This window comes from Dendropsophus ebraccatus, chromosome 4 (assembly GCF_027789765.1).
Source record: "Dendropsophus ebraccatus isolate aDenEbr1 chromosome 4, aDenEbr1.pat, whole genome shotgun sequence".
Lineage (NCBI taxonomy): Eukaryota > Metazoa > Chordata > Amphibia > Anura > Hylidae > Dendropsophus > Dendropsophus ebraccatus.
The window spans coordinates 163952029-164073924 of record NC_091457.1 but is presented as its reverse complement, the minus strand read 5'-3'; the positions used below and the strand labels follow the sequence as shown (position 1 = coordinate 164073924).

Genomic DNA, 121896 nt, shown 5'->3' with positions numbered 1-121896 from the left:
TGAAAGGTTTTAATCTGTGCATTCATGACTTAATGACTGCAAAAACACTTGGTTGTAGAATGACATTTCTTAAAGGCACATGTAATATCAATGCATAGTGTACCATCCTAAAAATACTCTAATATCCTTACAAAGTGCTTTAGCAGCCACTTACAGCTATAGCAAAATATATTTACAATCTAGAGTTTTAAAATCATAAATTTGCCTAAAAATAGTTGAAATCTGTAAAAAACAAAAAAACAAAATAAAAACAAAAAACATTCTAAAATTAGTGCTTGTCTTCAGCTTACATCTGTGACATACCCTGGCTTATAATAAAGTCTAGTGATTCCTAGGAGTTCTGTACATGACGTGGTTTAGCTTGATACTCGGTCAGTTATGATACTAGAAGCCTTTGTTTGCTCGCTGCCGTCTGACTACAGAAAACAATCAAATAGAAAAAAAAAATGCACCTCAAAAGCAAAAAGGTTCTAAAAACATTTAACAAAAAGGTACAACATCCCTGCTGGTGTTTCCAATGCATGCAACGTTCTTTATCACCAGTGACTGCGGCCGTTCCCTGCAGGCTATGATTTACCCATCATGCAGATCTCAGGCCACATACTGAACTATACTGGAACCAGTGACCTCACAGAGGCCTGAAGGATTATAGATGTCAGGTTAGTAGCGGATTGTCATACTTTATAAATGGGAGGCGGTCACCGGGACAGGCCTCTTTATATTAGGACGTCCTACTAATAGTGCTGAACTAGAGGGCGCCATAGAGCCTCTAAAGGTCGGGTTCAGACATGGTGGGATTTGGTGTCACAAGTTACAATACAAGAGGATGGATTTCAGCGGACATTCCCAACATGGAAATAAAAAAAAGCAAAATAAACCAAGATCCACAAAAAGCAAAAAATCCTGCTAAATCTGGATACACCCACATCAGGCCAGGGCATCAAACTTTTTTTTGCTCAAAATAATCCAGACTGAACAATGGAGGCAATTTTACAAATATAAATTTTCATGTACAGTTCCTATGCAGAACTATAGGTCTTCACAGTAACCAATCCCTTGTGATCTCTCTGATCCTGCAGTCAGATTCTGTCCATCCAACTGTTGCCAAACTACAACGCCATCATCTCCTGACAGGTTAAAGGGTATCAGTCACAATGACGACCAATGCAGAAAGGCGCACTGATCCCGGAAGATTGCATTTCTCTGGATACGTCCCACAAGTTCTGTGCACAAGCCTTATTCTAATAGGGTTCATGCATGGAACCTATCCAGGGAGGCACAATATTTCATCGTTGGCCGTGCACCATTTTGCCTCCATCGTGAAAGGCACCCTTGAAAGCGGTCAATGCTTGATGGGAGCTGTAGTTTTTGAAACATCTTTAGAGCAACACTGATGTAGAGGACAGATAGAAGTATGAATGCAGGATGTCAGACTACACAGCTCATTTGTAGTCTGTTACCATGGAGACCAATTGATCCACTTAGAAATTGGAGACCTCAAAACAGATTTGTTAGACTACTGCTTTAAGTTTCATTTACATTCGAGCAATAGAAGTACGCTGTGAGGGTGTATATAGTCCTATACGTGACAAGAATTTAGAGAGGTGGGTAAGCTGCACTCCAGAATTATCTTTGACGTGTTGTGATGCCTCTCCAGCAGTCACTGGGTTGTGCCTAGTCTGGCCATTTTAAGGGGATGAATTTGCTATACCTGTACCCACCAGTCCACCTCTGAATATTGTACAGATGCCCTAATCTATTAGGAGACTGGGTGACGTCTTCCCTTTAAGATTTCAACAACAAATGATATAACTTGGTAGCATGAAACCTTCTAGGGCTCATGTCGGCAATGTGACATCACAACGTCCCTGGTCTTGTGACTGCTGTGTGAACAGTCCACATACATAAGGAAACACCAGCAGGGATCTCTGCCATACACTGAACATTTACTAGTATTCGATCTCAAAAAGGAACAAAAATACTCAACATTAATCTTTTTACCGCTGGAGGGGCCCAAAAATCCATAAGCGGAGCCCGAAAGCCAGGAAAAAAGGCAGAACAATTTCTTTTTTTTCTTTTTCTTTTTTTTAAACTTCAGACTTTGAGGTACAGCTACAATTAGTGTTACAATCAGATTATAAAATATACAATATTATCAAAAATATTTATACATTCTGTTACACCATATTGCATTTAACCTCCGATGCGTAAGGGTCGGAAATCCAGTGGCCCGCATGTTAGTGTGTAAGTCCTTGTCCGTCCATCACATGGTCAGTTCACGGTGCCCACATGAGGGGGGGGGGGGGGAATAGTACAAGGTCCATAAATACATATAATGGGCATGCACGAGACGAGCCCCTTCTCGCAGCACTCTTAGTATCGGTCATGGGCTAGAAAACACTTCATTTATGGTTTCTTTAAGGAACACTGTCAATGTGGCGGATACGAATACGAGGGGAATCTGTGGGGTGTAAAATATCTCTGAACTGTACTAATCACCTGTATACACCATATACGCTTCCATCCCCCACAGTCTAGGCATCTTATGAGATCAATGATACATATCCATACCTGCTCTATTTTCTGGGGACGCTGTCCATACACAATATACTAAGGGTCAATGGTGTGCGGGCACCAATGCAGAACAGGGAGATGGGCGCTACGGTTTACAGCACTGGAAGGCAATAAGGCATCTAGTGTGACCTCTTATAAATAATGCTTGGGAAGTGGCCTGTTCATCTACATCAGGAAAAAGGAACCTTCGGCCCTCCAGCTGTTGCAAAACTATAATTCTCATCATGCCTGGACAGCAAAAGCAAAGCTGATGGGAATTGTAGTTTTGCAATAGCTGGAGGGCCGAAGGCTCCCTAACCCTGATCTCTATAGACTAGAGATGAGCGAACCTGCCGAGGTTCGGGTCCGTATGAACCTGAACTCTCAGCTTCTGACTGCCGCTGCCTGCTCGCCCTGGGGAGAGGGTGGATACAGCCTGAGGACCGCCTGGAAAACTGGGATACAGCCATAGCCATAGGCTGTATCCCAGTTTTCCAGGCGGTCCTCCGGCTGTATCCACCCTCTCCACGGAGGCTGCAGACAGCGGCAGTCAGACGCCGAGAGTTCAGGTTCATACGAACCCGAACCTCGGCAGGTTCGCTCATCTCTACTACAGATGTGTTCTGCTCCTACAGCCTTTTGCTCCTGTCCAGACCCTCTTCCCTGTATATACTGTATACTCTTCCTTCCCCATGGATGTAGAATTTGTCAAAGTCTGATCCCTAGTCCCATTTCCCCTTATATCAGACAATGGGGGCTGGAGCTCTATTATCTAATATGGGCAGATACAGCTTCGCAATAAGTCATAGTGCTGTAAGCAATGCACCTACTGCGGCTATGGAGACCATTGCATCTAATTTTATTGCGTTTATTATTAAGTGATGAACACTCTCCTCATTGGTTGTTAATAATCCTGCACCATTGTGCGTCTGCAGCAGGGATGTACTACAATACACAGCATGCCACAATGCCATCTGTGACCGCTCTCCTCTGATCCAAGCACTTACGTAGGATCAATTCTGATATATATATATTCACCTTCTATAAGTGGAGACGCCCGTCTGGCGGGATGGTCTGTACACAGTATTTAGCAGCAGGCTGTGTACTGTAATGCATACGAGCTGGAGATATACAAATCTCTCACTATTTTACATCACATAATAAATGCAAAAAAAATTAAGATGTCAGCGTCCTCTGCACAGATACAAATCAATCTGTTAGTCCATCTTACCAGGTACAATGCGATATAACTACCCCTCCTGTCCCAGGAGATGCAGATCAGCAGCTCGTGAAGCCTTTGCCTCGGTCATCTAATGAAATCATTGGCACAGGAGCCGAAACACCACCGGTGAGCTACGCGGCATCTAGATGATTGGGAACGCTGCAAGGCAAAGTATTTGGCAAGCGACTTTGGTACGCTTGGTGTAACTCTTGGCTGGAAGCTCACAGTCTTGAGAGTTTAAGGCAATACTAACGACATGACAGCGGGATATGAGTTACTGGACTGCAGCAAAGGATGACGACAAAGTGATGAACAAGACTTACGGGGGGTTAACTAGATGGCCCAGACCTGAGCAGCATCAGAGGAGTAGTGACGGGCGTATAAAGGACCCAGATATGGATTCATAGAGTGTAAGACGGAGCAAGGACGCAGCGCCTGCCGGAGCGTTAACCCTTAGCAGTGTCTTATGAAGGCACCTGTATGATTATGATAGTGTTAGAAGGCCGACAGGTAGTGGACAGGATGCTAAAGCCGATCTTAGAAAATCAAGACCTTAATAGCAGACATTCTCGTATTGCACCATGTTTCACCCACAATCCCTGTTGTAGAGGAGGTGTCGGCGGCAGTCACCGGCGCATTGGATATAAATAGGAAAAAGGCCCTTATGTCGAGAACAATCATCAGCGTTTGTGTCCTTAGAACCGACCAATAGTCCGGACTTGTCTCCCATTCACCTGACATGATTGGATGAGCTCCAGAGCCGAGCGCTTTATTAAGTTACCACATTCCTGATCGGAACGACATTTCTTCTGTTTGGAAAGTGATTAAAACAAACGAAAAAAAAGTTTAGTGTCCTATGAAAAAATAAAATTTCTTATTCCGTAGCCTGAGCAGTCATGATTAAGCTCACAAGCTTGGCGGATTCTTCAGCAGCCAGGGTCATTAAAGCGTCAGTTCATGATGGGGGGGATGAGCGGGCAGCGCGTCATCATGGAGGACAGGTGGCCCTGGATCCGCGCTCGGAGGACCGGGGCGTAGAGTTGCTTCCAGTGCTCAGTTATAAAAAATAATACGGGCGTAGGATGGAAGTGGCCGCTCTTCTATGGAGTTCACAGACATATACATATATAATAAAAAGTCTTTAAAAGAATCTTCATGTGTTTTAAAATTAAAATACAAAAAAAACAAACAAAAGAAAAATCAGGAACTGAAGATGGCACAAAGCGGTGAAGACGTCTCGTCGGCCAGTTCTCTCCAGTTTCACAGTGTCCTCCCTCAACACCAATCCGCAATATAGTCAAAATCTCTGAACGCTTCCTGCTCGTCCTCAGTCAGTAACCTGGGCTCCCGGGGAGGGGTTAATATGGGGGCTTCTGAGGTAAATTCATCATCGAAATTGCTCACGTCTTCCCGTCCTTTGATTGTGGGTACGAAGGGAGGCTTCACTTTCTTTGCCAACAATGCTTGCCAGTCTATATGCTGCAAAGAAAATGGGAAACAGCATTGACGTTAAGGCTGCAAATAATAGCACAATGCTTATCAATCCTACACTGGTAAATGGAGAACAATGGACGCTCCCCAGTAAGAGCACAATTCTTATCAATCCTACACTGGTAAATGGAGAACAATGGACGCTCCCCAGTAAGAGCACAATTCTTATCAATCCTACACTGGTAAATGGAGAACAATGGACGCTCCCCAGTAAGAGCACAATGCTTATCAATCCTACACTGGTAAATGGAGAACAATGGACGCTCCCAGTAACGTACGGTCGGCTGCAGCAGAGAAGGTCTAGGGCTGGTTGTGTGGTCTTGGCTGTTCTCTGCCATACACATGCATACTAGGTTTGAACGAACGTACATGTACGACTTCTTTACGACTCTATTAGATTTGTCCAACCTGCTGATAGTTGCCCTTTAAGGAGAGATCATGCACAAGAGAGAATAAAAAGAAAAGGCTACCCTAAAGAAGGCGTGCTTCTTCACATCTTCCGCGTCCTTCTCACTTGCTCCCAGCCGCCGCTCAGGATTTCTCCTCAATAGCTGGAAGAGAACAATAAAAGTTATTTCTATCATGATTGGCTCCAATATCACTGAGGAGATGCAGGGTTGCTGGAGATTTTTTCCCATAAAGCATTGCCTGAAAAGTAGTATAAAGAGTCTGCGATCGGTGGGGCACAGAGTCCACTACTGGTTGGCATGAACCTAAGAAAGAGGAAACACTGGAAAACCAGAGCTATAAACTACATCTGATTCACACTCCAGATACTTACTCTTCTCATGATAGAAATGGCTTCTGTAGACAGGAACCGCGGATACCGGACTTCATCATTCACTATACTGTCAAAAACCTCCTCTTCATCATCTCCAGGAAAGGGCGACTAGGGGACAAGACGACAGTCAGGACACAACATTACAGAGTCAGGTCATCCGCTCCTGCATGGCTCACACCAGTGTTAGGGACATATCACTACTCATGTAAAAGCACCTACCTCCCCTACAAGCATCTCATAGATGAGGACACCGAGCCCCCACCAGTCCACCGCCCTGGTGTAGGAGGTCTCTGTGAGGACTTCTGGGGCCAGAAACTCCGGCGTTCCACAGAAAGTGCTTGTCCGATCCCCAAATCCCATTCCTGAAAGAGAGAGAGAAGTTCTATCCATCAATATTACTGAGATAGAACATAAATATGAACAGCCACAAGGTGGCGCTCACACGCATCTTACACAGCCTGCACTGATCTCTATGCTCAGTATAAGTAACAGCATCAGCCACATTCTCCTGTTTTGCATCAGAAGGATCAATGTCTCTTTCTAAATAGTCTTTATCCTAATAATTGGGGGCCACAGATTGTGCCCCTCTAGTCCAATATATCTCAGTGCTACTGGGGGTGGAGTCTGCAGAACCTTCAAAATCAGTAAAAAAAAAAAAAAAAGTCCATGGGTGGATCGCATGCATTTCTCGATTGAAAGACTAAATTAGAAGATATGAAGACCTAATATCATATATCTGCGTCATCAGGGTATGTTCACACACAGACGGGAGGAATTTCAAGTCAAAAACTGCTCTTAATTTTACAAAAATTCCACTTAAAATTCCACCTGTAAAATACGTACAGAGCAACGTCCCACTGTGTTTAATAGGACGCCCCCGATATTGTTCACAAAGCAAGATTTACGCGCGAAATGTTCCACTGCGATTCAACTTTCCAGCCAAAGAATTGCCCCGTCATGGCGGATTCTACTAAAGAAATCCCATAGAAGTCAATGGGGCTTTGGATTTCCATTTGAATTCTGCACCTATTCTGCCAGAGCTGAAGAGGAGGAAATTTCAAGCAGAAAACTTTCCTCTTTAATTCCTCAGTGTGAACATACCCTTACAGTACAGAGGTGTAGAACTTTTTTCTTGCAATAAAATAATGACTGCCATGTAGCTGCGGAGACTAAACATGGCAATAGCGAACACTCCTTTAAGCCCTTAGGCTACCATGATGCACCAGTACATGGTGGGGGTGTTAGGTGTGTATGACCTCCCATCAATAAAAAGCTACGAAAACATGGCAGATATTATATATATATATATATATATATATATATATATATATATATATATATATATATATATATATATATATATATATATATATATATATATATATATATGAGGTGTCAGAACAGGGAGGTTTTAAAAACAACTTTTTACCTTCTTTACAAAGACCGAAGTCGGCAATTTTCACGAATCCTTCTGTATCCAGCAGCAGGTTATCCAGCTTCAGATCTCTGTATGATGGAAGGAGGAAAGCAGTGAGAAAGAAAGAAAATAAGAACCATTGTACGATGGAATCTTCTAGAAGGAAATACATTACAGGGAAAGGTCAGAGGAGGACGACTTCTAAAGCTTTCCTATAGCCGCACATTGTATGGATTCCTATGTGGAAGATACTAACAGCAATGCTCATAGGAGAGTAACTGTGTGAGCCTACATCATATGGGGCACTAAGTGATCCAAACTGGAGGCATATGGAGGATATATGGGCGATGTATTGCAGCTTTGTACAGATCGCAGTATGAGCCGCCATGGCACCAGCAATCGCTTACTTACCGGTATACAATCTTGTGCTCGTGTAAATACTGAAGGCCGAGAACCACACACGCTGCATAAAACCTGCAAATGAGAAGATAAAGCAGAGCCGATAAGGCATCAACCTGATAAACTGCAGCAACAATGTCCTGCGAGGATCAATAACGTATAGAGACGCAATAGAGGGAATGGGTCATTATTAGTCTGCTGCTTGTACTATGGAGTCGTTGGGACGCTCCCCAGTGGCTTCTATCTTGATTGATGTACTTATCCCTATACCAAAAGGGAGTAGAGCTCTATGCACCGAGGCTTGTGGGGCAGGGATCCCTTTCCCTGTGGTTCAGGCAGCCCTAAAGAGGTTTTTCACCAAAAAGGTTTTTCTTTCAAAATCAACTGGTACCAGAAAGTGCCAGAGGTGGCAGCAGAGAGCACTGTGTCAGACTGCAAAAAATACACCACTCCCTGCGGGACATACAGCAGCTGATAAGTACTGGAAGACTGTAGATTTTTCAATAGGAAAAAAAAATCTCTGGCACTTTGACAGAAAAAAAAAATTGGTGAACTACCCATTTAAACCACTGACAGGTTTCCTTTTTAACATTTATTACGAGAATCTTTTTGTGATACAGGCGAGAGGATCCATCTTATTGTTACTGATGGGTTAGTTGGCACAGATAAAGCCCATAGACCAGGGATGGGGAAACCACCTGCCCTCCAGCTGCTGCACAACTACAATTCTCATTATGCACGGAACACTTTAGCATTGCGGGCACTATGGGAATTGTAGTTGCGCATCAGCTGGAGGGCAGAAGGTTCCCATCCCTGCTATAGACACATGCAGCTTCAGTTAATAAGGTCAGAAACTTGCAAACGCTGGGGCTTACAGTAACTGGACATGATGTATGTTGTGCAGCCTGCATCGCAGCTAATGCAAGTGACATAAAAGCTGCCAGAAACCCATCCAGAATGGACTCCAGTTCATAGCAGCACAATGACTAACATCACCTCACTGGTGACTGCCAGAAATCTGAAGAAATCCATCCAGAGACGTCTATATACAGCTGGAAATATTGTGTACATCATCATACGCATGGGAGCGTGCCGGGTGGTAATGGATGACAGAACTTACACAGCCCGGGGTTCAGAGAAGACGTCTGTGTGGATGTGCATCATCAGGTCTCCTCCGGCCGCGTACTCCATCACAAAACAAACGTGATCTTTTGTTTGGAAGCAGGCGAAGAGATTCACCAGGAACGGGTGCCGCACGCTATTCACAGTTTCAAAGATTCGCTTCTCACACATGAGGCTGAAGGGAGAACGAAAGACAAAAAGTAAGAAACCTATCGGGAGCGAGAGAAGGGGCCGGGGTCACATGGGACCTCGAGACCTGACAGGTGACCAGGCCCGGGGTCAGTCCAGGACACGGCGCCACACAATACACAAGAAACACGGACACAAGCTGAATGAACTGCTGGAATAGATTTAACAGCAAATGGAAGAAATACAGGAAGGTGAAAGTGTGGACACGTGTAGTGTATAAGGATATTTAAAAGTGTACAAAGCAGAATATATAGATATACAAAGTAGTGTACATGGATATACAAAGAAGAATATATGGCTATAGGAGGAAGCGTATATGTATATAAACAAAGAAGCGTACATGGATACACAAAGTATATATATATATATATATATATATATATATATATATATATATATATATATATATATATAGTATAGTGTATATGATATACTAAGTGTGGACATATGAAGGGTATATGTCTCCATTTCCATTATAAAAGCCCCCAGCGAGCTCGAGCTTTGACATAACTCACCTCATTCTTTCTAAACTATGATTTTACATCTAATAAAACCCTCTTAGCAGTCTATTAGTGTCAGTCCTGAGAGCACATGCTGGTAAGAGGACAGACAGCAGGGGGCAGTATACCACGTCACTAACAAGCAGTAACATACAATGGTGGATGCAGTCACCTACCTGTCCACTTCGTCACGGGCCACAATGTCTCCTTTCTTTAAGGCTTTGATGGCGAACATTTCATTAGTGTTCTTATATTCGGCCAACAGAACCTGAAATGTGACAAATACGTCAATACCTGTAAAGGTGTTGAGTGGGGACCCCCCCCCCCATCTGTAAAAAAAACTACAGCTCCCAGCATGCCCCGACGGCCGGAGAGCCAAAGTGGGGGATGACATAGTCAGTGTATGGATGCCAGTGTGACTCTATAGCTCTCGTACCTTTCCAAAATGGCCTCTACCCAACACCGCACAACACCGGAAATCCTGGAGGCTGAACTGGAAGCGCGGCTGCACCCTGCACGAGAGGAGAGGGAAAAGCGTCAGCTACACAACAAAGTGGCCCAGCGAGATACTAACAATCCTGTACTATATAAGGGACGTTACCGCCGGTCCTCTGTCTCCTGCATCGCGCTGTAATCCAGGTCGGATACTGTGATCTGCCCTTCATTTGTAAGGTCTGTCGAGGATTTGGACGATGTGCTGTTCCGGTTATTGGAAAACTCATGATTTGGCCCCACATCCTGTATGAGAAGAAAGGGTTAAAGACACAGTGACCACACTGGAAACCTTAGGGCTCCAGATTATAAAATGTATCAGTGCAGTATACAGAGGAGGCGTCCCCCTGTGCGGTGTAGTATACAGAGGAGGCGTCCCCCCGTGCGGTGTAGTATACAGAGGAGGCGTCCCCCCGTGCGGTGCAGTATACAGAGGAGGCGTCCCCCCGTGCGGTGCAGTATACAGAGGAGGCGTCTCCCCGTGCGGTGCAGTATACAGAGGAGGCGTCCCCCCGTGCGGTGCAGTATACAGAGGAGGCGTCCCCCTGTGCGGTGCAGTATACAGAGGAGGCGTCCCCCCGTGCGGTGTAATATACAGAGGAGGCGTCCCCCCGTGCGGTGCAGTATACAGAGGAGGCGTCCCCCTGTGCGGTGTAGTATACAGAGGAGGCGTCCCCCTGTGCGGTGTAGTATACAGAGGAGGCGTCCCCCTGTGCGGTGTAGTATACAGAGGGGTTCCCTCTGTGCGGTGTAGTATACAGAGGAGGCGTCCCCCCGTGCGGTGTAGTATACAGAGGAGGCGTCCCCCCGTGAGGTGTAGTATACAGAGGAGGCGTCCCCCCGTGCGGTGCAGTATACAGAGGAGGCGTCCCCCCGTGCGGTGCAGTATACAGAGGAGGCGTCCCCCCGTGCGGTGCAGTATACAGAGGAGGCGTCCCCCTGTGCGGTGCAGTATACAGAGGAGGCGTCCCCCCGTGCGGTGCAGTATACAGAGGAGGCGTCCCCCCGTGCGGTGTAGTATACAGAGGAGGCGTCCCCCCGTGCGGTGCAGTATACAGAGGAGGCGTCCCCCTGTGCGGTGCAGTATACAGAGGAGGCGTCCCCCTGTGCGGTGTAGTATACAGAGGAGGCGTCCCCCTGTGCGGTGTAGTATACAGAGGAGGCGTCCCCCTGTGCGGTGTAGTATACAGAGGAGGCGTCCCCCTGTGCGGTGTAGTATACAGAGGGGTTCCCTCTGTGCGGTGTAGTATACAGATGGGTTCCCTCTGTGCGGTGTAGTATACAGATGGGTTCCCTCTGTGCGGTGTAGTATACAGATGAGGCGTCCCCCCGTGCGGTGTAGTATACAGAGGAGGCGTCCCCCTGTGCGGTGTAGTATACAGAGGAGGCGTCCCCCCGTGCGGTGTAGTATACAGAGGAGGCGTCCCCCTGTGCGGTGTAGTATACAGAGGAGGCGTCCCCCTGTGCGGTGTAGTATACATAGGGGTTCCCTCTGTGCGGTGTAGTATACAGATGAGGCATCCCCCTGTGCGGTGTAGTATACAGAGGAGGCGTCCCCCCGTGCGGTGTAGTATACAGAGGAGGCGTCCCCCCTGTGCGGTGTAGTATACAGAGGAGGCGTCCCCCCGTGCGGTGTAGTATACAGAGGAGGCGTCCCCCCTATGCGGTGTAGTATACAGAGGAGGCGTCCCCCTGTGCGGTGTAGTATACAGAGGAGGCGTCCCCCTGTGCGGTGTAGTATACAGAGGGGTTCCCTCTGTGCGGTGTAGTATACAGATGAGGCGTCCCCCTGTGCGGTGTAGTATACAGAGGAGGCGTCCCCCTGTGCGGTGTAGCATACAGAGGAGGCGTCCCCCCTTGCGGTGTAGTATACAGAGGAGGCGTCCCCCCGTGCGGTGTAGTATACAGAGGAGGCGTCCCCCCTGTGCGGTGTAGTATACAGAGGAGGCGTCCCCCCGTGCGGTGTAGTATACAGAGGAGGCGTCCCCCCTATGCGGTGTAGTATACAGAGGAGGCGTCCCCCCTGTGCGGTGTAGTATACAGAGGAGGCGTCCCCGTCTGACCGCAGAGTCAACAGAACCAAAAAGGTAACAGGATTTCCCAGACTTGTTACGTTGTCTCCATTATTGAGCGTATACTTTGCTCTGCGCTCCGTACCTGAGTCGCTAAGCTCGGTGTCTTCATTTCAGACGGTGATGGATACAGATCTAGGTCTAGCGATGATGCCCGCGGTGGAGCAGTCGGCGGTTCTTGTTCTATTTCAAAATTCAGCTTTCCTATAGGAGACTCCCTGCAACAACAAGTGACAGCTCAGCGATGACCTCATGCTTGCGTATATTCTTTCATAAAAAAAACTAAGATTTTTATTACTCCTCTCTACAGAGACACAAGTCCGCGCAGCTTGTTCTGTCCCAGGATAAGCCGTACAGGTGTTGCCGTACAGGTGTTGCCCTACATTTTCCCCCAATATGCTGCTGTAGGATCTCTGCACTGAGAGCATTATATAGGAGTTGTAGGGTTAGGTTCTTTTCTGATTTTTCATGTACTTTGATATATGTGGTATGTCCTTTACTGCAAGTTTTTATCAGTATGTATGCTGTGTTATTTGGTTACACTGTGCCTTTAAAGGGCTGTAATAGCTGCTGCTGATGTCTGTCACTAGCTAAGCCCCTGAGGAAGAAGCCGGATGGGCCTGGAAACGCGTTGTGCTGTATAGAGTTTTATTGTAAATCGGTTTTATTACCATTAGAGGAGTTGCGCCTGTCTTACCCCGGACATAGAGGAGGGAAGGTCTGTATTTATATAGCTGCCTGTCCTGCTGCTTCTCATACGGCTGCCGTCTTTCTTCACTCCCCGCTCCCCCACCCCGCTTTCATTGGAGCACTCTATTACAATGAGGGATTATCTGCCGAATCGGGCTGCTATCCCTCAATATAACAGTTACAGACAGGGGGTGGCACCATGTTTCTCTGATCCCCCATCACCACTTACCCGACTGCCGGAGATAACTCTACATTCCTGGCGTCCACCACTGGTACGGAGGCCGGGACCGTCACCTGGGGGCTATAGGTGCCCGTGTGATTGACCGTAGGGATGGCTCTTCTCACCAGTCGCCCCCAAGTGGCAATGTTGATGTTCATCTGTGGAGCTCGGAGGAATGTTTTACCTGCAGACACAACACATAATGAGAATGTGCAAAGGAGACGGAGACGACGCTACAATCCCCCTGAAAGGCCCCACAGTCCACTTACCTTGTTGTTTAGAAAAGATCTTCTTTTGCCTCTGAAGTTTTGGTCGCCTTTCAATAACTGGATTGAAGAATGTTACCTGCAAAACAGTATCCAGAGGACGTTAGTCTATCTACCGCAACAAGCTTAAAGGGGAACTATCAGCAGGTTAGACAACTCTAACCTGCTGGTAGCTCCCTAGTGGGCAATGACTGTAAAGCAGTGTTCTGCAACCAGCTGCTGCAAAATGCCACCACCCAGCCTTCTGCCTTAGGCCACAAGATGGGAAGGACAGCGGCTGGAAATTATATAGGTTCTACGAAAACTACACAAGACTGACGGCCACAGGGGGTGGAGGTGATCAGTCATCCAGCTCTAAGTAAAGCAAAATGGGGCTGTGCCGCAAACCAACACTGCCCGTGACCGCCATCAATCCAATGTGAACGTCTAGCAATTTGCCAGGTTGCAGCCATCTTTACGTCTCCTCATTTGCTTTGCCATGATGCAGAATAGTGACTGAGGACTCGCCATAGGGCGCCATATTCTCACCTCCGCAAAGAGCGTGCCCTGCGGCTCCAGGTAGAGACACATGCCGTGCCGCTGATTGTCCAGGAAATCTTCTAACCTCAGAAACTTTACTGCACACAGGGATCGCCAATCTCTCCAGAACACCGAAATCTCAAGTTCTCTGGACTGAAACACAAAAAAGGCGAGAAGTTATTACAGACGTTCGCTTATCGAACAGCTGATCATGTGCTGGATTACATGACAACATCTCACAGTGCAGAGGCTGCTGGAATCACAGGGCAGATAGTAAGACAGATGGAGCTGCTAAAAATAAGAAAACCTCAAGCCCAATTGGGTTCATCTAATACAGGGCGTGCAGAATGTGAATACTGGTGGCTGGAGAAGGTAGATGCAGCCCTGAGGAGTCCTGGCAAACATGGATACAGTCCCAAGCGTGCTCAAGGTTCGCTCATCTCTGGCTGCAAACATTTTCTCCTTATATTCAGCCAAATACTGAACTATTAATGTGTCTGATCTATGCGGCAGGAAAGGAAAAAGATGTGAATCCACCGATCACCAAGGGGCCACTTATACAGCGGTGAGGTGAGCAGGACTTATTGGGAACTTAAAGCAAATTAACAGGTAAATTGCTGTTTTTTTTTTAATATCCTAATTGATTGGCGCTGGCATCCCAGTAGTGCAGCACCCGTTGCCAGTCTTTTCCCGAGCACTGGGGCAGGCCCGTCACCCCTTGGTGTGGCCATATCCCCTCCCCTCTGACACGGCTCCATAGATTCTAAAAGAACCCTGTCACAATGGGGAGGGAGTTTCGTCACATTGGGGGCCGGTGGATCTGTCTCCAGTGCTCCGCACAGGACCAGGACCGCACATCAAAGCAATAATGTACCTGATGGAACAGCAGCTTTAAAAATTTTAACTTTTGACATGTTAAAAGTTTATTAGTTAGGGAGGAGGTGATCAGACCTCATGAATCATTAGGTAGAATGGGGAGAAGTGTGCACCCCCCACTCTGTCCGCGCAACAGGAGATGGACCGTAATATGCAATGTATGAACATGCAGACCTCCACTGGTCAAAAAGGTTTTTTTTTTTAATAATCAGGCATTAAAAGGGGTTGTTAAAAAAAAAAATCTTTAAAATCAACTGTTGCCAGAAAGTTATACAGATTTGTAATTTACGTCTATCAAAAAAAATCTCCGGTCTTCCAATACTTATCAGCTGCTGTAGGTCCTGCAGGAAGTGGTGTATTCTCTCCAGAATGGAGAGCAGGAGAGGTTTTCTATGGGGATTTGCTACTGCTCTGGACAGTTCCTGACATGGACAGAGGTGGCAGCAGAGAGCACTTCCTGTAGGACGTACAGCAGCTGATAAGTACTGGAAGACTGGAGATTTTATTAACAGAAGTACAGTACAAATCTCTGGCGCAAGTTGATTTGAAAAAAAAAAAAAGCATTTTTGGTGCACAACCATTTCTAACAGACCCCTATGTAATAGATGCCCACAATGTTACTGGTCGTTTGCCTCATTCGGGCCTCCCCGCCACCATACGTACTCGGTCGAGCTCTAGTGTAAACTTCTGGTCCCATGACTGGTTAGAGATAGGTTTCCAGTTGGTCTGACCGACCACGGTGTTGTCCAGCTTCAGCACAGCACAGACCTCATCTGTAAGGAAATTACATGGACTCAGCTTAAAGGGCTAAGAGGATTGCCAGAAACAAAAAGCTCCACTGTTAAACCCACGACAACAAAATATCTGCTTAAAGGAAGATTAGGGATTTAGGTTTCTTTTGTAAGGAGCCCAATGTATGAACAGACCAATTGCCTTCCAATGGAGCGGCTCCGTCCCCAATTGTAGGGCATGTTAAGCGGCATTTACCTTGGATTGTCTATAAACCCTCCGTCTATGTAGGACTCCAATTAGGTGGTAAGCCGGCCTGAACATATACATCTCCCCCATACCCCTGATGTTATAGGTTACCCCAAGTGAGGTCAGGAGAGCAGAATATATAAGAATGAGTGAATAATATGGTGTCTGCCATCAGCTCACAGCTATATTACCAATCGATAGGGGCCAAAAATAACTATATTAAAAGAACAAGGGTTGGAAAGAAACTGTTTACATGGTCATCCAGGAAGCAGCTCATCTCAACCACTGGTTTTAAAGTGTTTTTTTTTTCTTTCTTTTTTTAAATCTACTGGTATCAGAGAATGCTGTAGATTTGTAATTTACTTCTATTAAAAATCTCCAGTCTTCCAGTACTTATCAGCTGCTGTATGTCCTGCAGGAAGTGGTGTATTCTCTCCAGTCTGACACAATGCTCTCTGCTGCCACCTCAGTCCATGTCAAGAACTGTCCAGAGCAGGAGAGGTTTTCTATGGGGATTTGCGGCTGCTGTGGATGGTTCCTGACATGGACAGAGGTGGCAGCAGAGAGCACTGTGTCAGACTGTTGAGAATACATCACTTCCTGCAGGACATACAGCAGTTGATAAGTACTGGATGACTGAAAATTTATAAATAGAAGTAATTTACAAGTGTATATAACTATCTGCCACCAGTTGACTTGAAAGAAAAACATTTCCACCGGAGTGATAATCATACCACAGTAATTCTGGAATCCATCTTGGATCCCTCCCCACCTAGATCCACCCTCTTTTCAGCTACCTGCTGTGGTGATTATCCCCCCCTGGCCCCCACCCCAAAAAAAAAGAGCAGACCAGCAGTGATATAGTAGATAGCAATGATATAATTAGCAGCAGAGTTATACAGCTCCCCTGACGCTATGCTGCCTCCAGTCACCCTGCTCGCCACATGCAAAAGGCGTTTTGCCTCCAGGTTATTAGAGATTACAGAGAGAAGAGGTAAAGCTACATTTGTTAAGACTGACTGAAGACTCTGCATACAACCCTCACTGTAGTGAGTCAGTCAGGGATGGTGTATAACTCTGCTTCTACACATTGGATGAACTCTACTATATCACTGCTCTCCAGGTCTCTTACAGAAAATATATATATATATCAATACCAACAAGGTAAGGAAGGTGGAGCTTGGTGCAGAGGAATGTGATATACACTGATACACAACCTATAAAGCTGGGTTTACACTATGTTTTTGCAATCAGTATTTTCACCAGTTTTATGCAAAAACAAACAAACAAAAAAAAAAACTGGTGCATTTGTAGAACTTGTAGGCTGACGGCTAGAAACCATTTTTCCATAATGGCGGAGATCACGAGATGCCGCAGCCGCCAAGGTCGTGTAAATGGAAGGAGACAATAACAAACAAAGTTACTGAACTGGAAAAGTCATCCGTCTTCAGGAGATTCCGACTGCTGCCGCTTTTAGTTTTACTTGTCCGGCTCATGAAGGAGCCTCGGGCTTCACTGGGACTCCAGCCGGGGAGGGTTGTGGTCGCCGCTTTCGACCTGCCGGGCACGTTCTCGAGAATATCCTGACAGCCCATGAGCCGGACTTCCAGGGTACCTGAGGAATACAAAGAGTGAGGGAGACTGACGACAACCCTGTCCTTACCCATCACAAACACCACAGTCAGGACTATATTCACCTCCAGCACGCTAGACACAGTGGGAAGCTCCTGATCTCATACAATCCCTTAAAGGATTCTAGCTGATCTTTAAAACACTGACTTTAAAGCTTGTTTTTTTGTGGGGCTGCAAATACATTTGTACTTTACTTCTATTTAAAAATCTCCAGTTTAACAGTACTTATCAGCTGCTGTATGTCCTGCAGGAAGTAGTGTATTCTTCCCAGTCTGACACAGTGCTTGCGGCTGCCACCTCTGTCCATGTCAGGAACTGTCCAAAGCAGCAGCAAATCCCCATAGAAAACCTCTTGTGCGCCAAGAATTCACCAAGTTCCTTTGGCAGGACAAAAAAAACGCGCAATTCTCATATGCACAACTATCACTTCAGAAATCCCAAGGAGGATTTGCCGTCCCCGACCTCAGAGCTTATTATGAAGCTTCACATCTCGCACGATGGCTTGCTCTGACTAGGAACTTACCTGAATCCTATCCACCCCACATTGACCTTGAACTCTCTCTACTAAGTCATACTGATCCTAACCCCAAAACGAGAGCGGTGTTGCCACCTACATTACCAGCCACTCTCCTTGTCCTTAAATCCCTTCAGCTAAGAGACCCTGAATTTTCCCTGCCCTCCCCTATTACCCCTTTATATCTACTCCCAGTAGTGTTAGGATCTAGGCCCAGAGAAGTCCCCCCCGTTGTGGCTACGCCTTCGGAAAAAGCGATTCAAAGATTTGCTTAAACAACAATCTTGTTTCCTTATTGCCTCCTAATGATTCCAAAGCCCAACAAATAATTAATATCTGTAACACATACAGTAAATCAATATTACCCCTTAGGCCTTTTTCCGTCCCCCCCTAAAAGAGCCATCTCCAAGCGTTTATCACCACCTTACATCCACGAATAGTGATAGTAAACCGCGCAGTATTTTAGCCTGGGAGAAGGAGCTCCAGATGGTCTTCTCAGAGGAACATTTATGGCGACTCACTCTCATGGCTTCTCCACATGTGTCCGAGTACAAGAGGCCTCCGACAAGCTGTTTGCTAGGTGGTATAGAACCCCAGGCTTCCTGTTTGATCATGGACTCACACCCAAGGACACATGTTGGAGATGTGGTAGAGAAAGAGGTTCACTATCCCACATTTGGTGGTTTTGTAGCTCCATTCGCCCTTTCTGGGAACAAGTGTCCTTCTGGATCTCCAAACTACCCAACTCCAATCCCCCACTTTCCCCGGAATATGTTCTCCTCCTATGGGCACCAACCCCCTCTCTCTGCCCCAATAATCGTTCTCTTATTACCCACTTGGTGGGTGTAGTCAAAATGCTTATCCCCCTCCATTGCAGGTCTACGGACCCCCCATCAATATCTCATTGGATTTAAAGGGTGGAGGAAATTATTAGTTGGCAGAACTTCTCACATGATGCCTACTTAAAGGTGTGGAATCCTTGGATAGCCCAATAGAAACCAATCCTAAGTAGTATGTTTTATAATATACAATACATATCTGTATATGGATATTTTACTTTTACATTTAAATTTTTGTTCTTGAGTCTTTGATATGGTCGGACGCAGGACTCCCCCCCCCCCCCTTCTCCTCTGTTTCCTATACAACTTCCCCCTCCCCCCGGCCCCCTCCCATGGTTCTATTGGTCCCCCCCCCCTCTCTCACCTAAAATACTCTCTATATTTTATAACTAGAAAAGACTGTTATGACTCTGTAACTTATATCTCCATTATGTATTATAGTATGTACAGTTTTGAACTGAATCTATAATGGGCCCCGCCCCCTTTCTCTCCCCCCCGCCCCCTTTTCTCTCTGTATTCCCTAAAGTATTGTTGTAAAAACTAAAAAACTTCAATAAATAAAGATTGAAAAGAAAACCTCTCCTGCTCTGGATTGTTCCTGACATGGACAGAGGTGGCAGCAGAGAGCACTGTGTCAGACTGGAGAGAATACACCACTTCCTGCAGGAGATACAGCAGCTGATAAGTACTGGAAGACTGGAGATTTTTAAATAGAAGTAAATTACGAATCTATATAACTTTCTGACACCAGCTGATTCGAAAGAAAAAGATTTTCGCAGGAGTTCCCCTCTAACTAGTTAACCCTTACTATTTGGGCTGGGGATGCCCGAGTCCAATGGGAATACCCCTTTAAAGACTGGACATGCCCTTTAAATACTGTGCGGCTACTGACGGGCCAAGGAATATCAATATAGGAACTGTGAAGAGAACTCTGAGCGCACTGTGTTAGTATCCGTGATGGTAATGTAACAATTATGCAGCTTTATCTGTCTGTACGATAATAAAATCAGGACTTTATTCCAGTCCATTGCTCGGGGTCCCGGCAGTGCTGACAATCCGCACCACCCCCCACCAGGCTCATGAATACGAGTACCAGGACTAATGCAGTCAGACACCAATTAGAAGCCAATTACCCTACATAGCGTGTAAATGTGCGAGCGGCGGCGTACACACTCGGCTGGAGAATCGGCGTGACGCTGCAATCGTCTCCACAGGCAGATGAGCAGCAAGGATCCCGCCGGGCCGAGGCGAAGTACAAGGCTTCTAATATGGGTCAAAACACATTAAAACAAGTCCAAGACCACAACGGGGACCAAAGAGACGGCGGGACGCTCGCTGCTTGTTGTACCAAGATGGACAATTAAAGGGAGTCTGTATACTAATCTATTATACAGGAGCCATGTAATGGAGGTCAATCTATAGCTGCACATTTACTGGAAGATCTGCAGAGATTAGAGGACTGGGGCGGTGACATTATGATCAGCGACAACGTGGCGGCTTCAGTATCTGATCCCCCAGTGACCCAGCGAGAAGAAAGCATCACATGACAACGGCGGACGGCTCAGGAGGCCGCTAGGCCCAACATGGTGGGAGATGGTATTACATAACTACTACTACTGCCGGGATCTGGATGATGAGAAGTAATAAGCGAGGACAAAACTTCCCACGTCTGCCTGAGCCGTAAGACTGATGGAAGGGCCCGTGACCTGCGCCTCTATACCGCGTGTGTTTTTGTCTTTGGGTATGTTTATGTAGCAGAGCTGTTTTTGTCTTTGTTGCAGAGCTAATGGCGTATGGTGATGTAGCAGAGGTATCTCTGTATATTGAGGTAGTAGCACTTGTTGGTATGTTTTAAATAGCAGACACATAGGGGGAGATTTATCAAACTGGTGTAAAGTAGAATTGTCTCAGTTGCCCCTAGTAACCAATCAGATGCCACCTTTCATTTTTCAAAAAGTCTGTGAGGAATGAAAGGTGGAATCTGATTGGTTTCTAGGGGCGACTAAGATAATTCTACTTTACACCATTTTGATTCATCTCCCCCATAGTGCTACTACCTCAGTATACAGAGAGACCTCTGCTACATCACCATACATCATTAGCTCTGCTACACTGACACACACACAGCTCCGCTACATTAACATACCCATACACACCTCTGCTACATCACCATACACAAACAGCTACGCAGAAACATGTAGCTCAGCTACATAAACACACCAACAGTTAAGTATTTTGATGTAGCAGAGCTGTGTTTGTGTGGATATATGGCACTGTCATGTTAACATGGCCCGGTCATTTCAATAAACCTTAACCCTTTCACTGCCATAGACAAATCAGGGAAGTTTAAATTAGCAGGAAATATTTTAGCAGGTAACCTCTGGTGGGAGAGAAGAGAAGCTGCCCTTACCTGTGAGGGCGGCCGGCTTGGACAGTGTGCTGTACTGGTTCTGGGTAGAGATCATGCTCTGTCGCGGGCTCAGCGTCGGTGATGCCACCATGGACAACTCTTCTATGATGATGTTGCTTTTCGGGTGATTTTTCGGCAGTTCGCTGAGTCTTTGTTCTAGAGAATACTTCAGGAGGTCGAGCTTCTGACTTGACTCATTGAATCTTGACTGAGCCTGGAATCAGATAGAAATACAATTACAGGTGAAATCTATGGGGGGAAAAGCAGCAACGCTCCCTAGGGACGGGGTAGAGACGAAACACACCATGGCCTGCCCAGCGCCCCATCCACTGCGGCTTTACAGCAAGCCTCATGGACATAGACAGCAATAGACAGACTCTGTCCCCTCGAGATGAATGAGACATTACTGAGCGCGCTCTGTGACCTGTGAAGAGGTCATTTTACAGGGAGCTGCTATTGTCTCCTCTATCTACTGGTGTCACACGACGCTGCAATGCTGTACAGATCACTTTACTGCAGTCTCCTCTTATCACCACAGACACAACAGGAAGTCTCAGCTTAGTTTTAGCCCCAGTGGTGAGAATGAGAACTGCAAGATATCAGAATTATTTTATAATATAAAGCGATGGACAATTAGAAAAAACGTCAACAAAAATTCTTTAAAAATAGGTTTAACGTTAAAGCATTATTTATACAATAAGTCATTGTCTGATGACACTGTCACTTTAAAAGGTTATCCCGAGTCAGGAACGCACAGCTGCTTCCTTGCAAACACAGCGCCACCTCTTTCCTCAGGTTGTGTGTGGTATCACAATTCAGCTCCATTTACTTAATGGAACAGAGCTGCAATATGAGAATCAACCTGAGAAGAATGGCTTCTAATGGAAATAATTTTTTTTCTTATCTTAAACTCTTCAGCCTTAAAGGGAAATGAATCCCACAGAATATTTCTACCAAATAAGAACCAGATATGGTCACGTCGTCTTCTCTGTTCTGTACGGGATTATTGGAAGCGGCCATCTTGGCTGAGCTGCTGTTAAGGGCATATGGAGATGTTTCACAGCAGTCACATGGACCACAGAAATAGAGAGGACTCACTGACTTATATGGCAGAGTGTTGTGGGCATGCTCTGTGCAAGAAAGGGGAAGGAGGGAGGCTATGATATTACATACTGATTTATATGTAAGTATTGTGGGCATGCTCTGTGCAGACATCACTGTGTGGAAAGGGGGGAGAAAGGAAGCTGTGGCATCTACTCCACGCTCTGATATGACGTCACTGAGCAGTAACGCCAGGTGGACAGCTGTGACCATCATCTACCCAACTGATAATAGTAGTTGGGCTCCATTACAAGTCTAAAGGGCCTGAATCCGTTCCAATTACATGAAAGGAGTTGAATTGTAATACCACACACAGCCTGAGGACAGGGGTGGCGCTGTTTTTGCAAGAAAGTAGCTGTGCTTTGGTTAATCCTACTTCTATTAGTGACACTAACACTAAGGTCTGGTTCACACTGACTTCTGTGTCCATAAAAAAACGTTGGATTATCAGCACCCAGTCAGTCTCACTCCCCTGCAGAGGATCCTAAGACTGCGGACAGCCCTCCTTGGGTTACTGCATCGAAGTCTCTGAAGTCACAGGTGAACGCCTTATGTGCGGCCCTCACATGCGAGACCAAACACATAAACCAGAGGACTTCAAAGAACTTTCCTAGAACTATTTCCCTTTACTGGTGATGGTTCCTGGATTTGCATAAAGTACTAAACACGGCGCGTTCTCCGGTTACTGCGCCCGATGCGCAAATCTTCACTGGGAGTCAATGACACGTGTGCTGCAGGTATAAATGGCTCCCCCTTTATATTTACACATCGGATCATCTCTAAAACATAAAAGCCTAAGAGCTGAGTGACTTCCCTCAGACGGATTATTCATCATCCTGGTAGGAGGGAATCACCTAGAATAAACCTGAAAACTCAAACACTACTCCACCCAAGAGAGACGCCAAACCCAACGTCACCTGAGCCGGCAGATACTGATGTACCGTGTATTATCCATGACTATATCGCTGACCAGGGGGGGGTTTACCATCTGATTGCTGGGATTACAGTCAGAAGAGACCCCCCTAGGCTGCACCCCCTTCCCTTTTTTTGTTGCACAGCAGTACACCAGTCATGCAGGGTGATATGTCTGATTTCCTACAGAAACAGTGGCACTCTTGTCCTCAGGTTAGGTGTGGGGGGTTACAGCTTAGTTCTATTGAAGTGAATGGAGCTGAATTGTAATACCACACACAACCTGATGACAAGGGTGGTGCTGTTTTTGCACGAATGTAGCTGCACTTTTTCTAATCCTGCATGGCCGGCGAATAGCAATGGTTGCACTACCCTGCAAAGCAAAAATGTGGCCAAGTAGCTACCGTGCAGAGACAATTCAGAAGGTTAAGTGGTAGCTAGATTCACACTGCGCCCCCTACATACCCAGAATCTAAGGGACCCCAGAGGTTAGACTCATCGCTGAGCATAAAGTTATGGTAATTCTTAGCAAGCTACACCCCGACTATCAGACTGGGAGGTTATCCCACCATACGACGGCCTCCCTAATCCACATAAGTGTATGATCATTTGGGGTCTCCATGATCTGGAGAACAGGGCTTGTAGTCTCCCTTTGGAGCAGAGTCTATGGCAGGGGTGTCCCGGGCCCTCCAACTGCTGCAAAACTACAATTCCCATCATGCCGGGCCAGCCAAAGTTTTAGCTATCCAGACATTATGGGATTTGTAGTTCTGCAGCAGTCGGAGGGCGGTGACTTTGACACCTGTGGTCTATGGGAGCTGGTGGAGATAGAGCACAGCCCTCAGACTGTGAATGTAGATGCGTGAAACACCCATTAATTTTTTGGGGAGCTTAAAAATGTAAGCAGCACTCACTTCGGAGAGCGCCTTCCTGTCGGTGACCTTCCCGGATCCTAGCAGCTTCATGACGTTTTTCGCTCCTTCTGCCACTGCAAACTCTATCCTGAAGTGATGGCGCAATTCTTCCATTCGGAGCTCTAGTGGACTAATCACAGGTTTTGCTGAAAGCGGAAGAAAAGAAAAAGGTCACTGGACTAAAACCATTACGCAGCATACATATACTTCATATACATACATTCTATTATATTATATACATATATACACACACAACACGGGCAAGAAGAAGAAGTCCTGACAATGCCGGAGGAGAGAGGAGCAGTGATGGACACTTAGTTCAGTAGACTGGGTATTGCAGACAAAACAATGCAAAATGTGGTTGCATTAAAGGGGCTATACACCCCAGTCTGACACAGTGCTCTCTGCTGCCACCTCTGTCCATGTCAGGAACTGTCCAGAGCAGCAGCAAATCCCCATAGAAAACCTCTCCTGCTCTGGACGGTTCCTGACATGGACAGAGGTGGCAGCAGAGAGCACTGTGTCAGACTGGAGAGAATACACCACTTCCTGCAGGACATACAGCAGCTGATAAGTACTGGAAGACTGGAGATTTTTAAATAGAGGTAAATTACAAATCTCTGGCATTTTCTGGTACCAGTTGATTAAATTACTTTTTCTGAACTACCCATTTAAAACCAGTGGTTTAGATGAGCTGCTTCCTGGATCAACATGGAGACTGTTTTAAAGGGGCAGCGTATAGTTATTTTGCCCCCAATGGATTGGTAATATAGCTGTGAGCTGATGGCAGACACCAGGGGACGTTTTCTATGGGGATTTGCTGCTGCTCAGGACAGTTCCTGACAGACAGAGGTGGCAGCAGAGAGCACTGTGTCAGACTGGAAAGAATACACCACTTCCTGCAGGACATTCAGCAATCTGGAACCGGTCATATACAGAAAATGCCAATATAAGACGACGCAGACCCATAACCTAATCAGGTCAGGAACTTAATGGAACCTGTCATGTTACTAATGGAAGCAAGCGAACGATCCATCCATTATGGAGAGACCAGGACAGGGCAATCACTGCCCCCAGCCTCAGGCCGTGGCTGGTATATACACTGCTCCTAACCACTGGCTGGTATATAGGATAGTATACACGTTGCTCCTAACCACTGGCTGGTATATAGGAGGTGTACACATTACTCCTAACCACTGGCTGGTATATAGGAGGTGTACACATTACTCCTAACCACTGGCTGGTAGTAACACATCAGGTATATAGGAGGTATATACACTGCTCCTAACCACTGGCTGGTAGTAACATCAGGTATATAGGTGGTACATAGATGGCTCTTTACCATTGTCAAAGGACATCTCATTGGTCTGCTGCATGGCCTGCAGGATCTGCATGCGGATGACTTCGATCTTCGTCTTGCTGTCTTGCAGCATTTGCTGGGCCGTGCCGAGCAGCTTTCTGTCCTGTAGAGGAAAAAAATATATACACATATATTAAAAAGCTGAAAAATACTAAATTGTCAGAAACTTCACAGAAATATAACTGTAGGTTGACAGGGAAACTATTACCATAAAGCATAGAACGCGCCCAGCAGTATCCTGTACCGGCGGCTGCAGTATTGACGTGGTTCTATTTGCAGCCATCATTTATCAGGCATACGGCCGCCCCAGTGACCGCCGCCTTGCTGACCTTGTGCTCTGGGGCCTGACTGACTGGCGGATGTCAGGGATGTCTGTCATGGCTGTGCAGCGGATTCACTGCCCCAATGTCATATACTAGTGGCAGAGAAGCTGAACAAAATGATGTATCACTTGCACACAGTGGAGAGCTGCACAGAACCGTGTATGTGCTCAGTAGCCTTCAATATTCATGAGCACCAGCCCCCTCTGCCCATCGGCCACAGATATACTGGAATCTGTCCTGAATGAACATACCCTTAGGGTGGTCACCCAGCTGTCTCCCCAGCCTCACCTAGCTCTGGTGGTGGCTTATTTCTCCCAGAACAATAAGGTCAGAAGGTAAAAATACTCGGGGGAGAATCGGGAGACTCCCATACACATTCAGCAGAACCCTCCAAAGTTGGTGGATTAGACATTAGCCAAAGGCGTATGGGCAGTATAAGATTATATAGGAGTCTTCTACATGGGAATATAACATTACATAACATTGTTTCAGAGTAACAAACCCAATGAGATGCGGACTTACTTTAGAGGGGCCATTGGAGTACGTCTGGATCATGTTCTCTGCTCCCTGCTTCACTTTCAGCTCAATGTCCAGCTGCTTCTGTAAAGCGTTCAGCCGCCCATTGCTGGCGCAGGAGCCAGAGTCACTTTTTGGAGTGTCTGGTGTTTTGGGACAATCTGTAGGTGTCAAACACAATCATCCATCATCATTTTATGTACCCAAAGAGTTTCCTTCTTTACTGGAAAAGCAGTTTTCCTAGCTCCCCTCCTCACTACAGAAGAAGCAGGATTTCTGTGTCCATTATGTGGCTATGGAGAGGGGAGGGGCTGAGAGGAGTGAGAGAGCACGGAGCAGTCCCGCATAGCACAACACCCTGCAATCTTCTCTCAGCAAGTTCCTAGATAAGCACTGACCTTTCTGACCCCTGAATCCGGCATTTTAGGTGCTCAGACAGTCTACAAACAGCCTGCCATGTCTCTTCTTCCTGCTCACTCATCTCCCTCGGACCCTCCCCCCTCCATAGGATATAATGGACACAGCAGAACCTGTCATCACTGGCTTCTCTGTAATGAAGATAGGTTTGCCTGATAATCTCCCAGCCTCCCCCTCTCACTTATCTGTGCATTGCTTTCTTAAGGGGAGAGAAAGGCTTTTTTGCCTAATAAAACCTATTATAGAGTTTCTTAAAATAGCTTATACTACTGATTCCTGCAAAAAAAAAAAAAAAAAAAAAAAAAGACAGTTACACTTTAAGAGAACGATCAGCCGGCAATGTGCATGTCTGCTGATTGTTGCTATTTAACATGACCTATTACACCAAGTGATTATCGGCCGGGACAGCCGGTTGTCGGCCAAGTACAGCCGATAATAGTTTGCTGTAATAGGGCCCTAACGCCCGTCTTCTATCACAGACATCTGCCAATCGGGAAAGAGTCAGGAATCTCCACCTTAAACGGGTTACCCAAGATTGTAAAATTACATCTCTTCCAAAAACAGTGCCACCTCTGTCCTCAGGTTGTGTGTGGTATTACAACTGAGCTGCAAAACCCACAGCCATCAGTTATGTTTTTCTAACCCTGGATAAAACCCCTTTAAGGCTGTGTTCACAATGTGCCTTTGCTGTTCGTTTAACGGATACGTTTTAAATTGGGTACTTTTGACGTACAGAAAAACGTGTTCAACCATGCTTCTGTGTATGCTAAAAAAAATAAAATAAAGAAAAACAGATCGGTTTTAAGTCGATGGAAGCATACACATAGGGTACTGTGCCTTGTGGTCAGGTCTCAGGAGCAAGTACCAACTTACAGGGACGTGGCCTCCAATAGGGGGCACTAGAGAGCAGAAACTATAATAATCCATCAGTCACACAGAGGAATATGGCCGCTCTTCTGCATCTACACCATCCCGCCATCTCTCTCTGAGGAATATAAGGATATCGCTGAGCAGTGACCGGACGCTGTAATGGAGGAGCGGCACCTTATCCTCAATCATTCTGAGATAGACAAATAATAAAAGCCAAGAACCAAAAACAACAAGTGTTCAATGTCAAGAAAGGCCAAATCCAAGTGTACAAGTGTCCTCTCCGAATGACAGAAGGCCAGAAACCCAGAGTCGCTGCATCTGATCTGTATACATGGCAGCTGCTCATCCCGGGATAGTGTCAGACATAGCCCAACACACACACAGGACCCCCCCCCCGGGATAGTGTCAGACATAGCCCAACACACACAGAGACCCCCCCCCCTCCCATATCCCGGGATAGTGTCAGACATAGCCCATCACATATACAGAGACCCCCCCCCCCCCCCTCCCCATATCCCGGGATAGTGTCAGACACACCCCAGCACACACACACACACACAGACCCCTCTCCCTAATCCCGGCATAGTGTCAGACATAGCCCAACACACACAGAGACCCCCCCCCCAAAAAAAATATTCTGGGATAGTCACAGAAATACCCCAACACACACACACAGAGGACCCCCCCTTCCCCCAAACGTCCAAGGATAGTCACAGAAATACCCCAGCACACAGCCCCCCCCACCCCATTATCCCAGGATACTCACAGGTATACCCTAAACTAAGGCTGGGTGATCTGGCCAAAAAATAGAATCTCAATTTAAAACATTTGGACGATTCTCGATTTAAATCTCGATTTTATTCTCTTTTTTGCTACACAGAAGATTTTTCTCCCTGCAGCGTCAGATACTATTTTAATGACGTTTGAGACAATTGTATTGCTTCCTGCTGTAACAGTGCTAGATGTATAGATGAGGGGTGTAGTAATAGTTCAGGTATAGATGAGGAGTGACAGAGGGGACGCAGGGGGTGACAGAGGGGACTGTGGAAGCTGGACACACACACACTCCTCCTCCTAGCCTCAGCACAGGCGCTCTCCTCCCTCCTGCACATGGAGCTCCCCGGTCTCTGGAGGAGGCTGCAGGGTAAGGTGATCGAATTGCTGCAGGTCCTGGGGCTGTACGGCAGGATCAGTGGTCTGCACTGGATCAGGAGTCGGCACAGACACAGGGGGTCCCCATGCAGCAGTGTAACAAGGTGTCGGCACAGACACAGGGGGTCCCCAGGTTGTCAGTGGTATCACAGTACCTGGCAGGTCCTCGGCCTCCCGCACCACGATGTGCGCGTTGATCTCCTGCAGGCTGTTGTGCAGCTCCTCCAGCTTCTTGTTGGACTTCTTTAGTATATTATCCACATAGGCCAAGTTCTTTTTGTCGGTGGTAACCTTGCGGAGGTTTTCGGCTCCTTCTTTAATTTTCAGTTCTTTTCTAATTTCACGCTTGATCTGGTCTTTTATTTCATCCAAATTTGGCTGCGTAAGGGGATCGGAAAAATCTACTTTCTGATGAATACCCATGGGTTCGGGAGCGATGTGGGTTCTGGCGTCCTAGAAAAGACAAGGAAAACGTCAGCCGGATATATATATTACAGCGGGAGAGTCAGAGCCCGACCATACACAGGACTCCCCATAAGCCTCCACACACACACACACAGGACTCCCCCATAAGCCTCCACAGACACACACAGGACTCCCCATAAGCCTCCACACACAGGACTCCCCCATAAGCCTCCACACACAGGACTCCCCCATAAGCCTCCACACACACAGGACTCCCCATAAGCCTCCACACACACAGGACTCCCCATAAGCCTCCACACACACAGGACTCCCCATAAGCCTCCACACACACAGGACTCCCCCATAAGCCTCCACAGACACACACAGGACTCCCCATAAGCCTCCACACACACAGGACTCCCCATAAGCCTCCACACACACACAGGACTCCCCCATAAGCCTCCACACACACACAGGACTCCCCCATAAGCCTCCACACACACACAGGACTCCCCCATAAGCCTCCACAGACACACACAGGACTCCCCATAAGCCTCCACACACGGCCGTACACCCTACACAGATGGCTGTCCACCGACCACCAGCCCTTGCTCATACATATACATGCTCTGTGTTCAGTGAAGTTTTTATACTTCTGCACCCCACCGCTCAATTTTTCTTTGAAACCAACTGGTCCTAGCAAGTGCCAGAGATTTGTAATTTACCTTTTAATATTTCCAGTCTTCCAGTACTTATCAGCTGCTGTATGTCCTGTGGGAAGGGGTGTATTCTTTCCAGTCTGACACAGTGCTCTCTGCTGTCACCTCTGTCCATGTCAGGAACTGTCCAAAGCAGGAGAGGTTGTTACTGCTGGACAGTTCCTGACATGGACAGAGGTGGCAGCAGAGAGCACTGTGTCAGACTGGAAAGAATACACCACTTCCAGCAGGACATACAGCAGCTGATAACTACTGGAACACTGGAGATTTTATTATTATTATTATTATTATTATTATTATTATTATTATTATTATTATTATTATTATTATTATTATTATTATTATTAAAAAAGGGGAAAAAAACCCCCCTAACTTTTGGACATCAGTTGATTTGAAAGAAAATCTTTGGGTGATTAAGCCCCTTGAGAGGGACGGGGGAAGCCCAGTTCTAAGCACTTCCATGGTTATACAGCAGAAAGACACAGCGTCCCCTATGATGGATGGAGCGCAGTGCCGTAACCATACCAGCTCACGTACAGATGCCGGATACAAATGGATGATTATTATTTCAGCAGCATCTGCTATACAATACACATCTCCGGACGCTCTGTACTGTGAATGGCCGATGAAACCGCCAATGAATATTTAATAGTTCAGGATCCGGTGTCCCCGGCCTCACGTTTCACAGACGCGTCTTCTAACGTAACATGTAAATGTATGAAGATGGCCAGGAGAAGGGCAGCCCCCTTGGTGACTACACTGCCCTCCATACCTCTTACAGCCAAGTCCTACACACTGAAGGGTTAAAGGGAAACTCCCAAAAAAAAAAAAAAAAAATCACTTCAAATAAACTGATGTCAGAAAGTTATATAGATTTGTAATTTATTTCTGTATAAAGTACTGGGAGAGAATACAACACTTCCTACAGGGCATACAGCAGCTGATAAGTACTGGAAATTTATTAGCTGCTGTATGTCCTGTGGTGTATTCTCTGCTGCCACCTCTGTCCATGTCAGGAACTGTCCAGAGCAGCAGAAAATGCCCATAGAAAACCTCTGCTGCTCTGGACAGTTCCTGATATGTACAGAGGTGGCAGCAGAGAGCATTGTGTCACAGGAGAGAATACACCACTGCATGCAGAACATACAGCAGCTAATAAGTACTGGAAGACTGGAGATTTTTTAAGTAGAACTAATTTACAGGTTTTTAACTTTCTGACTTCAGTTGATTGGAAAGATTATTTCCCCCCTGCCGGAGTTCCCCTTTAAGATGACAATCGTTCCCTCAGCAGTGCGCGCTGTAGGCCGCTGTATGGGAGACATCTCTGCAGATTTATCACTTCTATAGAGACTTTACATGCAGAATCAGCTAAAAATAGTCTTGTCTGGAAACAATCCGCCGCGTGCCCCGAGTATCATATACACAACCAGGCGGCGGGTTCTTATCATAGTCTAGCAGGGCAGTAACATGCTGATCTCTTATATTACACGAGCTATAAAAGCTTCTATGCTGCGCTGAGCCGCTGCCAGTCCCCCCACCCCACCCAGAGTCCTCCGCACCTGTATGGCCGTGGTCACACTGTTCAGTGGGTGATAGAACATGCAACCAATGGCCCATAGATCCTATGGATTCCTCAGCAGTATCCTATACATTGAATGATTCTCACTGTACATGTGAGGACCAAATGTTCAGAGGGGATAGGGGCATCCAGACAGGCGCCGCCGAACATAAAAGTAAGCGGGAATGGGACCTCTGCCTATATGAAGGGATTGGGGTGCTCAAACAAGCACGGCTTCCTCCACAGTGCGCACCAGCGCTCATAGTGGTGGTGACAGGAACTGCAACTAGACTTGCATTCCCAGGGAAATACATAGTGCTTGAAAAGAGTGCCCCTTTAACAATGACAAATTTCTTAAATACGACAAATCCGATCTAAACCAAAAATAGATAGCACACCTGTCACCCCCAAGGGCTTCGAAACACAGTTCGAACGGAGTCTGAGCGCAAATCGGTTCGGGCTGTATTAATTGCAGAAGAATGGCTGAAAGAAGCAAAAGAAGAATACGGATTACAATATAGTGCTTTTTCAAGCACTATAATTACACTAACAGGGTCAGGCTACAGTCCCTTACACCACCAAAGTGCAGTACAAGCACTGGTTAAGTATGAGGAGGCTGCGGCCCTTGGCCGAGCACCATGGTCCTACAAAGAGTGGGGGTGCCGGGAGCCATATAACCCAGGGTCACAGTCACCACACAGTGAATTGGTGCAACATTCATCTAGGTAAAAGGGATTCCTGCTAATGTCTCCATAGTCTCACCAAGTACGTGTGTGTCCTCCCTGGTGAGCGGGGAACACACCAGACGCCTACAATGAGAAGATAGTCAGAACTGTACGCCTAATCCTGTATATAGTGATCCTGGCGGCTTCGGCTGCCACTGGTCCTGTGCATGGCCACCCTTATAGTGAAGGGCAGACATAACACAAGTCGCTGCAATCCTTTATCTTACAATGTTCAGAAAATCATATCAGAAGATTAGTCAGCCGGGGTGGAGACCGAGGAGCCGGGCAAACAAGATGGAAAACAAAGCCAGACGCCCGGGACGCATCTGAAGGCGATTATACTGCTCCAGTCACAAAAGATAGTGCGACCATACTGACGGGTGGTGGTGGTCCCGGGTGAGAATGACGGGTGGTGGTGGTCCCGGGTGAGAATGACGGGTGGTGGTGGTCCCGGGTGAGAATGACCACAGAACTTTTTGCAATAAAGATTGCACTGCTGCAAAACCCTATAAAAGTCTCACTAGATGAGAGTCACTCACTAGGCAACCACAAGAGTTGATCCCTTTAAGTCACGAGATCTGGCCCAGCTGACAACGAGCCTGCGGGATCCTTAAATCTCCAGAATATAAAGGCGTCCATTATCCCCGGAGTTATTACAGCTTCTCATCCACATAAGCGGAGTAACGTAAGGGATGTGAGAGTCATCAGGAGGAGTCTGTCTCTACATCATTTCCACACCTCTTCCTGTCTAATCTGTATAAGGAAGCGGATCAGGAAGGTGACCGTATACTGGGAAGCAGCCCGATCCGCCTCTACTGATGTAGAATATAGACCTGCATCAAAACCTGCACCATGTGCACCTGGCCTTACTGTGGCCTGGCTCTGCTGTGTGGTGTAGCATAGAAGAGGTGTCAGTTCTGAGGAGGACTGGTTTAGTAATGGAACTGCACTTACTTTACTATACAGCAATTCCTATTTATTTTTTTAGTATCCTTTGTTTTGTTGCCCCCCCCCCTAAGGTCTCCCCTGCTCCCCCCCCTCAGCTCTCCCTTCCTCCTGGGAAGGTTCTCCGCTCCTCCTGGGAAGGCCCCCCCCCTCAGCTCTCCCCCCCCCCTCCTCCTGGGAAGGCCCCCCCCCCCCAGCTCTCCCCTGCTCCTCCTGGGAAGGTCCCCACCCCTCGGCTCTCCCCTGCTCCCCCCCCCCTCCTCCTGGGAAGGCCCCCCCCCAGCTCTCCCCTGCTCCTCCCCCTCCTCCTGGGAAGGCCCCCCCCTCAGCTCTCCCCTGCTCCTCCCCCCTCCTCCTGGGAAGCCCCCCCCCCTCCTCCTGCCAAGGCCCCCCCCCCCTCAGTTCTCCCCTCCTCCTGGGAAGGCCCTAATAGGTATTTCCCTTCTCCATACCCTTTGTGTAATAAAAGCCTGTCAGTGTGAGGGGACACCCCACAATCCTATATTTCCAGGAGAAGTAACAGGGGGACAGGACAGCACAATGCAGGACACTGTAGAAAGGGCACTTGCTGTCACCTCCTCTGTAATTGGGTTATGTCCATAGTTATAGAGCCCTACCATCTATATAATATATGCACAGTATATAGCAGAGTATACACCACTCCGAGTATATCATACACCATGCCTGAGAACAAACCTTTACCTTCTACAAGTGTAAAAATAAAAAGACGAACTCAGCAGAATGCTGACCCCCTCCCACCACCAAGACAATGGGGACGGGGGTCCGAGGAGAAGCCGCATACCTGCCAGCTGAGTAATCCTCATTCTGGTGTGATCCAGGTTGGCAGGAGGGATCTGAGGTGGAGGCCATGGTCACTGTCAGTAAATCAAGCGTCTGGATTACTGGAATCCCGCCGGGTATAAAAGACGTGAGCTGTGATTCACATCCAGCATAAACCCCGGGATTCTGGCCTCAATTCACAGCTCAATGCAACAGTCTAATAATAATGGGATTCCAGCTGCTGGACGGGATATGGATATTATATATATATATATATATATATATATATATATATATATATATATATATATATATATATATATATATATATATATATATACACACATACATACACAGTGGTGCCTTGGATTAGGAGAATAATCTGTTCCAGGATGGTGCTTGTAATTCAAATCCACTCTTACACCAAAGCAAATTTTCCCATAAGAAATCAGTGAAATGCAGACAATTGGGTCCACATTCCAAAATAATGATTTTTTTCTATTCTGAATAACATGTAGACCAGATGAAACAATGAGAAGCAGCAGAATGTGATAATATAAATTACTGTACAGTATAGCAATCGGCATATGGTGTATAATGTATAGTAACTGTATAACCCTGATAACACAGCAGCTGGATATGTGATATATAAGTTACTGTACAGTATAGCAATCAGCATGTGGTATATAATGTATAGTAACTGTATAACCCTGATAACACAGCAGCTGGATATGTGATATATAAGTTACTGTACAGTATAGCAGCATGTGGAGTATAATGTATAGTAACTGTATAACCCTGATAACACAGCTGGATATGTGATATATAAGTTACTGTACAGTATAGCAATCAGCATGTGGTATATAATGTATAGTAACTGTATAACCCTGATAACACTGCAGCTGGATATGTGATATATAGGTTACTGTACAGTATAGCAATCAGCATATATTGTATAATGTATAGTAACTGTATAACCCTGATAACACAGCAGCTGGATATGTGATATATAAGTTACTGTACAGTATAGCAGCATGTGGTGTATAATGTATAGTAAGTGTATAACCCTGATAACACTGCAGCTGGATATGTGATATATAAGTTACTGTACAGTATAGCAGCATGTGGTATATAATGTATAGTAACTGTATAACCCTGATAACACAGCAGCAGCTGGATATGTGATATATAAGTTACTGTACAGTATAGCAATCAGCATGTGGTATATAATGTATAGTAACTGTATAACCTTGATAACAGCAGCTGGATATGTGATATATAAGTTACTGTACAGTATAGCAGCATGTGGTATATAATGTATAGTAACTGTATAACCTTGATAACAGCAGCTGCTGGATATGTGATATATAAGTTACTGTACAGTATAGCAATCAGCATGTGGTGTATAATGTATAGTAACTGTATAACCTTGATAACACAGCAGCTGGATATGTGATATATAAGTTACTGTACAGTATAGTAGCATGTGGTGTATAATGTATAGTAATTGTATAACCCTGATAACACAGCAGCAGGTTGTAGATACAGGATGGAACTGCAGATGCCCATAATGCAGTAGCGTAGTACAACAAGCTAGAACAGAGGAGCCGGGGTGCTGTCAGAGGTCTGTGTGGTCACATGACAGCAATGGAGAAGTGGGTGTGTTCAGCATGGACCAATCAGGACGTGAGAATCACAGAGCTGTGCAGGAGGACAGTGACAGAAACTTTATATACAGCAGTGTGCGAGTGCAGACACATTATAGCAGCAGTGTGTATAGCAGAGTGTGAGTGCAGACACATTATAGCAGCAGTGTGTATAGCAGAGTGTGAGTGCAGGCACATTATAGCAGCAGTGTGTATAGCAGAGTGTGAGTGCAGGCACATTATAGCAGCAGTGTGTATAGCAGAGTGTGAGTGCAGGCACATTATAGCAGGAATGGAGAGGATGGGAAACTAAAGGACTGAAAGACTGCAGGGAGCAGGAAGGAATGAGCAGCGTAGATGTGGGAACATAAATGCAGCACTCACTGTCTGGGGAGAGAGGGGCTATAATATATATCCCCCCTATATTTTATATATGTGTAGTATCTATAAGTATAGGCCCCTTCGTCATGTCTAGCACAGATCTGGTAACAGGTGGCCGGGGGAGTCCTCGCTCTCTGTGCATCCTCCCCTGGTAAGAAGGAACCTTCTAGAAGCTGCTGACAGCTGCTCCGCATGTCTCCCTATAAAGCTCCTTACAGCAGATGTCCACATCACCTTATTCCATATTATACGGCCCCAGCCATGTATGTGCAGCAATGTAAAGCCGTCCGCTTCCGGGAGGGATCAGAGATTAGTAGGATATGACTGGGCCCCCGGTATAGAAAATACAAAGCGGTATACAGATCATTCATCCTAATACATTAATCCCTTTCCATGGTGAATGACAGTAGACATGACTGCGGATTATCCCATGAATGCTGAAGTGACCATTATACTGTGACTGTATGGATGTGATGAAGGCGGCAGCGTCACTGGACGGCAGAAAACATGGAGCGTTAATGGTGGTCTATAATCCCCCCCCCCCCACACCTACCTCACACATGTGGAATAGTTGCTATGCATTTTCTGTGCCAAAAATTTGCTACATTTACAGCAGCAGTAAAGTGAGATGCGAAAGCGGTCACCCATGTATTATAGGAAGTAGCTGCACAAAATTCAGGTACGGATACACCGCCACTCGGCACCCACCTGCCTCACTATCTCAACGGTATGTAAAGGGCGCCTCCTTGAAACGTCAATCCTTTGAGCAGCGAGCAGAGGTGCCCTATACAGAACATTGAGAGGGTGAGGCAGACGGGATTGCGCTCAGAATTTCCACCTCTCCCACAGTGTGAACGCACCCTTACACTAAATAATATTTCTGCAAATCTGGATGTATTTTCTTTTTTAAAGCTTCTAATAAATCTCTTCCCATGTGTCACTTAGCATGACGTGCGGCACAGACTTGGTGACGTGTGACAATCCTCTCCTGTCTGGGGAGTCTGCGATGGATCGGCTCCCCTGAGAGAAGCTACACCAGGGGTGTCTGGCAGCAATTAGGAGGAAGAGACAATCGTCTGCGGAGAAAGCGGAGCAGGGGGGAGAGAGGGGAGCACCATCACACAGGCAGGTAACTCCAACTAGTCACAGCAGCAGGTAACTCAGACCACTCAGTGGTATGTGACCCCGACCAGTCCCTAAAGAGCAGAAAACCTCATTGACCAGCCCATCACTGGAGCAGAATCTGCAATAAGAGTGAATGTGGCCTAAGTTTCCCAGGTAATAATACAAACCAATGACACATGGCCACTCAGGACGGTGAGGTGTGAGGTCACGTGTAATAACACGGTCACCATCTAAATAAAATCTCCTAAACAAGTCGGACCACATGTCAGTCAGCAATCGCCTTCTATAACCCGGGCGCTCACTAATACACTAAGTAGGTTAAATGAGTCTCATGTAAATAGTAGAGAAGAGATGCCAAGTGAGTGGGAACAGCGCTACCGATGGAGTGAAAACACCAAACAAGAGGCCGCACCCAACCGGCAGCAGCCCGGAGACTGAGAACAGGAGCCAACCTGACAACACGTCTGCTTGGCTCGGAAATATGCCGAGAATGGGATGATAGGAATGATTGTTTGGTGGTGCTATAGGTGACTGGGACAAGGGGTAACATCTGTGTCCAGCAGCCATCTATAGAAGCAGCCCGGGCCCACCTGGACCAGAGGAGGCTAGGATTATGGACATTACAGAGCAGTACTGAGCAGTATAAGCTGTGAATCTGAGGAAGGGAGAGACACCCGTCCACAACATGAGGCCAGGGGTGGCGCCGTTTTAGGAAAATCGCAGCCATGATTTTATTTATTTTTTTAAAATCCTGGGCAACCCCTTTAAGGCTTCCCTTTCTTTTCACCACTGCATGCAAAAAAATGGCAGCTCCCCTTTGGCTGTGGCCACAACTAGATTGTGTAGGCTCCCTGTATAAGAAGCAGCTTGTTGATACAACCCCCACCACCATCAAAAGGTTAATTGAGCACAACGTATTTCCAGATTTTGTGTCCCCAAGTGCAATTTCATTGGGCAGACAGGCGTGGAGCGCGGCGGCGGGCAGACTGGCGTGGAGCGCGGCGGCGGGCAGACTGGCGTGGAGCGCGGCGGCGGGCAGCATCAGCAGACTTATGGCCCTGTTCCACGGGTCGTCATAGAGGAGCGCCACCTGCAGCGCTCCCCTGCACGCCCCGGGCAGCGCCACCTGCAGCGCTCCCCTGCACGCCCCGGGCAGCGCCACCTGCAGCGCTCCCCTGCACGCCCCGGGCAGCGCCACCTGCAGCGCTCCCCTGCACGCCCCGGGCAGCGCCACCTGCAGCGCTCCCCTGCACGCCCCGGGCAGCGCCACCTGCAGCGCTCCCCTGCACGCCCCGGGCAGCGCCACCTGCAGCGCTCCCCTGCACGCCCCGGGCAGCGCCACCTGCAGCGCTCCCCTGCACGCCCCGGGCAGCGCCACCTGCAGCGCTCCCCTGCACGCCCCGGGCAGCGCCACCTGCAGCGCTCCCCTGCACGCCCCGGGCAGCGCCACCTGCAGCGCTCCCCTGCACGCCCCGGGCAGCGCCACCTGCAGCGCTCCCCTGCACGCCCCGGGCAGCGCCACCTGCAGCGCTCCCCTGCACGCCCCGGGCAGCGCCACCTGCAGCGCTCCCCTGCACGCCCCGGGCAGCGCCACCTGCAGCGCTCCCCTGCACGCCCCGGGCAGCGCCACCTGCAGCGCTCCCCTGCACGCCCCGGGCAGCGCCACCTGCAGCGCTCCCCTGCAGCGCTCCCCTGCACGCCCCGGGCAGCGCCACCTGCAGCGCTCCCCTGCACGCCCCGGGCAGCGCCACCTGCAGCGCTCCCCTGCACGCCCCGGGCAGCGCCACCTGCAGCGCTCCCCTGCACGCCCCGGGCAGCGCCACCTGCAGCGCTCCCCTGCACGCCCCGGGCAGCGCCACCTGCAGCGCTCCCCTGCACGCCCCGGGCAGCGCCACCTACAGCGCTCCCCTGCACGCCCCGGGCAGCGCCATCTACAGCGCTCCCCTGCACGCCCCAGTAACCCCCACCTGCAGTGTTCCACTGCATGCCCCGGGCCAGCTCCCCCTGCAGCGACCCACTTCATGCCCCAGCACCTCCACCTACAGCGCTCCCATGCACCCCCGGGCAGGACCATTGCAAACACTAACAGCTCAATCTGTGGGGCGCCCCTTGTTGCAGAAATACAACTCCCAACCTGTGGCCCTCCAGCTGCTGCAAGACACTAACTCTCATCATGCCCCGGTAGCATTTTCATCCATTTACTTTTCTTTGTGAAGAATAACAGATATCAGCCAATAAGGAAGAACACTAAATCTGGCACTAGACGGATAACCGGCATCCAATCCAATTACTACCAATCACCTATGAACATCCGGCTCAGCTGACCGTCCGGCTGTGTGGATAAGGGGAGGGAGAAGGCGCTGCCATGTATGTACACCACAGCTCCATTTACTATGAAGACACCAAACAGAGCTGAATGCAGGAGGCCTAAGGATACGCTCACATCACCAGTATAATAGCTGAATGCAGCTTGGAGCTCTTTGGTGGATCCACACAAGACGAATGTAGCTGCAGCCCAGCGGTCAGATCCCGGCCATCTCTTACCCCAGATGGGAGAACCCCTTTAAAAACCTGTTTGGGCAGACTCTCGGTATATAGTGTGTGAAGATCCATTGCCTGGCTTCTATATACATGAGCACCAAAGCTGGACCTGGATTTAAAAATAAAATTTCACATACACAATAATATTCTATATACAATACAAAGGACCTGGTCGGCACCTCCGTATACCTCCCATCTCATGCAGCACGTTTAGTCGGCCTCTGTACGTACGCGTTATCCTTTAGATGTAATGCAGGAGCTGGCACCGGTATCCTGACCCATATAACGCATGCTGTGTGCAGGGGCCGGTATAGCCTAGTCCTGACCCGTATAATGCATGCTGTGTGCAGGGCCCAGCACCGGTGTATAGCCTCGTCCTGATGTGTATAATGCATGCTGTGTGCAGGGCCCAGCACAGGTATAGCCTCGTCCTGATGTGTATAATGCATGCTGTGTGCAGGGCCCAGCACCGGTATAGCCTCGTCCTGATGTGTATAATGCATGCTGTGTGCAGGGGCCGGTATAGCATAGTCCTGACCCGTATAATGCATGCTGTGTGCAGGGCCCAGCACCGGTGTATAGCCTCGTCCTGGCCTGTATAATGCATGCTGTGTGCAGGGCCCAGCACCGGTATAGCCTCGTCCTGATGTGTATAATGCATGCTGTGTACAGGGGCCGGTATAGCATAGTCCTGACCCGTATAATGCATGCTGTGTGCAGGGCCCAGCACCGGTGTATAGCATCGCCCTGCCCCGTATAATGCATGCTGTGTGCAGGGCCCAGCACCGGTATAGCCTCGTCCTGATGTGTATAATGCATGCTGTGTGCAGGGCCAGGTATAGCCTAGTCCTGACCCGTACAATGCATGCTGTGTGCAGGGCCAGGTATAGCCTAGTCCTGACCCGTATAATGCATGCTGTGTGCAGGGCCCAGCACCGGTGTATAGCCTCCTCCTGATGTGTATAATGCATGCTGTGTGCAGGGCCAGGTATAGCCTAGTCCTGACCCGTATAATGCATGCTGTGTGCAGGGCCCGGCACCGGTATAGCCTCGTCCTGATGTGTATAATGCATGCTGTGTGCAGGGCCCAGTATAGCATAGTCCTGGCCTGTGTAATGCATGCTGTGCGCAGCTCCCGTATAGCCTAGTCTTGAACCGTATTAGAGCAGAGTGGAGTTTTAGGAAGCGTGATCAGTTTAAGCTCTTAACAATTGTATTTCACCTCTGTGGTGGCCGGATGCCAGCTCCCTCCTGGCACCTCAGACTGCATGGCAGCGCCACCACCACATCATCATCCTGAGCAAAACCATCACAGCGGAGGGCCGGATGAAAGAAACAGATGATAAAAGATGGACAAGCTATACTTCTAGGTCTCCTTCTCAATAGCCTGGCCGGCAGCTATTCTGCATCAGGGGCCCCTGCACCTCAGGTGTCGCCCGTCTATAATGTGGGGTGTACAGGACCCGGGCAGACATCCCCTCATCCATTATATGGAGCTCAGTCTCTTTTCTGCACTGTATGAATTTGCCCCATAATGCGCTCTGGACATGCGAGCCTCAGGGCAACAAGAGACTTGTCTGGTCTCTGATCGACATGGGAAAGGTCAGCGTCACTACAAGACCGGACAAACCCCGGGAGCCTGGTAACTACCCCGAGTGGCTGTAACTTACATGGAGGACACAGGAGATGAGAACAGCGCCCAAAGCTTGTATAACTGCTGCACAGAAGTGTTGGACAGGCAACCTTCCAACCAGAGCTAAGCTGCAGTCCCATGCAAAAACACGCAAATATAACATGCACAGCTCTGCTATTCTACCACACAATGTAAGAACACCACCACAACCTGCAGAGCCGTCATATAATGTCAGCTTACCGGCAGCCTCCTCTGCTCACACCCTCCGCCTCCTCCAGCAATGCATCACTGAGGAGACCACGAAATCCGCTCTCAAATAAGAGAAAAAAAAAAAAATAAAACTCCCAAAAACTTGAGGCAGAGCCGGGCTGCGGATAGTGACCAGATAATACAGGTCGCCATGGAGACGTTACTGTACCGCCCCCCCCCCCCCCCCTCACACACATTCCAGGCCTGAGATATCCCGGCGGCCGTTCTTATCTCCTCCATGGCACAGACCTGCCCGGCAACAAGGAACACAGAGACCGCAACACCGCTGCAAGAGCCAAGAGACTCAGAGATCCCAGACTCCTCTGCTGCTTCCCCAGTGATCCCCAGACTCCTCTGCTGCCCCCCCCACATCCCCAGACTCCTCTGCTGCCCCCCCCCCCCCGAGATCACCAGACTCCTCTGCTGCTTCCCAAGTGATCCCCAGACTCCTCTGCTGCCCCCCCTCTCCTCCGCTGCCCCCCCCCCCCCCCCCCCCCCCCCCCCCCGAGATCACCAGACTCCTCCAATCATACTGTCAGTTCAACTTTAGGCCCCAATCTCATGCAGAACTACAACTCCCATCAGGCACCTCTAAGCAGGCCCTAGCCCCAACCAGTCTCTCCAGCTAATTTTTACTTCTGCTCTCTACTGTCACCTCTGTCCATGTCAGGAACTGTCCAGAGCAGCAGCAAATCCCCATAGGAACTGTCCAGAGCAGGAGAGGTTTTCTATGGGGATTTGCTACTGCTCTGGACAGTTCCTGACATGGACAGAGGTGGCAGCAGAGAGCACTGTGTCAGACTGGGGAGAATACACCACTTCCTGCAGGACATACAGCAGCTGATAATTACTGGAAGATTGTTTTTCTTTTTTATTATTAGAAGTAAATCATAAGTCTCTGGCACTTGCTGAGACCAGTTGATTTGATAGAAGATTTTTTTTGGGAGAACTACCCCTTTAAGCTGTTTAAATAGTACAACTCCCAGCATGCATAGTTGAGAGTTGTGCTCTTCCAACAGATAATGAGGCTTAACTTGCAAAATTGCAACTAATAGCATGCCCTGACAGCCTTTGGCATGCTGGGAGTTGTAGTTTTGCAACAGATGGAGCAGAACCGTTCAGGGCATACTGACCTAATACATAGACCTCTGCCCCCTGACCTCACTTTGCCCTGGGGGGGGGGTCACACGTTACACAGCGGAGCGCTCCCAGGACCACCCCCACAGACACAAACAAGCTTACACTCTATAATCCTCTGTAATGGGATGCCGCCGGATGTGGCAGCTTTGCTCTTGAATCCAGGCCATGTAAATGCCAAGGAGACGGATGGGTATATAAGTGGCAGGTGCCCGCACAGCACACATGTGTTTGTAGTGATGCCAACACAGAAGACGTCCTGGGTAACCTGCGTCCCATCATAGTGACACCGCACTCCAGACGCTGACGGGAGAACCGACAGAGGGGGGAGGGTAACAATGGGTTAACCAGCAAGAATAGGAATGGGAGTTTATAGGAAAATTAAATCACTTTACTGATAACAGAAATTTTAAATAAAAAAATACATGTATAAAATACAAAAAAATTAAAAATGTAAATCACAAAAGCAAAGAACTGAGGACCCACAAACAACTAAAACAGAGGCCGGTCCTGACAATAAAACAGGCAGGATTACCCCTGAAGGACTAAGAGTTAAAGGGATTATTCAACATTTTTCTTTTTAATCAACTGGTGCCAGAAATTTGTAATTTACTACTATTACAAAAAAAATCAGTAGTGAGGTGTGAGATCAGCACGTAAAGCCTTGACAGAACCGTGAAGGTGCGAACAGGGGCTTAAAGGGAACAAGGTGCATCTATAGTAATGATCTCCTGCTGCTGCAAAACTAGATTCTCGGAACATGATGGTAGTTGTAGTTAAACAACTTCTTAAAGTGTCACTGTCATTTAAATTTTTTTTTTGCAATTTTAAGAAACTTTGTAATTGGGTTTATTAGCAGAAAAATACATTTTTATTGTGAAAAAGCAGTTTGAAGCTCTCCCCCCTGTCTTCATTGTTCTCTATAAAAGAGGGGAGGGGTGGAGGGAGATGAGGCACCAAAACAGGACAACAAAGTTAAATTTACAGCTACATCACCGGGCTATCTCCTCTGAAGTCAGCACTGACCTCTCTGACTTCTGAATATCAGCTTTCTCACAGCTCCCGCCGTGTAATCCTTTGATCTTTGCTCTCTGCTGGCGACTAATCTCCCTCCTCCCCCCTCCATAAGTTACACAGGGCCCGACTGATGTAAAAGAGTCGAGATTTCCTGATAATGAGCAGTGAATGAGAGAGGAGGGGGGAGGGAGGGGGGGACCTGGGGAAAGGCTTTGTGAATGCATATAAATGGCATATTTGCCTAATAAACCCAATTACAAAGTTTCTTAAAATTGCCTGGACTATTGATTTCTGCAAAAAAAAAAAAAAAAAAAAAAAAAAAAAAAAAAAAAAAAAAAAAAAAAAAAAAAAAAAACAGTGAGACTTTAACACTGCACTAGATGCTGACAGCTAGCAGGGTATGCTGGGAGTTGAAATAACCTATAAGGGAAGGTTACAGCGAGCCACTGACAGTATACAGCAGCCCCCACTCTTGTATACAGTGCACTTGTTCCATTACACGTTCCCTTACGATATCGGCTAACGTTCTGCGTGTATTATAGAGGAATCAGGGGACGGCCGGCACATAAGCAGCAGCTGGCAGACAAATTGCTCTGGTTGTAAAGTGATGAGTGGAGCCTCCGGCATTACAGAGGCCGTGTGTCCATTAAAGGGCATGACAAGCTCCAGCACTGGGCAGCCGTTCAAGAATGCTATAGCGGGAGTGCGAGACTTATGGGATCCGCAGCCGCAGGACCAGGTGGAAGCCCGTCCACAACCCTATATACCCATGACAACTCCTAGGAAGCCTGGCAGCGGCTCGGCACACATTTAAGAGGTAGTTCACAAAAAAATTGGTTTCAGAAAGTTATACAGATTTGTAATCTCAAGTCGTCAAGTACTTATCAGCTGCTGTATGTCCTGCAGGAAGTGGTGTATTTTTTCAGGTATGACAGTGCTCTCTGCTGCCACCTCTGTCCATGTCAGGAACTGTCCAACATTGTTTACAGCGGTGACAGGTAACCTGTGGGCCTCTAGCTGCTGCAGAACTACAATTCTCATGGTGCCTGGACAGCTGCCGCAGGTCGTCCGTTGCCACTGTAAACAATGTCCGTGCCTAAGAGCGGGACCACAGGAGGGCGCTACGTCGCACCACACGTCACATGGGGCCAAAGGATTGCAGCCCAGGTAGAATGCAAGCATCAAAGGACGTCAAGAAATGACTGAGATGTTTACAAGAAAGTTTCAAGGAGGAAATGCTCTATAAAAAGGCTCAGGGGGGGTTTTCTTGTGCGTCTGCATTGAGGAACTTTAAGGATAAGTTCACACAGGGTGGACTCGCTGCGCAGATTTTGTTCAATACCAGAAAAGCGGATGAAAAGACACCAAAAAACAAATAAAAAAAATCTGTGCCGGAACCAACCCAACCACACTACATCAAGAAAGGGTGCAATGCTTTATCTCTCCTGAGGTGGCGCTGTGATCAATGTGATCAGCTGAACAGGAGATCCTTTCCAATCAACTGGTGACAGAAAAGTGCCAGAGATTTGTAATTTTCTTCTATTTAGAAATCTCCAGTCTTCCAGTACTTATCAGCTTCTGTATCGCCTACAAGAAGAGGAGTATTCTCTCCAGTCTGACACAGTGCTCTCTGCTGCCATCTCTGTCCATGTCAGGAACTGTCCAGAGCAGCAGCAAATCCCCATAGAAAACCTCTCCTGCTCTGGACAGAGGAGGCAGCAGAGAGCACTGTGTCAGACTGGAGAGAATACACCACCTTCTGCAGGACATCCAGCAGCTGATAAGTACTGGAAGACTATATTAATAGAAGCAAATTACAAAATCTCTGGCACCAAAAAAAAAAAAAATTGTTGAACAACCCCTTTAAAGGCATTCTCAGCATTGGGAATTCTGTAGATCCGTACTGGAGCTCAGACTTTGGGGGAGGGGGCTGCGGAGATCACACAGGTGTAAACAACCACCCCCTCCCCGAGTAGCAGAAATATTAAGAGGTGAGTGAGGATTGTGCAGAGTGGAGTCTGTGCTGAGTGCAGGGCTGAGCAGGGGAGGACTGGTTGGGCAGGGTGTAGCCTCTATATATAGCACACAGAGCGCTGCCCGGCTGCTGCTGCAGGGGGGGGGGGGGGCAGCCCGGGGGCTCCGAGAGGCACAAAACCAGAGCATTACCGTCACCTGGGGAAAGTAGTCCTGCTGCTTATGTGCGCACAGTCGGCTCTGCGCTACCAGAACGGACCTTCCACCACCACTGACTACTTTGCTAAAAGGCTGACAGGGCATGCTGGGAGTTGTAGTTTGCAAAAGGAAGAGACCCAAAGGTTACCCCAGAGAAAGGGATAGGATTCGGTGCACACATTTACTGCAGGTTTTACCTTTCAAATTTTAAATAAGGAGCTTCTAGTACTTGCCTACATTGCTCTAATATCTGCACTTATATACACACTTATTCTAGATACACAGGGGTTTTCTTCATACAAAAGGGGGAGGGGGGAATTATCTAGGATTGGAAAAACACAGCTACTTTCATCCAAAGACAGCGCCCCCAATGTCCTCAGGTTGTGCACGGTAGTACATCAATGTAAGCAAGCCGTGATCGCACATACTGTGGTTCTCCAGCTGTTGCAAAATGGCAATTCCCATCATGCAAATAGCCGAAGACTTGATGAGGGTTGTAGTTTTGCAACATTTGGAGCCGCGTAGAGTTGGGAAGGCTGCATGAAACTATTCCACGGCAGTCCAGGCATGCTGGGAGTTGTAGTTTTGCAACAGCTGGAGGCCTGCAGGTTGGGAAACTATACGCACAGACACTGTTACTAACCCCAGGACGGTTACAGTCACACACCGCAGATTTCCTAACAATACAATACACACTTTTCCGCAGATTTTCCCCCTTGCAATGTCTAGGGGCGGATCTCACAGACCCCCGTGCCGCGACAATCCTGCAGCATGTGGCCCGCTCGTAGCAGCTGAGGATTCGCTACAATGTAACAGAGCAGACTGGGCAGTGATCTAGATGGCTACATTGTATCACTGCGGGGATATCAGTCTGTACGATAAGATACGTTACCTTGCAGAGAGCCGGAACGGTTCCGGTCTTCTTCCCCTTTGCAGGTTTCCAGTTCTATTAACCCCCGGAGATATATTTCCTTGCAGTTTTATTGGTGTTTCCTCGATCTCCGCCGCACGCCAGGGGAACGACTTATTCTTACTCGGCTTCTTGGTTGGACAAAGTACAGTTTCACTTGTTCACTACGATGAATGAGAACAGGTCGGACTGGTTGGGGAGTAATGGAGATCGTGTTCTAGGGAGAAAGTAAAAGGCTCGGCTCTGTTCACACAGAAACTACAGGGGGGGTGAGGTGTGCGACACCAACCACAAGTGTGAATGACCCCCGTAATATGTCCCCCCCCCCCCCCCCGACCTCGATGGGGTCTCTATATAAATACACAACACCCCCCCTCCTGATCTGCAGGACATCGCTCCAGATCCTACGGCGGCCTCTATTGTGGGAAGACTCAATTGTTCCAGTGTTTTCAATCATTGTAGAAAAACGGGGGATGACACATTAGATGCGAAGACTGGAAAACATTACACATACGGACCCAGCGAGAGGGGGACGTTGTTATGTGGGGCTGGTACATAACCCGGCGTGTACATGAAGGCGAGAACAATCTGATTAAAGGGGTCGTGCACCAAAAATCTCTTTCAAATCAACTGGTGTTAGAAAGTGCCTGAGATTTGTAATTTACTTCTATTAAAAAAAAATTTTTTCCAGTCATCCAGTACTTATCAGCTGCTATATGTCCTGCAGGAAGTGGTATATTCTTTCCAGTCTGACACAGTGCTCTCTGCTGCCACCTCTGTCCATGTCAGGAACTGTCCAGAGCAGCAGCAAATCCCCATAGAAAACCTCTGCTGCTCTGGACAGTTCCTGACATGGACAGAGGTGGCAGCAGAGAGCACTGTGTCAGACTGGAGAGAATACACCATTTCCTGTAGGACATACAGCAGATAAGTACTGGAATTACTTTTATTTGGAATATTTTTTTTTATAGAAATTTACAAAATCTATATAAAACTTTCTGACACCAGCTGATTTCAAAGTAATTTTTTCCCGCCGGAGTACCCAATTGACTAATATTAAACCTGCCCCCCGGAGTCTACATATGCAGGGTTATAACATAAGGACCTCCTAGGGCCATACATCTAATAATCCCCCCACATGGCATAAAACAGGGCACCGGCGACTTCAGATGTCTCCAAGCGATGGGCGACTATTAGGTTACACGTGGTAAAACGTAAAAATAACCTGACTACAAACACATTGTTACTCCTGAGAGCCGCGCGGCTACATCACAATGTGCAATAAAGCAGAGATAAACACTGCGTTACTGTAATGCACTGAGCAGCCTGCCCGAGTCCCATCCCCCGCCCTTTGTTAAAGGGAAATTCCACTCAAAATATCAAAGGATCCCTATGTAAACCTCTTACCCCATCAGTCCTTCACACTTCCTTATATTATTCCTGCGGAGCTGCCCCTTCAGGATCGGCCGTCCCGTGTGGATATCGATTTCTAGCTGTCATATAACATTTTTACCAGATTTCTCCTCTGCAGGCTCCATATATAATTTCTAGTCCCACCCAGTACTAGTGGGTGTAGACTGGCTACTATATACAGAGAGGGGGATCCTGCTACCCTATAGCTCTACAGTAAATCCTCAGAAGCAGCAGCATGGAGGACATTACAGGGCAGTACTGAGCAGTGTGAATACAGTGGGAAAAATAGGTATTTGATACTCTGCCAATTTTGCACGTTTTTCCACCTACACAGCATGGAGGGGGGGGGGGGGGGGTGTAATATTTCTGGTCGGTAACTTCACCTGTGAGGGACAGAATCTATAGAACATTCCAGATAATCACATGGTAGGATTTATACATAAATTATTCGACATTTTAAAGGGGTACTCCCGGCTAGGGGTATTTTTACGATATGGACGGGGTAGATATTGACGCCGCTGTCCACTTACCTTCCAGTTTACAGCACCAGGTCCCGGATCGTGCTGCCCCGTTCTCCCGCCCGGCTTCCTGGTCTGTGCGGCTTGAGACATCTCATCTCAAGGCAGCTCAGCCATTCTGGGGCCGAGGCGGGACCCCGCTACAACCACTGAATGGCTGAGCGGCCTTGAGATGTCACGTCAAATAGGGCAGTGCGATCCGGGACCTGGTGCAGGAACTGAAGAGGTAAGTGGACAGTGGCGTCTATATCCACCCCCTCCCCGGCCATACCGTAAAAATACCCCTAGCCGGGAGTACCTCTTTAACTAAGAATTCTTCTCTCACAGGTGAGGTGTACTGTGTAGGTGCGAATTATCGTTATAGCGTTCAAATTTAAACAATAATCACTTCATGTAAGTGACATAAACAGGTCAGAAAGGAAAGACTGAGATTTCTCCTCATCCATTTGGCTTTAAAAATTTTGTCAGATAAATCTGACTGTGTAAATGCAGCATATAAAAAAATAAAACATTATAATACAGTATATAAATATAAAATTATTACTAACAATTTAGGAAACTTAGAACGCGCTAGAAATGATTAGGTCTACTTACATAATCATTTAAAAGCCTTTTATTATCCAAGCTTAGAAAAACATGGTCTTTCTTCCAGATTGAGCGCCTCTCCTGTCCTCAGTTTGGATGTGGTATTGCAGCTCAGGTCCCTAGAAGTGTAATACCGCACACCGCCCAAAGGACAGGTTGATGTCCGTTTACGGCACTCACCCACTGCCATAGAAATATAACAATGCAACAGAGCCCCGAGGTGACACCCCGCCAATCCCACCGACGGCATGAAGCAAAGTCATCACTTCTCCATTAGGAAATCAGAAAGATATTTTGCACAAAATTCCACCTTTGAATTTTTGGTGTAATTTAAGTTGTTCCAACTGTGGGCGTAAGTGATAGGGGGAAAAACCATTAATAAAAGGAGAGAGAGGTCATCTCACCAGCGCAGCACTATATACACCAGAACATAGACCACCACAAACAGCAGCGCGACACCCCCGCTGTCCAGCCGCAACTAAACTACTACTACTCTGAGGTCAGGCAGAAGCTCGGATTTTATGCAGCGGCGGCAACCACAATGGCTGGAGATGAAACCCAATCCACCAGACGGAGCTTTCATCCCGCCAGGGTCCTCGTAAATCTGCACCTTCAAGGCCGAGAAATACATTACAGACAGAGCTCACATAATGCGAGGCCGAGCTCACAGCAATGTCATTCTATAGGAGAACAGACAACTGTACATGGAGGACTACAGCTCTATGGTATCTTATAGAGGGGCTATCTTCTGGGGGTTTATAAGACACACACACACACACACACACACACACACACGCAAGGACTGACTTTTTGTAGAGCTCCTTATTCTGACTATGGAGTGACAGCTGCCATCCACAAGACTCCTTACAGGTCGCTGTCATGTGGGCGTCAGCTGTCACTGAATCACTAGCCAAATAAAGTCAGGGTCCTTTTACACAGACATTATTGAAGCCAAAGCCAGAAAGTTTATAAACTGAGAACAGGTCATAAAGACTAAGATTTCTCCTCTTTTCGCTTCATTCAATAACCTGTCAGATAAATCTGTCTGTGTAAACGCACCATCACAGTGTGGCTCAAGCGGGTGGAGTCTGATCACTGCGGTTGCACCGGCCAATCAGTTCATGAGTTTACCGACATGCTGGTGTTCACAGGAGGTCAGCTGACCCAGGACAGGCCCCTCCCAGAGACTCATAAATCAGTGTATTTTGCTGGTGGTGTGAATGCTAATGACATGCCCAGGTAGAGTGTCTGGCTGCTGCAGAGCTGGAATGAAAGAGATGGCACTGTGGGAATAGCGAGGATCCTCATGGTGCATTAAAGATTGATGTAAGTATACACAATATATTACGCGGTCTGATTTTGAGAAGTAAGCGACTTTTTTGCTCTACATTCCCTGCTCACTGTCTGTGCTATTAGGGTACTATTACACTAACTAAGCAATACTCGGCCATACTTGGCTGATCACTGGCCGATAATAGTTTCATGTAGTAGGTCAGGTCTTAAATCAACAATCAGTCGACCTAAAAACCCAACAACAATAGCGATAGCCTGCTGGTCATTGACCACAGAATAGTAGCGGTGGCAGCAGACTGCCGCTCTCTCCCATGGGCAGCCCCTCCCGCAGCCACCCTGCTCGATGTCTGTGCGTGTAATAGCACAGAGCGAGCGGGGAACAAGAGGCAAGTGAGCACTGACCTGACAGGTCAGCCCCTGCTTGCTCCTAAATACCGTATTTTCCGGCGTATAAGACGACCCCTGACTTTTAAGACGATTGTTAGGGGTTCGCCTTATACGCCAGAAAATGTTAACCCCTGTCTAACTCTGCCTTGGTCAGGCAGGGGGTAAATTCTTCTTAATTTAAAAAAAAAAAAAAAAAAAAAAAAAAAAAAAAAAAAATTTGAATTCACTTGGAGCCCATTCCCGGCATTGGCGCGCCTCCCGTACCATTCCCGGTGCAGGCAGTGTTACGTACACTACCTGCGCCAGAGACCGCTCCCGGTCAGCAGCTCCGGTAGTGTACGCCACACTGCCTGAACAGTACGGGAGGCGCGCCAATGCCAGGAATGGGCCCCAGGTGAGTTAAATGTTTTTTTTTTTGTTTTTTTTTATGGTTGCCCCATACGGGATTTTCGGGGTTAAAAAGTAGTCTTACACGCTGGAAAATACGGTAACTTTAAAATTTCCAGGCTCACAGGAGGAAGCGGCCATCATTGTGCTTGCGATGATCGTTGATTTAAAACATGACCTATTACGAAACGATTATTGTCCAGAACAGGCAAGTATGGCGGCCCGTAATGGCTTTGTGTAACAGGACCCTAAGGCTATGTGTAAGATCTGATCGGCGGTCACTAGCCGGTTGTACGGGTAAAGTTACTACATTACTACAAACTCCTCTGATAATCGTCGTAACTGGACGTATAATGGACAGACATAACATGTGATGGTAGAGTCTGTTCCGTAGGTATACATCTATACACACTATGGTCCTCAGGGTGCTCATAGTCTCACCTCTTCGCCCCCCCCCCCCCCCAGTCATCGTCAGAGGGGGTCTAGCCTCTCTCCTCCCAGCATCATCAGAGGGGGTCTCACCTCCCCCCTCCTAGTCATCGTCAGAGGGGGTCTAGCCTCTCTCCTCCCAGCATCAGAGGGGGTCTCACCTCTCCCCCCCCCCTAGTCATCGTCAGAGGGGGTCTAGCCTCTCTCCTCCCAGCATCAGAGGGGGTCTCACCTCTCCCCCCCCCCCCAGTCATCATCAGAGGGGGTCTAGCCTCTCTCCTCCCAGCATCAGAGGGGGTCTAGCCTCTCTCCTCCCAGCATCATCAGAGGGGATCTCACCTCTCTCCTCCCCCCCCCCCCCCGGCATTGTCAGAGGGGGGTCTAGCCTCTTTCCCATCCGGGCATCATCAGAGAGGGTCTAGCCTCTCCCCCCACCCCCAGCATCATAAGGGGGTCTCTGCTCTCCAAAACGCACAGCGATGCTTTTCCCATAGTCAGTGCGGCGTCTGCAGATGTCAGGTCGCAGGTTCCTCCATGCAGCAGGTGCAGTAGGCGCAGCTCTGAGTGAGCAGAAATATGACCTCAGTGGCCGAGGGCCAAACATCACCTTCCCGGCGGCTTCACATTACATCAGTCTCACACAGAATGCTGACACAGGGACACAGACTCAATATCATCTCCAGCCTCCCACGGAAAGTCACAGAGGCCGGCAGCACACGCAGAGGATTTCCTACAACGTAACACCGCCATGACACCAGCAGCTGGGCCTCCTGCTTGTCAGTACTGGGTTATGTAATAGGGTCTGACACAGGGTCACGAATCATCAGCTCTGCTAAGGGGGCACATTTACAGGCTTAGGGTGTGTTCACACATACAGGATCTGCTGTGTGTGTGTGTGGGGGGGGGGGGGGGTTCTTGTGATATGCAACCTCTTGTGCATTGGTTCCCAGTTCTCCGTCTTCAGCCATCACTATCGCAGCCATGTTATACATAATATACAGCCATGTTATATATAATATACAGCCATGTTATATATAATATACAGCCATGTTATATATAATATACAGCCATGGTATATATAATATACAGCCATGGTATATAACACATTATAGATTACAGATCTCCTTGCACATTACTTGTCCCTATTTGCCAGTTTAGTTGTGATGGAGAAGTGCAGATCCCTGTGTGACCGGATAAGGAGACCTCAAAGCCACCGGCAGTGTTATCACTGACAGACACATGACTCACGGTGGGGAGGCCGCTATATCCATAGTGGAGGGGAAGGAACAGGCAGCTATATCCATCCAGGACACACAGGGAGGGGATAGGCCGCCCATCCATATCATTACTATGGGCCCCATCAGTACACATCAGATACAAATATGTGAATGACGAAAACCTTTTGCATGCTGGGAGTTGTAGTTCTGCAGATTGGGGGACTCCCCTCATATACAAATATTTTGTACATATAATGAACCATATTAGCGTTGGCCACATGAAAACCCAGTCCCACCATCCGCATATCATTATAGGGGTACTCCAAAGAAAGAGGTTTTCTTTCAAACCACCTGGTGTGTCTATGGGCATATGTATAACGCAGCAGAAGTGCTACCCTGTGCACGGGCAGCTTCCCCCTGTGGCACAAAGATGGCTCCCCTCTTGGTCACTCGTGCTTTGGAGTCCATTTCCACACATTTCCGGGAGGAACGACACGACGTAACCACTAAGAACAACCATTCTACACCAACCTGCTGGTAGTATTATAGTTTGGCGGATGCCATTATCTCCTCTTATAGCCGCCCTTGAAGCCAAGGCCCAGGAATAAGTCAGGACCCCCGGGAGATCAGCATGGAGCGGTGCACTGGAGGACACACCGCTCCCCACCGGCAGCTAAGAGCTGAATATCGACAGGGCCGTCTCCTTCCACTGAAGCCATTATATCTGTAATATCCTAATAGCCAGGTGGGAATTGTAAGGCCAGTAACCCAGTCAGCAGGTTTCATGCTTCCTCCCTCCATTAGGGTAATATCCTGAGATGGGGGAGGAAAGTTATTAGAGTCAGTAACTCTATGACTGTGCGCAGAACACGGCCATACGAGGACGGTCCTAGCAGCACATAAAGGTTAGGTGACTGAACATCGAGGGCTTGTATAATGGGTCAACATCTGATTCATCTGCTTGTGGGAGAGATGGGAAATCCAGCGGATCCACAAACAGCAGCTCCTTCATGTTTACTATTATACATGGGGAAAGCTCCGACCACACAGGACCCAGTCCAGGACAGCAATACACGAAGCGGATATAAGACCAGAGCAAAACTACAACTCCCATCATGCCCTGGCAGCTGAGCGAGGAAGGGAAATCTGCAGCTCTCCAACTGGTGCAAAACTACCAAAACTCCCATCATGCCCTGACAGCTACAGGATGCATCAGAGCAGGGATGGGGAGCCTTCGGCCCTCCAGCTGTTGCAAAACTACAATTCCCATCATGCCTAGAAAGCCAAAGCTTTAGCTTCGGCTGTCCAGGAATGATGGGAGTTGTAGTTTTGCAACAGCTGGAGGGCCAAAGGTTCCCCATCCCTGCATTAGAGCAAGGCAGGAAAATCTGCAGCTCTCCCGTCATGCCCCGACAGCTGAGCAAACATGCAGCTGGTGCAAAACTACAACTCCCATCATGCTCTGACAGCGCAAACAGGTCCATGGTATTGTGACTTGTTTCTTAATCTAGAAGAAAAAAAAAAATTGCTGGTATAAGCAGTCCCTTGCAAATCCACTCCTGCGTGCAGTTATCGGCCAAGCGCAGGATGAAATCCAAGGTAAAGTCCTCATGTTGCATAGGGAAAAAAAGGGAAATGCACTGCAAAAAAGAAAGCGTACACAGACTCTCACTGCAGATATGTGACATCTAACCAGGGCCTCAGTGTTCCCATCTGGATACTTTATAGCATGGGTCAGGGCATGCCGGGTAGTAAGGGCATGCTGGGCTACTTGTTGATGAACGCTGCATTATACCATAGAAGAGGCTGTCAGGGCATGCTGGGAGTAGTAGTTTTCCAAGAGAGCACAGCATTATACCATACCATAGGCTCTAAGGACATGCTGGGAGTTGTAGTTCTGCTGAACAGAGCAATAGTTATCATACCAACTTCTGGATCTCTATACCCTGGACTCCTGATACCGTATATACTACAATACTGGGTCATCAGCCGCTGCTATTTTACTCGCCAGCTACCAAAACAGATGCGCTCTTACACGTAAATATCCGGCATTTACAAGACTCCCTATATAGTCCGCCAAGCAAAATATAGCCATCAATGGCTGCCCCCCCATATAAACCGAGAGGGACAGCTGACCGTATAAGGTCTAAGGTGATGCCCGCGAGGATGACCCTGGACGAGTCCTGAAGATCCCACCTGTCTCTTGCACACGTCCGGTGGGTCGGTCACGACTAGCTGTGGGGGGGTTAGTGACTTTTTTTTTACCCTCTGGCCATGGAGGAGATGGGTTATGTTGGCCTGGAGTCAGATGTCTGTAACATGTGCAGATGACGTATAGGAGTATATAGAACACAGTAGTCCTGTCATCCCCAGACTATAACCTGTCAGGAGCAGACCGCCGCCATCACAATGACAGAGGAGGCAATGAATAAACTCCTTGTGCCAGGTCTGACGCTTCTCTTATAAATCTCCCAGCCTATATAGGAGATGAGGAACCCTGGAAGTATAGCGTCCCCCGCCTCTCATTCATTCACCAGCTTCCTCTGGATACACGCCAGCCTGCATATGGCCGCCAGTTCTCCCGCATATGGAGAGCCGCTAATGACGCCAATATTTGCTCTGCCGAGACCGAGTGAGTTATCAGCCAAAGCCTCCTACAGAACAGCAGAGCCGCGCGGATGTAGACGCACTAAACACGTCCCCGGCTTCACTGGTCCGCTGTGAAATACGTCCAAAACAAGGGCGAAAGTGACCGAGTAAGGCTAGGTTCACACTGCGTTTTTGCAATCAGTTTTTTTCATCTGTTTTTTTTTTGCAAAAAACGGATGAAAAAAACGGATGCATTTGTGTGCATCCGTTTTGATCCATTTTTCCATTGTAAAAAAAAAAAAACGGATCGTTTTTTTTTTTTTTTTTTTTTAACAGACACAAAAATATAGTGTCAGCTACGTTTTTGTGTCTGTCAAAAAAAAAAAGGATCCTTTTTTACACAATGGAAGTCAATGGAAAAACGGATCAAAATGGATGCACACAAATGCATCTGTTTTTTGCAAAAAAAAAAAACGGATTGCAAAAACGCAGTGTGAACACAGCCTAATGGAAAGTTATAGCCTTCTATACCGATTCTTTATGGCTTTGTCTACTTGTCTTTATATTAGATCTGTGCAAAACTAAAACTCCCAGCATGCCCTGAAAGCTGCATTATAGCCGGACAGGAGAGCCTGCCGCCCTCGGACATGGAAATTGTAGTTTTGCAACAGCTGGAGGGTCCCAGCATGCCAGCGTCCCAACTCCCATCATGCCCTGGCCGCTAAAGGCTGCATTAGAAAAACCAATGGAACAACCTAAAGCCGAGTGCTCAAAGCATGGACATTTTCTGCCATAGATATCCATGCAAATCTGCATTAACAGAAGAGATATACAGAACGTATTCCTGCAACATACACATATATAATGGAAAGATGGCGTGCGGCCATGGACTTCGGGATGACCTGTGCACTAAACATGTAGATGGGCTCTATTACACGGCTCTATGATGGTGCGCCATTCGCTGACCCCGTGTAATAGGGCCCTTAGTCACAGTGTATGCAGTCAATGGAGACATTCAAGCTTCCCTCCCCTTAATAAAAGGAAGCTCAACACCACTCCATACCCCCCCCCCCCCAAGAATTGAGAGCCATCAACTCACAGAACACAGACAACCTAGAAGAACCACCCCCTGCCCCAGACGCCCCAATCCACAGGAGACTCCCCATGTCCAGACGCCCCAATCCACAGGAGACTCCCCATGTCCAGACGCCCCAATCCACAGGAGACTCCCCATGTCCAGACGTCCCAATCCACAGGAGACTCCCCATGTCCAGACGCCCCAATCCACAGGAGACTCCCCATGTCCAGACGCCCCAATCCACAGGAGACTCCCCATGTCCAGACGCCCCAATCCACAGGAGACTCCCCATGTCCAGACGCCCCAATCCACAGGAGACTCCCCATGTCCAGACGCCCCAATCCACAGGAGACTCCCCATGTCCAGACGCCCCAATCCACAGGAGACTCCCCATCTCCGGACGACTTGCAGACGACCCGGTATGCAGGAGACTCTCCCTTCCCCAGTATAGAGGTGACTCCCCATCCCCAGACACCCCAGTATACAGGAGGCAACGAGCAAATCCACCCCCCTAGATGGTGTGCATACAAGAGACTCCCCCTGGACGCCACATATACCTGTAAATCCTGCAGAGGAGTTTGGAGCACTGGCGGCAGATAGGAGCCGGTGCTGGAGCCGGTGCCAGGAGCCGGGGATTAGCTCATACTTGTCCTCTTTCTCCCAGTCACTGGCTGCGGTGACTAACAGAGCAGGAATTCTCTCAGACTCCGGATGAAGAGCTCAAGTGTAAGGGATTTAAAATACAACCCCGCCAAAGGCTCCGCACTTCTTCCCTTTAAGGATCTGACTTTATGTGACCGCTATCCCTGCGGACCACAATGCACACAATGCTTATAAAACAGCCAAAAAAAAAAACAAACAAACACCCCACTAATAAATTTTTATTTATATATATATATATATATATATATATATATATATATATATATATATATATATATATATATATATATATATATGAAACAGCGTCACAATGTACACAGGAATCTTTTCTAGTCACGGATCAAGTGCAGCAGAGTGACAACCTCATACATGCCGTAGCGGTCACATGACCTCCCTATATACCCTGACGTGGAGGGGGCCAGGCCTCCTATGTACCCTACAAAGAGAGTAGTCATCACATTTAACACCAGGGAGTAGTCAGAGGATCGGTCAGCTTTCCTGATCTGCTGTTCCTCTATCACTCTTTCTGGCAATGTGGGACTCCCAGCGTCACAAATTTAAAGGTGAGATATTCCAGTGATTTTTTTTCTCCTCTCACACTTAACTGGCTCAGGGAGCCGCACCTTAGCACTGGATCTCTATGATGGCAGAGTAGGGAAGGCTATTTTTTTCTGAGCCGTTCCCTCATGCCCCCACAATTGCCCTTTAAATGTCTGAACTGAGCTGAGCAGGACCGTGCATGCTTGGCCAGCATAGTATTCACTCTATAGAACGCTGCAATGTCTGCCAGTCCCATCGACTAGAATGGGAAGCGGTGGCCAAGCATGCGCAGTCACAATATACTCAGGATTAGTAGGGGTCCTGGCAGGCGGACCTCCACCAATCAGCTGGTTACCACCTATCCTGTGGATTGGCCTCTTAACCTAATGTCACTGACTAACGTGACCGCTTCTAAAACAGGAGACGTCTGTAACAGAGCCGACACCAGACATGAGAAAACCAAGTTCCTAAAACTGCTTCTAGATAAAACCATGATGGTGGCGCCAGGCAGGTCTTTCTATAGAAGCCATTACACACAATACTACAGTCTGACACACACACACACACACACACACTATATGCTGCAGCCTGACACACACTATTCTGTAACCTTAAGCAAGCACACACACACACACACACACACACACACACACACACTGATCATTACTGCAAAAGAAGAGATTCAGGAAACCTGCAGTCACCAGGGCGCTGTTCACACAGTCTTCCAAGGACAAGCGTTAAATAAGCCTTAAAGTGGGTTACCCCAAGCAATAAAGGTTATGATCGGCAGGGATCCAATAGAGGTCAGAGGTCACCTGGGAGTATGGGCTGGGATCACATATCTCAGCACTGCTCCACTCAATGTTAGAGGACGGGTGACTATAGAGACCAGCCATATGCTCTCCAGAATGAATGGAGGGGAGTCCAAACATACACACCTCTCAGGGGATAAGGGACAACCATCCTCGTGATCAGTGGGGTCCCAGCAGTTGGACCCCCACCATCCAGCTGGTTATCACATTCTGTAAATGGGGTATAACAGTTCATCTTAGGAGGACCCCCTTAAACACTGACCCTTTTTCCAATGAGAATTTTTTGGGGGTATTTATGAAAGAACCGTCGCCTACCAACATGGCTCTCCCCCCCCAGGCACAGGACTGGTTTGTTAGGTATGAATTGTATCTATAGACTCTCAGCCTCTGGTAAGCCGATGAGAAGGTGACATATTGGGATCAGCTGCTCCTCAGGTCGTCTGTCACAATAACCAACAGGAGAGACAATGGAATAAGCCAGATAAGAGAAGATGAAGGCCGCTCACACAATGTGCTGACTGTGCGACTATCACAAGATCAAAATGCAACAAAAGCTAAATATTCAGCACAATGATGGCAACAATGTTACCACAACCAGGGATATATCCTTGTATATAATATATATACACATGCTTGTATATAGTGTATGTATAGCACCTTACCCACCAGGAACATATCCTTGTATATAGTATATATAGCACCTTACCCACCTGGGAAATATCCGCATCCAGCACAAAAACCATCATTTAGGGTGCGTTCACACCTACAGGATCTGCAGCAGATTTGATGCTGTGTTCAGTTATTCAGTTATTTAAATGAAATCTGCTGCAGAAAATCAGCTGCAGATCCTGTAGGTGTGAATAGTAACATCTCACCGCCCCTGCTCCAGCACCAGTGCCGCTATCCCGCAGCTCCAGTCCCTCTGCCGCTTCAAGTACCTTAAATCCAAAACAGACAGCCAACAGCCATAGCGGGGTCCCACCACCTCCAGGAGCAGCGGGGTAATACCAAAAATCACCCCATCCCTATTTATGGACCATGGACGGAATGTGTGAATGACCCCTAATTGGAGTACTGATAACTCTGACTTCTCTTTTCCATGTCACATATTTTATTTGGCTCCAAAATATGCTCTGACCTGTGTAAACAGCAAAAGCAGTATTTACTACAAAGTGCTGGTGTATCCACCCCGGCCCCCAACAACAGGAGGGATGCCCCCCCACCCCACCACCAACGGGAGGGATGTACCCCACCAACTACAATACCCAGCATGCATGGAGCGCCAAAGCTTTGACACCTGTAGTCTAGTGCAACATTACAGCTGAGGAGCCACCGGTTGGGTTTAACTACAATTCCCAGAATGCCCTGACAGGACACGCTGAAAACTGCAACTTTGCCGCAGCTGGAGCCCCAAATTGCGAAAACTGAATTACACCATCCCTAAGCTGCCTGTGCATGATGGGAGTTGTAGTTCTGCAATAGCTGGAGCCCACCTGTTGTGGCGTTTCATCTTTACAATTCCCAAAATGTGAATCAGCTACACAGGAGATTATAACCCTCCAGGATGGGCCGCCAACGTCTAAGCAGCCGAGATCCCAGGTCACAGTCATGTGGTGCCCAATATCTTGTATCATTGGTTAGCTGCCTTCTAATCCAACACTGATGGCACAATATATGGTAAGCCATAGCACCCCGATATCTGGGAAAATAGGATTACTAAAAAAATAAATAAATAAAAAAAATTACGTATAATTTTTTTTTTTTTTTTTACTATGGTCGTCTATATTTCTACTATAGACAACCATAGGGAAAAAAAATTATATTATCTCTCTCTGGGACCTATGGCTAGCCATATATTGTGCCTGATTGACAAATACCCAGGAAACCATAAAGCACATTGACAAACAGGAAGCGCTATATACCCAGACCCAAGATATCCGGGAAAACACAACTAACTACGAGTCCCATCACATTCAATCTAAAGGTTTTACCATAAGTAAGTGAGATTATGTGCGAGGCGTCCTCCAGAGCAGATTACTACACCTCACATCTGCCGGACACAAGGCTTCCCGGCTACAGGGAACATCACCGGCCCGCGGTCTACTACTATACACTATACCAGAGCAGTGACCAGCGCTGCGTATAAGGAGCAAAGATCAGCATCATACATGGACCATCAGCTGGGTCGGCCCACTCATCTTTGGCACGAGGGTCAGGCCGTGAGGTGCACTAACACATACGTCTCTTCATGGGTACCTGCCATGAATAATCACTGTGCGGGTCGGTGCACAGAAAGTGGCCCTACCTCTCCGGCTCCAGTGCTGGGGTCCGCTGCCCTCCGCTACAGTTCCTGGTCCTTTGTAGGTCTGGAACCTGGGATGTGACATGTCAGGCCCATTCAGCAGTCATAGTGGGGTCCTACCGTGGTCGCAGACTGCCTGAGCGAGTCTGGCAGGTCATGTCCCAGGTCCCCACTGACCAGGAGCCGAGGATAGCGCACCCCACCACTGGGCCTGACCGCTGGGACCCCAACCCATCACACAGAATGATTGGAGCACCACTCACAGGCAGCAGACACTGGATTCATCCCCTATGGGGCTGACCCTGGGATTTCTGAGGGTCCTAGCAGCGCCCCCCTCCCCCACACTTATTAGCAGGTTACTTGAGGATAGGGAACAAGTATTTGAGATGGGATGATATATAAAGTGTGAGGTTTTGTTTTCATAGTTTGGACATTGAGGGGGTTAGGGGCCTGACACCAGGTGGTCATGTGACATGTGAGGAGGGTGGTCGGTTGCTGTATCTCTCCATCTAGTTCCGGAAGCTGGAGTCATACACAGCCCATTATGTACAAGTAACTGGACAGCTCCAGAGTTATAATAAAAACTTCTAACGTAATAAGCATTGACACATTTAATTACCGCAACTAATCCTTCCCATTAACAAGTCCAAAAAAGTCATCACGAAATAAATGCAATTGTTTCATTTACTAAAGAGGAGGGGGATGGATTAACTACAACTCCCAGCATGCTGCCGACCATCGCTGCAAAAAATATTCCGCAGCCAAATGAGCAACATTAGTGACGGTCCCTCCCGACCGAATGTTACCAATGTTTTTTAAAGGGGTTTTACTATGAGATGGTGGAGGGGTCCGACCTCTGAACCCTCCGGGGATGGAGCCATGTTTAAAAAGAAGCTTTACTTCATCCGATAATACAATCGGCTTCCTTCCCTTTACAGCAGATCATTTACCAAAAGCTGTGCGGCCACCGCGGCCCCCAACTACTGGGAACACAGAGGAAAACAACGAGGGGTTTACCCGAGGTGATCTGACTATACAGCCACAACACCTCCCAATTCCTTCAAGAACGAGGAAGCAAACACCTGAAGGCGAGAAGCAATCGCTTTCTCTGTCTATGGAATGGAGAAGCCAATACAGGACCAGTCACTGGCTATAAACACAGCGACACCGCACATAAAAGGGTTAATGACTCACATCATAACCTACAGTCAGCGCAGGGACCGGCACTATATACTATACTTATAGACTTATTACATGGCGTACAGGAGGGAAAAGTGATCTCCAATACTCTGATCAATACTAACCAGACGCGTCTACAACCGGGATCAATGCAAACACAATGGACGCTACACAATCATACAAAGATCAATAGGTAGAGATTTCTCCATAATATATATAAAAATTTATTGAGATTTAATACGACCAATATTCCTCTAAATATCACAATTTATAGTAAAAACACAGATGTCCAATATAAGCTCCCATAGACGTCGATGGACATCAGGATCGAGGAAAACATTTCCTCATAGAATCCAGAAAATTTTCTGCCTCGTTTCACAGTGTGAACAGGTCCTTACAGATGGGGCAGAGGAGCTCCGACCCCGGGGATCACAAGCCAATGTAATGTCCATCTACTGGATAGAGAATACGTGCAGGACTGGGAGCTGTACGGGGGCTGGGGGACCCTCATTCATTGATAGGTGCCCCCCACCATGAATGACAGGCATCAGCTGCCCCCCAATGTCTGCACTGAGGCTCCAACCCCCACAGGGATCAACCACACACCCTTCACATCTGCAACAAAACTCGGTGGTGGTGGTGGTGGTGGTGGTGGTGGTGGTGGTGGGGCATATCTGCAGGATTCCCCTATATCAGTAGGGCATAGGTAGAGCCCCCATATATCTATAGGACAAATACAGGAGCCCCCCTATACCGCAGGGTACAGGCAGTGTCCCCCTATATATGCAGGGCCCCTTGTATGCTCAGGACCTCCTATATCAGGTCCCCCCATATCTGCAGGAGATTATATATATATACACACACACACACACACACACACATATACAGGGCCCCCTATATCTGCAGTGTATACAGCCCCCTACCCTATATCTGCAGGCCCATATATATATGTATTATATACATACACACAGGGGCCCCCCTATATCTGCAGGGTATATACAGGGCTCCCCATATTATATTATATATACACACACACCCCCGGTCCGATCAGAACTCTCACACAACTCTGCGGCCGCTGAGAAAGTTTCTCCCGCTCGGTGCGGCAGTGGTGCGGCAGTGGTGCGGTTGTGATGCGGCAGCTCCCGGTCCGGATCCCGCCCCAGCCCCGGGCCCCTCACCTGGTAGTCGGTCAGGATGATCTCCCGGTCCGTGTTGGACGCCATGGCGGCTCCTCTTGTCCGAGCACCTGGGGGAGGCGGCTCCGAGCTCGGGGGGAGGGAGAGAGGTCGCCCCGTGTCCCCTCCTCACATGAAGGGAGAGACCGAGAGGAAGCGGGGATACAGGAAACCAGCAGGGAATGGCCGCGCCGCCTCCTCCGCCCTCACCCTGCCCCGGCCCGCCGCCCTCTGACTACCGCCGCCCGTACACCGCGCCTGTCGCACCGTTTGCGTGTCACGCTGTCGCACTGGACGACGTTTTGCGACCGTCACGTGATCTTCGGACAGGGTAGTACACAACGACCCGAGGAGAGTATGCCAAGTGCCGCCTTTACCGCAGCGCCTCCTAGCGGCGGCCCCGGGAACCTCGCCCTCCGCTGCTGCTGGGATCTCCCTGCTCTGCCCAGTCCACACTGAGAGAAAACGCATCCAGTGCCGCGCTGTGCTGGGGTCTGAATACCGTGCAATCAGGGAAATCTCCTGCGTCTTCTCTATTGTTTAATGTCATTGAATATTCCTATGATCGTCTCCATTCCCTCCATAGTCTGGAAACTTTACACCCCATAAAGTATATAAATCCTAGTGTCTGTCAGTCACCATACACACCGTCCTAGCCCCATTATACGCTTAGGCGGTGCGCAAGTGGCGGCATTTCTTATGTCTGCGTAATAATCATCCGCAATGCGTCCGTGTTTATCGGATCTGCAGAATTGGCTAAAATGCGGTTACGCGAGCGAGCCGACGAATAGGAAGAACTATTTTGTAGATCCCCGTTGACTTCCCTGGGTAAATCTGCCGCCATTATGGGCCAGGGCTGCGTGTACGTCACGTTTCGTGCCGCCAGGATGTGAATGGCGGCCGCAGATGCGTCCGTGTGTGGGCCGCCAGGATATGAATGGCGGCCGCAGATGCGTCCGTGTGTGGGCCGCCAGGATATGAATGGCGGCCGCAGATGCGTCCGTGTGTGGGCCGCCAGGATATGAATGGCGGCCGCAGATGCGTCCGTGTGTGGGCCGCCAGGATATGAATGGCGTCCGTGTGTGGGCCGCCAGGATATGAATACCGGCCGCAGATGTGTCTGTGTGTGGGCCGCCATCAGCCTCATGGAATCCAGTGACCCCAGGGTGAGCGTACACAAGTTACAGCTCAGACAGAAAGGCGCAATTTCCATCTGACGCAGAAAGTTACAGAAACGTAGAGGAGCCGGCTGTGCGGATAGAGCTGTGACTCGTCATGTGAACGCGGCCTAAGAACCAGCACCAGAAAGGGCGAGCGATGATGTGGCTTTTACACACTTTACCAGCACGTGCCGCAAAATCACTTGTAGTAAAGCGCAGTCAGTTTTGCAGCAGTCGAACAGCTATACCACAGCCACAAGATGTGAGCCCAACCCAAGGCCGGTATAACACAGGCGCCGTATGGCCGCAAGGCAACCATGGCGCTGATGGACCCGACTAATGGCAAGTTTACACTGTCAGATTATTGAAGCCAAAGCCAGGAATGGATGTGACAAGAGGAGAATTCTCAGTATTTCCTTTATGACCTGTTCCCTGTTTATAGTCTGTTCCTGGCTTTGGCTTCAGTAATCTGTCTGTGTAAACGCATTGTTAGGGGGCAGTCACACACTCCGTGAGGGAGATTTATCAAACATGGTGTAAAGTGAAACTGGCTCAGTCGCCCCTAGCAACCAATCAGATTCCACCTTTCATTTTCCAAAGAGTCTGTGAGGAATGAAAGGTGGAATCTGATTGGTTGCCGGGGGCAACTGAGCCAGTGTCACTTTACACCATGTTTGATAAATCTCCCCATGTTCGTAAATATGGACGTGCTATGGACCAGAATATAGAACGTCCAGCATCATGATATATTATGATGCCGGGAGCTCTGAAACGGTTTAAATCTTTGCGTTACACGCAGTGTCAGTACGGCAGCGATACGTCCGTGTTCATTACGCAGTGTCAGTACGGCAGCGATGCGACCGTGTTCATTACGCAGTGTCAGTACGGCAGCGATCCTACCGTGTTCATTACGCAGTGTCAGTACAGCAGCGATGCGTCCGTGTTCATTACGCAGTGTCAGTACAGCAGTGATGCGACCGTGTTCATTACGCAGTGTCAGTACGGCAGCGATCCTACCGTGTTCATTACGCAGTGTCAGTACGGCAGCGATGCGACCGTGTTCATTACGCAGTGTCAGTACGGCAGCGATCCTACCGTGTTCATTACGCAGTGTCAGTACGGCAGCGATGCGACCGTGTTCATTACGCAGTGTCAGTACGGCAACGATGCGACCGTGTTCATTACGCAGTGTCAGTACAGCAGCGATGCGTCCATTACGCAGCGTCAGTACAGCAGCGATGCGTCCATTACGCAGTCTCAGTACAGCAGCGATGCGTCTGCGTTCATTGGATCTGCAGAATCGGCTAAAACAAGACCGAGCCACATTCTTCAGACAAATATGGACTTCTATATTTCACGGACGCAGTATATAAGCGCTGGATCATGGCGCATTATGTTAGATGCAGAACAGCACAGTCCTGGATATTAGTCGCTGTCCTGTGTAGCCAGGGCCATAGTATAGGGGCGCAGAGGCGGCCACCATAGCCACGTGTAACCTATAGTGTGACCGCGTCCTGACAGACAGACGGCCACACAGGGAAGCGATGGACGGCAGCAGGGGGATCGGACGCTTGTGGAGATATAGAGGTTTATGCTGAAGCTGGAAAACCCGTCCACTCACCGGATGTACAGAAATCCACAGTCAGGACACCAGACCGCGCCATTGTCATTCAATAACATCACTGCAACAGATCTGCTGCATGTCATACACCCCCCTCCCCATATCTGCTGCATGTCATACACCCCGAGGACCCCCGCCATATCTGCTGCATGTCATACACCCCGAGGACCCCCGCCATATCTGCTGCATGTCATACACCCCGAGGACCCCCGCCATATCTGCTGCATGTCATACACCCCGAGGACCCCCGCCATATCTGCTGCATGTCATACACCCCGAGGACCCCCGCCATATCTGCTGCATGCCATACACCCCGAGGACCCCCGCCATATCTGCTGCATGTCATACACCCCGAGGACCCCCGCCATATCTGCTGCATGCCATACACCCCGAGGACCCCCGCCATATCTGCTGCATGTCATACACCCCGAGGACCCCCGCCATATCTGCTGCATGCCATACACCCCGAGGACCCCCGCCATATCTGCTGCATGTCATACACCCCGAGGACCCCCGCCATATCTGCTGCATGCCATACACCCCGAGGACCCCCGCCATATCTGCTGCATGTCATACACCCCGAGGACCCCCGCCATATCTGCTGCATGTCATACACCCCGAGGACCCCCGCCATATCTGCTGCATGTCATACACCCCGAGGACCCCCGCCATATCTGCTGCATGTCATACACCCCGAGGACCCCCGCCATATCTGCTGCATGTCATACACCCCGAGGACCCCCGCCATATCTGCTGCATGTCATACACCCCGAGGACCCCCGCCATATCTGCTGCATGCCATACACCCCGAGGACCCCCGCCATATCTGCTGCATGCCATACACCCCGAGGACCCCCGCCATATCTGCTGCATGCCATACACCCCGAGGACCCCCGCCATATCTGCTGCATGTCATACACCCCGAGGACCCCCGCCATATCTGCTGCATGTCATACACCCCGAGGACCCCCGCCATATCTGCTGCATGTCATACACCCCGAGGACCCCCGCCATATCTGCTGCATGTCATACACCCCGAGGACTCCCACCATATCTGCTGTCCAGGTTTCCGCAGAGGTTACAGCACACACATCTACTCACCAGGAGCTCGTCCTTTCCTCCCAGACACAGACCCTCACAACGGCCGTCCTGTTCTCGGCCTGGCAGGTGACCCTTCCCCGCTTGTCCGTGCAGTGAAGGCCTCAGCATGAGCTGTGATGGTGGATGTTACTGGAGAAGGTCCGTCAGTCATTACTTGTCAGGTGATTGGTTCGGCCTTCTCCAGGTGAGCTCTGTCCTACGGAGCCTGATTCCATGGTTAACCCTTTATGATACACAGGTTTGTGTTATTAGGCCATGCTTTGGCCTTGTGATGTGTGCGCTGCCTGGGTTGCACTTAAAGGGGTTATCAGCGCTACAAAAACATGGCCACTATCTTCCAGAGACAGCACCGCTCTTGTCTCCAGGTCAGGTGCGGTTTGCAATTAAGCTCCATTCACTTCAATGAAATAAGTTACAAAATCTGAACCGAAACTGGATGAGCGGTTCTGTCTCTGGAAGAAAGTGGCCATGTTTTTGTAGCGTTGGATAACCCCTTTAACAACAGTAAATGGCCGCACCGTCCCCAGAAATCCAGCGTATTTGGTGGCTGCCACAGGAACTTATATGTCACAACATGTCAATTCTTTGGGCGGAGCATAGACTGGAGTCTATGGGACCGGCGGAGATCCAAGCAGGAACATGCGGTGGAATACGCAGGAAGTTCTCCACGCGGATTCTGTAGTGTGAACGCACCCTTAAAGGGATTGTCCTTAAAGCGGTTCGACAGCTAAGTTCCATTGAAGTGAATGGAGGTGAATTGTAATACCACACACAACCTGAGGACAGGGTGATGCTGTTTTAACAAGAAAGTAGCTGTGCTTTTTCTAATCTTGAATAATATACTTAAATCACGAGATATTGCCAGGGCCTATGCTGCTATAATTGAACGGCCTTCTCTGCATCATCGTTCATTACGATGCCAGGACCTTCAATACTATGGCACAGCGTGTCAGTACAGTGAATGATGATGCCAGGACCTCCAATACTATGGCACAGCGTGTCAGTACAGGAAATGATGATGCCAGGAGCTCCAATACTATGGCACAGCGTGTCAGTACAGGGAATGATGATGCCAGGAGCTCCAATACTATGGCACAGCATGTCAATACAGTGAATGATGATGCCAGGAGCTCCAATACTTCTGTCAGGGGTGATTATTCCATGACCGTTTGAGCTACCTTAGGCGTCAGTGGGGTCTATCTTGTTCCATTTGGGCGATAGGCCTTCTTGCTACTATTGTTTATGCCATTTATTTTTGCTTTGTACTTAATATATGTTTTCAGGTAGTATTGTAGTATTTAATATCATGGTTCTTTCCTGTAATCTTTCCATCCATATATGTGCAGGCTTTTTACCATTCAATACTTGTCTATATGTTTGGTAGCTCCGGTCATGGTTGCATTATTCTGTGCATCCAATCCCCTGTAGGGTTTAGACCCGCTATTTACATTGTATGTGGGTCAACCTTGATCATTTTTGTGTTCCTTATGGGAACGTTTTAGATGTTTTTAATTAAGTGTTTGGTGTTTTTGCTTAAATAAAATTTGATATTTTTTCATACTTTATATTTGTGGTGTGCGCTTGTATAGTGTGTCCAGCTTTCTTCTTCCTTGGTCTATTACTGATTTATTCTGGACATATAGTGGCACCCCCCATAGAATTATATCCAGGTAGAGCCTCCATATTTGTTTGTTAGGAGCTCCAATACTATGGCACAGCGTGTCAGTACAGGGAATGATGATACCAGGAGCTCCAATACTATGGCACAGCGTGTCAGTACAGTGAATGATGATGCCAGGAGCTCCAATACTATGGCACAGCGTGTCAGTACAGTGAATGATGATGCCAGGACCTCCAATACTATGGCACAGCGTGTTAGTACAGGAAATGATGATGCCAGGAGCTCCAATACTATGGCACAGCGTGTCAGTACAGGGAATGATGATGCCAGGAGCTCCAATACTATGGCACAGCATGTCAATACAGTGAATGATGATGCCAGGAGCTCCAATACTATGGCACAGCATGTCAGTACAGTAAATGATGATGCCAGGAGCTCCAATACTATGGCACAGCGTGTCTGTACAGTGAATAATGATGCCAGGAGCTCCAATACTATGGCACAGCGTGTCAGTACAGTAAATGATGATGCCAGGAGCTCCAATACTATGGCACAGAGTGTCTGTACAGTGAATATTGATGCCAGGAGCTCCAATACTATGGCACAGCGTGTCAGTACAGTAAATGATGATGCCAGGAACTACAAAGTCCACTCTGTAACACATGACTGTGCATGAAACGTATCAATGCCCCTTAAGGGCATATTCACAGGATAATGGTTGCAGGGTTTTTGACGTTGAAGCCATACTGTTTCACTTAAAGGGGTACTTCAGCAACATATTTTCTTCCAAATCAACTGGTTTTATAAAGTTGTATCGATTTGTAAATGACTGCTTTTTAGAAATCTCCAGTCTTCCAGTACTTATCAGCTGCTGTATGTCCTGCAGTAAGTGGTGTATTCTCTCCAGTCTGACACATTATTCTCTGTTGCCACCTCTGTCCATGTCAGGAACTGTCCAGAGCAGGAGAGGTTTTCTATGGCGATTTGCTGCTGCTCTGGACAGTTCCTGACATGGACAGAGGTGGCAACAGAGAGCACTGTGTCAGATTGGAGAGAATACACCACTTCCTGCAGAACATACGGCAGCTGATAAGTACTGGAAGACTGGAGATTCTTAAACAGAAGTAAATGACAAATCTAAATAACTTTATGAAACCAGTTATTTTGAAAGAAAAATATTTTCACCAGAGTATCCCTTTAAACTCAAAGGGGGGTTCACTGCCGATTATGCAGAAAGAAGTGACTTGTAGTTCCATCGAGGCACCTAGAAGAAGTTTTTGCTTGTGTGTACATGCCCTGAGAAGCCATATAGTGACTATATACCTGAGCCGTGCTCTGTAACCAGACTTGCAGGCAGCAGAGATATAAAAGTGTCACTCAGTGCACAGAGTTACAGTCGCGGGTCAGAAGTCGGTGATCATTCCGTCAGGGTTTGCATTATTCTGCATGTGTTCCTAGGATGACACATACTTCTATCCTTATTCACACCTACTAACAGGTCTTTCCGGACGTTCTATCTATGAATAACCGGTAACACCCTTCACATTTGAGTAAGTTTCATTTACAACACAATTACCTACAATGTAAAAATGTGATGTCACCATTAGGCAAAAAAGTCCTCGATGTGAGATGAACGTGTCTCCTTATAAAGGGCCCATTGATGGTTAATTGTTCCTAAGACGTTGAATCACTACAGATCAGTACAAGTCACCTTACACCTCCGGTAGACAGGCGCCTGCAGATCAAGAGGCTCTACAGGAGGGTTATTATTGCATTCAGATCAATTTAAAGGGGTATTCCACCTAAGAGCTAAAAAATTAAATTCTCCCAAACCTAGCCGCTCTTACTCCCCAAGTCCCCCTGAGTATTTTGAGCCGTCTCCTGTCTTTCTAGCTGCTGCCATTCCTAAGTTACAAATTTTTCTAAAAGCCGATCTATATCCAAGATGGCGCCGGCCAGGAAACTACATGTCCCATCATGCATCTCCCTGATTGGTCTGTTTGTGTTCTGCCCTTAGCTTTCTTTCCTGCCCACTGCTGTCATTACTGTTGCACAGTAAACACACGACTGGTTTTCCGCTGATTTTGCGTCACATCACCTCAGTATGTATTCCATACTAGCTGATTATGTAGCAGAGCTTACGCTCACGTGGTGTAGCAGAGCTGACGTGCGCATGGTGTAACAGAGCTGACGTGCGCATGGTGTAGCTGTGTGCTGCAAAACAGGCATCTGTTTACCGAAGGTGGGGGTGTAGTGTAAGTTTAGATCTCTGCTTGCTGACTGTGAATGAAAACATTCTAGTTCCATCCAAACTCTAAGAACATCTATAACACTTACAATATGCATATTGTAAGTGTTATAGATGTTCTTAGAGTTTGGATGGAACTAGAATGTTTTCATTCACAGTCAGCAAGCTGAGACACAAAGACAGGTACATATGCCTGCATTCACTGACAGCAAGCAGAGATAGCACTAAAAGGCTGCATTCCCTGACAGCAAGCAGATATAGAACTAGCTCAGGGACACATGTAAGTCTATGGAAGCAGCACAGGTGCATGGAGATGATGTAGATGTAGAGAACACAGAGATTGTTTTTTTTACAAGCAATACCTACAGACACTATGCAGTGTTAAGCAACTAAAGGAGGACAAGTCAGAGATCACCCCAGCCCATGCCGAGAACCTCTCTAAACACTGCAGGGTGGTATCCTAGGACAGAAGAACTGACCCGGATAGAGCAAAGCAACTATAATCAAGGTCTACGCAGGTGACACCGGAAAACATCGGACACTTAGCTTCGCCCAGGTAACATAGTCTGGGGCTTGTGTCACCCTTGTAGGACGGATAACCCGACACTGCAGGGCAGAAGGTGGTTTAGCGACAGTAAGGTAAAAAAAACAAGGCACAAATATTCTTCTCTCAAGTATTTGTGGCTCCAACCAAGCGCTGTCCCCTGGGTATGGCATGGCGGTGCAGAGTGATAGCCTTCCTTATTCACAATCCCTTTTACCCTGTACAAATCTCCCACCTTACCAGCACCAACCCCAGACCATCACATGACCTCCACCATGTATAACAGATGGCGTCAGGCATTCTTCCAGCATCTTCTCCTTTCTTCTGCGTCTCACAAACGTTCTTCTTTGTCATCCAAACACCTCAAACTTGGATTCATCCGTCCACAACACTTTTTCCAGTCTTCCTCTGCCCAATGTCTGTGTTCTTTTTAGAATAGTCATTTACCACATTAGCAATGTATAGAGTGGATTTGTTTAAAGTTAGGACTAGTTTAAAGTTATCTTCATTGAAAAGTACAGGGCTTTTCCTTAAAAGAAAAGGACAATTCAATGTGACCTCAAACTTTTGAACAGTAGTGTACCTGCTTTGTTTAAGGGCTGGCCATATTGATCCTCAATGGTCGGTGACCTGCTGGACTGTGATGGGTCCCTTGGTTATCCTGCTCTCTGCTGCCACCTCTGTCCATGTCAGGAACTGTCCAGAGCAGGAGAAGTTTTCTATGGGGATTTGCTGCTGCTCTGGACAGTTCCTGACATGGACAGAGGTGGCAGCAGGGAGCACTGTGTCAGACTGGAGAGAATACACCACTTCCTGCGGGACATGCAGCAGCTGATAAGTACTGGAAGACTGGAGATTTTCTTATTAGAAGTAAATTACAAATTTCTGCCACTTTCTGGCACCAGTTGATATGAAAGTTTTTTTTTCTGCTAGAGTACCCTTTTAAGTCTTGATGCCTTTTGTAAAGTTAAAAAACCCAATTTATTAAGAAACACCATAAAATTCTGCAGTTTGAAAACAAGAAACTGATCTCCTGAATTATGCATCATCCGGTAATGGAAGGGGAAGGTGTTTAGGCGGTAATGATACTTTCATTGCGGCCATTTGGGCAGCAGTAATGCTTAGCTCTCGGACGCAGTGTGCTGTGTTTGTCAATCAATAGAGGAAATACTTCTTCTTATTACACAGACAAGGAGCTTTCTGAGGTATCAGCAAAAGCAATGGCGGAGGCGGCAGATCGGGGCCCTTACCGCTCAGTACCACAACCACACATACAGAATAGGAAACGGTAAATGTGTGCAGTGCATTGATAAAAATCACTATAAACCACAGATTAACTGACTAATGTAAAGCCCAAGAGGGTTAAAGGGGCACTCCACTTAAACATAAACTTTGATATGTTGTTGCCCATGGTGAGACTAACATTCCTTCCATACAGATTTTTGTGCCTTCAGCAGAAAGCAGCAGCTCAGAACTGGGGGAAGGAAACTGAATACAGGGCGATATTGGCCCATTTGACTGGCAAGTACCTATTGTAATAGGGACCTTTCATTCTAGTCATAGCAATGATTTGCTGCCCCCCTTCCATCTTCCTTCTCTCCCCTCTCCTTTCTGAAGACTTGTATTGGCAGCATGTAATCTAATCTCTCAGTGAGCTGTTAATTTGTCCTGTGAAACACAGGAGGGAGCAGTCTTTTTCATTAGCTGAAAGTTTAGTAAAATGGAGAAAAGAGACAGGGGAAAAAAGTATTTTTATCTGATAAGATATCTTACAGCATTTCTTACATTTACTTGTCCGATTACTTTATGCAACGTTTGGAGAAACCATTTAAAGTGGATTTATCACCTACTTTTTTTTTTTAATTATTACAGTCTGAAAACTGAAACATGTTGGGATAGTCATTATAAATAGACTGTGCGGCGTCTGCATTCCTTCCTAATCTGCACTCGCTACATTGTTGCCGTCTGGTAAGTATAAAACATCTTTGCTATGATGACCAGAAGGCAGGCTGAAGGCACCCTGTATATACTGTATATCCAATATACTGTACATTACTGGGGCAGAATTCAGTTTCAGAGTCACATGGGCTAGCCAAAGCCAGGAATGGTGGCAGGGGTAATGCCAGGTGTAAATTAGGCTTTGGCCGACTGTCTAAGGTGTATGTGGGGCTCCGGAGGATGGGTGAGTATTAGAGATGAGCACGAGTCTTATCATTCACTGTATACTGGTGGCTGAAGAAGTTGGATGCAGCCCAGAAAAACATGGATATATCCATAGGCCATAGGCTGTAAGGCCATGTTCACACATGGTTCACAACGGCCGGTGTTACTGAAAGATGATCTTAATTTCTGGTGAATTCGGATGTGGCTTCCCCGGTGTGCGCCCGCATCCCAATTCACAGCTGCACACAATGGAGCGTGGGGCCAGAGCATACGACGTAAGTTTAGCCTAAATCACGGCCGTTGTTGCAATTTGCCCTTTAATTGCCCTTAATATAGGGAGCCATAGTCCTGGTCCATGTAGATGGCTGCAGCGTAGTCTCCGTCTATTTACAGCCTGATTTGTTACAGTGTGTCAGCGTAGTATGTCACCACCGAGGGGTCTCTCTCTATAAATATCTAGAAGTTATGTGAAAATCTAATAGCCGCACAATTTACACAATGTAAATTCTCGGATTGCGGAGAATCCCTTTATGATGATATCCACTCGGGGACGTAATAACAACGTCTTCATTCCATTTCTTTATTAGAATAATGCTGAGATAGCGAAAAGTTCACCTGTAACTAAAGTCCTAAACTGCACTGAGATGTAGTGTCTGATGGACACAGCATATACTGGTACTGGGCTCCATGGGCATGGTGGATGTGTGAGCACAGAGGCCATATGGCGGCACATCTAGGCTGTATGGCGGCACCTGTAGGCTGTATGGCGGCACCTGTAGGCTGTATGGCACACATGTAGACTGTATGGCGGCACATCTAGGCTGTATGGCGGCACCTGTAGGCTGGGTTCACACTATGTATATTTGAGGCTGTATTTGTGAGGCTGTATAGCAACCAAAACCAGGAGTGGATTGAAAACACAGAAAGGCTCTGTTCACATAATGTTGTAATTGAGTGGATGGCCGTCATTTAATGGCAAATATTTGCTGTTATTTTAAAACAACGGCTGTGGTATTGAAATAATGGCTGTTATTTACTGTTATATGGCGGCCATCCACTCAATTTCAACATTGTGTGAACAGATCCTTTCTGTGTTTTCAATCCACTCCTGGTTTTGGTTGCTATGAGGACCTGACATGAGGACCAAATACAGCCTCAAATATACATAGTGTGAACCCAGCCGTAGGCTGTATGGCACACATGTAGGCTGTATGGCGGCACCTGTAGGCTGTATGGCACACATGTAGGCTGTATGGCGGCACCTGTAGGCTGTATGGCACACATGTAGGCTGTATGGCGGCACATGTAGACTGTATGGTGGAACATGTAGGCTGTATGGCGGCACCTGTAGGCTGTATGGCACACATGTAGGCTGTATGGTGGCACATGAAGGCTGTATGGCGGCACCTGTAGACTGTATGGCACACATGAAGGCTGTATGGCGGCACATGTAGACTGTATGGCGGCACATGTAGGCTGTATGGCGACACCTGTAGACTGTATGGTGGAACATGTAGGCTGTATGGCGGCACCTGTAGGCTGTATGGCACACATGTAGGCTGTATGGCGGCACATGTAGGCTGTATGGCGGCACATGTAGGCTGTATGGCGGCACATGTAGGCTGTATGGCGGCAAAAGTAGACTGTATGGCAACACATGTAGGTTGTATGGCGGCACATGTAGATATACCACACTTTCACTATCCTCTGTACCCACTGCTGAGGCTGCTGGGTCTCTCCTGCTCATCCTCCCCACCATCTTACTCTTTGTCCTGTCGATTCAAACAGAAATTCAAAGCTTGCTGTTTTAGTCCAGGTACCATGCTCATTTTAAGGGGTACTCCAGTGGAAAAAAAATGTGTGTCAAATCAACTGGTGCCAGAAAGTTATATAGATTTGTAAATTTTTTCTATAAAAAAATCTCCAGTCTTCCTGTACTTATCAGCTGCTGTATGTCCTGCAGAAAGTGGTGTATTCTCTCCAGTCTGACACAGTGCTCTCTGCTGCCACAGGTGCCTCTCGTCCGGGCAGCCCATAGGATACAGCAGCGTCCGCTGCCGATGCTCCTATTCAACGGAGCGACGGCAGCAGATCGTTGCTGTATCAGTCGCTTGTTTTTCAACATGTTTAAAACCAAGCGACTGCAACGATCAGCCGACATGAATGATGTCGGCTGATCGTTGCACTTTATTCCACGGGACGATTATCGTCCGTAGCGGCCGATATCGGCCGATATTCGTTCCGTGGAATAGGGCCTTTAGCAAAACTGTTCTATTGACCCTCTGAGTTGCCTGAATACTGTGGTTGTGCCACAGGGAAGATATATTGTCCCTATCTAGCTATCCTGCACCTGTTTACCTTACGGTCCCTTTGCCTGGTCCTTGTGCACTAAAGAAGGATCAAGCATGTTGGATTTCGCCATGTCTGATCCTTGTTACCATGGAGATACGTCACCATCTGAGAAGTTTGGCAGCGGCTTCTCTCCCCCTGTTCATCAACACAATACATGCTGGTTGAAGGACACGTCTGCGGCATTGTCATAGGGAATAGCTGTTAACCCTGTATGTCCTGCATAGAAGGATAGAAGTCTTGGATACTGTGAGGACGTTGTTGGTCATAAGAAGACTTATTTCACCTATGTTTGCAGGAGAGCCGACCCCATTCATGTATTATGAATAGACTTGTATGGCGGTTAATGGCAGGCATTGTTGGCGGAGGCTTCTCAGCCTTTCTGCGGCCGTCCATTAACCACGGTTATAATGCTCCAGGTTTTCTACTTAATTTAAAAGCTTTCCATTAAATGTGTCTGTAATAATTAAGAGGCCGAGTATGCAAAGCAGATTTATTGTTCTCAGTAGGAGTTAATGCACTAAGATGGTGAGCGGCAGCAAGTACGGGGAGGGAAGGATTGATGGCAACAAAGTGCATCACAGAGAACACCATAAAGACCAAGCAACCCAAGGGAACGGGGCCGCAACGTGCATCATAAAGACCCAGCAACCCAAGGGAACGGGGCCGGCAACGTGCATCATAAAGACCCAGCAACCCAAGGGAACGGGGCCGGCAACGTGCATCATAAAGACCCAGCAACCCAAGGGAACGGGGCCGGCAACATGCATCATAAAGACCCAGCAACGCAAGGGAATGGGGCCGGCAACGTGCATCATAAAGACCCAGCAACGCAAGGGAATGGGGCCGGCAACGTGCATCATAAAGACCCAGCAACGCAAGGGAATGGGGCCGGCAACGTGCATCATAAAGACCCAGCAACCCAAGGGAACGGGGCCGGCAACGTGCATCATAAAGACCCAGCAACCCAAGGGAACGGGGCCGGTAACGTGCTTCATAAAAAAACAGCAACCCAAGGGAACGGGGCCGGCAACGTGCATCATAAAGACCCAGCAACCCAAGGGAACGGGGCCGGCAACATGCATCATAAAGACCCAGCAACGCAAGGGAATGGGGCCGGCAACGTGCATCATAAAGACCCAGCAACGCAAGGGAATGGGGCCGGCAACGTGCATCATAAAGACCCAGCAACGCAAGGGAATGGGGCCGGCAACGTGCATCATAAAGACCCAGCAACCCAAGGGAACGGGGCCGGCAACGTGCATCATAAAGACCCAGCAACCCAAGGGAACTGGGCCGGTAACGTGCTTCATAAAAAAACAGCAACCCAAGGGAACGGGGACGGCAACGTGCATCATAAAGACCCAGCAACCCAAGGGAACGGGGCCGGCAACGTGCATCATAAAGACCCAGCAACCCAAGGGAACGGGGCCGGCAATGTGCACCATAAAGACCCAGCAACCCAAGGGAACGGGGCCGGTAACGTGCATCATAAAAAAACAGCAACCCAAGGGAACAGGGCCAGCATTGTGCATCATAAAGACCAAGCAACGCAAGGGAAGGGGGCCGGCAATGTGCATCATAAAGACCCAGCAACCCAAGGGAACGGGGTCGGCAATGTGCATCGTAAAGACCCAGAAACCCAAGGAAACAGGGCCGGCAACGTGCATCATAAAGACCCAGAAACCCAAGGGAACGGGGCCGGCAACGTGCATCATAAAGACCCAGCAACCCAAGGGAACGGGGCCGGCAACGTGCATCATAAAGACCAATCAACCCAAGGGAACGGGGCCAGCATTGTGCATCATAAAGACCCAGCAACGCAAGGGAACGGGGCCGGCAATGTGCATCATAAAGACCCAGCAACGAAAGGTAACGGGGCCGGCAATGTGCATCATAAAGACCCAGCAACCCAAGGGAACGGGGTCGGCAATGTGCATCGTAAAGACCCAGAAACCCAAGGAAACAGGGCCGGCAACGTGCATCATAAAGACCCAGAAACCCAAGGGAACGGGGCCGGCAACGTGCATCATAAAGACCCAGCAACCCAAGGGAACGGGGCCGGCAACGTGCATCATAAAGACCAATCAACCCAAGGGAACGGGGCCAGCATTGTGCATCATAAAGACCCAGCAACGCAAGGGAACGGGGCCGGCAATGTGCATCATAAAGACCCAGCAACCCAAGGGAACGGGGTCGGCAATGTGCATCGTAAAGACCCAGAAACCCAAGGAAACAGGGCCGGCAATGTGCATCGTAAAGACCCAGAAACCCAAGGGAACGGGGCCGGCAATGTGCATCATAAAGACCCAGCAACCCAAGGGAACAGGGCCGGCAATGTGCATCGTAAAGACCCAGAAACCCAAGGAAACAGGGCCGGCAACGTGCATCATAAAGACCCAGCAACCCAAGGGAACGGGGCCGGCAACGTGCATCATAAAGACCAACCAACCCAAGGGAACGGGGCCAGCATTGTGCATCATAAAGACCCAGCAACGCAAGGGAACGGGGCCGGCAATGTGCATCATAAAGACCCAGCAACCCAAGGGAACGGGGTCGGCAATGTGCATCGTAAAGACCCAGAAACCCAAGGAAACGGGGCCAGCAACGTTCATCATAAAGACCCAGAAACCCAAGGGAACGGGGCCGGCAACGTGCATCATAAAGACCCAGCAACCCAAGGGAACGGGGCCGTCAACGTGCATCATAAAGACCCAGCAACCCAAGGGAACGGGGCCGGCAACGTGCATCATAAAGACCAATCAACCCAAGGGAACGGGGCCAGCATTGTGCATCATAAAGACCCAGCAACGCAAGGTAACGGGGCCGGCAACGTGCATCATAAAGACCCAGCAACCCAAGGGAACGGGGTCGGCAATGTGCATCGTAAAGACCCAGAAACCCAAGGAAACAGGGCCGGCAACGTGCATCATAAAGACCCAGAAACCCAAGGGAACGGGGCCGGCAACGTGCATCATAAAGACCCAGCAACCCAAGGGAATGGGGCCGGCAACGTGCATCATAAAAAAACAGCAACCCAAGGGAACGGGGCCGGCAATGTGCATCATAAAGACCTAGCAACCCAAGGGAACGGGGCCGGCAATGTGCATCGTAAAGACCCAGAAACCCAAGGAAACAGGGCCGGCAACGTGCATCATAAAGACCCAGCAACCCAAGGGAACGGGGCCAGCAACGTGCATCATAAAGACCAACCAACCCAAGGGAACGGGGCCAGCATTGTGCATCATAAAGACCCAGCAACGCAAGGGAACGGGGCCGGCAACGTGCATCATAAAGACCAACCAACCCAAGGGAACGGGGCCAGCATTGTGCATCATAAAGACCCAGCAACGCAAGGGAACGGGGCCGGCAATGTGCATCATAAAGACCCAGCAACCCAAGGGAACGGGGTCGGCAATGTGCATCGTAAAGACCCAGAAACCCAAGGAAACGGGGCCAGCAACGTGCATCATAAAGACCCAGAAACCCAAGGGAACGGGGCCGGCAACGTGCATCATAAAGACCCAGCAACCCAAGGGAACGGGGCCGGCAACGTGCATCATAAAGACCCAGCAACCCAAGGGAACGGGGCCAGCATTGTGCATCATAAAGACCCAGCAACGCAAGGGAACGGGGCCGGCAACGTGCATCATAAAGACCCAGCAACCCAAGGGAACGGGGTCGGCAATGTGCATCGTAAAGACCCAGAAACCCAAGGAAACAGGGCCGGCAACGTGCATCATAAAGACCCAGAAACCCAAGGGAACGGGGCCGGCAACGTGCATCATAAAGACCCAGCAACCCAAGGGAATGGGGCCGGCAACGTGCATCATAAAAAAACAGCAACCCAAGGGAACGGGGCCGGCAATGTGCATCATAAAGACCTAGCAACCCAAGGGAACGGGGCCGGCAATGTGCATCGTAAAGACCCAGAAACCCAAGGAAACAGGGCCGGCAACATGCATCATAAAGACCCAGCAACCCAAGGGAACGGGGCCAGCAACGTGCATCATAAAGACCAACCAACCCAAGGGAACGGGGCCAGCATTGTGCATCATAAAGACCCAGCAACGCAAGGGAACGGGGCCGGCAACGTGCATCATAAAGACCAACCAACCCAAGGGAACGGGGCCAGCATTGTGCATCATAAAGACCCAGCAACCCAAGGGAACGGGGCCGGCAATGTGCATCATAAAGACCCAGCAACCCAAGGGAACGGGGTCGGCAATGTGCATCGTAAAGACCCAGAAACCCAAGGAAACGGGGCCAGCAACGTGCATCATAAAGACCCAGAAACCCAAGGGAACGGGGCCGGCAACGTGCATCATAAAGACCCAGCAACCCAAGGGAACGGGGCCGGCAACGTGCATCATAAAGACCCAGCAACCCAAGGGAACGGGGCCAGCATTGTGCATCATAAAGACCCAGCAACGCAAGGGAACGGGGCCGGCAACGTGCATCATAAAGACCCAGCAACCCAAGGGAACGGGGTCGGCAATGTGCATCGTAAAGACCCAGAAACCCAAGGAAACAGGGCCGGCAACGTGCATCATAAAGACCCAGAAACCCAAGGGAACGGGGCCGGCAACGTGCATTATAAAGACCCAGCAACCCAAGGGAATGGGGCCGGCAACGTGCATCATAAAAAAAACAGCAACCCAAGGGAACGGGGCCGGCAATGTGCATCGTAAAGACCCAGAAACCCAAGGAAACAGGGCCGGCAACATGCATCATAAAGACCCACCAACCCAAGGGAACGGGGCCGGCAACGTGCATCATAAAGACCAACCAACCCAAGGGAACGGGGCCAGCATTGTGCATCATAAAGACCCAGCAACGCAAGGGAACGGGGCCGGCAACGTGCATCATAAAGACCAACCAACCCAAGGGAACGGGGCCGGCAATGTGCACCATAAAGACCAAGCAACCCAAGGGAACGGGGCCGGCAACGTGCATCATAAAGACCCAGCAACCCAAGGGAACGGGGTCGGCAATGTGCATCATAAAGACCCAGCAACCCAAGGGAACGGGGCCGGCAATGTGCACCATAAAGACCAAGCAACCCAAGGGAACGGGGCCGGCAATGTGCACCATAAAGACCAAGCAACCCAAGGGAACGGGGCCGGCAATGTGCATCATAAAGACCAACCAACCCAAGGGAACGGGGCCGGCAACGTGCATCGTAAAGACCGAGCAACCCAAGGGAACGGGGCCGGCAACGTGCATCATAAAGACCCAGCAACCCAAGGGAACGGGGCCGGCAATGTGCACCATAAAGACCAAGCAACCCAAGGGAACGGGGACTGCAACGTGCATCATAAAGACCCAGCAACCCAAGGGAACGGGGCCGCCAATGTGCATCGTAAAGACCAACCAACCCAAGGGAACGGGGCCGGCAAAATGCATAATAAAAACCAAGAAACCCATGGAAATAGGGTTGCCAACATGGCTGGCTGGCAATCTGTATCATAAAGACCCAGCATCCCAAGGGAAAGGGGCCAGCAACCTGCATCAAAAGACCAAACAATTAAAGGGAATGGGGCCGGCAACCTGCAACATAAATACCCAGCAACCCAAGGGAACCGGGGAGGCAGTCTGCATCATAAAGACCAACCAACCCAAGGGAACGGGGCCAGAAACCTGCATCATAAAGACCCAGCAATCCAAAGGAACCGGGCTGGCAACAAGCATCCTAAAGAACCAGAAACCCAAGGTAACGAAGACTGCAACCTAAATCAAAAAGACCAACCAACCTGAGGGACGGCAACCTGCATCATAAGGACTCAGCAACCCAAGGGATCAGGGCTGGTAACCTGCATCATAAAGACCGAACAACCCAAGGGAATTGGGCCAGGAACCTCTATCATAAAGACCCAGCAACCCATACATGTTAGCATTAGAATAGACATTACACTGGGGGAGCTGTCTGTGTCACTAGTGCTGCAGCCTCCCCTAATGTCTATATAATACATGTTACCATTAGAATATACATTACACTGGGGGAAGCTGTCTGTGTCACTAGTGCTGCAGCCTCCCCTAATGTCTATATAATACATGTTAGCATTAGAATAGACATTACACTGGGGGAAGCTGTCTGTGTCACTAGTGCTGCAGACTCCCCTGATGTCTATATAATACATGTTACCATTAGCATAGACATTACACTGGGGGAGCTGTCTGTGTCACTAGTGCTGCAGCCTCCCCTAATGTCTATATAATACATGTTAGCATTAGAATAGACATTACACTGGGGGAAGCTGTCTGTGTCCGTAGTGCTGCAGCCTCCCTGATGTCTATATATATAGATGTGAGGGGAGGCTGCAGCACTATTCTATTCTGATGGTAACGTGTTATGTAGACATCAGTGGAGGCTGCAGCACTAGTGACATAGACAGCTCCCCCTAATGTAATGTCTATTGTAATGCTACCATGTATTATATAGAGGCTCAGTATCTACAGTGCATGCTTATATGTAACTTTGCTGAATCCAGCACTTAAAGGGAACCTGTCACCCCCCGTACCGGGGTGACAGGCTCCCGACCCCCCGTTAGAGCCCCCTATACTTACCTCATCCCGCCGGGTCCCGCTTCTGGATTCGGTCGGGTCCCGGAGATCTCAGCCGCTGCAGCCCGGCGCGCGCGCTGAGAGATGAGTCCAACACCCATAGAGAATGACAGGAGAGTCCAGCGCTCCGTCATTCTCTATGAGCGTTGGACTCATCTGTCAGCGCGCGCGCCGGGCTGCAGAGGCTGAGATCTCCGGGACCCGACCGAATCCAGAAGCGGGACCCGGCGGGATGAGGTAAGTATAGGGGGCTCTAACGGGGGGTCGGGAGCCTGTCACCCCGGCACGGGGGGTGACAGGTTCCCTTTAAGCAGTCCTGCAGTTCCTGACACAGTTCCTGGTTATTCACAGCACTGGTCAGCAGAATGCAGGCTGTTTTATTGTATGTAAGCTACGAATATAAGTTACTATTTTTATTTGTGAGGAATTGCAGGCACTCAGTGAGAAGGCCACCGGGTTCCATACTATAATGATGCAGTCACCAGGAGGTGTCGGCACCGGCTGCGCGGGGCATCACATGCATCTACATGGCCGTCTGGGGCCGTATATGGTTTCAAAGGGACTGAGTGAAGTATTCCAGCGAGTCCTTCCTCTGCCGACGCTCGGCTTCCTGTTGAATCACGGTTTCCTGACACGGTCCGGCTGGAATTGTTTCTTGTGCTCTTAAGACAGTCGATGAATTCCGATTAAGGTCAAGAGCTCATTTGATGTTAAATAGGATGTGAGATATTGTGTGCGAGTGTTGTTCCCTACGTGTTTCTCACTATGTGCACCCTGGTCTGCTCCATCATCCTATAACATATACCCAATGGATATATGCTAGCTGCTGCTTTCTGCTGCAGATACAAAAATCTGTGTGTGAGCTTTTCTCTCTCTCTTCCCCTCCTCCCCCCTCCCTTCTGAGACGGCTGATGTAAAAAAGTCCCTGGCTGGGTGTATCTGTAACATTATAGCTTCTTTGTAACGCTGGGAGGGTTATTCTGACGTCAAATTGCTGATGAACTCCCTCCCAGCATTACAAAGTTAATACAATGTTGCAAATACAGCCTACAAGGGACTTATTTACATCAGCCGTCTCAGAAGGGAGGGGGGAGGAGGGAGACAGAGAGAGAAGCTCACTCACTGATTTTTGTGTCTTCAGCAGAAAGCAGCAGCTGAGAACTGGGGGAAGGAGACTGAATAGATAATAACAAGTAGGGAAGGAATTGTTAGTCTCACCATGGGCAGCAACATATCACAAGTTATATATGAATACTCCTTTAAGGGGGATCTGTCAGCTGCTATTCAGGTTCCAGACTGCTGACACTGTTAGATAGAGACATATGGTCCCTTTCATATATCTGTCTGAGCTTCCAGAAGATAGAAAAAAGATTATTCTCAAGTGCAAAGTGTTAAGGAGGGGTTCCGGAGCTTCTGAAGTGCTGCAGGCTAAAATGCCTCCTCACTCCCCCTCCCAACCCTGCCCCTGCTTGACTGTGAGTTTAAAGAGTCAGGGATGGGATGGGGAGTGAGAAGACATGACAACACTTCAGTGTCTTGGGAAATCCTTCTTGTATATAGTATAAAAGGAAGGGCATGGAGCGGGGGGCACAGGCGGCCCGGAGAAGGGTCCAGGGGCTGGAGGAGAGCTTTTCCCTGCGGTGGAGAGAAGCAAGGGCAGTGCAGCAAGTTCAAACAGCCGCCCGCTCCTGCCTCTCTCTGCCTCCACCACAGGGAACACCCATTTATAGCAGGGATTCCCCTTATTATGACAGGGGTCCCCGCTCCTGTAACCTTGCTGTTCCTGAACACCTCAATGACTGTCAGACGGACAATGGTTCAGCTACAGTTATCTTGTCCGGATACGGAGATGCTCAGTGATAACCAGAGTGCCCGACCCAGTGTAAGGCCTCATCAGCTGTCTGTCCGCATTGCAGACCCATTCATTTCTATGGCCCCATACACACCTATACATGTTACGTCAGTGTAATGGGGCTGGGATACTGTCTCTCTTGAATGATGGGGTCCGTGCCCCTCCAGACAGGCTGCAGATGAGCATGGCCCCCCTGGAGCTGTGTGATGTGTGACTGCGGCCTTAGTGGTGATGTGTGACTGCGGCCTTAGTGGTGATGTGTGAACGCGGCCTTAGTGGTGATGTGTGAGTGCGGCCTTAGTGGTGATGTGTGACTGCGGCCTTAGTGGTGATGTGTGAGTGCGGCCTTAGTGGTGATGTGTGACTGCGGCCTTAGTGGTGATGTGCGACTGCGGCCTTAGTGGTGATGTGCGACTGCGGCCTTAGTGGTGATGTGCGACTGCGGCCTTAGTGGTGATGTGTGACTGCGGCCTTAGTGGTGATGTGTGACTGCGGCCTTAGTGGTGATGTGTGACTGCGGCCTTAGTGGTGATGTGTGACTGCGGCCTTAGTGGTGATGTGCGACTGCGGCCTTAGTGGTGATGTGTGAGTGCGGCCTTAGTGGTGATGTGTGACTGCGGCCTTAGTGGTGATGTGTGAGTGCGGCCTTAGTGGTGATGTGTGAACGTGGCCTTAGTGGTGATGTGTGACTGCGGACTTAGTGGTGATGTGTGAACGCGGCCTTAGTGGTGATGTGTGACTGCGGCCTTAGTGGTGATGTGTGACTGCGGCCTTAGTGGTGATGTGTGACTGCGGCCTTAGTGGTGATGTGTGAACGCGGCCTTAGTGGTGATGTGTGAGTGCGGCCTTAGTGGTGATGTGTGAACGTGGCCTTAGTGGTGATGTATGAACGCGGCCTTAGTGGTGATGTGTGACTGCGGCCTTAGTGGTGATGTGTGAGTGCGGCCTTAGTGGTGATGTGTGAATGCGGCCTTAGTGGTGATGTGTGACTGCGGCCTTAGTGGTGATGTGTGAACGCGGCCTTAGTGGTGATGTGTGACTGCGGCCTTAGTGGTGATGTGTGACTGCGGCCTTAGTGGTGATGTGTGACTGCGGCCTTAGTGGTGATGTGTGAGTGCGGCCTTAGTGGTGATGTGTGAGTGCGGCCTTAGTGGTGATGTGTGACTGCGGCCTTAGTGGTGATGTGTGAGTGCGGCCTTAGTGGTGATGTGTGAGTGCGGCCTTAGTGGTGATGTGTAAGTGCGGCCTTAGTGGTGATGTGTGACTGCGGCCTTAGTAGTGATGTGTGACTGCGGCCTTAGTGGTGATGTGTGAGTGCGGACTTAGTGGTGATGTGTGAGTGCGGCCTTAGTGGCGATGTGTGACTGCGGCCTTAGTGGTGATGTGTGAACGCGGCCTTAGTGGTGATGTGTGAGTGCGGCCTTAGTGGTGATGTGTGAGTGCGGCCTTAGTGGTGATGTGTGAGTGCGGCCTTAGTGGTGATGTGTGAGTGCGGCCTTAGTGGTGATGTGTGACTGCGGCCTAAGTGGTGATGTGTGACTGCGGCCTTAGTGGTGATGTGGGACTGCGGCCTTAGTGGTGATGTGTGACTGCGGCCTTAGTGGTGATGTGTGACTGCGGCCTTAGTGGTGATGTGTGAGTGCGGCCTTAGTGGTGATGTGTGAGTGCGGCCTTAGTGGTGATGTGTGACTGCGGCCTTAGTGGTGATGTGTGAGTGCGGCCTTAGTGGTGATGTGTGACTGCGGCCTTAGTGGTGATGTGTGACTGCGGCCTTAGTGGTGATGTGTGACTGCGGCCTTAGTGGTGATGTGTGAGTGCGGCCTTAGTGGTGATGTGTGAGTGCGGCCTTAGTGGTGATGTGTGACTGCGGCCTTAGTGGTGATGTGTGAGTGCGGCCTTAGTGGTGATGTGTGAGTGCGGCCTTAGTGGTGATGTGTGACTGCGGCCTTAGTGGTGATGTGTGAGTGCGGCCTTAGTGGTGATGTGTGAGTGCGGCCTTAGTGGTGATGTGTGAGTGCGGCCTTAGTGGTGATGTGTGAGTGCGGCCTTAGTGGTGATGTGTGAGTGCGGCCTTAGTAGTGATGTGTGACTGCGGCCTTAGTGGTGATGTGTGAGTGCGGCCTTAGTGGTGATGTGTGAGTGCGGCCTTAGTGGTGATGTGTGAGTGCGGCCTAAGTGGTGATGTGTGAGTGCGGCCTTAGTGGTGATGTGTGAGTGCGGCCTTAGTGGTGATGTGTGAGTGCGGCCTTAGTGGTGATGTGTGAGTGCGGCCTTAGTGGTGATGTGTGAGTGCGGCCTTAGTGGTGATGTGTGAGTGCGGCCTTAGTGGTGATGTGTGACTGCGGCCTTAGTGGTGATGTGTGACTGCGGCCTTAGTGGTGATGTGTGAGTGCGGCCTTAGTGGTGATGTGTGAGTGCGGCCTTAGTGGTGATGTGTGACTGCGGCCTTAGTGGTGATGTGTGACTGCGGCCTTAGTGGTGATGTGTGAGTGCGGCCTTAGTGGTGATGTGTGAGTGCGGCCTTAGTGGTGATGCTCGGCTCTGGCTGGTATACATGCACTAGGCTGGGCGCTCTGTATACATCTTTATATCTGTACCTGGCTGCTCAGTCCATACAGGAACGGGGACGGCTGCCTGTGAGATGTCCTCGCTCCAGTACTAGATCCCACAAATTTTATGCAAATACATTGGATCGTATGCAGTGTAAATCTTTCCATTATAGTTTCTGGTTTTGGTACATTTTTTACTGAAATTCTGTGTTTCAACTAAGCGGACCTGACACGCCTGACACGCTGAATTACACCTGACATGGTGACAGCTTCTCCTCTTTACTGATCCTAACATATTCTGAGCAGATTGTGGCAGGTGAAATCCTAGTGATGTGCTGCCACCTAGTGTAACTATCATGCACTACACCTGCAGCTTTCATCTGACCGTCCACCCCTGTAATCCTTTATAAATGTCAGTGTTTTCTCCTATAGCGCAGGTGTCAAACCTCCCAGCTGTTACAAAACTACAATTTCCATCATGCCAGGGCAGCCAAAGCTTTATCCATACATGATGGGAATTGTAGTTCTGTAACAGCTGGAGGGTTGCAGGTGTTCTGACCAGAATTATTGTTTCTTACAGTCTGGAAAAGAACCAAACAAATGTAATTGCTTAGCTTTTTTTGAACAGGCAAATATCAGAACCCCAAATAAGACTTCAGAAGAGGATTTTATTTGTCTTGTTTTTCCTTTTTTCTTTTTTTTTTGCACTTTTTAAAAGTCCTGGACATGAGTCTTGGTAAAAGTGCAAATCATCTTACTGTAGTATAAGTCTACAGTGCAACTCACAATACATCAGTATAATAACATCCAATATAACAAGTCAAAAACATTTTTAAAAGTTTCAAAAATTTGGCAAAAGCAAAAAAAAGTTTCCAATGGCAAAAAAAAAAGTGTTTGAAAGTTTTAGATATTTTTGATTATAACGCAGATGTATTTTTCAGCCTCAGAAAACATAGTAGTAAATGCTTAGTTTTTGGTCATTTGGCGCCATCTAGTGTAATTATCTGGGTATTACAAGTCTATAATTGCGCCACTAGACCAGAGCTTCTCAATTCCAGTCCTCATGGCCACCAACAAGTCGTGATTTGAGGATATTACATGCAAAGAACACCTGTGATAATCCCTGATCCGCTGACTATCTGACTCTATCATCTGTTGGTGGCCGTGAGGAATTGAGAAGACAATTGGGTTCTGTATAAGATGACTATAGGCTTGGTTTATGTTCACACTCAGTATTTCGGTCAGTATTTTTAGCCGCAACCAGAAGAGGAAATGCAGAGAAAAGTGGAATAGAAATATTTGTACTTTTTGGGGGGTCCAGTCCTGGTTTTGGCTAAAAATACGGAACACCGTGCTGATCAGAATACTCCAGCCAAACAGTGTCAGCCTGGGATTCCATTAGCCCAGTGTTCCCCAACATGTGATCCCAACAGGATTTAAAGGGGTATTCTTCTCTCAACTTCTCTCATTACCTTAAAGAGGTAATGCCCCAATTTTCTTTTTTTAAAGAAATCAACAGGGGTTGTGACTACAGGCTGTTTTGTAATATACACCCCCTTTTTTTAATTAATTTTTTTATTATGTTTCTATGTTTACGTCAACATTGTACATGCGGCCAAACTGCCCTCCATACTCTATACTGCTGATATTTGGTCTTTTCTCTGGTCAAAAAAAGAGACCAAACATGGGAAGTCCCCATCCAACAAGGAAAGACCCCTGTCCATCATGCAGGTTGTATATCACCTGAGGGCAATTGGCCTAGGATGATTCTATTATTAACTTTTCCTAATTGTAATATCAGCTCTGCAGCGTACCAGGAGACATTGCACTTTGTTATGTTACAACTCAGTCAGTATAATGTCACTGTGTGGTTACAGAGGTTTTGGTGCTGTGTGACAAGAGAGCTGACCGTACAATGCAAGCATCCCCAGGATTCTTTGCTACTGAATGTGGATGTGCAGCAGTGAAGACTTGTCCTGCTCTGTGCACACTCAGAAGTGGCTGCCAATCAATACCAAGACATGTCTGAGTGCACAGAGGACGGGACTTCCTGTGTTTGGTGTCTTTTTTTAAAACAGAGAAAAGACCAAATATCAGCAGCATGGAAGGACAGTGTGACAGGAAGGGAGACACCTTGCTGCATGTAAAAGCGAGTACATTGCTTGTGATAAGAACCTACTATGGTACGTCCACCCCTGAGCTTACTGACTGAAGCCGGTTGTGATGTCACAGTGATAAAACACATATGATGTCACAGAAGCTGACACAGGTCACTGGACTGAAATGCTTGTGATGTCATAGCAGGTCACCCCATATTAACAGTTGTGATTAGTGATGAGCGAATACTGTTCGATCGAATAGATATTCGATCGAATAGTAAGGTATTCGATAGTATTGAATATTATCGAATAGTACGCCGAATATTCGATAAATATTCAATGAGTGTTCAAATCCCCCTTCCCTGTTTTTTTAAGCCAATCAACATGCAGGGAATCTACCACAGCCCCTTGGTGTACGTAGCATGGCGAGAAACGAGAATAACAATGATTGGATGGCATAGTCACATGACCCACTAACATATATACACAGCCCCTGCTGTTCTGCCCTCAGATGCGATTTGGTAGTGAGGGAGAGAACTTGGAGAGATAGTGATTAGCTTTTGGTTAGGCAGGAGTTAATTAACCCACAACAGTCCTTTTCAGGGCTCATCAAACAGGTCAGTTCAGCAGGCTGCTGAGAGCTAAAGGATTAATATTAAAGAGTAATGCAGGCAGGCTGCTGTGCTACTGTAAGGCACTCTGCTCACCAAGTGCTTTGTGCTCCTGATACTGCTAGACTGCTAGATTTAAAAAAAAGAGTAGTACGTGTGTTCATCCAGTGCTACGTGCTGCTACATCATACATAATTACAAAGGGCGGTACAAGCCCTCTGCTCACCAAGTGCTTTGTGCTGCTGATACGTGCTAGACTGCTAGATATAAAAAAAAAGAGTAGTACGTGTGTTCATCCAGTGCTACATGCTGCTACATCATACATAAATACAAAGGGTGGTACAAGCCCTCTGCTCACCAAGTGCTTTGTGCTGCTGATACGTGCTAGACTGCTAAATATAAAAAAAAGAGTAGTACGTGTGTTCATCCAGTGCTACGTGCTGCTACATCATACATAAATACAAAGGGTGGTACAAGCACTCTGCTTACCAAGTGTTTTGTGCTGCTGATACGTGCTAGACTGCTAGATCTAAAAAAAGAGTAGTACGTGTGTTTATCCAGTGCTACGTGCTGCTACATCATACATAAATACGAAGCAGGCTGCTGTGCTACTATAAGGCACTCTGTTTTACCAAGTGCTACGTGCTACATAATACAGCCGACCAGCTGTAGCTATAAAATATTCATACACCCTTTAATAACCAGGTAATTCACCTGTATGCACCTACATGCAATTTTTTTGGGGGGCTCAATGCGATTTTGGGGTGTCAGATGCTTCCCCTGCTGTCCCAGTTGCACTCCAGTGGTGTTTTCATCATTTCCTGAGGTGTCATTGTGGACTTGGTGACCTCCAAGGGGGTCGAATAGATGTTTTTCAATAATCGAATACTTGTTCCCATAGACTTTAATGGGATGGAATATTTGATCAAATAGTCGAATATCAGGGAGATATTGGTACAAATATCGAATATTCGAATATTTCACTATTCGCTCATCACTAGTTGTGATGTCAGCATGTTACCTGTCTGTAACCAGTGGTGATGTCACACCTGCCATTTGATGTCTGTACTACTAATATGGCAGACCTATGGATAGTCACCAGATCCGGAGTTGTCATCCTAACTGCTTTGCACTTTGTCATTGTGTCACATGGGTCGGGCGGGGTCTTCCCCTGTTTTAATGGATTAGATGCCAAGGTCACTGTTGACTGAGGCATCTAAGCGGTCAATCAAACTAAAGCACATCAGCAGTCAGGAAGGGGTTAAAAAAAATTAAATTCGGGTCTTACCTCCATTAGCAAGATTGGGGTTGTAGAAAAACATGTCCGTTTTCTTCCAGAGACAGCACTGCTCGTCTCCAGTTTGGGTGCAGGTTTTGCAACTCAGTTCCATTGACGTGAATGGATCTTAATTGCAAACCACACCTGAACTGTAGACAAAAGCGTTGCTGTCTTTGGAAGAAAGTGGCCATGTTTTTCTAAACTTTAATAAAGACAAACTGGTAACTGTATTAGCTTGATTGACAGCTTAGACTCTTCACTACAGCTCCATAATGTCCTCCTTATTGCTGCAGCTTCATACAGTGTGGAGCTTGCAGACTTGTTATAGGGTCTGCCATTCATCGTGCAATACAACATCTCTCCTGTAGTGGCCGCTATAGGGGAATGATGATGTTTTGTGGCTTCGGATGCAATAACGATCAGCTGATCGCCGCAATAACTTCATTGCTCAGCGCTTGGCTTGATGAGACAGTGTAAAGAATAACGTAGAGCAGCAAGACTATAGAAAAGAGTGATAAAATGTAAAGTTTATTCCTGGCAATGTATTCCTCAGCCTTCCAGAACGTTCCCTCCTCCTCCTCCTCCTCCAGTCTGGTGGCCTGTGGAGACGTGGGCTCCTAATGACTGGGTGCACAGTAAATCGGCCCAATTCACAGGCGGCATTAGCATAATGCAATGTTTATGGTGTTTATTGCTTTCATGTGTGGTTTGTAGTGTATATAGAGGCGCGAGCTCCACATATGGCTGCCGGGGCTCACGGCAATGAGGAATCTTCCGGCAGATGCCGGCTAATGAGGTTAATGATATTTTAAGTACTCGCAGAATAATTTCTCATTTAGATTGCATGACTTCCACTTAGGACACTTAAATCAGCCGTCGTTTTCATGGAGGGGAATTTATTTCGTTCGTCTATTTTTAAGTCACAGACGTTGAATTTTTTAAAAGAAAACTGCAAAACATCAACCGTTAAAGGGGTACTCCACTCAGACATAACTTTTGATATGTTGCTGCCCATGGTGAGACTAACAATTCCGTCCATACTTGTTATTATCTATTCAGTCTCCTTCCCCCAGTTCTTAGCTGCTGCTTTCTGCTGAAGTCACAAAAATCTGTGTGTGAGCTTTTCTCTCTGTCTCCCCCTCCTCCCCCTCCCTTCTGAGACACCTGATGTAAAGAAGTCCCTGGCTGGCTGTATCTGCAACATTGTAGCTTCTCTGTAATGCTGGGAGGGTTATTCTGAGGTCAAGTTGCTGATGAACTCACTGTGATAAAGCCTACCAGTATTAGGCCTCATTCACACACCCATAGTGCAGTCCACGACCGCGAATGTGCATCCGTAGTGCTCTGTGCTTCACAGACCACTACGTTCCCACTTCATTACCCTAGCGATCCGTGCCGCAAAACGGTCCGCATTACAACATGTCCAGATTTTTTTTGCGGAACGGATCGCATACATGTACGGACGTGTGAATGGGGCCATTAAATAACATTGGTTTTATGTTCTGTCCGCAATTGCAGACAGGACAACGGACATGTGAATTAGGCCTTACAAAGAAGCTACAATGTTGCAGATAAAGCCTGCCAGGGACTTGTTTACATCAGCTGTCTCAGAAGGGAGGAGGGAGTAGGGGGAGACAGAAAGAAAAGCTCACACACAGGTTTTTATGTCTTCAGCAGAAAGCAGAAGCTCAGAACTGGGGGAAGGAGCCTAGGGTCATTGAAGGTTTAAAAAGTGAAGAGACAAACGAGCACCGATCACCAAGACACGATCATTTGCGTGGACGGGCCGCACAAATGATCCCTGTATCATTCATGCAGCCATTACCATTCATTGTTAACGACTGCACCAGTGCTCTCTGCTGCCACCTCTGGCCATGTCAGGAACTGTCCAGAGCAGGAGAGGTTTTCTATGTGGATTTGCTGCTGCTTTGGACAGTTCCTGACATGGACAGAGGTGGCAGCAGAGAGCACTGTGTCAGACTGGAGAGAATACACCACTTCCTGCAGGGCATACAGCAGCTGATAAGTACTGGAAGACTGGAGATTTTATAAATAGAAGTAAATTACAAATCTCTATAACTTTCTGATACCTGTTGATTTGAAAGAATAAGATTTTCGCCGCCGGAGTCCCTCTTTAACAGCGTAGGCAAAACTATTCTCTAAAACAAAACCTCCTCATTTTTATCTATTTTTTTTTTTGGTTCCTTGAATAAATATCGTTTATATCCTGGGAGAATAGTGTGATGTTTTGCGCCTCTTTATAATTATCTGACAATGTATATGGAGTTACTTTGCTGTATAATAAAATCTCGGCGTGCCGGGGGTTTCGCCGCGCACTTTCCGATTTGAATGATCTTTATCCTGGGAATATTTGCTATAATGGAAAGACATATTCCAGTTTGATTTGGCGAATTTCTAATATGTTTTAGTGCTAATACTTTACGATTTGCGATTTTGCGGCGGACTTTATTTTGACGGAGCGCTTTTCTTGGATGAGGGTTTTAATGGCGGCATCATTCATCCGGTCCTGCCTTCCTTACAGGAGACAATAAGGGCCTGTTAATGCATTCATTACCCGCGCCTCGTGTTGATGTTAATATTCCGCTTTATGATGTCTCATCAATTGTACAGTAGACTCACAATTTAGTGCGTTCTTTTCAATTCGCCAAATTATCATCATCTTTTACGACACGTGGAATTGTCTGATGCTTAATACATATCGGATGGGAAGGCTGAAGGGGAGGCCGTTTTCACCACGCTGACGGAGAGGTTTGTTTTTTTATATTATATTTTGTATTATATTAGGATATTGCTTTATGTTATTGAGAGAATCGATCAGTTAGGATTGATGGCCGGGAGCTCGGATCTCATAGATATTAATAGTGATGGAGCCATTGCAGCTGTAAAATGGTATGGTCCTTAAAGCGAAAATATTTTTCTTTCAAATCAACTGGTGTCAGAAAGTTGTATAGATTTGTAATTTACATCTATTTAAAAACATCCAGTCTTCCCATACTTATCAGCTGCTGTATGTCCTGCATGAAGTGGTGTATTCTCTCCAGTCAGACACAGTGCTCTCTGCTGCCACCTCTGTCCATGTCAGGAACTGTCCAGAGCAGCAGCAAATCTCCATCTGCTCTAGACAGTTCCTGACATGGACAGAGGTGGCAGCAGAGAGCACTGTGTCAGACTGGAGAGAATACACCACTTCCTGCAGGACATACAGCAGCTGATAATTACTGGAAGACTGGATTTTTTTAGGTAAAAGTAAATTACAAATCTATATAACTTTTAGACACCAGTTGATTTGAAAGAAAAAGATTTTCGCTGGAGGGACTGAATAATATCACCATACAGTGACCAAATCAAACTGCTATACAGTGACTAAATAATACCACCATACAGTGACCAAATAAGAACACAGTACCGTGACTTAATAAAGTTAATATATGTGATGTCCCACCGCGGGTGTTGCTATTGGTTACACCCTTTTCAGTGTAAGTGGTGATGTAGTAGTACCAGAGTTTCACCACAAGATGTCATTATTGCAAGTATGTATTGTATACTTAGTTATTTTACAGCTGTAGTACTTAAGGGGTTATTGTTTGTTTGTGTGTCACATGGATCTGTACACCAATGAGAGATTCTTTTTTCTTCTTACATATCATTTCTCTCTTTACTTCTCACACATACACTCCTCACCCACTCACAGCACACCTCACATGCGCTGTAGGAAGGAAGTCACAGGGGTAGAGAAAGTGTAATGTTTTTTTTCGTTAGGCTCTGTAGAGGAAGGACACAAGACAGAACACTCTCTACAGTGACCCAGTTGGGCCCTGGCCCCTGGCCCCTGCCAGGTCCCCAGTCTAAGTTGTGGTCTAGACACAGGACACATGTACCTAGACACAATTTCTTCTCCAGTAGCCTCACTCAACACTATGCAGTGTTAAACCTTCACTAGAGAGGACAAGTCAGGGATCATCTCAACCCACGCCATGGGCAAGGAGAGACACAGTGCAGGACAGTATCCACAGAAAAATAAAGGAACTGATCCGGATAGAGCAAAGTTTCTAGAAGCCTATGAACTCTATCTCGCAGCGCGGGTGTAAGCAGGGAATCCTCAGCATTCCGCTTATCCCAGGTAACGAGGTCTGGGGCTTGTGTCACCCTCTAGGACGGGTCACTCGACACTGGTGGGCAATAGGTGGTCCAAAGACCAAAGAGTCAAAACACAGGCACAAATATTCTCTCTTTTCTCAAGTATTCTTCTATTTCTACCTCTGAGGTTCCAGCAGAGCACAGTACTACATGGGTTGAGACTCTCGACATCCTACTCTCTACTCTTCTAGTCCTTTCTTCTAATTCTCAGCACACAACCCAGTCAGCATGACTGTACTACTCTCTCTATTCTCAATATAGATCTGGATCCTAAAGTATTAAGTGTCTTATCAAGCGTATTCTATCAATGCAAAGTTGTATTATCTGCTGCTTAACTCAATTATCTTCAGAGTAAATAAAATGATATTTATGCTAAAGAGACTCTGTGATTCCTTGTTAAGCACCGACACAGCACACACACACTCCTTGGGTCATCTCCCCTTTCTGTGGGTGGCAGTGCCAATAGTCCGGGTGGGTCACTATTCCACTCCGGACCACCGTGATAAGTACCCGCAACATCCCAGCAGGTCACTGACCATAGGGGAACAAGGTATAGCCATACCATTAAACTAAAAGCAGGTGTGCCACCATACCTGTGTGCCCAACCGACACTGGCGTCACAACAAGTTACCAATTACTGGGCCCGGCTATATCTCGGCCAACCACCATAGAACTGGCAACACACCTAACCATCTGGCAAGTGAATGACCGTACCTCCACACTGGGGGAGGTCACCACACTATACAGTAAAGAAATAATTCTACCATACTGAGACTAAATGGTAGTATACTGTATAGCATTGTTGTTTGGTCATTGTAAAGTACGAATCAGTTGGTTCCCATATAATACTATTATTTGATCCTTATATGGTGGTAATATACAATCACTATTAACTAACTGTACAGTGAATGAATGACACCATTATACAGTGGCTAAATAATAATCCTATATGGTGACTGAATAATACCAACCTACAGTGACCAAATAATACTGCAATACAGTGAATAAATAATGTCACCATACAATGACCAAATAATACTGCTATACAGTGACTGAATAATACCCCCATACAATGACCAAATAATACTGCTATACAGTGACTCAATAATGTCACCATACAATGACCAAATAATACTGCTATACAGTGACTGAATACTACTGCTATAGATTGACTGAATAATACCCCCATACAATGACCAAATAATACTGCTATACAGTGACTGAATACTACTGCTATAGAGTGACTGAATAATACCCCCATACAATGACCAAATAATACCTCTATACAGTGACTAAATACTACTGCAATACAATGACTGATTAATACCACCCTACAGTGACCAAATGATACTGCTATACAGTGACTAACACCACCATACAATGACCAAATAATACTGCTATACAGTGACTCAATAATGTCACCATACAATGACCAAATAATACCTCTATACAGTGACTAAATACTACTGCAATACAGTGACTGATTAATACCACCCTACAGTGACCAAATGATACTGCTATACAGTGACTAAATAATATCACCATACAATGACCAAATAATACTGCTATACAGTGACTAAATAATATCACCATACAATGACCAAATAATACTGCTATACAGTGACCAAATAATACTGCTATACAGTGACAAAGGAACACCACTATACAATGACCAAATAATACTAATATACAATGACTGAATAATACCCCCATACAATAACCAAATAATACCTCTATACAGTGACTAAATACTACTGCAATACAGTGACTGATTAATACCACCCTACAGTGACCAAATGATACTGCTATACAGTGACTAACACCACCATACAATGACCAAATAATACTGCAATACAGTGACTAAATAATATCACCATACAATGACCAAATAATACTGCTATACAGTGACCAAATAATACTGCTATACAGTGACCAAATAATACTGCTATACAGTGACAAAGGAACACCACTATACAATGACCAAATAATACTAATATACAATGACTGAATAATACCACCATACAATAACCAAATAATACCTCTATACAGTGACTAAGGAACACCACCATACAGTGATGAAGTACTACTGCTATTCAGTGACTAAATAATACCACCATACAGTGATGAAGTACTACTGCTATTCAGTGACTAAATAATACCACCATACAGTGATAAAGTACTACTGCTATTCAGTGACTAAATAATACCACCATACAGTGACCAAGCACTACTGCTATACCACCACACACTATGTATAGAATAGCCTGAGGACCAGGCAGCCATTTTTCCTCTATGACTAGTCACATGTAATCGGAGGTGCAGCAGCGGAGAGGTGAGGAAGAAGAGTGCCAGGTATTTTACATTCAGCACTTAATGTGAACTGTGTATAGAAACCCGTCGGGTCGCTATAATCTGATGGTTACAGCTCTTCCCTTCCCAACGCCACAAAACATCCCTGTGTATAAAAGCAGAGCTCAGACTTACGGTATTATATTTTATTACGTACTTAGGCCTCTGATTGAGGAAGAAGCCCCGGCTTGTAAGGCGATGTCTATTTATTGCGTTCCTCCGCCTCTCACCAAGTACTGCAGACACTTCAGGAAATAGTGCCGCCAACTCGTTGACAAAGAGTTAATCCGTTCCCTATTGTTGGAAATCTCCAGTATTTCATATTGCCAGCCCTGGCGGCCGGGTCATTAGCGGACACAATGGCCTCTGTAATTACCGTGCGGCGCGCAGTGTGCGGCGGATGGCGGTAGAACTGATCACCTTCTTTACTGCCTTGTTATTCTTCATCTTCACTCATCCTATACATATCGCTGTTAGACAACTATAAAGAAGTTTTATACAAGCAAATTAAGCCGGAGAAGTCCAATTTTCGAGCTCGCTGTCCGGTAGTCGGATAAATTGGTGTTTTATGAAGTGGATAGAATCGGCTGCTTACGGCTTTATGAAAAAATGGAATCTTGAGAGGATATCGAGCGCCAGCAAACGCAATCTGTTTTTTCAAAGTAAACAAAGTACGACTTAAAGGGCGGTTTTTGGAGAGTGGCTGTCCGGGTGATGGAGAGGAGTTTTTAGGACTTTTTACTCCTGACATTTATTACGTCTCGGGGAAACTTGTGGGCTGCACTAATGGTCCGGACTACAGTCGGCTATTGATAGTGTTCTGTAGACAGGGTTTGCCCTACCTGTCTGTGCCGCTATATCTCCTTCTCCTCTGACGTCCTTTATTTATGGTGGAGACAAGTTTTTAGCATCTGTGAAATTATTAGAATCAGCGGGAAGTTTCTCCTTGAGCCGAATGCCGGAGGCTTGTGGAGTCCACGCAATGCTCTGCTGGGAAGAATATGCAGATAGGAAGAGAGGGTTGTCTGGTGCCACCTATTGGAGGTAGTACTGCTATATAGTGACTGAAAGATGCCATCATACAGTGACCATATAATACTGCTACACAGTAACTGAATGATGCCATTATACAGTGATCATATAATACTGCTATATAGTGACTGAATAATACCACCATACAGTAACCAAACACTTCTGTACAGTTACTGAATAATACCACCGCACAGTGAGTGAATGACACCACTATACAATGACCAAATAATACTGCTATACAGTGAATAAATTACACTACCATGCAATGATTAAATAATACTGCTATACAGTGACCAAATAATACTGCTATACAGTGAATAAATTACACTACCATACAATGATCAAATAATACTGCTATACAGTGACCAAATACCACTGCTATACAGTAACTAAATAATACTGCTATACCGTGAATAAATTACACCACCATAGAATGATCAAATAATACTGCTATACAGTGACCAAATGCTACTACTATACAGTCACTGAATGATACAGCTATATAGTAACTGAATAATACAACCATACAATGATTAAATACCACTATAAAGTGAGTGAATGACAATACCATAAAGTGAACAAATAATTCTGCTATACAGTGACTAAATACCACCATACAGTGACCAATTTATACTGCTATACAGTGACTAAGTAATACCACCATACAGTGACCAATTTATACTGCTATACAGTGACTAAATAATACCTCCATACAGCGACCAATTTATACTGCTATACAGTGACTAAGTAGTACCACCATACAGTGACCAAGTTATACTGCTATACAGTGACTAAATAATACTGCTATACCGTGAATAAATTACACCACCTCAGAATGATCAAATAATACTGCTATACAGTGACCAAATACTACTATTATACAGTCACTGAATGATACAGCTATATAGTAACTGAATAATACCACCATACAATGATTAAATACCACTATAAAGTGAGTGAATGACAATACCATAAAGTGAACAAATAATTCTGCTATACAGTGACTAAATAATACCTCCATACAGTGACCAATTTATACTGCTATACAGTGACTAAATACCACCTTACAGTGACCAATTTATACTGCTATACAGTGACTAAGTAATACCACCATACAGTGACCAATTTATACTGCTATACAGTGACTAAATAATACTGCTATACTGTACAGTGACCAAATAATTCTCTATACAGTGATTAAATAATACCACCATAGAGTGATCGATTAATCCTGCTATACAGTGACTGAATGAGGCTTGGCATGATCCCCAGAGTGATGTCATCACCTCTGACCCGCCCCTAAAGCCTACATTACTATCTCCCTGTCAAATACATATATATCTTTATAGAGACATGTAGGAAAGAATAGGATGTGATTACAACATGCTGCCTTATGCCGAAATATGCCACAGGCAGAGGACCAGGAGGGGCATGATACAGCAGCTTTTGCAGACTTGTCGTGGAAGGAGAGAATCTGCTGTAAAGAGGAATATTCTGCAGGCTAGTGAACTGGCAGGAGTGCTGTGGGAGGGGAGTAGGCAGGGTGGGAGGACTGTGATGGAAAACTGAGGGTAGCAATGCATTCTGGGGATTGTAGTACTGAGCAACTGCTCAACCAGGAAGTAGTGAGAGGATGTTGCAGGGGAGAGAATTACAGATGCATAAAACCATTGGATTGAGGCACTCGGGTAAGCAATGCTATGAGTTTCTGCAGTCTTTGAATATTTTTTATCTGATTTTAGAGTACCCCTTTATTTGTGTGGAAATATGACTGGAAAAAGACTCTGGCTTGGTTAAATGCATTAGTAACTCCAGTACTTATCAGCTGTTGTATGTCCTGCAGGAAGTGGTGTATTCTCTCCAGTGTGACACAGTGCTCTCTGCTGCCACCTCTGTCCATGTCAGGAACTGTCCAGAGCAGGAGAGGTTTTCTATAGGGATTTGCTGCTGCTCTGGACAGTTCCTGACATGGACAGAGGTGGCAGCAGAGAGCACTGTGTCAGACTGGAGAGAATACACCACTTCCTGCAGGACATACAGCAGCTGATATGTACTGGAAGACTGGAGATTTTTACACAGTAGTAAATTACAAATCTATATAATTTTCTGACACCAGTTGATTTGAAATAAAGCATTTTTTGGCATAGTCCTCCTTTAAAGAGAACCTGTTGTCAATGTTGTATGTATTTTATAAAATACATGAAATATCCCCAAAATATCCTCACTGGAATATCTGTTTTTTTTTTTTTTTGCTGTAGCAAAAAAATTGTTGAAAATAACAAAAAAAAAAAAACCAGGCTCAAAATAACCTTTAGGCCAGGTTCAGACTATGTAACTGTGCGGCTGTATTTGCGGCTGTAATTGTGCGGCGGTATTTGCGGCTGTAATTGTGCGGCGGTATTTTTGGTGGTTCATGCGTACGCTGAAAAGTGTAGGATATACGGCTGCACAGTGCACACTATGTATGAATCTACGGCCCGATCGTAAACCGACCCGTAAAAAATGAACAAGACCATTGTTTGCGGCTGGAAACGCGGCCGTGGATTGACAGGCGGTCCGTACGGAGTACTTCAAAAATAGCCGGCAATGATGCCGAATGCCGATGCCTCTAATAGTTAATATATTAAATTAATAAAACACATTTTCGTTGTAATAAAGTCCCTTTCGTTGTTCAATAATTTAATTCTAACGAATCCATCATTGTGCAATTAAATATACTGTTAAAATAAATATATATATAAATAAATGTATATTTATATATATATTTATTTTTTGACAGTATATTTAATTGCACAATGATGGATTCGTTAGAATTAAATTATTGACCAACGAAACTGTATTTATTTAATCGAAAATGTGTTTTATTAATTAAATATTAATTAGTACAGGAAGCTCCATAAGCCGCTAATTCATATTGCCGGCAATAGAGCTTTCTGTACTAATCATCACTTTACTTTAATGAAAACATCAAATGTTTCTTCTAATTATGTTATCACAATAGCATTATTAGAAGAAACATTTAGAATTATATGTGCGCTCAGCTGATTGGCTGATCGGCTCAGCGCACATATAATGAGCCGGTCCGCAGTACAGTGACTTCATTGCGCTGCGGACCAGCGAAGAGGACACATCGGGGTGAGTATAGAGCTCTCCCCACCCCCTCCGCAGCACTGCACCCCTCCCAGCAAGGAAGGGGGGTCACTTAACCCCTTCCTTGCTGGGATGGGTGCAGTCTGACATCAGTCTGGCCCCCAAGGGGTTAAGGGGGTTGCAATACATCCTCCCTTAACCCCTTGGCGGCCAGACTGTAAGCAGTGATCTGTAAAGATGCTGCATACTGTAAGGTGCACAACACCGCTCACAATGATGGGTGTTGTGCTCCTGTTTGTGTGTTTTTTGTGTGTTTCTCCCTTTTTGTTTTTCAGATATCGGTATCCTGTGGATTACGTCGGATTACGTGGACTACGTCGATGACCAGCGGTTGTTGTTGTTTTTTTTTTATAAAATGGTCAATGAGGGGTGTGGGGGTGTTTTTATTTGAATAAAATTTTTTTTTAACTTGTGTCTTGTCTTTATTTCTTTACTTTATAGACTTAGTAGTGGAAGCCGTCTAATAGACGGAATCCATTACTAAGTTGGGGCCTAGTGTTAGCCGGTATAAAATGGCTAACACTAACCCCCTATTATTACCCCAGTACCCAATGCCACCAGGGGTACTGGGAAGAGCCGGGTGCCAGTGGTCCCGGAGCGTCAAAATTGGCGTTCCTGGACCGGGCGGCAGCAGGCTGGTAAGATTTAGGCTGGGGAGGGCCTAAACCAATGGCTCTTCCCACCCTGGTGTTACCAGGCTGCTGTCGTTGGTTTTTAACCCGGCTGGTTATAAAAATAGGGGGGACCCTATGCGTTTTTTTAAAATTATTTATTTATTTAAAAAAAAAAAAAAAACGCATAGGGTCCCCCCTATTTTTATAACCAGCCGGGTTAAAAACCAAACGACAGCAGCCTGGTAACACCAGGGTGGGAAGAGCCATTGGTTTAGGCCCTCCCCAGCCTAAATCTTACCAGCCTGCTGCCGCCCGGTCCAGGAGCGCCAATTTTGACGCTCCGGGACCACTGGCACCCGGCTCTTCCCAGTACCCCTGGTGGCATTGGGTACTGGGGTAATAATAGGGGGTTAGTGTTAGCCATTTTATACCGGCTAACACTAGGCCCCAACTTAGTAATGGATTCTGTCTATTAGACGGCTTCCACTACTAAGTCTATAAAGTAAAGAAATAAAGACAAGACACAAGTTAAAATTTTTTTTTATTCAAATAAAAATACCCCCACACCCCTCATTGACCATTTTATATAAAAAAAAACAACAACAAACAACCGCTGGTCATCGACGTAGTCCATGGAATCCGACGTAATCCCCAGGATACCGATATCTGAAAAACAAAAAGGGAGAAACACACAAAAAACACACAAACAGGAGCACAACACCCATCATTGTGAGTGGTGTTGTGCTCCTTACAGTATGCAGAATATTTACAGATCACTGCTTACAGTCTGGCCCCCAAGGGGTTAAGGGAGGATGTATTGCATCCCTCTTAACCCCTTGGGGGCCAGACTGATGTCAGACTGCACCCATCCCAGCAAGGAAGGGGTTAACTGACCCCCCGTTCCTTGCTGGGAGGGGTGCAGTGCAGGGGAGGGGGTGGGGAGAGCTCTATACTCACCCCGATGTTGCCTCTTCGCTGGTCCGCAGCACAATGAAGTCACTGTACTGCGGACCGGCTCATTATATGTGCGCTGAGCCGATCAGCCAATCAGCTGAGCGCACATATAATTCTAAATGTTTCTTCTAATAATGCTATTGTGATAACATAATTAGAAGAAACATTTGATGTTTTAATTAAAGTAAAGTGATGATTAGTACAGAAAGCTCTATTACCGGCAATATGAATTAACGGCTTATGGAGTTTCCTGTACTAATTAATATTTAATTAATAAAACACGTTTTCGATTAAATAAAATCAGTTTCGTTGCTCAATAATTTAATTTAAACGAATCCATCATTGTGCAATTAAATATACTGTCAAAAAATAAATATATATATAAATATACATTTATTTATATATCTATTTATTTTAACAGTATATTTAATTGCAAAATGATGGATTAGTTTAAATTTAATTATTAAACAATGAAAGGGACTTTATTACAACGAAAATGTGTTTTATTAATTCAATATATTAACCATGAGAGACATCGGCATTCGGCATTACTGCAGAGGATCGCAAACCCCGGTAATAGCGATTCATGTAAACTGTTTCCCTGCTTTCCCAGATGCATCCAGAGGTGTTTCCATCACTTTCTTAAGATTTTATTTGTTATTTTTAGTTGAACCAGATTTCCAAGTAAATGACCGTATGTTTTCAGCCGCATGTCTATTTTTTCCCACGGCCGTAGTTTCATCCGCACATTTACAGCCGCATAAAAAATACAGCCGCACACATACATAGTGTGAACCTAGCCTTAAGGAAAAGTCTAGCGTGTACTGTACCTGCCCTACAAGTTTCCTGTCCCGGTGACTGGGAGTCTCAACTGCAGCTTCATCCCCCTCCCCCCTTCTTACAACTTTTACATCTTTTATAACATGTAAGAAATAAGATTCCAGGCACTCCAGCCTTCCATCTTGATTTGTGGCGCGGCGGCTGTATTGGTGAATACATAAAAAACATTAAAAGTATAAAAGGACTTAATAGACAGATTTAAAGCGAGAGGGAGAATCCCACATGGTTCTGTATTCCTTATGCAAACACGTAGCGTAGTGATAGAGCATGAATAATTCAGCACCACGGCCCTCCGTATAATGCAGGAAGAACGACGTCCACCCACTAAGTGAGTCCCAGCCATGTGCTGCCACACTCCTCTGACTCTGCTCTTATTAGGCTGCAGAAATATTAGACTAAAAATTAAAAATATAGAACATTTATTACTCTACAGTCCTGTATTCTGTACAGACCGGACGTCTCTATCCAGGAGCCAAACGGCAGCCGAAGACATTTATACTATGTCCCACCATGTCCTTACATCTCTAACCATGTCCGTACATCTCCCACCACATCCTAACATCTCCTTCCATGTCCTTACATCCCCCACCGTGTCCTTACATCTCCCTCCATGTCCTTACATCCCCACCATGTCCTTACATCCCCCACCATGTCCTTACATCTCCCTCCATGTCCTTACATCCCCCACCATGTCCTTACATCCCCCACCGTGTCCTTACATCCCCCACCATGTCCTTACATCCCCCACCGTGTCCTTACATCTCCCACCATGTCCTTACATCTCCCACCATGTCCCAACATCTTCCACCATGTCCTTACATCCCCACCATGTCCTTACATCCCCCACCATGTCCTTACATCCCCCACCATGTCCTTACATCCCCCACCATGTCCTTACATTCCCCACCATGTCCTTACATCTCCCTCCATGTCCTCACATCTCCCACCATGTCCCTACATCCCCCACCATGTCCTTACATCCCCCACCATGTCCTTACATCCCCCACCATGTCCTTACATCTCCCTCCATGTCCTCACATCTCCCACCATGTCCCTACATCCCCCACCATGTCCTTACATCCCCCACCATGTCCTTACACCCCCCACCATGTCCTTACACCCCCACCATTCCCTAACATCTCCTTCCATGTCCTTAAAACTCCCAGCATGTCCTAACATCTCCCTGTATGTCCTTACACCCCCCACCATGTCCTTACATCCCCCACCATGTCCTTACATCCCCCACCATGTCCTTACACCCCCACCATGTCCTTACATCCCCCACCATGTCCTTACATCCCCCACCATGTCCTTACATCCCCCACCATGTCCTTACATTCCCCACCATGTCCTTACATCTCCCTCCATGTCCTCACATCTCCCACCATGTCCCTACATCCCCCACCATGTCCTTACATCCCCCACCATGTCCTTACATCCCCCACCATGTCCTTACATCTCCCTCCATGTCCTCACATCTCCCACCATGTCCCTACATCCCCCACCATGTCCTTACATCCCCCACCATGTCCTTACACCCCCCACCATGTCCTTACACCCCCACCATTCCCTAACATCTCCTTCCATGTCCTTAAAACTCCCAGCATGTCCTAACATCTCCCTGTATGTCCTTACACCCCCCACCATGTCCTTACATCCCCCACCATGTCCTTACATCCCCCACCATGTCCTTACACCCCCACCATGTCCTTACACCCCCACCATGTCCTTACACCCCCCACCATGTCCTTACACCCCCCACCATGTCCTTACACCCCCACCATGTCCTTACACCCCCCACCATGTCCTTACACCCCCCACCATGTCCTTACACCCCCCACCATGTCCTAACATCTCCCACCATGTCCTTATAACTCCCACCATGTCCTTACACCCCCCACCATGTCCTTCTAACTCCCAACATGTCCCTACACCCCCCACCATGTCCTCTCATCTCCCACCATGTCCTTAGATTCACTTCATTAAGTCCCCTGTAATCGATACAAGGACGGAGAGACTCGTCCTTCTTCTGGACAAAGGAGAACCCCGCGCCGGCAGGAGAGGTGGCCTTTTAGGTTCTCCTGGATGTAAGTGGATACATTCTACTACGTGAAGGCATAGCATCCAGAAGAAGGTCAATGGGGCAATCGTACGGTCAATGAGGTGGCAGAGTGTCAGTTTTCTTTTCAGAGAAGATGTCCACCAGGTCTTGGTATTCAGCCGGAAGACCAGGCAACGGTTTGGAGGAATCTGGCGGTTAAAAAGGAGGCCAGATCTGAGGAGTTTTCAGGCAGCGGTTGAGGCAATCCAGACCCCAATGCAAGATCTACCTGGTCTTTCAGTCTAAGTTGGGGGCATGGAGCTGCAGCCAATGAAGACCCAACTGAATAGGACTACTGAATGGCTTCACTGAGAGACTTGGCAGTGACCAAGGAGATGGACGGTGATCTGGGAAGTCGAACCACTGGAAGTTGCCACTTCTGGACCAAAGATGCCACGATGTAGCTGCCAGCAAAGCCAGAATCAAGGAAGGTGGTGGACTGGAACTGCTGTCCAGAAGGAGCTGAGATGTAACTGGCAATGACAACCGAGGAGAGATCGCATTAACACCTAGGGTGGCCTCTCCTACTGGACCTAGGTGCTTCTCAGATACTAGCGGGGACTCAGGAGTGGGTGGCCTCAAAAAAGCTGGAGCCATATAAGCGGCAAGGGCGATTTAACATGCGTTCTTTCCGAAGCTCCATATCTCGCTCGGACAACCAGATGTCGATCTGGGTGACCAAATGGATCAGTTTGTTTAGCAAGGTTGAGAGGTCTCGTCTTGATAACATGTCATTCACACGACTGGAAAGGCCCTTCTTGAAGGTTGCACCTAGGGCAGCATTATTCCAGTCCAGTTTGGTGGCCAATGTGCGGAATTGTACAGCATATTCTCCAATGGAGGAGTTCCCCTGGAGTAGATTGAGGAGGGCGGTGTCCGCAGATGAGGCGCGAGCTGGCTTCTCAAACACGCATCAGAACTCTGACAGGAAGGCCTGGAGTCTAGCATTAACTGGATCATCCCGATCCCATAACGGTGTTGCCCAGGCCAGGGCTTTCCCCTCAAGGAGGCTGATGACAAATGCCACCTTGGAGCTCTTGGTGGTGAACTGGTTTTCCAAGAGCTTGATGTGCATAGAAGACTGGTGACAGGGAGAGCGAGAGCGGTGGCGGCCTGGAGCACGGGACACTGCTGCGGCCATGACACTCCTGTGTATTCGATTACAGTCTAGGTCTCCCCTGTATTTCTTTCATTGATTCAGCACTTTATTCACATCTTGCTTATTGAACACCTTTTATTCTTTTATAAAATTTTGGCGGTTATGTATCAGTATTATCGCCGCTCTCCTGGTTAGTAATCAGACTCCATGGAGAAGCTCGTACAGATGTGTAATTGTGGGATGAATGAGCTGTAATGAAATGTGACGCCTCCGTCTTAAATGATCACTGAAGTAGAACAGTCGCATTGTTCCAATCATTAAACAGTAAGAAAGTTTTTTCTTAATAGAGCCATCTTCTTTTTTACTTCAAGGGGTTCTCCGTTGATTATTTTTTCTTCTTTCAAAACAAAAAGTTTTAGAGATCTGTCATTTATTTCTATTTAAAAATCTCCAGTCTTCCAGTACTTATCAGCTGCTGTATGTCCTACAGGAAGTATTGTATCCTTTCCAGTCTGACACAGTGCTCTCTGCTGCCACCTCTGTCCTTGTCAGGAACTGTCCAGACCAGGAGCAAATCTCCTTAGAAAACCTCTCCTACTTTGGACAGGTCCTGACATGGACAGAGGTGGCAGCAGAGAGCACTGTATCAGACTGGAAAGAGTACACTTCCGGCAGGACATACAGCAGCTGATAAGTACTGGAAGACTGGAGATTTTTTTTTATATAGAAGTGATTTACAAATCTATATAACACTGTGACGGGAAAACTGCACCAAAGAACGGGAAGACTTCAGCAAAAATGCGCTAAAGTCTCAACACCGCCTCCTGGCGGAACTTGGCGGCTTCATCCAGCCCTTCCAGGAACACTAAAGAGTGTCCCAAGACACTGAAGTAAGGACACTCTGCTGAGCTGCAGTTGAGCCATGTTGGCTCCTTAAAGTTTTTGTGTGTCCCAAGTTCAAAACGTCCCTGTTTAAGTCCCTACACCCGGCCTAGCCATGATCCCCTTTCCTTCTTTCCTCTTTCTTGTGAGGAACAAGCCTCACTGTTTTACAAAAGAGACTGACTCATCACAGCACCCTTCAGGGTGCAAATTGACAGATGCATCCATTGTTCTAGATTGTACTGTGGACGATTTCATTATTGCCCAAAGCTAAAAATGTTTTATATATGCACTTATTTTATATGTCACTGTACTAATATAACCCTGGCTGTGCCTTTAACTTTTTGTCCAGCATTTTTCTCCAGGTGTTAAGCCGTGGACGGCTTCTTCAAAGTGGGGGAGTATGTGGTGTCCCACCACAGGTGTTGCTAGTTTATACACCGCTCGCAAAAGCCTGTACTATAAGTAAAAGTGGTAATGAAGTTGTACCTAAGTTTTGCCACTACAAACAGCAAAGTTTGTATGAGGCTGCACTCCAGTATATAGTGAATGAAAAAAGGTTTTTATTCACCCATCAATGTGCGACGTTTCGATCTCTCATTGAGATCTTTTTCAAGCAACAATATCAGTGAGACAATGGCTGGTATTTAACATAGAAACCCCTCCCATTGTAGATCCCATCATTAGTGACATCATAGTAATTAGTATACAAAAACAATACATGATTCTATATAATACAGTGCATTAATGAAGTGTAAAGTCCCAATTCATCTACAGTACATTCATCTACAGACTATGAAAATTGTAGATTCCCACTGAAGGCATCAAAACTATGAAATAGCACATGTGGAATTAGATACTTAACAAAAAAATGTGAAATAACTGAAAATATGTCTTATATTCTAGGTTCTTCAAAGTAGCCGCCTTTTGCTGTGATTCCTGCTTTGCACACTCTTGGCATTCTCTTGATGAGCTTCAAGATGTAGTCACCTAAAATGTTTTTCACTTCACAGGTGTGCCCTGACAGGTGTAATATGTGAGATTCCGTGCCTTATAAATGGGGTTTGGACCATCAGTTGTGTTGTGCAGAAGTCAGGTGGATACACAGCTGATAGTCCGACTGAATAGACTGTTAGAATTTGTATTATGGCAAAAAAAGCAGCTAAGTAAAGAAAAATGAGCGGCCGTCATTACTTTAAGAAATGAAGATCAGTCAGTCTGAAAAATTGGAAAAACGTTGAAAGTCCCCAAGTGCAGTTGCAAAAACCATCAAGCGCTACAAAGAAACTGGCTGACATGAGGAGTGTCCCAGGAAAGGAAGAGCAAGAGTCACCTCTGCTGCGGAGGAGAAGGACATCCGAGTCACCAGCCTCAGATATCTCAGGTTACCAGCAGCTCAGATTAGAGACCAGGTCAATGCCACACAGAGTTCTAGCAGCAGAGACATCTCTACAACATCTGGCAAGAGGAGACTCTGTGCAGCAGCAGAGACATCTCTACAACAACTGGTAAGAGGAGACTCTGTGCAGCAGCAGAGACATCTCTACAACAACTGGTAAGAGGAGACTCTGTGCAGCAGCCTTCATGGTAAAATAGCTGCTAGGAAACCACTGCTAGGGACAGGCAACAAGCAGAAGAGACTTGTCACGGTTAAAGAACACAAGGAATGGACATTAGACCAGTAGAAATCTGAGCTTTGGTCTGATGAGTCCAAATCTGAGATCTTTGGTTCCAACCACCATGTCTTTGTGCAATGCAGAAAAGGTGAACGGATGGACTCTACGTGCCTGGTGCCCATCGTGAAGCATGGAGGAGGTGTGATGGTGTGGGTGTGTGTGTGTGTGTGTGTGTGTGGGGGGGCTTTTCTGGTAACACTGTTGGGGATTTATTCAAAATTGAAGGCATACTGACCCAGCATGGTTACCACAGCATCTTGCAGCGGCATGCTATTCCATGTGGTTTGCATTTAGTTGGACCATCATTTATTTTTCAACAGGACAATGACCCCAAACACACCTCCAGGCTGCGTAAGGGCTATTTGACCAAGAAGGAGAGTGATTGGGGGGCTACGAGATGGTTTGGGGTGAGCTGGACCGCAGAGTAAAGGCAAAAGGGCCAACAAGTGCTTAGTATCTCTGAGAACTCCTTCAAGACTGTTGGAAAACCATTTCTGGTGACTACCGCTCGAAGCTCATCAGGAGAATGCCAAGAGTGCAAAGCAGGAATCACAGCAATAGACGGCTACTTTGAAGAACCTAGAATAGAAGACATATTTTCAGTTATTTCACATTTTTTTGTTATGTATATAATTCCACATGTTATTTCATAGTTTTGATGCCTTCAGTGTGAATCTACAATTTTCATAGTTATGAAAATACAGAAAACTCTTTGAATGAGAAGGTGTGTCCAAACTTTTGGTCTGTACTGGATATACAACGTTGTGATAAGTGTCATCAGAGTGGCCGATTCTCTTGATTCATAAGATGAAGTCCACATAATCATAAATAAAGTTTTCATAATAAGATCCAGTCCATACACGGTTAATGGAGGAGGCTGTCACTCACCAGGTGCTTTAACAATCCGCTGTTCACTCCATGCTGGTGTCATGGCGTCAGTGTTTGTCAGCAGCAGAAACACGCATGTTCCGAGTGAACGCAAAGAATCATGGGAAGGTCGGGGTCGTGTCATCAGGCTTGATTCATGTTAAATACCAGCCATTGTCTCACTGATATTGTTGCTTGAAAAAGATCTCAATGAGAGATCGAAACGTCGCACATTGATGGGTGAATAAAAACCTTTTTTCATTCACTATATACTAGAGTGCCGCCTCATACAAACTTTGCTGTGGATTTGGAAGCCTGGGTCTGGCTAACTGAGTTTGTGCACCCACCTGAGCCTGTGATCCAACACAATGCCGTCCGGCAATCTTCCTTTTTACTAAGTTTTGCCACTAGATATCACTAGTATGTATATCTTGTGTCTAAGTATTGCACAGCTGTAGTACTCAAGGGGTTATTGTTGTTTGTGATTTGTGCAGCAATGAGAGCTCTTTTCAATTCTCCACCTATCTCTATTCTCCTTCTTCTTTTGCACTCTCTTCTCCACTACTCACAGGAGGTATTACATACCCTGTAGGAAGTTGTCACATGGGGAGAGGAAGTGTAGACACACACTAGTTAGTTTTCCCCTGGTTTTCGTAGAGGCAAGGCGCACAAACAAGAGTCTCATACAGAGTCTGGCTCTGCCAGATTCCCTCCCTGGGACAAGTCCAGTGTAGTCTAGTCTGGAGTGAGGTAGTGGGCAGACACACATGGGAGCACAGACACTAGTTTCTTGAAAGAAGAACTTCTACTCACTATGCAGTGCTAAACACTCACAGAGGGGACAATTCAGTGATCATCCCAGCCCACGCAGTGATCATATCTAAAGGTGCAGGACGGTATCCTAAAGCAAGAGGAACTGGTCCGGATAGAGCAAAGTTGCTACAAGCCTACGTACTCTATCTCGCAGTGCGGGTGCAACTAGGAAAACCTGACCACTCTGCTCAACCCAGGTAACAAGGTCTGGGGCTTTGGTCACCCTAGGAGGATGGGTCACCCAACACTGTAGGGCAATAGGTAGTATCAAGACAGAAGCCAAAACAAAGGCACAAGTATTCTCTCTAACTCAAGTATTATACTTCTCCTACTACTAAAGTTCTGGCAGAGCACATAACTACTTGGATTGGGACTCTCACAACGTACTCCTCTCTGCTTCTCTGTACTCACTCTACTTTTCAGCGCGAAACCAAGCCAGCAGGGCTATACTACCTCTCAAGCACAGCACACCTCTCAGCACAGATCCTGTTAGTCAAGTCAGAAGTCTATTGTCCAGTCACAAGTCTATTGTCTACTATTGTATTAAGTATTCCAGAAGTAAAGAAGACTTTATTTATGGTAACAGGACTCTAACTCTACTCCAACACCGACACAGTAATTGCATCTTCATTGGGTCATCTCCCCTTTCTGTGGGTGGCAGTACCAATAGTCCGGGTGGGTCACAACTCCACTCTGGACCACCGTGATAAGTACCCAAGGGACCCCCTAACAGCACGGTAGGTCATGACCATTGGGGAAAGGGTATGGCCAGCCTCCCTAAACTAAAAGCAGGTGTGCCTTCATACCGGTGTGCCCAACCGGCACTGGCGTCACGACAACCTTCCATCTGGCTGAGCGATACTTCGACCAACCACCACAGTAATGGCCTCACACAGTACCATCTGGCAAATGACCGGTCGAACACCATAGTGGTGCACCACGCATGTTCTACCTATGGTGGCATCCAACTTCTCCAGCTGCCGGGAGTCAAATGTCAAGTGTTCGGGTTCAGAGAATGCTGCAAAACACAAACAGTTCGTCAAGTTCACTCAACACGTGGCTACTTGTTGGTCACAACATGACCCCATTCACTGACCTTTAATGCGACAAAGCTCGATCACTGAAATGCAACATGACAATTTTTGATTGTGGCCAAAATTACCATGTAGCCCTAGCCTTAAAGGGGTATTCCGCTCATTCATACCTTTTGAAATGTTGCTGCCCATGTTGAGACTAACAACTCTTTCCATACTTGTTATTATCTATTCAGTCTCCTTCCCCAAGTTCTCAGCTGCTGCTTTCTGCTGAAGACACAAATATCTGTGTGTGAGCTTTTCTCTCTGTCTCCACTTCCTCCCCCCTCCCTACTGAGACAGCTGATGTAATGTTGCAGATAAAACCTGCCAGGGACTTGTCTAAATCAGCCGTCTCAGAAGGGAAGGGGGAGGAGGAGGGGGAGACAAGCTCACATAGATTTTTGTGTCTTTAGCAGAAAGCAGCAGCTGAGAACTGGGGGAAGGAGACTGAATAGGAAATAACAAGTATGGAAGGAATTGTTAGTCTCATCATGGGCAGCGACATATCACAAGTTATGTTTGAGTGGAGTACCCCTTTAACCCTTGTGGGCCATAACAATCAGCAGCTACTTTACATTAGACTCACGCATCATCTCTTGCACATTAACTATATTTTCCTATTTTCCAGGAATCAATGTATGAGAAGGCTGATGGGAGCAGACGTATCTTATCTTGTCCCCCCCCTCTAGATTAGAGAGAAGCATGTGGAACAGACAAATACAATTACTTTCTATATCATCAAGATGATTTAATTAAAATAGAATCACAGTACAATTGTGGGTAATTGTCCTCCTGGTGGCTTCCCACTGAATGGAGATTCAAGCTTGAGATTGAACGCCATAAAGAGAATAAGAGGAGAAGACCGGGGAGGCGTAATTGGTAGCGACTGCAGGAAGTATAAATCTAAATACCAACCGAGTAGAAGCCCGACTCTTTAGCGGCCGTCCATTAAAACGGATCGTTTGAAAGGAAATGCTGAGAGGCGTCCCTGCCGCTTCTTCTTTAAAGCATGTGATCTCATATCCCGTTCTCGCCTCTTTGTGTTCTTCTGAAAGATCGATATTGCGGCCTGACAATTAAGCAGATCTCGCTCCGTATGAAGTCGACGGCTTTTGTTTGCTAATTGCGTTTTCTAATAAAATATCTGTCGGCTCGTGCTATACAATGGTGATTTGATGCAACGCTCAGAAGCGGTGACCCCGGAGGGTTCGGATATTGTGTGTGTTCTGGGGACGACAATAGCCTCATCTATAACAATGGCGTGTGAGGAGACTTTCATGGTCCTCCGCTGAATGGAACGCTTATTAAAATCATCGGGGGCTAAATAAGTTGAAGGGAATCATAAGAACGGGAATGGGGTGAGGGGAGAGCTTTGTGTACGGAGCTTTGTACATGGAGACTGTATACAGGCAGAACACAGCTCCTTATCATCCACAATACCAGGGGCGTAGCTCCATGCTGACAGCACCCACTGGCAGGGTTCCCTGCCCTGTCAGGCCCTCTTGTGGCCGCAGGCAGCATTCCAGCTCCAGCCACAAGAACCTTCCCCCCTCACCGCACTGATGCACATACTCATTCATATGACCCAGCGGCTGGGGCAGTAATTATCACGGTGGTCCTGAGTGGAGCTGTGACCCACCTGGACTATCGGTGCCGCCACTCACAGAAAGGGTAGATGACCCAAGGATGTGGTATCTGCTGTATCAGACTAAAACTGACTATGAGTGGGTGTATGCTTCCTCTCCCCATGTGACAACTTCCTACATACAGGAGGTGTAATGTCCCCTGTGAGTGATGGAGAAGAAAGCATGGAAAGAAAGGAGTTTAGAGATAGAAGAGAAGGTAGAGAAGAAGAGAAGGTCCTCATTGGTGTACAGACTTCAACAAAACAAACAATAACCCTTTAGTTTCCTGCAGCTGTGCAAAATACAAGTACAGTTACATACAATAGCGACATCTTGTGGCAAAACTTAGGTACTACTTCATCACCACAGTTACTTTAAGTAAAGACTTTTGTGAGGGGTGTAACATACTAGTAACACCCGTGGTATGACACCACATATAGCGTATATAACATTTGTGGCATATCTCAGGTAGCCGAGCCAGGATTATTAGATTCAGAGTGGCAGCTGGGGGTTGTGTAAGGTTGGTGCCAGTATCGCATTAAGCAGTAAGGGCAGATTGTGGATGATGATGAAGAATTTGACCTGTTCCTGGTGCATGGTCAGCAGACACTGTCACAGGCCTTGCTATGCGCTCGGCTCCCGGGACTGCTGGGGGCGCGCGGACGGCGTCCTTAGCGGCTGAACGGGTTGCTGGGGATGTGGTGGTGCTTTCTTGTCATGTAGCCGTGGCTTCACTGCCCCCGGCTGATCAGCGTCAGTTGTAAGTGTTTGATCTCTTGACTGGCAGCTGGAACCGCCAGTCAAGAGTCAGTATGTGCCCTGGGGCTGGGACTGCAGGCCTCATAAGTATCCTCCCCATACCCATGTTCCCATTTACTAGTGTGTCTGACCTAGCTTTTCCCTGCATTGTGTATCGGTATTCTGACTTTCTAGCTTTTGGACTTTTGACTTCTCTTTTGGATCACGTTTTAGTATTGCACCGCTTGCTTGTTACTGACTCTGACCCCTGACCCTGATTTATTGTGTTGTGTCTTTGTCTTGTCTTTCGTCTGTGTTCACACTTATACAGAATTAGGTACCATTGACCAGTTGTTTGCTGCCAGTTGTCACCTGACTAGGTGTGATGTTGGTACCTGCTTTAGTATTGTGGCTGGCTGTAATACCCAATGTGGTCGGTGACCTGCCGGGTGTGATGGGTCACTTGGGCTCCTGTCACTAGTGTCTGACCTCCTTCTGCCCTACAGTGTCGAGCTTCATTTCCTATTAGGGTGATACAAGCTTTACCTGGGTGAAGCTAAGTGTCCGAGCCTTCCCGATGTCACCTGCGCTGCGATATAGGATATGTAGACCCTCTGGTAGCTTTGTCCTATCCAAGCTAGTTCCTCTGTCAGGACACTGCCCTGCACTTTGTAGAGTGGTTCTTGGCGTGGGCTAGGTTTATCCCCGACTTGTCCTCCTTGTAGTGTCTAGCACTGCATAGTGGAAATAGATAGACAGAAGAAACTGAGTGTCTCTGGGTGCTTCATACATGTGTGTGTCTCTGACTAGTCAAGACTGTCCTGGACAGGGGTCCTTGCAGATCCAGGCCCTGGCTTGGCTACAACAGGGATGTCTGCTATGTGTGTCCTCCTCCCACGAGAGTAGAACTGATGCTACACTTCCTCCCACCCAGTGACTACTTCCTACAGAGTTATGTAAGAGACCCTGAGAGTCGTGGAAAGGAATGTGTGCAAAGAAAAAAGAGAAAGGATGGGTCAGAAAAGAAGAGTATCTCCATTGGTCAATAAAAACACATAGCATACATAAGAAACTAACCCTTTGCTTACTTACTGGGCAGTAGATAAGAGCTCACATACAAAACACTCACATACAAAACACTGGTGAAACTAATAAATACTTTCATCACCACTAAACCTTGAGTAAGAGACTTTTGCGACAGGTAGGAAACACCACAGCTACACCTGTCCTTTTGTCATCTTGTTCCATATCCTGGCAGACACCTTCAAGAATTTCAACTCTATTGCATACAACAGACAAACCTTACCAACAATCCTTCTATGTCACTACCCTTACCTACCAACCCTTCTCCTATGTCACTATCCTTACTTACTAACCATTCTCCTATGTCACTGTCCTTACTTACCAAACCTTCTCCTGTATAACTATCCTTACCTACCAAACCTTCTCCTATGTCACTATCCTTACCTACCAAACCTTCTCCTATGTCACTATCCTTACCTACCAACAATCCTTCTATGTCACTATCCTTACCTACCAACGCTTCTCCTATGTCACTATCCTTACCTACCAACCCTTCTCCTATATCACTATCCTTACCTACCAACCCTTCTCCTATGTCACTAACCTTACCCACCAACCCTTCTCCTATGTCACTATCCTTACCTACCAAACCTTCCCCTATATCACTATCCTTACCTACCAAACCTTCTCCTATGTCACTATCCTTACCTACCAACCCTTCTCCTATGTCACTATCCTTACCTACCAACCCTTCTCCTATGTCACTATCCTTACCTACCAACCATTCTCCTATGTCACTATCCTTACCTACCAAACCTTCTCCTATGTCACTATCCTTACCTACCAACCCTTCTCCTATGTCACTAACCTTACCCACCAACCCTTCTCCTATGTCACTATCCTTACCTACCAAACCTTCTCCTATATCACTATCCTTACCTACCAAACCTTCTCCTATGTCACTATCCTTACCTACCAACCCTTCTCCTATGTCACTATCCTTACTTACCAACCATTCTCCTATGTCACTATACTTACCTACCAACCCTTCTCCTATGTCACTATCCTTACCTACCAACCCTTCTCCTATGTCACTAACCTTACCCACCAACCCTTCTCCTATGTCACTATCCTTACCTACCAACAATCCTTCTATGTCACTATCCTTACCTACCAAACCTTCCCCTATGTCACTATCCTTACCTACCAACCCTTCTCCTATGTCACTATCCTTACCTACCAAACCTTCTCCTATGTCACTATCCTTACCTACCAACCCTTACCCTATGTCACTGTCCTTACCCACCAAACCTTCCCCTATGTCACTATCCTTAACTACCAACCCTTCTCCTATGACACTATCCTTACCTACCAACCCTTCTCCTATGTCACTACCCTTACCTACCAACCCTTCTCCTATATCACTATCCTTACCTACCAAACCTTCTCCTATGTCACTATCCTTACCTATCAAACCTTCTCCTATGTCACTGTCCTTACCTACCAGCCCTTCTCCTATGTCACTATCCTTACCTACCAACCCTTCTCCTATTTCACTAACCTTACCTACCAACCCTTCTCCTATATCACTATCCTTACCTACCAACCCTTCTCCTATGTCACCATCCTTACCTACCAAACCTTCTCCTATGTCCCTATCCTTACCTACCCACCCTTCTCCTATGTCACTATCCTTACCTACCAAACCTTCTCCTATGTCACTATCCTTACCTACCAAACCTTCTCCTATGTCACTATCCTTACCTACCCACCCTCTCCTATGTCACTATCCTTACCTACCCACCCTTCTCCTATGTCACTATCCTTACCCACCAAACCTTCTCCTATGTCACTATCCTTACCTACCAAACCTTCTCCTATATCACTATCATAACCTACCAATCCTTCTCCTATGTCACTATCCTTACCCACCAAACCTTCTCCTATGTCACTATCCTTACCTACCAAACCTTCTCCTATATCACTATCCTTACCTACCAAACCTCCTATGTCACTATCCTTACCTACCAAACCTTCTCCTATGTCACTATCCTTACCTACCAACCCTTCTCCTATGTCACTATCCTTACCTACCAACAATCCTTCTATGTCACTATCCTTACCTACCAACCCTTCTCCTATGTCACTATCCTTACCTACCAAACCTCCTCCTATGTCACTATCCCTACCTACCAAACCTTCTCCTATGTCACTATCCTTACCTACCAAACCTTCTCCTATGTCACTATCCTTACCTACCAAACCTTCTCCTATGTCACTATCCTTACCTACCAACCCTTCTCCTATGTCACTATCCTTACCTACCAAACCTTCTCCTATGTCACTATCCTTACCCACCAAACCTTCTCCTATGTCACTATCCTTACCTACTAAACCTTCTCCTATGTCACTATCCTTACCTACCAACGCTTCTCCTATGTCACTATCCTTACCTACCAACAATCCTTCTATGTCACTATCCTTACCTACCAACCCTTCTCCTATGTCACTATCCTTACCTACCAAACCTCCTCCTATGTCACTATCCCTACCTACCAAACCTTCTCCTATGTCACTATCCTTACCTACCAAACCTTCTCCTATGTCACTATCCTTACCTACCAAACCTTCTCCTATGTCACTATCCTTACCTACCAACCCTTCTCCTATGTCACTATCCTTACCTACCAAACCTTCTCCTATGTCACTATCCTTACCCACCAACCCTTCCCCTATGTCACTATTCTTACCTACCAACCCTTCTCCTATGTCACTATCCTTAACTACTAACCCTTCTCCTATGTCACTTTCCTTACCTACCAAACCTTCTCCTATGTCACTATCCTTACCTACCAACCCTTCTCCTATGTCACTATCCTTACCTACAGAGCCGGACTGGGGCTGAAAAGCAGCCCGGGCACAAAACCCCCACCTGCCCCCATATATATCGTTGCCCCCCCCCACACACACCCATTTTGCCAACTATTTCCAACAGAAGAATTTTTAGCTCTACTTAGTCACATTACTTTCTTACATGTGTGAAGCCCAGAATTATCACAGAAGAAAAATAAGTGTACACTACCAATATAATTAATAATACCGCCATACACTGACCATATAGTCACCAGATACAAGGTGTACACAGATGCAGCAGACTATTACACCCTCAAGACTACAGAATAGAATACAGCAGTGATATTACATACCAGGTGTACACAGATGCAGCAGACTATTACACCCTCAAGACTACAGAATAGAATATAGCAGTGATATCAGCTACCAGGTGTACACAGATGTTGCAGAGTATTACACCCTGCAGACTATAGAAGAGTATACAGCAGTTATCAAACGCAGTCACAGGTAGAATACAGAACAGTTACAGAGGCTCTGTCCGCTCTCCTGTCATTGTGCTGTTCCCCTATCAGACTCCCAAATATATTATCCCTCGCACAGTAAACACTTGCTGTTATTATTACTATGTCACACACTATTAGTACTATTATATAGTGTGTGAGCAGCAGGACTGTCCTCAGAAGATGCAATATTAGCTGTCAGCAGGGGTGGACACAGACAGCAGAGGATCCCTGTGCAAGGATGTGCCTGAGCCCCCCATAACCTAAGTATCCCCCCACTCTTGCCCCTACATAAGTGATTACACTGGACTCACAGGTGGCGTCTTCTGTGATCAGAGTTGCTCACTTTCTTTTTTCTTTCCCATCAGGCCCGGCCATCATGACTATTCTCCCGAGCACAATTCATCTCCACAGAATCTGCCAAAGAATTTAGGCTCCTGGCATTAGCACCATCCTCACTTCTATACACAGTCCCCATGAATTGCCACACACTGTAATAGTGCCCACTCTGTGCCCATATAATAGCCCTCTCTGCACCCCCATATAGTATACATAGCCCCCTTTGTGACCTCATATAGGATATATATAACCCCACTGTGCCCCCATATAGTATATATATATATATATCTCCCCACTGTGCCCCCATATAGTGTATATATATATCCCCACTGTGCCCCCATATAGTGTGTATATACATATATATATTATATATATATCCCCACTGTGCCCCCATATAGTGTGTGTAAATATATATATATATATATATATATATATATATATATATATATATCCCCACTGTGCCCCCATATAGTATATATATATCCCCACTGTGCCCCCATATAGTATATATATATATCCCCACTGTGCCCCCATATAGTATATATATCCCCACTGTGCCCCCATATAGTATATATATATTCCCACTGTGCCCCCATATAGTATATATATATATATATCCCCACTGTGCCCCCATATAGTATATATATATCCCCACTGTGCCCCCATATAGTGTATATATATATCCCCACTGTGCCCCCATATAGTATATATATATCCTCACTGTGCCCCCATATAGTGTATATATATATCCCCACTGTGCCCCCATATAGTATATATATATATATATATATCCCCACTGTGCCCCCATATAGTGTATATATATCCCCACTGTGCCCCCATATAGTATATATATCCCCACTGTGCCCCCATATAGTATATATATATATCCTCACTGTGCCCCCATATAGTATATATATATCCTCACTGTGCCCCCATATAGTATATATATATATCCCCACTGTGCCCCCATATAGTGTATATATATCCCCACTGTGCCCCCATATAGTGTATATATATCCCCACTGTGCCCCCATATAGTATATATATCCCCACTGTGCCCCCATATAGTATATATATATCCCCACTGTGCTCCCATATAGTATATATATATCCCCACTGTGCTCCCATATAGTGTATATATATCCCCACTGTGCCCCCATGTTCGTATGCCCCCTCTATGCCCCATACAGTTTTTAAATGCCCCCTTTGTGCCCCATAGTGTTCTATGCCCCCTCTTGCCCCCTACAATGTATAAAGTACTTCTGTGTGCCCCCTTAGTTTTATATGCCCCATATGGTTTTTAAATATCCCCTCTGTGCCCATATATAGCTTTTTCCATGCCCCCTCTTTGCCCCAAATACTTTTCTATGTCCTCTGTGTCCCCTTGTTATGCTATGCCTCCTCTGTGCCCCGTATTTTGCCACCACCCACAGTGCCCCACCAGCAGTGACCCATCCATAGTGCCCTACCCCCGAAAAAAAAAAAACATCATCTTACCTGTCACCCGTTCCTGCCGCTCCTCCCCCGGCAGCGCGCGTCTTCTCGCTCATCTTCCGGCACAGGCAGCATAGTACAGGAGACTCTGCCTGGGCCGGACGTCGCAGCCCCTATCAGACGTCAGCGTGTGCGTGTGTCTTTAAGACGCACACGCTGACGTCACACGCTGACGTCTGATAGAGGCTGCGACGTCCGGCCCAGGCAGAGTCTCCTGTACTATGCTGCCTGCGCCGGAAGATGAGCGAGAAGACGCGCGCTGCCGGGGGAGGAGCGGCAGGAACGGGTGACAGGTGAGATGTTGTTGTTTGTTTTTTTCCCCCCTCCCGGCCCACCACGCAGTCTTCAGCCCGGCAGCGGCCCTCTGCTACTGATTAAGCAGCACAGCGGCAGAGGGCCGCGGCGGGGCTGTTTATTTATAATGTCTGGTAATCCGGCCCAGCGGGCATTTGCCCGGTTTGCCAGATTACCAGTCCGGGCCTGCTTACCTACCAAACCTTCTCCTATGTCACTATCCTTACCTACCAACCCTTCTCCTATGTCACTATCCTTACCTACCAAACCTTCTCCTATATCACTATCCTTACCTACCAAACCTTCTCCTATGTCACTATCCTTACCTACCAAACCTTCTCCTATGTCACTATCCTTACCTACCAAACCTTCTCCTATGTCACTATCCTTACCTACCAAAC

General features: G+C 47.2%; 1 protein-coding gene across 5 annotated transcripts; it reads right to left on the bottom strand.

Annotated features, from left to right (window-relative positions):
* Positions 1-3084: 3084 nt before the first annotated feature.
* Positions 3085-63559, bottom strand: PKN2 (protein kinase N2). 5 transcript variants are annotated; one of them, XM_069967634.1, is made up of 22 exons: positions 63261-63559; positions 28903-29200; positions 26315-26469; positions 25452-25572; positions 24110-24255; positions 21183-21396; positions 17217-17402; positions 15473-15582; positions 13943-14086; positions 13418-13493; positions 13158-13332; positions 12324-12456; positions 10276-10412; positions 10111-10186; positions 9851-9942; positions 8984-9160; positions 7876-7938; positions 7477-7553; positions 6267-6409; positions 6048-6155; positions 5737-5817; positions 3085-5254 (listed from the first exon to the last, which is right to left on the bottom strand). In XM_069967634.1, exons 1-22 carry the CDS (start codon positions 63303-63305, stop codon positions 5051-5053), a joined length of 2961 nt encoding a protein of 986 aa, XP_069823735.1. In that variant the 5' UTR covers positions 63306-63559; the 3' UTR covers positions 3085-5050. The 5 variants fall into 5 exon arrangements, with proteins under 5 accessions (XP_069823735.1, XP_069823739.1, XP_069823738.1 ...); XM_069967638.1 differs by lacking the exon at positions 63261-63559 and adding an exon at positions 46673-46693; XM_069967637.1 differs by lacking the exon at positions 63261-63559 and adding an exon at positions 41446-41466.
* Positions 63560-121896: the final 58337 nt, after the last annotated feature.

Bases quoted from the DNA above. Each gene is read 5' to 3' on its own strand.
- PKN2 (XM_069967634.1), bottom strand. From the start codon at position 63,305: ATGGCGTCCAACACGGACCGGGAGATCATCCTGACCGACTACCAG. The intron at 9,943-10,110 runs GTACGAGAGCTA...GTCACATTTCAG, and splicing joins GTAGAGGCCATTTTGGAAAG to GTTCTGTTGGCCGAATATAA. The intron at 7,554-7,875 runs GTAAGTAAGCGA...TCCATCATACAG, and splicing joins GAGCACAAGATTGTATACCG to AGATCTGAAGCTGGATAACC.